At 37.9% G+C, this 144179-nt stretch overlaps 1 long non-coding RNA gene across 1 annotated transcript; it reads left to right on the forward strand.

Annotated features, from left to right (window-relative positions):
- Positions 1-47287: 47287 nt before the first annotated feature.
- On the forward strand, positions 47288-47764 carry LOC139429986 (uncharacterized). The gene is made up of 2 exons (XR_011640564.1): positions 47288-47509; positions 47573-47764. It is a non-coding gene; the product is annotated as an uncharacterized lncRNA (long non-coding RNA).
- Positions 47765-144179: the final 96415 nt, after the last annotated feature.

The raw sequence follows: 144179 nt of genomic DNA on the forward strand, positions 1-144179 counted from the left end.
CTTTTGGTTCTGGTAATTCTGTTGACCGTTTTTGTGATATTCAGGCGTCAAATGACATCTTGGAGCATGTTGGAGATAAAAAACAAAATGTGCCCAAAACGTGATATTATGACGTTATACGCCGTTCTGAGCCATGTTTGAACTTTCTATCACTTTTAGTTCCGGTAATTCTGTTGATCATATTTGTGATATTCAGGCACCAAATGACATCTTGGAGCATGTTGGAGATAAAAAACAAAATGCACCCAAAACGTGATATTATGACGTTATACGCCATTCTGAGCCATGTTTGAACTTTCTATCACTTTTGGTTACGGTAATTCTGTTGACCATATATTTGATATTCAGGCGTCAAATGACATCTTGGAGCATGTTGGAGATAAAAAACAAAATGTGCCCAAAACGTGATATTATGACGTTATACGCCGTTCTGAGCCATGTTTGAACTTTCTATCACTTTTGGTTCTGGTAATTCTGTTGACCGTTTTTGTGATATTCAGGCGTCAAATGACATCTTGGAGCATGTTGGAGATAAAAAACAAAATGTGCCCAAAACGTGATATTATGACGTTATACGCCGTTCTGAGCCATGTTTGAACTTTCTATCACTTTTGGTTCCGGTAATTCTGTTGATCATATTTGTGATATTCAGGCGCCAAATGACATCTTGGAGCATGTTGGAGATAAAAAACAAAATGTGCCAAAAACGTGATATTATGACGTTATACGCCCTTTTGAGCCATGTTTGAACTTTCTATCACTTTTGGTTCCGGTAATTCTGTTGACCATATTTGTGATATTCAGGCGTCAAATGACATCTTGGAGCATATAAGAGATAAAAAACAAAATGTGTCCAAAACGTGATATTATGACGTTATACGCCGTTCTGAGCCATGTTTGAACTTTCTATCACTTTCGGTTCCGATAATTCTGTTGACCATATTTGTGATATTCAGGCGCCAAATGACATCTTGGAGCATGTTGGAGATAAAAAACAAAATGCACCCAAAACGTGATATTATGACGTTATACGCCGTTCTGAGCCATGTTTGAACTTTCTATCACTTTTGGTTACGGTAATTCTGTTGACCATATATTTGATATTCAGGCGTCAAATGACATCTTGGAGCATGTTGGAGATAAAAAACAAAATGCACCCAAAACGTGATATTATGACGTTATACGCCGTTCTGAGCCATGTTTGAACTTTCTATCACTTTTGGTTCCGGTAATTCTGTTGATCATATTTGTGATATTCAGGCACCAAATGACATCTTGGAGCATGTTGGAGATAAAAAACAAAATGCACCCAAAACGTGATATTATGACGTTATACGCCATTCTGAGCCATGTTTGAACTTTCTATCACTTTTGGTTCTGGTAATTCTGTTGACCGTTTTTGTGATATTCAGGCGTCAAATGACATCTTGGAGCATGTTGGAGATAAAAAACAAAATGTGCCCAAAACGTGATATTATGACGTTATACGCCGTTCTGAGCCATGTTTGAACTTTCTATCACTTTTAGTTCCGGTAATTCTGTTGATCATATTTGTGATATTCAGGCACCAAATGACATCTTGGAGCATGTTGGAGATAAAAAACAAAATGCACCCAAAACGTGATATTATGACGTTATACGCCATTCTGAGCCATGTTTGAACTTTCTATCACTTTTGGTTACGGTAATTCTGTTGACCATATATTTGATATTCAGGCGTCAAATGACATCTTGGAGCATGTTGGAGATAAAAAACAAAATGTGCCCAAAACGTGATATTATGACGTTATACGCCGTTCTGAGCCATGTTTGAACTTTCTATCACTTTTGGTTCTGGTAATTCTGTTGACCGTTTTTGTGATATTCAGGCGTCAAATGACATCTTGGAGCATGTTGGAGATAAAAAACAAAATGTGCCCAAAACGTGATATTATGACGTTATACGCCGTTCTGAGCCATGTTTGAACTTTCTATCACTTTTGGTTCCGGTAATTCTGTTGATCATATTTGTGATATTCAGGCGCCAAATGACATCTTGGAGCATGTTGGAGATAAAAAACAAAATGTGCCAAAAACGTGATATTATGACGTTATACGCCCTTTTGAGCCATGTTTGAACTTTCTATCACTTTTGGTTCCGGTAATTCTGTTGACCATATTTGTGATATTCAGGCGTCAAATGACATCTTGGAGCATATAAGAGATAAAAAACAAAATGTGTCCAAAACGTGATATTATGACGTTATACGCCGTTCTGAGCCATGTTTGAACTTTCTATCACTTTCGGTTCCGATAATTCTGTTGACCATATTTGTGATATTCAGGCGCCAAATGACATCTTGGAGCATGTTGGAGATAAAAAACAAAATGCACCCAAAACGTGATATTATGACGTTATACGCCGTTCTGAGCCATGTTTGAACTTTCTATCACTTTTGGTTACGGTAATTCTGTTGACCATATATTTGATATTCAGGCGTCAAATGACATCTTGGAGCATGTTGGAGATAAAAAACAAAATGCACCCAAAACGTGATATTATGACGTTATACGCCGTTCTGAGCCATGTTTGAACTTTCTATCACTTTTGGTTCCGGTAATTCTGTTGATCATATTTGTGATATTCAGGCACCAAATGACATCTTGGAGCATGTTGGAGATAAAAAACAAAATGCACCCAAAACGTGATATTATGACGTTATACGCCATTCTGAGCCATGTTTGAACTTTCTATCACTTTTGGTTACGGTAATTCTGTTGACCATATATTTGATATTCAGGCGTCAAATGACATCTTGGAGCATGTTGGAGATAAAAAACAAAATGTGCCCAAAACGTGATATTATGACGTTATACGCCGTTCTGAGCCATGTTTGAACTTTCTATCACTTTTGGTTCTGGTAATTCTGTTGACCGTTTTTGTGATATTCAGGCGTCAAATGACATCTTGGAGCATGTTGGAGATAAAAAACAAAATGTGCCCAAAACGTGATATTATGACGTTATACGCCGTTCTGAGCCATGTTTGAACTTTCTATCACTTTTAGTTCCGGTAATTCTGTTGATCATATTTGTGATATTCAGGCACCAAATGACATCTTGGAGCATGTTGGAGATAAAAAACAAAATGCACCCAAAACGTGATATTATGACGTTATACGCCATTCTGAGCCATGTTTGAACTTTCTATCACTTTTGGTTACGGTAATTCTGTTGACCATATATTTGATATTCAGGCGTCAAATGACATCTTGGAGCATGTTGGAGATAAAAAACAAAATGTGCCCAAAACGTGATATTATGACGTTATACGCCGTTCTGAGCCATGTTTGAACTTTCTATTACTTTTGGTTCTGGTAATTCTGTTGACCGTTTTTGTGATATTCAGGCGTCAAATGACATCTTGGAGCATGTTGGAGATAAAAAACAAAATGTGCCCAAAACGTGATATTATGACGTTATACGCCGTTCTGAGCCATGTTTGACCTTTCTATCACTTTTGGTTCCGGTAATTCTGTTGACCATATTTGTCATATTCAGGCGTCAAATGACATCTTGGAGCATGTTGGAGATAAAAAACAAAATGTGCCCAAAACGTGATATTATGACGTTATACGCCGTTGTGAGCCATGTTTGAACTTTCTATCACTTTTGGTTCCGGTAATTCTGTTGATCATATTTGTGATATTCAGGCACCAAATGACATCTTGGAGCATGTTGGAGATAAAAAACAAAATGCGCCCAAAACGTGATATTATGACGTTATACGCCGTTTTGAGCCATGTTTGAACTTTCTATCACTTTTGGTTCCGGTAATTCTGTTGACCATATATTTGATATTCAGGCGTCAAATGACATCTTGGAGCATGTTGGAGATAAAAAACAAAATGTGCCCAAAAGGTGATATTATGACGTTATACGCCGTTCTGAGCCATGTTTGAACTTTCTATCACTTTTGGTTCCGGTAATTCTGTTGATCATATTTGTGATATTCAGGCGCCAAATGACATCTTGGAGCATGTTGGAGATAAAAAACAAAATGTGCCCAAAACGTGATATTATGACGTTATACTCCGTTCTGAGCCATGTTTGAACTTTCTATCACTTTAGGTTCCGGTAATTCTGTTGACCATATTTGTGATATTCAGGCGCCAAATGACATCTTGGAGCATGTTGGAGATAAAAAACAAAATGTGCCCAAAACGTGATATTATGACGTTATACGCCGTTTTGAGCCATGTTTGAACTTTCTATCACTTTCGGTTCCGATGATTCTGTTGACCATATTTGTGATATTCAGGCGTCAAATGACATCTTGGAGCATGTTGGAGATAAAAAACAAAATGTGCCCAAAACGTGATATTATGACGTTATACGCCGTTCTGAGCCATGTTTGACCTTTCTATCACTTTGGTTCCGGTAATTCTGTTGATCATATTTGTGATATTCAGGCGCCAAATGACATCTTGGAGCATGTTGGAGATAAAAAACAGAATGTGCCCAAAACGTGATATTATGACGTTATACGCCGTTCTGAGCCATGTTTGAACTTTCTATCACTTTCGGTTCCGGTAATTCTGTTGACCATATATGTGATATTCAGGCGCCAAATGACATCTTGGAGCATGTTGGAGATAAAAAACAAAATGTGCCCAAAACGTGATATTATGACGTTATACGCCGTTCTGAGCCATGTTTGAACTTTCTATCACTTTCGGTTCCGGTAATTCTGTTGCCATATATGTGATATTCAGGCGCCAAATGACATCTTGGAGCATGTTGGAGATAAAAAACAAAATGTGCCCAAAACGTGATATTATGACGTTATACGCCGTTCTGAGCCATGTTTGAACTTTCTATCACTTTCGGTTCCGGTAATTCTGTTGCCATATATGTGATATTCAGGCGCCAAATGACATCTTGGAGCATGTTGGAGATAAAAAACAAAATGTGCCCAAAACGTGATATTATGACGTTATACGCCGTTCTGAGCCATGTTTGACCTTTCTATCACTTTTGGTTCCGGTAATTCTGTTGATCATATTTGTGATATTCAGGCGCCAAATGACATCTTGGAGCATGTTGGAGATAGAAAACAAAATGTGCCCAAAACGTGATATTATGACGTTATACGCCCTTTTGAGCCATGTTTGAACTTTCTATCACTTTCGGTTCCGGTAATTCTGTTGACCATATATGTGATATTCAGGCGCCAAATGACATCTTGGAGCATGTTGGAGGTAAAAAACAAAATGTGCCCAAAACGTGATATTATGACGTTATACGCCGTTTTGAGCCATGTTTGAACTTTCTATCACTTTTGGTTCCGGTAATTCTGTTGACCATATATTTGATATTCAGGCGCCAAATGACATCTTGGAGCATGTTGGAGATAAAAAACAAAATGTGCCCAAAACGTGATATTATGACGTTATACGCCGTTTTGAGCCATGTTTGAACTTTCTATCACTTTCGGTTCCGATAATTCTGTTGACCATATATGTGATATTCAGGCGCCAAATGACATCTTGGAGCATGTTGGAGATAAAAAACAAAATGTGCCCAAAACGTGATATTATGACGTTATACGCCGTTCTGAGCCATGTTTGAACTTTCTATCACTTTCGGTTCCGGTAATTCTGTTGCCATATATGTGATATTCAGGCGCCAAATGACATCTTGGAGCATGTTGGAGATAAAAAACAAAATGTGCCCAAAACGTGATATTATGACGTTATACGCCGTTCTGAGCCATGTTTGACCTTTCTATCACTTTTGGTTCCGGTAATTCTGTTGATCATATTTGTGATATTCAGGCGCCAAATGACATCTTGGAGCATGTTGGAGATAAAAAACAAAATGTGCCCAAAACGTGATATTATGACGTTATACGCCCTTTTGAGCCATGTTTGAACTTTCTATCACTTTCGGTTCCGGTAATTCTGTTGACCATATATGTGATATTCAGGCGCCAAATGACATCTTGGAGCATGTTGGAGATAAAAAACAAAATGTGCCCAAAACGTGATATTATGACGTTATACGCCGTTCTGAGCCATGCTTGAACTTTCTATCACTTTCGGTTCCGGTAATTCTGTTGCCATATATGTGATATTCAGGCGCCAAATGACATCTTGGAGCATGTTGGAGATAAAAAACAAAATGTGCCCAAAACGTGATATTATGACGTTATACGCCGTTCTGAGCCATGTTTGACCTTTCTATCACTTTTGGTTCCGGTAATTCTGTTGATCATATTTGTGATATTCAGGCGCCAAATGACATCTTGAAGCATGTTGGAGATAGAAAACAAAATGTGCCCAAAACGTGATATTATGACGTTATACGCCCTTTTGAGCCATGTTTGAACTTTCTATCACTTTCGGTTCCGGTAATTCTGTTGACCATATATGTGATATTCAGGCGCCAAATGACATCTTGGAGCATGTTGGAGGTAAAAAACAAAATGTGCCCAAAACGTGATATTATGACGTTATACGCCGTTTTGAGCCATGTTTGAACTTTCTATCACTTTTGGTTCCGGTAATTCTGTTGACCATATATTTGATATTCAGGCGCCAAATGACATCTTGGAGCATGTTGGAGATAAAAAACAAAATGTGCCCAAAACGTGATATTATGACGTTATACGCCGTTTTGAGCCATGTTTGAACTTTCTATCACTTTCGGTTCCGATAATTCTGTTGACCATATTTGTGATATTCAGGCGCCAAATGACATCTTGGAGCATGTTGGAGATAAAAAACAAAATGTGCCCAAAACGTGATATTATGACGTTATACGCCGTTTTCAGCCATGTTTGAACTTTCTATCACTTTTGGTTCCGGTAATTCTGTTGACCATATATTTGATATTCAGGCGTCAAATGACATCTTGGAGCATGTTGGAGATAAAAAACAAAATGTGCCCAAAAGGTGGTATTATGACGTTATACGCCGTTCTGAGCCATGTTTGAACTTTCTATCACTTTCGGTTCCGATAATTCTGTTGACCATATTTGTGATATTCAGGCGCCAAATGACATCTTGGAGCATATTGGAGATAAAAAGCATAATGTGCCCAAAACGTGCTATTATGACGTTATACGCCGTTCTGAGCCATGTTTGAACTTTCTATCACTTTCGGTTCCGGTAATTCTGTTGACCAATATGTGATATTCAGGCGCCAAATGACATCTTGGAGCATGTTAGAGATAAAAAACAAAATGTGCCCAAAACGGGATATTATGACGTTATACGCCGTTTTGAGCCATGTTTGAACTTTCTATCACTTTTGGTTCCGGTAATTCTGTTGACCATATTTGTGATATTCAGGCGTCAAATGACATCTTGGAGCATGTTGGAGATAAAAAACAAAATGCACCCAAAACGTGATATTATGACGTTATACGCCGTTCTGAGCCATGTTTGAACTTTCTATCACTTTTGGCTCCGGTAATTCTGTTGATCATATTTGTGATATTCAGGCGCCAAATGACATCTTGGAGCATGTTGGAGATAAAAAACAAAATGTGCCCAAAACGTGATATTATGACGTTACATGCCGTTTTAAGCCATGTTTGAACTTTCTATCACTTTTGGTTCGGGTAATTCTGTTGACCATATATGTGATATTCTGGCGCCAAATGACATCTTGGAGCATGTTGGAGATAAAAAACAAAATGTGCCCAAAACGTGATATTATGACGTTATACGCCCTTTTGAGGCATGTTTGAACTTTCTATCACTTTTGGTTCCGGTAATTCTGTTGACCATATTTGTGATATTCAGGCCTCAAATGACATCTTGGAGCATGTTGGAGATAAAAAGCAAAATATGCCCAAAACGTGATATTATGACGTTATACGCCGTTCTGAGCCATGTTTGAACTTTCTATCACTTTCGGTTCCGGTAATTCTGTTGATCATATTTGTGATATTCAGGCGCCAAATGACATCTTGGAGCATGTTGGAGATAAAAAGCAAAATGTGCCCAAAACGTGATATTATGACGTTATACGCCGTTCTGAGCCATGTTTGAACTTTCTATCACTTTCGGTTCCGGTAATTCTGTTGACCATATTTGTGATATTCAGGCGTCAAATGACATCTTGGAGCATGTTGGAGATAAAAAACAAAATGTGCCCAAAACGTGATATTATGACGTTATACGCCGTTCTGAGCCATGTTTGAACTTTCTATCACTTTTGGTTCCGGTAATTCTGTTGACCATATTTGTGATATTCAGGCGTCAAATGACATCTTGGAGCATGTTGGAGATAAAAAACAAAATGTGCCCAAAACGTGATATTATGACGTTATACGCCGTTTTGAGCCATGTTTGAACTTTCTATCACTTTTGGTTCCGGTAATTCTGTTGACCATATATTTGATATTCAGGCGCCAAATGACATCTTGGAGCATGTTGGAGATAAAAAACAAAATGTGCCCAAAACGTGATATTATGACGTTATACGCCGTTTTGAGCCATGTTTGAACTTTCTATCACTTTCGGTTCCGATAATTCTGTTGACCATATATGTGATATTCAGGCGCCAAATGACATCTTGGAGCATGTTGGAGATAAAAAACAAAATGTGCCCAAAACGTGATATTATGACGTTATACGCCGTTCTGAGCCATGTTTGAACTTTCTATCACTTTCGGTTCCGGTAATTCTGTTGCCATATATGTGATATTCAGGCGCCAAATGACATCTTGGAGCATGTTGGAGATAAAAAACAAAATGTGCCCAAAACGTGATATTATGACGTTATACGCCGTTCTGAGCCATGTTTGACCTTTCTATCACTTTTGGTTCCGGTAATTCTGTTGATCATATTTGTGATATTCAGGCGCCAAATGACATCTTGGAGCATGTTGGAGATAAAAAACAAAATGTGCCCAAAACGTGATATTATGACGTTATACGCCCTTTTGAGCCATGTTTGAACTTTCTATCACTTTCGGTTCCGGTAATTCTGTTGACCATATATGTGATATTCAGGCGCCAAATGACATCTTGGAGCATGTTGGAGATAAAAAACAAAATGTGCCCAAAACGTGATATTATGACGTTATACGCCGTTCTGAGCCATGTTTGACCTTTCTATCACTTTCGGTTCCGATAATTCTGTTGACCATATTTGTGATATTCAGGCGCCAAATGATATCTTGGAGCATGTTGGAGATAAAAAACAAAATGTGCCCAAAACGTGATATTATGACGTTATACGCCCTTTTGAGCCATGTTTGAACTTTCTATCACTTTTGGTTCCGGTAATTCTGTTGACCATATTTGTGATATTCAGGCGTCAAATGACATCTTGGAGCATATAGGAGATAAAAAACAAAATGTGTCCAAAACGTGATATTATGACGTTATACGCCGTTCTGAGCCATGTTTGAACTTTCTATCACTTTCGGTTCCGGTAATTCTGTTGATCATATTTGTGATATTCAGGCGTCAAATGACATCTTGGAGCATGTTGGAGATAAAAAACAAAATGTGCCCAAAACGTGATATTATGACGTTATACGCCGTTCTGAGCCATGTTTGACCTTTCTATCACTTTTGGTTCCGGTAATTCTGTTGATCATATTTGTGATATTCAGGCGCCAAATGACATCTTGGAGCATGTTGGAGATAAAAAACAAAATGTGCCCAAAACGTGATATTATGACGTTATACGCCGTTCTGAGCCATGTTTGAACTTTCTATCACTTTTGGTTCCGGTAATTCTGTTGATCATATTTGTGATATTCAGGCGCCAAATGACATCTTGGAGCATGTTGGAGATAAAAAACAAAATGTGCCCAAAACGTGATATTATGACGTTATACGCCCTTTTGAGCCATGTTTGAACTTTCTATCACTTTTGGTTCCGGTAATTCTGTTGACCATATTTGTGATATTCAGGCGTCAAATGACATCTTGGAGCATATAGGAGATAAAAAACAAAATGTGTCCAAAACGTGATATTATGACGTTATACGCCGTTCTGAGCCATGTTTGAACTTTCTATCACTTTCGGTTCCGGTAATTCTGTTGATCATATTTGTGATATTCAGGCGTCAAATGACATCTTGGAGCATGTTGGAGATAAAAAACAAAATGTGCCCAAAACGTGATATTATGACGTTATACGCCGTTCTGAGCCATGTTTGACCTTTCTATCACTTTTGGTTCCGGTAATTCTGTTGATCATATTTGTGATATTCAGGCGCCAAATGACATCTTGGAGCATGTTGGAGATAAAAAACAAAATGTGCCCAAAACGTGATATTATGACGTTATACGCCGTTCTGAGCCATGTTTGAACTTTCTATCACTTTTGGTTCCGGTAATTCTGTTGATCATATTTGTGATATTCAGGCGCCAAATGACATCTTGGAGCATATTGGAGATAAAAAGCATAATGTGCCCAAAACGTGCTATTATGACGTTATACGCCGTTCTGAGCCATGTTTGAACTTTCTATCACTTTCGGTTCCGGTAATTCTGTTGACCAATATGTGATATTCAGGCGCCAAATGACATCTTGGAGCATGTTAGAGATAAAAAACAAAATGTGCCCAAAACGGGATATTATGACGTTATACGCCGTTTTGAGCCATGTTTGAACTTTCTATCACTTTTAGTTCCGGTAATTCTGTTGACCATATTTGTGATATTCAGGCGTCAAATGACATCTTGGAGCATGTTGGAGATAAAAAACAAAATGCACCCAAAACGTGATATTATGACGTTATACGCCGTTCTGAGCCATGTTTGAACTTTCTATCACTTTTGGTTCCGGTAATTCTGTTGATCATATTTGTGATATTCAGGCGCCAAATGACATCTTGGAGCATGTTGGCGATAAAAAACAAAATGTGCCCAAAACGTGATATTATGACGTTATACGCCGTTCTAAGCCATGTTTGAACTTTCTATCACTTTTGGCTCCGGTAATTCTGTTGATCATATTTGTGATATTCAGGCGCCAAATGACATCTTGGAGCATGTTGGAGATAAAAAACAAAATGTGCCCAAAACGTGATATTATGACGTTACATGCCGTTTTAAGCCATGTTTGAACTTTCTATCACTTTTGGTTCGGGTAATTCTGTTGACCATATATGTGATATTCTGGCGCCAAATGACATCTTGGAGCATGTTGGAGATAAAAAACAAAATGTGCCCAAAACGTGATATTATGACGTTATACGCCCTTTTGAGGCATGTTTGAACTTTCTATCACTTTTGGTTCCGGTAATTCTGTTGACCATATTTGTGATATTCAGGCCTCAAATGACATCTTGGAGCATGTTGGAGATAAAAAGCAAAATATGCCCAAAACGTGATATTATGACGTTATACGCCGTTCTGAGCCATGTTTGAACTTTCTATCACTTTCGGTTCCGGTAATTCTGTTGATCATATTTGTGATATTCAGGCGCCAAATGACATCTTGGAGCATGTTGGAGATAAAAAGCAAAATGTGCCCAAAACGTGATATTATGACGTTATACGCCGTTCTGAGCCATGTTTGAACTTTCTATCACTTTCGGTTCCGGTAATTCTGTTGACCATATTTGTGATATTCAGGCGTCAAATGACATCTTGGAGCATGTTGGAGATAAAAAACAAAATGTGCCCAAAACGTGATATTATGACGTTATACGCCGTTCTGAGCCATGTTTGAACTTTCTATCACTTTTGGTTCCGGTAATTCTGTTGACCATATTTGTGATATTCAGGCGTCAAATGACATCTTGGAGCATGTTGGAGATAAAAAACAAAATGTACCCAAAACGTGATATTATGACGTTATACGCCGTTCTGAGCCATGTTTGAACTTTCTATCACTTTTGGTTCCGGTAATTCTGTTGACCATATTTGTGATATTCAGGCGTCAAATGACATCTTGGAGCATGTTGGAGATAAAAAACAAAATGTGCCCAAAACGTGATATTATGACGTTATACGCCGTTCTGAGCATGTTTGAACTTTCTATCATTTTTGGTTCCGGTAATTCTGTTGATCATATTTGTGATATTCAGGCGCCAAATGACATCTTGGAGCATGTTGGAGATAAAAAACAAAATGTGCCCAAAACGTGATATTATGACGTTATACGGCGTTTTGAGCCATGTTTGAACTTGCTATCACTTTCGGTTCCGATAATTCTGTTGACCATATTTGTGATATTCAGGCCTCAAATGACATCTTGGAGCATGTTGGAGATAAAAAACAAAATGTGCCCAAAACGTGATATTATGACGTTATACGCCGTTCTGAGCCATGTTTGAACTTTCTATCACTTTCGGTTCCGGTAATTCTGTTGACCATATTTGTGATATTCACGCGCCAAATGACATCTTGGAGCATGTTGGAGATAAAAAGCATAATGTGCCCAAAACGTGCTATTATGACGTTATACGCCGTTCTGAGCCATGTTTGAACTTTCTATCACTTTCGGTTCCGGTAATTCTGTTGACCAATATGTGATATTCAGGCCTCAAATGACATCTTGGAGCATGTTGGAGATAAAAAACAAAATGTGCCCAAAACGTGATATTATGACGTTATACGCCGTTTTGAGCCATGTTTGAACTTTCTATCACTTTCGGTTCCGGTAATTCTGTTGACCAATATGTGATATTCAGGCCTCAAATGACATCTTGGAGCATGTTGGAGATAAAAAACAAAATGTGCCCAAAACGTGATATTATGACGTTATACGCCGTTCTGAGCCATGTTTGACCTTTCTATCACTTTTGGTTCCGGTAATTCTGTTGATCATATTTGTGATATTCAGGCGCCAAATGACATCTTGGAGCATGTTGGAGATAAAAAACAAAATGTGCCCAAAACGTGATATTATGACGTTATACGCCGTTCTGAGCCATGTTTGAACTTTCTATCACTTTTGGTTCCGGTAATTCTGTTGATCATATTTGTGATATTCAGGCGCCAAATGACATCTTGGAGCATGTTGGAGATAAAAAACAAAATGTGCCCAAAACGTGATATTATGACGTTATACGCCCTTTTGAGCCATGTTTGAACTTTCTATCACTTTTGGTTCCGGTAATTCTGTTGACCATATTTGTGATATTCAGGCGTCAAATGACATCTTGGAGCATATAGGAGATAAAAAACAAAATGTGTCCAAAACGTGATATTATGACGTTATACGCCGTTCTGAGCCATGTTTGAACTTTCTATCACTTTCGGTTCCGGTAATTCTGTTGATCATATTTGTGATATTCAGGCGTCAAATGACATCTTGGAGCATGTTGGAGATAAAAAACAAAATGTGCCCAAAACGTGATATTATGACGTTATACGCCGTTCTGAGCCATGTTTGACCTTTCTATCACTTTTGGTTCCGGTAATTCTGTTGATCATATTTGTGATATTCAGGCGCCAAATGACATCTTGGAGCATGTTGGAGATAAAAAACAAAATGTGCCCAAAACGTGATATTATGACGTTATACGCCGTTCTGAGCCATGTTTGAACTTTCTATCACTTTTGGTTCCGGTAATTCTGTTGATCATATTTGTGATATTCAGGCGCCAAATGACATCTTGGAGCATGTTGGAGATAAAAAACAAAATGTGCCCAAAACGTGATATTATGACGTTATACGCCGTTCTGAGCATGTTTGAACTTTCTATCACTTTTGGTTCCGGTAATTCTGTTGACCATATTTGTCATATTCAGGCGTCAAATGACATCTTGGAGCATGTTGGAGATAAAAAACAAAATGTGCCCAAAACGTGATATTATGACGTTATACGCCGTTTTGAGCCATGTTTGAACTTTCTATCACTTTCGGTTCCGATAATTCTGTTGACCATATTTGTGATATTCAGGCGCCAAATGACATCTTGGAGCATGTTGGAGATAAAAAACAAAATGTGCCCAAAACGTGATATTATGACGTTATACGCCGTTTTCAGCCATGTTTGAACTTTCTATCACTTTTGGTTCCGGTAATTCTGTTGACCATATATTTGATATTCAGGCGTCAAATGACATCTTGGAGCATGTTGGAGATAAAAAACAAAATGTGCCCAAAAGGTGGTATTATGACGTTATACGCCGTTCTGAGCCATGTTTGAACTTTCTATCACTTTCGGTTCCGATAATTCTGTTGACCATATTTGTGATATTCAGGCGCCAAATGACATCTTGGAGCATATTGGAGATAAAAAGCATAATGTGCCCAAAACGTGCTATTATGACGTTATACGCCGTTCTGAGCCATGTTTGAACTTTCTATCACTTTTGGTTCCGGTAATTCTGTTGACCATATTTGTGATATTCAGGCGTCAAATGACATCTTGGAGCATGTTGGAGATAAAAAACAAAATGTGCCCAAAACGTGATATTATGACGTTATACGCCGTTCTGAGCCATGTTTGAACTTTCTATCACTTTTGGTTCCGGTAATTCTGTTGACCATATTTGTGATATTCAGGCGTCAAATGACATCTTGGAGCATGTTGGAGATAAAAAACAAAATGTGCCCAAAACGTGATATTATGACGTTATACGCCGTTCTGAGCATGTTTGAACTTTCTATCACTTTTGGTTCCGGTAATTCTGTTGATCATATTTGTGATATTCAGGCGCCAAATGACATCTTGGAGCATGTTGGAGATAAAAAACAAAATGTGCCCAAAACGTGATATTATGACGTTATACGGCGTTTTGAGCCATGTTTGAACTTGCTATCACTTTCGGTTCCGATAATTCTGTTGACCATATTTGTGATATTCAGGCCTCAAATGACATCTTGGAGCATGTTGGAGATAAAAAACAAAATGTGCCCAAAACGTGATATTATGACGTTATACGCCGTTCTGAGCCATGTTTGAACTTTCTATCACTTTCGGTTCCGGTAATTCTGTTGACCATATTTGTGATATTCACGCGCCAAATGACATCTTGGAGCATGTTGGAGATAAAAAGCATAATGTGCCCAAAACGTGCTATTATGACGTTATACGCCGTTCTGAGCCATGTTTGAACTTTCTATCACTTTCGGTTCCGGTAATTCTGTTGACCAATATGTGATATTCAGGCCTCAAATGACATCTTGGAGCATGTTGGAGATAAAAAACAAAATGTGCCCAAAACGTGATATTATGACGTTATACGCCGTTTTGAGCCATGTTTGAACTTTCTATCACTTTCGGTTCCGGTAATTCTGTTGACCAATATGTGATATTCAGGCCTCAAATGACATCTTGGAGCATGTTGGAGATAAAAAACAAAATGTGCCCAAAACGTGATATTATGACGTTATACGCCGTTCTGAGCCATGTTTGACCTTTCTATCACTTTTGGTTCCGGTAATTCTGTTGATCATATTTGTGATATTCAGGCGCCAAATGACATCTTGGAGCATGTTGGAGATAAAAAACAAAATGTGCCCAAAACGTGATATTATGACGTTATACGCCGTTCTGAGCCATGTTTGAACTTTCTATCACTTTTGGTTCCGGTAATTCTGTTGATCATATTTGTGATATTCAGGCGCCAAATGACATCTTGGAGCATGTTGGAGATAAAAAACAAAATGTGCCCAAAACGTGATATTATGACGTTATACGCCCTTTTGAGCCATGTTTGAACTTTCTATCACTTTTGGTTCCGGTAATTCTGTTGACCATATTTGTGATATTCAGGCGTCAAATGACATCTTGGAGCATATAGGAGATAAAAAACAAAATGTGTCCAAAACGTGATATTATGACGTTATACGCCGTTCTGAGCCATGTTTGAACTTTCTATCACTTTCGGTTCCGGTAATTCTGTTGATCATATTTGTGATATTCAGGCGTCAAATGACATCTTGGAGCATGTTGGAGATAAAAAACAAAATGTGCCCAAAACGTGATATTATGACGTTATACGCCGTTCTGAGCCATGTTTGACCTTTCTATCACTTTTGGTTCCGGTAATTCTGTTGATCATATTTGTGATATTCAGGCGCCAAATGACATCTTGGAGCATGTTGGAGATAAAAAACAAAATGTGCCCAAAACGTGATATTATGACGTTATACGCCGTTCTGAGCCATGTTTGAACTTTCTATCACTTTTGGTTCCGGTAATTCTGTTGATCATATTTGTGATATTCAGGCGCCAAATGACATCTTGGAGCATGTTGGAGATAAAAAACAAAATGTGCCCAAAACGTGATATTATGACGTTATACGCCGTTCTGAGCATGTTTGAACTTTCTATCACTTTTGGTTCCGGTAATTCTGTTGACCATATTTGTCATATTCAGGCGTCAAATGACATCTTGGAGCATGTTGGAGATAAAAAACAAAATGTGCCCAAAACGTGATATTATGACGTTATACGCCGTTTTGAGCCATGTTTGAACTTTCTATCACTTTCGGTTCCGATAATTCTGTTGACCATATTTGTGATATTCAGGCGCCAAATGACATCTTGGAGCATGTTGGAGATAAAAAACAAAATGTGCCCAAAACGTGATATTATGACGTTATACGCCGTTTTCAGCCATGTTTGAACTTTCTATCACTTTTGGTTCCGGTAATTCTGTTGACCATATATTTGATATTCAGGCGTCAAATGACATCTTGGAGCATGTTGGAGATAAAAAACAAAATGTGCCCAAAAGGTGGTATTATGACGTTATACGCCGTTCTGAGCCATGTTTGAACTTTCTATCACTTTCGGTTCCGATAATTCTGTTGACCATATTTGTGATATTCAGGCGCCAAATGACATCTTGGAGCATATTGGAGATAAAAAGCATAATGTGCCCAAAACGTGCTATTATGACGTTATACGCCGTTCTGAGCCATGTTTGAACTTTCTATCACTTTCGGTTCCGGTAATTCTGTTGACCAATATGTGATATTCAGGCGCCAAATGACATCTTGGAGCATGTTAGAGATAAAAAACAAAATGTGCCCAAAACGGGATATTATGACGTTATACGCCGTTTTGAGCCATGTTTGAACTTTCTATCACTTTTGGTTCCGGTAATTCTGTTGACCATATTTGTGATATTCAGGCGTCAAATGACATCTTGGAGCATGTTGGAGATAAAAAACAAAATGCACCCAAAACGTGATATTATGACGTTATACGCCGTTCTGAGCCATGTTTGAACTTTCTATCACTTTTGGTTCCGGTAATTCTGTTGATCATATTTGTGATATTCAGGCGCCAAATGACATCTTGGAGCATGTTGGCGATAAAAAACAAAATGTGCCCAAAACGTGATATTATGACGTTATACGCCGTTCTAAGCCATGTTTGAACTTTCTATCACTTTTGGCTCCGGTAATTCTGTTGATCATATTTGTGATATTCAGGCGCCAAATGACATCTTGGAGCATGTTGGAGATAAAAAACAAAATGTGCCCAAAACGTGATATTATGACGTTACATGCCGTTTTAAGCCATGTTTGAACTTTCTATCACTTTTGGTTCGGGTAATTCTGTTGACCATATATGTGATATTCTGGCGCCAAATGACATCTTGGAGCATGTTGGAGATAAAAAACAAAATGTGCCCAAAACGTGATATTATGACGTTATACGCCCTTTTGAGGCATGTTTGAACTTTCTATCACTTTTGGTTCCGGTAATTCTGTTGACCATATTTGTGATATTCAGGCCTCAAATGACATCTTGGAGCATGTTGGAGATAAAAAGCAAAATATGCCCAAAACGTGATATTATGACGTTATACGCCGTTCTGAGCCATGTTTGAACTTTCTATCACTTTCGGTTCCGGTAATTCTGTTGATCATATTTGTGATATTCAGGCGCCAAATGACATCTTGGAGCATGTTGGAGATAAAAAGCAAAATGTGCCCAAAACGTGATATTATGACGTTATACGCCGTTCTGAGCCATGTTTGAACTTTCTATCACTTTCGGTTCCGGTAATTCTGTTGACCATATTTGTGATATTCAGGCGTCAAATGACATCTTGGAGCATGTTGGAGATAAAAAACAAAATGTGCCCAAAACGTGATATTATGACGTTATACGCCGTTCTGAGCCATGTTTGAACTTTCTATCACTTTTGGTTCCGGTAATTCTGTTGACCATATTTGTGATATTCAGGCGTCAAATGACATCTTGGAGCATGTTGGAGATAAAAAACAAAATGTGCCCAAAACGTGATATTATGACGTTATACGCCGTTCTGAGCCATGTTTGAACTTTCTATCACTTTTGGTTCCGGTAATTCTGTTGACCATATTTGTGATATTCAGGCGTCAAATGACATCTTGGAGCATGTTGGAGATAAAAAACAAAATGTGCCCAAAACGTGATATTATGACGTTATACGCCGTTCTGAGCATGTTTGAACTTTCTATCACTTTTGGTTCCGGTAATTCTGTTGATCATATTTGTGATATTCAGGCGCCAAATGACATCTTGGAGCATGTTGGAGATAAAAAACAAAATGTGCCCAAAACGTGATATTATGACGTTATACGGCGTTTTGAGCCATGTTTGAACTTGCTATCACTTTCGGTTCCGATAATTCTGTTGACCATATTTGTGATATTCAGGCCTCAAATGACATCTTGGAGCATGTTGGAGATAAAAAACAAAATGTGCCCAAAACGTGATATTATGACGTTATACGCCGTTCTGAGCCATGTTTGAACTTTCTATCACTTTCGGTTCCGGTAATTCTGTTGACCATATTTGTGATATTCACGCGCCAAATGACATCTTGGAGCATGTTGGAGATAAAAAGCATAATGTGCCCAAAACGTGCTATTATGACGTTATACGCCGTTCTGAGCCATGTTTGAACTTTCTATCACTTTCGGTTCCGGTAATTCTGTTGACCAATATGTGATATTCAGGCCTCAAATGACATCTTGGAGCATGTTGGAGATAAAAAACAAAATGTGCCCAAAACGTGATATTATGACGTTATACGCCGTTTTGAGCCATGTTTGAACTTTCTATCACTTTCGGTTCCGGTAATTCTGTTGACCATGTATTTGATATTCAGGCGCCAAATGACATCTTGGAGCATGTTGGAGATAAAAAACAAAATGTGCCCAAAACGTGATATTATGACGTTATACGCCGTTTTGAGCCATGTTTGAACTTTCTATCAGTTTCGGTTCCGGTAATTCTGTTGACAATATATGTGATATTCAGGCGCCAAATGACATCTTGGAGCATGTTGGAGATAAAAAACAAAATGTGCCCAAAACGTGATATTATGACGTTATACGCCGTTTTGAGCCATGTTTGAACTTTCTATGACTTTCGGTTCCGATAATTCTGTTGACCATACTTGTGATATTCAGGCGCCAAATGACATCTTGGAGCATGTTGGAGATAAAAAACAAAATGTGCCCAAAACGTGATATTATGACGTTATACGCCGTTTTGAGCCATGTTTGAACTTTCTATGACTTTCGGTTCCGATAATTCTGTTGACCATACTTGTGATATTCAGGCGCCAAATGACATCTTGGAGCATGTTGGAGATAGAAAACAAAATGTGCCCAAAACGTGATATTATGACGTTATACGCCGTTTTGAGCCATGTTTGAACTTTCTATCACTTTTGGTTCCGGTAATTCTGTTGACCGTATTTGTGATATTCAGGCGTCAAATGACATCTTGGAGCATGTTGGAGATAAAAAACAAAATGTACCCAAAACGTGATATTATGACGTTATACGCCGTTTTGAGCCATGTTTGAACTTTCTATCACTTTTGGTTCCGGTAATTCTGTTGACCATATATTTGATATTCAGGCGTCAAATGACATCTTGGAGCATGTTGGAGATAAAAAACAAAATGTGCCCAAAACGTGATATTATGACGTTATACGCCGTTTTGAGCCATGTTTGAACTTTCTATGACTTTCGGTTCCGATAATTCTGTTGACCATACTTGTGATATTCAGGCGCCAAATGACATCTTGGAGCATGTTGGAGATAAAAAACAAAATGTGCCCAAAACGTGATATTATGACGTTATACGCCGTTTTGAGCCATGTTTGAACTTTCTATCACTTTTGGTTCCGGTAATTCTGTTGACCATATATTTGATATTCAGGCGTCAAATGACATCTTGGAGCATGTTGGAGATAAAAAACAAAATGTGCCCAAAACGTGATATTATGACGTTATACGCCGTTCTGAGCCATGTTTGAACTTTCTATCACTTTCGGTTCCGATAATTCTGTTGACCATATTTGTGATATTCAGGCCTCAAATGACATCTTGGAGCATGTTGGAGATAGAAAACAAAATGTGCCCAAAACGTGATATTATGACGTTATACGCCGTTTTGAGCCATGTTTGAATTTTCTATCACTTTTGGTTCCGGTAATTCTGTTGACCATATTTGTCATATTCAGGCGTCAAATGACATCTTGGAGCATGTTGGAGATAAAAAACAAAATGTGCCCAAAACGTGATATTATGACGTTATACGCCGTTTTGAGCCATGTTTGAACTTTCTATCACTTTCGGTTCCGATAATTCTGTTGACCATATTTGTGATATTCAGGCCTCAAATGACATCTTGGAGCATGTTGGAGATAAAAAACAAAATGTGCCCAAAACGTGATATTATGACGTCATACGCCGTTTTGAGCCATGTTTGAACTTTCTATCACTTTCGGTTCCGGTAATTCTGTTGACCGTATTTGTGATATTCAGGCGTCAAATGACATCTTGGAGCATGTTGGAGATAAAAAACAAAATGTGCCCAAAATGTGATATTATGACGTTATACGCCGTTCTGAGCCATGTTTGAACATTCTATCACTATTGGCTCCGGTAATTCTGTTGATCATATTTGTGATATTCAGGCGCCAAATGACATCTTGGAGCATGTTGGAAATAAAAAACAAAATGTGCCCAAAACGTGATATTATGACGTTATACGCCGTTTTGAGCCATGTTTGAACTTTCTATCATTTTCGGTTCCGATAATTCTGTTGACCATATTTGTGATATTCAGGCGCCAAATGACATCTTGGGGCATGTTGGAGATAAAAAACAAAATGTGCCCAAAACGTGATATTATGACGTTATACGCCGTTCTGAGCCATGTTTGAACTTTCTATCACTATTGGCTCCGGTAATTCTGTTGATCATATTTGTGATATTCAGGCGCCAAATGACATCTTGGAGCATGTTGGAAATAAAAAACAAAATGTGCCCAAAACGTGATATTATGACGTTATACGCCGTTTTGAGCCATGTTTGAACTTTCTATCACTTTCGGTTCCGGTAATTCTGTTGACCGTATTTGTGATATTCAGGCGTCAAATGACATCTTGGAGCATGTTGGAGATAAAAAACAAAATGTGCCCAAAACGTGATATTATGACGTTATACGCCGTTTTGAGCCATGTTTGAACTTTCTATCACTTTCGGTTCCGATAATTCTGTTGACCATATTTGTGATATTCAGGCGCCAAATGACATCTTGGAGCATGTTGGAAATAAAAAACAAAATGTGCCCAAAACGTGATATTATGACGTTATACGCCGTTTTGAGCCATGTTTGAACTTTCTATCACTTTCGGTTCCGATAATTCTGTTGACCATATTTGTGATATTCAGGCGCCAAATGACATCTTGGAGCATGTTGGAGATAAAAAACAAAATGTGCCCAAAACGTGATATTATGACGTTATACGCCGTTCTGAGCCATGTTTGAACTTTCTATGACTTTCGGTTCCGATAATTCTGTTGACCATACTTGTGATATTCAGGCGCCAAATGACATCTTGGAGCATGTTGGAGATAAAAAACAAAATGTGCCCAAAACGTGATATTATGACGTTATACGCCGTTTTGAGCCATGTTTGAACTTTCTATCACTTTTGGTTCCGGTAATTCTGTTGACCATATATTTGATATTCAGGCGTCAAATGACATCTTGGAGCATGTTGGAGATAAAAAACAAAATGTGCCCAAAACGTGATATTATGACGTTATACGCCGTTCTGAGCCATGTTTGAACTTTCTATCACTTTCGGTTCCGATAATTCTGTTGACCATATTTGTGATATTCAGGCCTCAAATGACATCTTGGAGCATGTTGGAGATAGAAAACAAAATGTGCCCAAAACGTGATATTATGACGTTATACGCCGTTTTGAGCCATGTTTGAATTTTCTATCACTTTTGGTTCCGGTAATTCTGTTGACCGTATTTGTGATATTCAGGCGTCAAATGACATCTTGGAGCATGTTGGAGATAAAAAACAAAATGTGCCCAAAACGTGATATTATGACGTTATACGCCGTTCTGAGCCATGTTTGACCTTTCTATCACTTTTGGTTCCGGTAATTCTGTTGATCATATTTGTGATATTCAGGCGCCAAATGACATCTTGGAGCATGTTGGAGATAAAAAACAAAATGTGCCCAAAACGTGATATTATGACGTTATACGCCGTTCTGAGCCATGTTTGAACTTTCTATCACTTTTGGCTCCGGTAATTCTGTTGATCATATTTGTGATATTCAGGCGCCAAATGACATCTTGGAGCATGTTGGAGATAGAAAACAAAATGTGCCCAAAACGTGATAATATGACGTTATACGCCGTTCTGAGCCATGTTTGACCTTTCTATCACTTTTGGTTCCGGTAATTCTGTTGATCTTATTTGTGATATTCAGGCGCCAAATGACATCTTGGAGCATGTTGGAGATAAAAAACAAAATGTGCCCAAAACGTGATATTATGACGTTATACGCCGTTCTGAGCAATGTTTGAACTTTCTATCACTTTTGGCTCCGGTAATTCTGTTGATCATATTTGTGATATTCAGGCGCCAAATGACATCTTGGAGCATGTTGGAGATAGAAAACAAAATGTGCCCAAAACGTGATATTATGACGTTATACGCCGTTCTGAGCCATGTTTGAACTTTCTATCACTTTTGGCTCCGGTAATTCTGTTGATCATATTTGTGATATTCAGGCCCCAAATGACATCTTGGAGCATGTTGGAGATAAAAAACAAAATGTGCCCAAAACGTGATATTATGACGTTATACGCCGTTTTGAGCCATGCTTGAACTTTCTATCACTTTCGGTTCCGATAATTCTGTTGACCATATTTGTGATATTCAGGCGCCAAATGACATCTTGGAGCATGTTGGAGATAAAAAACAAAATGTGCCCAAAACGTGATACTATGACGTTATACGCCGTTTTGAGCCATGTTTGAACTTTCTATCACTTTTGATTCCGGTAATTCTGTTGACCATATATTTGATATTCAGGCGTCAAATGACATCTTGGAGCATGTTGGAGATAAAAAACAAAATGTGCCCAAAACGTGATATTATGACGTTATACGCCGTTTTGAGCCATGTTTGAACTTTCTATCACTTTCGGTTCCGGTAATTCTGTTGACCGTATTTGTGATATTCAGGCGTCAAATGACATCTTGGAGCATGTTGGAGATAAAAAACAAAATGTGCCCAAAACGTGATATTATGACGTTATACGCCGTTCTGAGCCATGTTTGAACTTTCTATCACTTTTGGCTCCGGTAATTCTGTTGATCATATTTGTGCTATTCAGGCGCCAAATGACATCTTGGAGCATGTTGGAGATAGAAAACAAAATGTGCCCAAAACGTGATATTATGACGTTATACGCCGTTTTGAGCCATGTTCGAACTTTCTATCACTTTTGGTTCCGGTAATTCTGTTGACCGTATTTGTGATATTCAGGCGTCAAATGACATCTTGGAGCATGTTGGAGATAAAAAACAAAATGTGCCCAAAACGTGATATTATGACGTTATACGCCGTTCTGAGCCATGTTTGTACTTTCTATCACTTTCGGTTCCGATAATTCTGTTGACCATATTTGTGATATTCAGGCCTCAAATGACATCTTGGAGCATGTTGGAGATAAAAAACAAAATGTGCCCAAAGCGTGATATTATGACGTTATACGCGGTTCTGAGCCATGTTTGAACTTTCTATCACTTTTGGCTCCGGTAATTCTGTTGATCATATATTTGATATTCAGGCGTCAAATGACATCTTGGAGCATGTTGGAGATAAAAAACAAAATGTGCCCAAAACGTGATATTATGACGTTATACGCCGTTCTGAGCCATGTTTGAACTTTCTATCACTTTTGGCTCCGGTAATTCTGTTGATCATATTTGTGATATTCAGGCGCCAAATGACATCTTGGAGCATGTTGGAGATAGAAAACAAAATGTGCCCAAAACGTGATATTATGACGTTATACGCCGTTTTGAGCCATGTTTGAACTTTCTATCACTTTTGGTTCCGGTAATTCTGTTGACCGTATTTGTGATATTCAGGCGTCAAATGACATCTTGGAGCATGTTGGAGATAAAAAACAAAATGTGCCCAAAACGTGATATTATGACGTTATACGCCGTTCTGAGCCATGTTTGTACTTTCTATCACTTTCGGTTCCGATAATTCTGTTGACCATATTTGTGATATTCAGGCCTCAAATGACATCTTGGAGCATGTTGGAGATAAAAAACAAAATGTGCCCAAAGCGTGATATTATGACGTTATACGCGGTTCTGAGCCATGTTTGAACTTTCTATCACTTTCGGTTCCGATAAATCTGTTGACCATATTTGTGATATTCAGGCCTCAAATGACATCTTGGAGCATGTTGGAGATAAAAAACAAAATGTGCCCAAAACGTGATATTATGACGTTATACGCCGTTCTGAGCCATGTTTGACCTTTCTATCACTTTTGGTTCCGGTAATTCTGTTGATCATATTTGTGATATTCAGGCGCCAAATGACATCTTGGAGCATGTTGGAGATAAAAAACAAAATGTGCCCAAAACGTGATATTATGACGTTATACGCCGTTTTGAGCCATGTTTGAACTTTCTATCACTTTCGGTTCCGGTAATTCTGTTGACCGTATTTGTGATATTCAGGCGTCAAATGACATCTTGGAGCATGTTGGAGATAAAAAACAAAATGTGCCCAAAACGTGATATTATGACGTTATACGCCGTTCTGAGCCATGTTTGAACTTTCTATCACTTTTGGCTCCGGTAATTCTGTTGATCATATTTGTGATATTCAGGCGCCAAATGACATCTTGGAGCATGTTGGAGATAGAAAACAAAATGTGCCCAAAACGTGATATTATGACGTTATACGCCGTTTTGAGCCATGTTTGAACTTTCTATCACTTTTGGTTCCGGTAATTCTGTTGACCGTATTTGTGATATTCAGGCGTCAAATGACATCTTGGAGCATGTTGGAGATAAAAAACAAAATGTGCCCAAAACGTGATATTATGACGTTATACGCCGTTCTGAGCCATGTTTGTACTTTCTATCACTTTCGGTTCCGATAATTCTGTTGACCATATTTGTGATATTCAGGCCTCAAATGACATCTTGGAGCATGTGGAGATAAAAAACAAAATGTGCCCAAAGCGTGATATTATGACGTTATACGCGGTTCTGAGCCATGTTTGAACTTTCTATCACTTTCGGTTCCGATAAATCTGTTGACCATATTTGTGATATTCAGGCCTCAAATGACATCTTGGAGCATGTTGGAGATAAAAAACAAAATGTGCCCAAAACGTGATATTATGACGTTATACGCCGTTCTGAGCCATGTTTAACCTTTCTATCACTTTTGGTTCCGGTAATTCTGTTGATCATATTTGTGATATTCAGGCGCCAAATGACATCTTGGAGCATGTTGGAGATAAAAAACAAAATGTGCCCAAAACGTGATATTATGACGTTATACGCCGTTTTGAGCCATGTTTGAACTTTCTATCACTTTCGGTTCCGGTAATTCTGTTGACCGTATTTGTGATATTCAGGCGTCAAATGACATCTTGGAGCATGTTGGAGATAAAAAACAAAATGTGCCCAAAACGTGATATTATGACGTTATACGCCGTTCTGAGCCATGTTTGAACTTTCTATCACTTTTGGCTCCGGTAATTCTGTTGATCATATTTGTGATATTCAGGCGCCAAATGACATCTTGGAGCATGTTGGAGATAGAAAACAAAATGTGCCCAAAACGTGATATTATGACGTTATACGCTGTTTTGAGCCATGTTTGAACTTTCTATCACTTTTGGTTCCGGTAATTCTGTTGACCGTATTTGTGATATTCAGGCGTCAAATGACATCTTGGAGCATGTTGGAGATAAAAAACAAAATGTGCCCAAAACGTGATATTATGACGTTATACGCCGTTTTGAGCCATGTTTGAACTTTCTATCACTTTTGGTTCCGGTAATTCTGTTGACCATATATTTGATATTCAGGCGTCAAATGACATCTTGGAGCATGTTGGAGATAAAAAACAAAATGTGCCCAAAACGTGATATTATGACGTTATACGCCGTTTTGAGCCATGTTTGAACTTTCTATGACTTTCGGTTCCGATAATTCTGTTGACCATACTTGTGATATTCAGGCGCCAAATGACATCTTGGAGCATGTTGGAGATAGAAAACAAAATGTGCCCAAAACGTGATATTATGACGTTATAGGCCGTTCTGAGCCATGTTTGAACTTTCTATCACTTTCGGTTCCGATAATTCTGTTGACCATATTTGTGATATTCAGGCCTCAAATGACATCTTGGAGCATGTTGGAGATAGAAAACAAAATGTGCCCAAAACGTGATATTATGACGTTATACGCCATTCTGAGCCATGTTTGACCTTTCTATCACTTTTGGTTCCGGTAATTCTGTTGATCATATTTGTGATATTCAGGCGCCAAATGACATCTTGGAGCATGTTGGAGATAAAAAACAAAATGTGCCCAAAACGTGATATTAGGACGTTATACGCCGTTCTGAGCCATGTTTGAACTTTCTATCACTTTCGGTTCCGGTAATTCTGTTGACCATATTTGTGATATTCAGACGTCAAATGACATCTTGGAGCATGTTGGAGATAAAAAACAAAATGTGCCCAAAACGTGATATTATGACGTTATACGCCGTTTTGAGCCATGTTTGAACTTTCTATCACTTTCGGTTCCGGTAATTCTGTTGACCATGTATTTGATATTCAGGCGCCAAATGACATCTTGGAGCAAGTTGGAGATAAAAAACAAAATGTGCCCAAAATGTGATATTATGACGTTATACGCCGTTTTGAGCCATGTTTGAACTTTCTATCACTTTCGGTTCCGATAATTCTGTTGACCATATTTGTGATATTCAGGCGCCAAATGACATCTTGGAGCATGTTGGAGATAGAAAACAAAATGTGCCCAAAACGTGATATTATGACGTTATACGCCGTTCTGAGCCATGTTTGAACTTTCTATCACTTTCGGTTCCGATAATTCTGTTGACCATATTTGTGATATTCAGGCCTCAAATGACATCTTGGAGCATGTTGGAGATAAAAAACAAAATGTGCCCAAAACGTGATATTAGGACGTTATACGCCGTTCTGAGCCATGTTTGAACTTTCTATTACTTTTGGCTCCGTAATTCTGTTGATCATATTTGTGATATTCAGGCACCAAATGACATCTTGGAGCATGTTGGAGATAGAAAACAAAATGTGCCCAAAACGTGATATTATGACGTTATACGCCGTTTTGAGCCATGTTTGAACTTTCTATCACTTTTGGTTCCGGTAATTCTGTTGACCGTATTTGTGATATTCAGGCGTCAAATGACATCTTGGAGCATGTTGGAGATAAAAAACAAAATGTGCCCAAAACGTGATATTATGACGTTATACGCCGTTTTGAGCCATGTTTGAACTTTCTATCACTTTCGGTTCCGGTAATTCTGTTGACCGTATTTGTGATATTCAGGCGTCAAATGACATCTTGGAGCATGTTGGAGATAAAAAACAAAATGTGCCCAAAACGTGATATTATGACGTTATACGCCGTTCTGAGCCATGTTTGAACTTTCTATCACTTTCGGCTCCGGTAATTCTGTTGATCATATTTGTGATATTCAGGCGCCAAATGACATCTTGGAGCATGTTGGAGATAGAAAACAAAATGTGCCCAAAACGTGATATTATGACGTTATACGCCGTTCTGAGCCATGTTTGAACTTTCTATCACTTTCGGTTCCGATAATTCTGTTGACCATATTTGTGATATTCAGGCCTCAAATGACATCTTGGAGCATGTTGGAGATAAAAAACAAAATGTGCCCAAAACGTGATATTATGACGTTATACGCCGTTCTGAGCCATGTTTGAACTTTCTATCACTTTCGGTTCCGATAATTCTGTTGACCATAGTTGTGATATTCAGGCCTCAAATGACATCTTGGAGCATGTTGGAGATAAAAAACAAAATGTGCCCAAAACGTGATATTATGACGTTATACGCCGTTCTGAGCCATGTTTGACCTTTCTATCACTTTTGGTTCCGGTAATTCTGTTGATCATATTTGTGATTTTCAGGCGCCAAATGACATCTTGGAGCATGTTGGAGATAAAAAACAAAATGTGCCCAAAACGTGATATTATGACGTTATACGCCGTTCTGAGCCATGTTTGAACTTTCTATCACTTTTGGCTCCGGTAATTCTGTTGATCATATTTGTGATATTCAGGCGCCAAATGACATCTTGGAGCATGTTGGAGATAGAAAACAAAATGTGCCCAAAACGTGATATTATGACGTTATACGCCGTTTTGAGCCATGTTTGAACTTTCTATCACTTTTGGTTCCGGTAATTCTGTTGACCGTATTTGTGATATTCAGGCGTCAAATGACATCTTGGAGCATGTTGGAGATAAAAAACAAAATGTGCCCAAAACGTGATATTATGACGTTATACGCCGTTTTGAGCCATGTTTGAACTTTCTATCACTTTTGGATCCGGTAATTCTGTTGACCATATATTTGATATTCAGGCGCCAAATGACATCTTGGAGCATGTTGGAGATAAAAAACAAAATGTGCCCAAAACGTGATATTATGACGTTATACGCCGTTTTGAGCCATGTTTGAACTTTCTATCACTTTCGGTTCCGATAATTCTGTTGACCATATTTGTGATATTCAGGCCTCAAATGACATCTTGGAGCATGTTGGAGATAAAAAACAAAATGTGCCCAAAACATGATATTATGACGTTATACGCCGTTTTGAGCCATGTTTGAACTTTCTATCACTTTTGGTTCCGGTAATTCTGTTGACCATATATTTGATATTCAGGCGCCAAATGACATCTTGGAGCATGTTGCAGATAAAAAACAAAATGTGCCCAAAACGTGATATTATGACGTTATACGCCGTTCTGAGCCATGTTTGAACTTTCTATCACTTTCGGTTCCGATAATTCTGTTGACCATATTTGTGATATTCAGGCGCCAAATGACATCTTGGAGCATGTTGGAGATAAAAAACAAAATGTGCCCAAAACGTGATATTATGACGTTATACGCCGTTTTGAGCCATGTTTGAACTTTCTATCACTTTCGGTTACGGTAATTCTGTTGACCATATATTTGATATTCAGGCGTCAAATGACATCTTGGAGCATGTTGGAGATAAAAAACAAAATGTGCCCAAAACATGATATTATGACGTTATACGCCGTTTTGAGCCATGTTTGAACTTTCTATCACTTTTGGATCCGGTAATTCTGTTGACCATATATTTGATATTCAGGCGCCAAATGACATCTTGGAGCATGTTGGAGATAAAAAACAAAATGTGCCCAAAACATGATATTATGACGTTATACGCCGTTCTGAGCCATGTTTGAACTTTCTATCACTTTTGGCTCCGGTAATTCTGTTGATCATATTTGTGATATTCAGGCGCCAAATGACATCTTGGAGCATGTTGGAGATAAAAAACAAAATGTGCCCAAAACGTGATATTATGACGTTATACGCCGTTTTGAGCCATGTTTGAACTTTCTATCACTTTTGGTTCCGGTAATTCTGTTGACCGTATTTGTGATATTCAGGCGTCAAATGACATCTTGGAGCATGTTGGAGATAAAAAACAAAATGTGCCCAAAACGTGATATTATGACGATATACGCCGTTTTGAGCCATGTTTGAACTTTCTATCACTTTTGGTTCCGGTAATTCTGTTGACCATATATTTGATATTCAGGCGCCAAATGACATCTTGGAGCATGTTGGAGATAAAAAACAAAATGTGCCCAAAACGTGATATTATGACGTTATACGCCGTTCTGAGCCATGTTTGAACTTTCTATCCCTTTTGGCTCCTGTAATTCTGTTGATCATATTTGTGATATTCAGGCGCCAAATGACATCTTGGAGCATGTTGGAGATAAAAAACAAAATGTGCCCAAAACGTGATATTATGACGTTATACGCCGTTCTGAGCCATGTTTGAACTTTCTATCATTTTCGGTTCCGGTAATTCTGTTGACCATATATGTGATATTCAGGCGCCAAATGACATCTTGGAGCATGTTGGAGATAAAAAACAAAATGTGCCCAAAACGTGATATTTTGCCGTTATACGCCGTTCTGAGCTATGTTTGAACTTTCTATCACTTTCGGTTCCGGTAATTCTGTTGACCATATTTGTGATATTCAGGCGTCAAATGACATCTTGGAGCATATTGGAGATAAAAAACAAAATGTGTCCAAAACGTGATATTATGACGTTATACGCCGTTCTGAGCCATGTTTGAACTTTCTATCACTTTCGGTTCCGATAATTCTGTTGACCATATTTGTGATATTCTGGCGCCAAATGACATCTTGGAGCATGTTGGAGATAAAAAACAAAATGTGCCCAAAACGTGATATCATGACGTTATACGCCGTTCTGAGCCATGTTCAAATGACATCTTGGAGCATGTTGGAGATAAAAAACAAAATGTGCCCAAAACGTGATATTATGACGTTATACGCCGTTTTGAGCCATGTTTGAACTTTCTATCACTTTTGGTTCCGGTAATTCTGTTGACCATATATTTGATATTCAGTCGTCAAATGACATCTTGGAGCATGTTAGAGATAAAAAACAAAATGTGCCCAAAACGTGATATTATGACGTTATACGCCGTTTTGAGCCATGTTTGAACTTTCTATCACTTTCGGTTCCGATAATTCTGTTGACCATATTTGTGATATTCAGGCCTCAAATGACATCTTATAGCATGTTGGAGATAAAAAACAAAATGTGCCCAAAACGTGATATTATGACGTTATACGCCCTTTTGAGGCATGCTTGAACTTTCTATCACTTTCGGTTCCGATAATTCTGTTGACCATATTTGTGATATTCAGGCCTCAAATGACATCTTGGAGCATGTTGGAGATAAAAAACAAAATGTGCCCAAAACATGATATTATGACGTTATACGCCGTTTTGAGCCATGTTTGAACTTTCTATCACTTTTGGTTCCGGTAATTCTGTTGACCATATATTTGATATTCAGGCGCCAAATGACATCTTGGAGCATGTTGGAGATAAAAAACAAAATGTGCCCAAAACGTGATATTATGACGTTATACGCCGTTCTGAGCCATGTTTGAACTTTCTATCACTTTCGGTTCCGATAATTCTGTTGACCATATTTGTGATATTCAGGCGCCAAATGACATCTTGGAGCATGTTGGAGATAAAAAACAAAATGTGCCCAAAACGTGATATTATGACGTTATACGCCGTTTTGAGCCATGTTTGAACTTTCTATCACTTTCGGTTACGGTAATTCTGTTGACCATATATTTGATATTCAGGCGTCAAATGACATCTTGGAGCATGTTGGAGATAAAAAACAAAATGTGCCCAAAACATGATATTATGACGTTATACGCCGTTTTGAGCCATGTTTGAACTTTCTATCACTTTTGGTTCCGGTAATTCTGTTGACCATATATTTGATATTCAGGCGCCAAATGACATCTTGGAGCATGTTGGAGATAAAAAACAAAATGTGCCCAAAACGTGATATTATGACGTTATACGCCGTTCTGAGCCATGTTTGAACTTTCTATCACTTTCGGTTCCGATAATTCTGTTGACCATATTTGTGATATTCAGGCGCCAAATGACATCTTGGAGCATGTTGGAGATAAAAAACAAAATGTGCCCAAAACGTGATATTATGACGTTATACGCCGTTTTGAGCCATGTTTGAACTTTCTATCACTTTCGGTTACGGTAATTCTGTTGACCATATATTTGATATTCAGGCGTCAAATGACATCTTGGAGCATGTTGGAGATAAAAAACAAAATGTGCCCAAAACATGATATTATGACGTTATACGCCGTTTTGAGCCATGTTTGAACTTTCTATCACTTTCGGTTACGGTAATTCTGTTGACCATATATTTGATATTCAGGCGCCAAATGACATCTTGGAGCATGTTGGAGATAAAAAACAAAATGTGCCCAAAACATGATATTATGACGTTATACGCCGTTCTGAGCCATGTTTGAACTTTCTATCACTTTTGGCTCCGGTAATTCTGTTGATCATATTTGTGATATTCAGGCGCCAAATGACATCTTGGAGCATGTTGGAGATAAAAAACAAAATGTGCCCAAAACGTGATATTATGACGTTATACGCCGTTTTGAGCCATGTTTGAACTTTCTATCACTTTCGGTTCCGATAATTCTGTTGACCATATTTGTGATATTCAGGCGCCAAATGACATCTTGGAGCATGTTGGAGATAAAAAACAAAATGTGCCCAAAACGTGATATTATGACGTTATACGCCGTTCTGAGCCATGTTTGAACTTTCTATCACTTTTGGCTCCTGTAATTCTGTTGATCATATTTGTGATATTCAGGCGCCAAATGACATCTTGGAGCATGTTGGAGATAAAAAACAAAATGTGCCCAAAACGTGATATTATGACGTTATACGCCGTTCTGAGCCATGTTTGAACTTTCTATCATTTTCGGTTCCGGTAATTCTGTTGACCATATATGTGATATTCAGGCGCCAAATGACATCTTGGAGCATGTTGGAGATAAAAAACAAAATGTGCCCAAAACGTGATATTTTGCCGTTATACGCCGTTCTGAGCTATGTTTGAACTTTCTATCACTTTCGGTTCCGGTAATTCTGTTGACCATATTTGTGATATTCAGGCGTCAAATGACATCTTGGAGCATATTGGAGATAAAAAACAAAATGTGTCCAAAACGTGATATTATGACGTTATACGCCGTTCTGAGCCATGTTTGAACTTTCTATCACTTTCGGTTCCGATAATTCTGTTGACCATATTTGTGATATTCTGGCGCCAAATGACATCTTGGAGCATGTTGGAGATAAAAAACAAAATGTGCCCAAAACGTGATATCATGACGTTATACGCCGTTCTGAGCCATGTTCAAATGACATCTTGGAGCATGTTGGAGATAAAAAACAAAATGTGCCCAAAACGTGATATTATGACGTTATACGCCGTTTTGAGCCATGTTTGAACTTTCTATCACTTTTGGTTCCGGTAATTCTGTTGACCATATATTTGATATTCAGTCGTCAAATGACATCTTGGAGCATGTTAGAGATAAAAAACAAAATGTGCCCAAAACGTGATATTATGACGTTATACGCCGTTTTGAGCCATGTTTGAACTTTCTATCACTTTCGGTTCCGATAATTCTGTTGACCATATTTGTGATATTCAGGCCTCAAATGACATCTTATAGCATGTTGGAGATAAAAAACAAAATGTGCCCAAAACGTGATATTATGACGTTATACGCCCTTTTGAGGCATGCTTGAACTTTCTATCACTTTCGGTTCCGATAATTCTGTTGACCATATTTGTGATATTCAGGCCTCAAATGACATCTTGGAGCATGTTGGAGATAAAAAACAAAATGTGCCCAAAACATGATATTATGACGTTATACGCCGTTTTGAGCCATGTTTGAACTTTCTATCACTTTTGGTTCCGGTAATTCTGTTGACCATATATTTGATATTCAGGCGCCAAATGACATCTTGGAGCATGTTGGAGATAAAAAACAAAATGTGCCCAAAACGTGATATTATGACGTTATACGCCGTTCTGAGCCATGTTTGAACTTTCTATCACTTTCGGTTCCGATAATTCTGTTGACCATATTTGTGATATTCAGGCGCCAAATGACATCTTGGAGCATGTTGGAGATAAAAAACAAAATGTGCCCAAAACGTGATATTATGACGTTATACGCCGTTTTGAGCCATGTTTGAACTTTCTATCACTTTCGGTTACGGTAATTCTGTTGACCATATATTTGATATTCAGGCGTCAAATGACATCTTGGAGCATGTTGGAGATAAAAAACAAAATGTGCCCAAAACATGATATTATGACGTTATACGCCGTTTTGAGCCATGTTTGAACTTTCTATCACTTTTGGATCCGGTAATTCTGTTGACCATATATTTGATATTCAGGCGCCAAATGACATCTTGGAGCATGTTGGAGATAAAAAACAAAATGTGCCCAAAACATGATATTATGACGTTATACGCCGTTCTGAGCCATGTTTGAACTTTCTATCACTTTTGGCTCCGGTAATTCTGTTGATCATATTTGTGATATTCAGGCGCCAAATGACATCTTGGAGCATGTTGGAGATAAAAAACAAAATGTGCCCAAAACGTGATATTATGACGTTATACGCCGTTTTGAGCCATGTTTGAACTTTCTATCACTTTCGGTTCCGATAATTCTGTTGACCATATTTGTGATATTCAGGCGCCAAATGACATCTTGGAGCATGTTGGAGATAAAAAACAAAATGTGCCCAAAACGTGATATTATGACGTTATACGCCGTTCTGAGCCATGTTTGAACTTTCTATCACTTTTGGCTCCTGTAATTCTGTTGATCATATTTGTGATATTCAGGCGCCAAATGACATCTTGGAGCATGTTGGAGATAAAAAACAAAATGTGCCCAAAACGTGATATTATGACGTTATACGCCGTTCTGAGCCATGTTTGAACTTTCTATCATTTTCGGTTCCGGTAATTCTGTTGACCATATATGTGATATTCAGGCGCCAAATGACATCTTGGAGCATGTTGGAGATAAAAAACAAAATGTGCCCAAAACGTGATATTTTGCCGTTATACGCCGTTCTGAGCTATGTTTGAACTTTCTATCACTTTCGGTTCCGGTAATTCTGTTGACCATATTTGTGATATTCAGGCGTCAAATGACATCTTGGAGCATATTGGAGATAAAAAACAAAATGTGTCCAAAACGTGATATTATGACGTTATACGCCGTTCTGAGCCATGTTTGAACTTTCTATCACTTTCGGTTCCGATAATTCTGTTGACCATATTTGTGATATTCTGGCGCCAAATGACATCTTGGAGCATGTTGGAGATAAAAAACAAAATGTGCCCAAAACGTGATATCATGACGTTATACGCCGTTCTGAGCCATGTTCAAATGACATCTTGGAGCATGTTGGAGATAAAAAACAAAATGTGCCCAAAACGTGATATTATGACGTTATACGCCGTTTTGAGCCATGTTTGAACTTTCTATCACTTTTGGTTCCGGTAATTCTGTTGACCATATATTTGATATTCAGTCGTCAAATGACATCTTGGAGCATGTTAGAGATAAAAAACAAAATGTGCCCAAAACGTGATATTATGACGTTATACGCCGTTTTGAGCCATGTTTGAACTTTCTATCACTTTCGGTTCCGATAATTCTGTTGACCATATTTGTGATATTCAGGCCTCAAATGACATCTTATAGCATGTTGGAGATAAAAAACAAAATGTGCCCAAAACGTGATATTATGACGTTATACGCCCTTTTGAGGCATGCTTGAACTTTCTATCACTTTCGGTTCCGATAATTCTGTTGACCATATTTGTGATATTCAGGCCTCAAATGACATCTTGGAGCATGTTGGAGATAAAAAACAAAATGTGCCCAAAACATGATATTATGACGTTATACGCCGTTTTGAGCCATGTTTGAACTTTCTATCACTTTTGGTTCCGGTAATTCTGTTGACCATATATTTGATATTCAGGCGCCAAATGACATCTTGGAGCATGTTGGAGATAAAAAACAAAATGTGCCCAAAACGTGATATTATGACGTTATACGCCGTTCTGAGCCATGTTTGAACTTTCTATCACTTTCGGTTCCGATAATTCTGTTGACCATATTTGTGATATTCAGGCGCCAAATGACATCTTGGAGCATGTTGGAGATAAAAAACAAAATGTGCCCAAAACGTGATATTATGACGTTATACGCCGTTTTGAGCCATGTTTGAACTTTCTATCACTTTCGGTTACGGTAATTCTGTTGACCATATATTTGATATTCAGGCGTCAAATGACATCTTGGAGCATGTTGGAGATAAAAAACAAAATGTGCCCAAAACATGATATTATGACGTTATACGCCGTTTTGAGCCATGTTTGAACTTTCTATCACTTTTGGATCCGGTAATTCTGTTGACCATATATTTGATATTCAGGCGCCAAATGACATCTTGGAGCATGTTGGAGATAAAAAACAAAATGTGCCCAAAACATGATATTATGACGTTATACGCCGTTCTGAGCCATGTTTGAACTTTCTATCACTTTTGGCTCCGGTAATTCTGTTGATCATATTTGTGATATTCAGGCGCCAAATGACATCTTGGAGCATGTTGGAGATAAAAAACAAAATGTGCCCAAAACGTGATATTATGACGTTATACGCCGTTTTGAGCCATGTTTGAACTTTCTATCACTTTCGGTTCCGATGATTCTGTTGACCATATTTGTGATATTCAGGCGTCAAATGTCATCTTGGAGCATGTTGGAGATAAAAAACAAAATGTGCCCAAAACGTGATATTATGACGTTATACGCCGTTCTGAGCCATGTTTGAACTTTCTATCATTTTCGGTTCCGGTAATTCTGTTGACCATATATGTGATATTCAGGCGCCAAATGACATCTTGGAGCATGTTGGAGATAAAAAACAAAATGTGCCCAAAACGTGATATTATGACGTTATACGCCGTTCTGAGCCATGTTTGAACTTTCTATCACTTTTGGCTCCTGTAATTCTGTTGATCATATTTGTGATATTCAGGCGCCAAATGACATCTTGGAGCATGTTGGAGATAAAAAACAAAATGTGCCCAAAACGTGATATTTTGCCGTTATACGCCGTTCTGAGCCATGTTTGAACTTTCTATCACTTTCGGTTCCGATAATTCTGTTGACCATATATTTGATATTCAGGAGCCAAATGACATCTTGGAGCATATTGGAGATAAAAAACAAAATGTGTCCAAAACGTGATATTATGACGTTATACGCCGTTCTGAGCCATGTTTGAACTTTCTATCACTTTCGGTTCCGATAATTCTGTTGACCATATATTTGATATTCAGGCGCCAAATGACATCTTGGAGCAAGTTGGAGATAAAAAACAAAATGTGCCCAAAACGTGATATTATGACGTTATACGCCGTTCTGAGCCATGTTTGAACTTTCTATCACTTTTGGCTCCGGTAATTCTGTTGATCATATTTGTGATATTCAGGCGCCAAATGACATCTTGGAGCATGTTGGAGATAAAAAACAAAATGTGCCCAAAACGTGATATTATGACGTTATACGCCGTTCTGAGCCATGTTTGAACTTTCTATCACTTTCGGTTCCGATAATTCTGTTGACCATATTTGTGATATTCAGGCCTCAAATGACATCTTGGAGCATGTTGGAGATAAAAAACAAAATGTGCCCAAAACGTGATATTATGACGTTATACGCCGTTCTGAGCCATGTTTGAACTTTCTATCACTTTCTGTTCCGGTAATTCTGTTGACCATATATGTGATATTCAGGCGCCAAATGACATATTGGAGCATGTTGGAGATAAAAAACAAAATGTGCCCAAAACGTGATATTTTGCCGTTATACGCCGTTTTGAGCCATGCTTGAACTTTCTATCACTTTCGGTTCCGATAATTTTGTTGACCATATTTGTGATATTCAGGCGCCAAATGACATCTTGGAACATGTTGGAGATAAAAAACAAAATGTGCCCAAAACGTGATATTATGACGTTATACGCCGTTCTGAGCCAAGTTTGAACGTTCTATCACTTTTGGCTCCGGTAATTCTGTTGATCATATTTGTGATATTCAGGCGCCAAATTGTGGCACTTCTTTTTAAACAAGCAAAAGGGCAAACAAAACACCAGACGACGTCAAGGTTACGTAAAGGTTTACTTACCTCAGCCAGCCTTTAGACAGTGGAGACGGCGTGGATTTTAAAGTAATATTCAAAGTTGTTAATGGGCGCCACGGACTTATATAAAACCTTTACGAACGTACTTGACCACACCCTAATCAAGTCCGAACTTAGAGTTACAGAAAGGAATGAGAACAAATAACCAACAACCACATTTGGAACTGAAGAAAGAGTATCTATATTATATGTAATCGTAGAAAAACATTCATGTATACACATGTAAATATACGTGGGTATATAAAAAAATATGTAATGACAATTGGAACAAAGTTCTCAAATTATAAGAATAAAGTTTATACAACTTAACCAAAATGTTGCTGTAATCGCATACAAGAAAAGAAAATATAGCACCCCCCTGTATCGTAAGTTACACAATTACGATCCTAACTTTATTTAGAATAAATGAACTAAAAAAACATTATCGCGAAAACTTTTCAGATTGGCCAATTCGAACAGTAAGGGGATATCAAAAATAAACGATAAAAAAATTATAACCCCAAATGCAATTACCCTTACAAAAATGTAAATAATAAAAAAATGCTTTGAATTATCAAGACAACAAAAAAAGTTAACAATTAATATATCAGATTTTAGAAGTTGAGTAACTCTAACTTCTCTGATCAAAATTCAGATTTTATACAAAAAAAATAATAAAGTTGATGTTCACATAAAACAAAAAAATACAACTTAGCCTTAATCTTCTACGGGCCCAAACAGCATCCCACGGTTCCAATTCCAATCCAATTCAGAATAATCTTCTCCAAACAGATAACAAAGGTACCAAAATATTGAGGTTATGGATGACCCAAATCTGTCATCAACAGATTTCAAATGACTTTCAAACGACTTTCGATGGCGCAGTTTCAAGATGACGTTCTAAAAATTCTTCCACTAAAATTCTTTACCAAGGGGAAGATGATCTCGTTGATTGGTGGGTTGATAATCGATTAAGACATTCCACGGAGGACCAAAACTACCGTAAACGCCTCCAATAAAATAACCTTCGTTGAAACGATGATGGCGTCGCTGTTAACGTACGTGATCCAGTCTTATATCCGCAATTGCGACGTCGAAATTTATCGACTAATAATAGATACGGAAGTCCACAAATCCCATCAAATGGTCGAAGAACAATCCCAGTAACAACCAAACTCAATGATTGATTCTTCAAAAGGACTAAACCAATCTAAAATTTAACTGAACCACTCACGACAGTGAGACAAGATCTTCTCGAGACCACGACCTTCTTACGTCTCTTCCCAAATCGCGACCGGAAATTTAACGTTCCGCATTCATCCGACCAATCAAAAAGAAGCACGCAACAACTCCACTAAAAAAGGCGCGAACTATTAGAATATGAATACGAAAAATAACGATTTAAAGAACGAAATCTAAGAAATTCAATAACCTCAAACGGAACCGTTACATTCCCCCCTTACAACAAGAAAGTTTACTCGTAAACTTTAAACTTTAGACAAGCAACCCTAACAACCAAAATCCAACCCAAAAATAAGTATATGCAACTATGGAACCAACCACCTGATCCACCTCGTGCCCATAGCCTTCAGGTCTTCGACATTCGGTCGGAAGGGAAAATAATAAAATAATAAATGAAAATACAGAGATGTAGAAATCCATGAATACTATCAATAAGTCGCACAGTGATCACTCCAACCTCTGACATCCGTAAACAAAAAAAATAAAATAATAAAATGGGGGAATAGAAGGGAATAGGGTTAAGGGAGTTTGAAAGTGCTATCCGGATTTATGCCATAGCTCACGTATACGCGACCGGGAAAGCGAAGAATACCACAGGCGGTAGAAAAGGGATATAACACTACGGCTTACAGAGACCAAAACAACCACCATACAACGCAATCAAGCATCACTTCAAACTAAAATCAGTAATATAGAGGAATTCGTGAAGCGAAGACACTCTAAAACAAAAAAGAAAAACGACTCGACTGGGACTAGAACAAAAATAGGTTTATTACTACAGTTAAAGGATAACAAGCGGAAAAAGGAAAAGAAAATTAAGACGGGTTCGTTGGTCCATACCCACCCCTGAACTAAACTAAAATCACCCCGATAATCTCTTTTTCAAGAACCTAAGATACTAAACCTACGATCGGTATATCGCTACCTGCGGCGAAAACATGACAGTTTACAACTGTCACAAAACAAAATGTCAATGGCCAAACGCCCACGGACTTTGTGGTACTGGCTCTGAAAAATAGGGGAGGACAATGAAATTAAACAACTAGGGATGTACCACACCAAAGGGGAAATCAGTCAGGTAGATACTATCCATAATATCTATGGAATAGCACTAAACGAAATAACTAGTTGTACCAAACAATCACAACCAATTAGGACAAAACACACTCCGTAAGTTCCCAAGATGGACAGAACCAAAATAGAAACAGATGTACACGAAACGGAGACAGCCGGTCTTCTGGAGTAGTCTAAGGCCCCTGCCAGGTGAGCCAACAAATCAAACAAGGAACAACTAACCCGGGTCAACAAGGTAAGGCTTCAAATCCTTAGCGTGCCAAGTTCCAACATTATTACCCTCACCATCCCTCAACTCGTAAGTCCAAGGTGACAAGACCTTATAAACAGAATACGGACCTACAAATTTAGGAGCCAGCTTTGCCGAAAAATATTTAGATGCATTAGACAATACAAAGTTTCTCTTCCAAACCTTTTGGCCAACCATAAACTTATCGCTTCTCTTCCTCAAATTATACCGCCTCTCATTCACACCAGACGCCTGTGCAATGCGTTTCCTAACATCAGCAAATACCCTCGACAGATCTTCGTTATCTAAGCTCCACTCACCATCACCCATGACTTTATCATACTGTTTCCCATTCAACACCAACTCTCGACCCGTACATACGAAATGAGGTGTTAATTTCGTAACCTCGTGACGAGCGGAATTAATCGCGCAAGTTATTTTAGGAACACTCACATCCCATTTACGTTGATCGTCTTTGCAATACAAGGACAAAATTCTTTTAAGCGTACGATTCACTCGCTCTACAGGGTTAGCCTGAGGGTGATAATTGGCGTTAAACCTAACAGAAACACCATACTGTTGAGTTAGTAAGTTCAATTTCCGGGATCTAAATTGAGGACCATTGTCACAAATAAGGGTTTTAGGAACTCCGAATTTAAGAAAGACTTCCGTCTCAAGTATTTGCGAAATCTTATCTGCGGTAGCAGTTCTTATGGGATAAGCAAGTACAAATTTACTGAAGTAATCGGATATTACGAAGATAAATTGATTACCTTTTCTCGAACGAGGAAGAGGGCCAACAAGATCAATTGATATAAGTTGCCACGGTCTATCACTATCTGGGGTACGAACGAACTTACCAGCTGGTTTAACATTCGGAATCCTATAAGAAGCGCACAACTCACATCCAGAGATATACCTTACCACGTCTGCCTTCATTTTAGGCCATATATAGAGCTCAGAAATTCTACCAAGAGTCTTGAAAACACCCATATGACCAGCGGTTTGAGAGTCATGAGAAAGAGCTAAAATCTCTTTACGAAAATCTCTTGGGACAACCCTTTTCCAAGGTTCGGAATTTCGTCCCAGAACAGATGACACTACATACTTATAAACCTCGCCATTCTCTACTCTAAATAAGGGGTGTTTAGCGGGAAAATTCAGAACTCTTTCTTTCAGCCTTCTATACCACACGTCAGAAGTATCAGAGAATTTCAATTCGGTCCTCTCTTGGATCGAATCGACGACCTCGAACGATCTCGAAAGTAAGTCAGGCACAACGTTCTCACAGCCTTTACGATGTTTAACGACAAAGTCGAATTGTTGCAATCTAATTGCCCATCTCGCGATACGCCCAGTAGGAACTTTCAACTTTAAAAGCCAAAGGAGAGAATAATGATCAGTAACCACCGTGAACGGGACTCCCTCAAGATAAGGTTTCAGCTTTTCCGCAGCCCAAATCACTGCCAAACACTCGCGTTCTGTGGCCGAGTAGTTACGTTCGGCCGGACTTAATGACCTACTCAAGTATACCACCACTTGTTCACCATCCTCACCAGGTTGCAACAACACGGCACCCAAACCAACACCAGAGGCATCCGTGTGCAACTCAAAAGGCAGCGAATAATCAGGACATCGCAAGATTGGAGCAGATACAAGCTTTTCCTTAATGATTCTAAAAGATCTTTCACATTCATCCGTCCATTCAACTGGCTTATTCTTTTTCAGTAGGTTCGTAATCGGAGAAATCAAAGTCGAGAATTCGGGAATAAACCGTCTATACCATGAAAAGGTACCAAGCATACGTCTAACATCTTTCTGACACTTAGGAACAGGAATCTTAAGCATGGCGTTAACCTTTTCAGGGTCTACATGAAGTCCGTATTTATCAACGACATAGCCAAGGTAACGCAATTCAGATCTGCACAACTTACATTTATCCCAACTGACCCTCAATCCAGCAGCGAGCAATCTCTCAAACACACTCGACAGAACCTCAAGATGTTTTTCAAAGGTATCGGTAACAATAACAACGTCGTCCAAATAAACGAACACATTAGGTTCCAACTCAGGACCCAAGACCCTATCAACAAGCCTTTGCCAAGTGGCAGGAGAATTGTGCAAGCCAAAAGGCATACGTGTAAATTGATATAGCCCTCTACCGGGCACCGTAAAAGCAGTAAAAGCCTTAGAAGCATCCTCCATGGGGACTTGCCAAAAAGCAGACTTAATGTCCAGGGAAGACAAAAACTTTGCGTTCCTGAGTTTATCAAGAGTTGCGGAAATATACGGGAGCGGGTAACTATCGCGTTCCGACACCGCATTCAGACGACGATAGTCAACACAGAATCGATATGTGTTATCTTTCTTTTTCACCAACAGGATTGGGGAAGACCAGGCACTCATTGAGGGCTCGACAACACCCTGCTCTAACATGTTATCAAGTTCCTTATTAATGTGCTGCTGCATAACCGGAGAAACGGGATAATAACGTTGTTTAATGGGATCAGCAGAAGTTCTAATTACGTGACTCACCAAGTGAGTACACCCTAAACCGTCACCCATTTTAGCTTTAAAAGAGTTAACCATGGTTTCTAAAAGTTGCTTATTAGAAGGGGACAAATCATCATCAAGAGAATCCATCTCGAAAACAGTCTCGCACGCGAAATTCCAAGAGTCATTTCTAAGGTCAGGCACTACTCCAACGGACTTGAAAAAATCAACACCCAAAATAAGGGTTTGGGGAAGTGTAGGTATCACCAACATATCAATAAGGGTAATTCTGTCCCTCAAAGTAACCGGAACCGTAACCACACCCAAACTCTCAACCAATTGTCCATTAGCTATTCTGACCGAAGAACTAACGCGACGACAATGAAATCCTAAATCGGACACGACTTTCCATCCCACACCTCCTAATATAGTTCTAGAGGCACCAGTGTCTAACAAACCTAGTAACTCTCTACCTAATATCGATATTTTCAAATAAGGTCTTTCATCCTTCTTACAACCATCCAAAACGAACTCTAACACAGAAGAAATCCTATCAGCCGGTTTTTCGTCTTCAATGTCAATTAGCCGGCGACCTAGTGACGACGATTGGCATTTCCCGAAGACCTCCTATTACCATGGGGACATTTAGGACAATTTTTTGTAGTAAAACCCTCATTTCCACACTTAAAACAATGCAGTCTCTTGGGACTAGGACAACCACGAGCCATGTGACCCAAAATTCCACAATTGAAGCACTTAACAGGACTTGACTCAACCGCAGAAAAATCTGAACTTTGGGGGTAGCTCACGCAACCTAAATAAGCTAATTCGGGTTCCAAAGTCTTATTACGAATTTTAGGTGGCTGAAATTCCTTTACCGCGCGCCTAGACTCCTCTAACTGCTTACACTTGACCTTCAAATCAGAAACCGTATCAATAGTGTGAAGAGCTAGTTGGGTTTGAAAATAAGGTAAGAGGTTCTTACGGATAAGTTTAACCTTCGCCTCCTCGGAAAGTGGACAAGTGAGTCTACCGAATAAACCTAACATATTGGCGACGTAGATTGCAATAGGCTCTCGCTCACCCTGGGTTCTGTGTCGTATCTCATCCAACAGTTGTTCGTTGTAGTCGGAAGGTAAAAATTCCCCCCTCAATAACACCTCTAATTCTCCCCACGAACTAACCTCATCCCTGACGGAACGGAACCAAAGTAGGGCGGGACCCTCAAATAAATCAAGAGCCGACACAAAAACTTCTCGAAGAGAAACACCTCGAGCTGCGGACAATTCATGTACTCGTTCCAAAAACGCTCCCACCGATATACCCGTCCTTCCAGAAAATTTAAGGTCCCATTTATGTACAGGAATAGCCTTAGAAGACATCAAAGGTGGAGGACTAGTTGTCACAGGGGTAGATGAAGCAGCGCCCCCGCCCAAAGATACGTTCAGGGATCTTTCAAGGGCTTCCAACTCAATTGGCCTAGAAACGGAAGCAATGGCCTTCATTAACTTATCCTTCAAAGACAAAGCCTCACGGAGAACAACGGCACGATCCTCACATAATTCACTCATACGCCTTATTCGCCCCAAAATATGCCAAATCTTAGTTTCAACCTTCTTAGCATTCTTAGATCGAAAATCATCTAACAATGTGGTAATTTCGGCCAGTTTGTCCCTAACCGCTAACAAATCTTCCTCCTCTGTGTAAGGGTTATCCGGGTAATCGTTGACCAAATCAGGGTTAAGTTTCTCTTTCTGTAGTAAAGAAGCAAACAACCTACGCATCTCCTCGACACTAGAGGGATCCAAACCTCGGACAGCAAATTCGTAACTCAATTCTTCCTTAGAAAGGTAATTAACCGTGACCTTAAGAGCCATCCCAAATGAGTTGATCTCTCCTTGAACCAGAGAAGAGATTGGTCAAATCGAAAACAGGGAACCGAAGAGTCGAAGTAATTGGAATGGAGTTAAGACACAAATTGAAGTCACTTTGTGTCCTCGATACAAATAAGGGCTCCGATAAAATTAAGGACTTCCAAGACAATACGACGAGGGCTCCAAAACGATATGGGCCTCCAAAATAATCGAGCCCCACGTTGGGCGCCAAAAATGTGTGGCACTTCTTTTTAAACAAGCAAAAGGGCAAACAAAACACCAGACGACGTCAAGGTTACGTAAAGGTTTACTTACCTCAGCCAGCCTTTAGACAGTGGAGACGGCGTGGATTTTAAAGTAATATTCAAAGATGTTAATGGGCGCCACGGACTTATATAAAACCTTTACGAACGTACTTGACCACACCCTAATCAAGTCCGAACTTAGAGTTACAGAAAGGAATGAGAACAAATAACCAACAACCACATTTGGAACTGAAGAAAGAGTATCTATATTATATGTAATCGTAGAAAAACATTCATGTATACACATGTAAATATACGTGGGTATATAAAAAAATATGTAATGACAATTGGAACAAAGTTCTCAAATTATAAGAATAAAGTTTATACAACTTAACCAAAATGTTGCTGTAATCGCATACAAGAAAAGAAAATATAGCACCCCCCTGTATCGTAAGTTACACAATTACGATCCTAACTTTATTTAGAATAAATGAACTAAAAAAACATTATCGCGAAAACTTTTCAGATTGGCCAATTCGAACAGTAAGGGGATATCAAAAATAAACGATAAAAAAATTATAACCCCAAATGCAATTACCCTTACAAAAATGTAAATAATAAAAAAATGCTTTGAATTATCAAGACAACAAAAAAAGTTAACAATTAATATATCAGATTTTAGAAGTTGAGTAACTCTAACTTCTCTGATCAAAATTCAGATTTTATACAAAAAAAATAATAAAGTTGATGTTCACATAAAACAAAAAAATACAACTTAGCCTTAATCTTCTACGGGCCCAAACAGCATCCCACGGTTCCAATTCCAATCCAATTCAGAATAATCTTCTCCAAACAGATAACAAAGGTACCAAAATATTGAGGTTATGGATGACCCAAATCTGTCATCAACAGATTTCAAATGACTTTCAAACGACTTTCGATGGCGCAGTTTCAAGATGACGTTCTAAAAATTCTTCCACTAAAATTCTTTACCAAGGGGAAGATGATCTCGTTGATTGGTGGGTTGATAATCGATTAAGACATTCCACGGAGGACCAAAACTACCGTAAACGCCTCCAATAAAATAACCTTCGTTGAAACGATGATGGCGTCGCTGTTAACGTACGTGATCCAGTCTTATATCCGCAATTGCGACGTCGAAATTTATCGACTAATAATAGATACGGAAGTCCACAAATCCCATCAAATGGTCGAAGAACAATCCCAGTAACAACCAAACTCAATGATTGATTCTTCAAAAGGACTAAACCAATCTAAAATTTAACTGAACCACTCACGACAGTGAGACAAGATCTTCTCGAGACCACGACCTTCTTACGTCTCTTCCCAAATCGCGACCGGAAATTTAACGTTCCGCATTCATCCGACCAATCAACAAGAAGCACGCAACAACTCCACTAAAAAAGGCGCGAACTATTAGAATATGAATACGAAAAATAACGATTTAAAGAACGAAATCTAAGAAATTCAATAACCTCAAACGGAACCGTTACATTCCCCCCTTACAACAAGAAAGTTTACTCGTAAACTTTAAACTTTAGACAAGCAACCCTAACAACCAAAATCCAACCCAAAAATAAGTATATGCAACTATGGAACCAACCACCTGATCCACCTCGTGCCCATAGCCTTCAGGTCTTCGACATTCGGTCGGAAGGGAAAATAATAAAATAATAAATGAAAATACAGAGATGTAGAAATCCATGAATACTATCAATAAGTCGCACAGTGATCACTCCAACCTCTGACATCCGTAAACAAAAAAAATAAAATAATAAAATGGGGGAATAGAAGGGAATAGGGTTAAGGGAGTTTGAAAGTGCTATCCGGATTTATGCCATAGCTCACGTATACGCGACCGGGAAAGCGAAGAATACCACAGGCGGTAGAAAAGGGATATAACACTACGGCTTACAGAGACCAAAACAACCACCATACAACGCAATCAAGCATCACTTCAAACTAAAATCAGTAATATAGAGGAATTCGTGAAGCGAAGACACTCTAAAACAAAAAAGAAAAACGACTCGACTGGGACTAGAACAAAAATAGGTTTATTACTACAGTTAAAGGATAACAAGCGGAAAAAGGAAAAGAAAATTAAGACGGGTTCGTTGGTCCATACCCACCCCTGAACTAAACTAAAATCACCCCGATAATCTCTTTTTCAAGAACCTAAGATACTAAACCTACGATCGGTATATCGCTACCTGCGGCGAAAACATGACAGTTTACAACTGTCACAAAACAAAATGTCAATGGCCAAACGCCCACGGACTTTGTGGTACTGGCTCTGAAAAATAGGGGAGGACAATGAAATTAAACAACTAGGGATGTACCACACCAAAGGGGAAATCAGTCAGGTAGATACTATCCATAATATCTATGGAATAGCACTAAACGAAATAACTAGTTGTACCAAACAATCACAACCAATTAGGACAAAACACACTCCGTAAGTTCCCAAGATGGACAGAACCAAAATAGAAACAGATGTACACGAAACGGAGACAGCCGGTCTTCTGGAGTAGTCTAAGGCCCCTGCCAGGTGAGCCAACAAATCAAACAAGGAACAACTAACCCGGGTCAACAAGGTAAGGCTTCAAATCCTTAGCGTGCCAAGTTCCAACATTATTACCCTCACCATCCCTCAACTCGTAAGTCCAAGGTGACAAGACCTTATAAACAGAATACGGACCTACAAATTTAGGAGCCAGCTTTGCCGAAAAATATTTAGATGCATTAGACAATACAAAGTTTCTCTTCCAAACCTTTTGGCCAACCATAAACTTATCGCTTCTCTTCCTCAAATTATACCGCCTCTCATTCACACCAGACGCCTGTGCAATGCGTTTCCTAACATCAGCAAATACCCTCGACAGATCTTCGTTATCTAAGCTCCACTCACCATCACCCATGACTTTATCATACTGTTTCCCATTCAACACCAACTCTCGACCCGTACATACGAAATGAGGTGTTAATTTCGTAACCTCGTGACGAGCGGAATTAATCGCGCAAGTTATTTTAGGAACACTCACATCCCATTTACGTTGATCGTCTTTGCAATACAAGGACAAAATTCTTTTAAGCGTACGATTCACTCGCTCTACAGGGTTAGCCTGAGGGTGATAATTGGCGTTAAACCTAACAGAAACACCATACTGTTGAGTTAGTAAGTTCAATTTCCGGGATCTAAATTGAGGACCATTGTCACAAATAAGGGTTTTAGGAACTCCGAATTTAAGAAAGACTTCCGTCTCAAGTATTTGCGAAATCTTATCTGCGGTAGCAGTTCTTATGGGATAAGCAAGTACAAATTTACTGAAGTAATCGGATATTACGAAGATAAATTGATTACCTTTTCTCGAACGAGGAAGAGGGCCAACAAGATCAATTGATATAAGTTGCCACGGTCTATCACTATCTGGGGTACGAACGAACTTACCAGCTGGTTTAACATTCGGAATCCTATAAGAAGCGCACAACTCACATCCAGAGATATACCTTACCACGTCTGCCTTCATTTTAGGCCATATATAGAGCTCAGAAATTCTACCAAGAGTCTTGAAAACACCCATATGACCAGCGGTTTGAGAGTCATGAGAAAGAGCTAAAATCTCTTTACGAAAATCTCTTGGGACAACCCTTTTCCAAGGTTCGGAATTTCGTCCCAGAACAGATGACACTACATACTTATAAACCTCGCCATTCTCTACTCTAAATAAGGGGTGTTTAGCGGGAAAATTCAGAACTCTTTCTTTCAGCCTTCTATACCACACGTCAGAAGTATCAGAGAATTTCAATTCGGTCCTCTCTTGGATCGAATCGACGACCTCGAACGATCTCGAAAGTAAGTCAGGCACAACGTTCTCACAGCCTTTACGATGTTTAACGACAAAGTCGAATTGTTGCAATCTAATTGCCCATCTCGCGATACGCCCAGTAGGAACTTTCAACTTTAAAAGCCAAAGGAGAGAATAATGATCAGTAACCACCGTGAACGGGACTCCCTCAAGATAAGGTTTCAGCTTTTCCGCAGCCCAAATCACTGCCAAACACTCGCGTTCTGTGGCCGAGTAGTTACGTTCGGCCGGACTTAATGACCTACTCAAGTATACCACCACTTGTTCACCATCCTCACCAGGTTGCAACAACACGGCACCCAAACCAACACCAGAGGCATCCGTGTGCAACTCAAAAGGCAGCGAATAATCAGGACATCGCAAGATTGGAGCAGATACAAGCTTTTCCTTAATGATTCTAAAAGATCTTTCACATTCATCCGTCCATTCAACTGGCTTATTCTTTTTCAGTAGGTTCGTAATCGGAGAAATCAAAGTCGAGAATTCGGGAATAAACCGTCTATACCATGAAAAGGTACCAAGCATACGTCTAACATCTTTCTGACACTTAGGAACAGGAATCTTAAGCATGGCGTTAACCTTTTCAGGGTCTACATGAAGTCCGTATTTATCAACGACATAGCCAAGGTAACGCAATTCAGATCTGCACAACTTACATTTATCCCAACTGACCCTCAATCCAGCAGCGAGCAATCTCTCAAACACACTCGACAGAACCTCAAGATGTTTTTCAAAGGTATCGGTAACAATAACAACGTCGTCCAAATAAACGAACACATTAGGTTCCAACTCAGGACCCAAGACCCTATCAACAAGCCTTTGCCAAGTGGCAGGAGAATTGTGCAAGCCAAAAGGCATACGTGTAAATTGATATAGCCCTCTACCGGGCACCGTAAAAGCAGTAAAAGCCTTAGAAGCATCCTCCATGGGGACTTGCCAAAAAGCAGACTTAATGTCCAGGGAAGACAAAAACTTTGCGTTCCTGAGTTTATCAAGAGTTGCGGAAATATACGGGAGCGGGTAACTATCGCGTTCCGACACCGCATTCAGACGACGATAGTCAACACAGAATCGATATGTGTTATCTTTCTTTTTCACCAACAGGATTGGGGAAGACCAGGCACTCATTGAGGGCTCGACAACACCCTGCTCTAACATGTTATCAAGTTCCTTATTAATGTGCTGCTGCATAACCGGAGAAACGGGATAATAACGTTGTTTAATGGGATCAGCAGAAGTTCTAATTACGTGACTCACCAAGTGAGTACACCCTAAACCGTCACCCATTTTAGCTTTAAAAGAGTTAACCATGGTTTCTAAAAGTTGCTTATTAGAAGGGGACAAATCATCATCAAGAGAATCCATCTCGAAAACAGTCTCGCACGCGAAATTCCAAGAGTCATTTCTAAGGTCAGGCACTACTCCAACGGACTTGAAAAAATCAACACCCACAATAAGGGTTTGGGGAAGTGTAGGTATCACCAACATATCAATAAGGGTAATTCTGTCCCTCAAAGTAACCGGAACCGTAACCACACCCAAACTCTCAACCAATTGTCCATTAGCTATTCTGACCGAAGAACTAACGCGACGACAATGAAATCCTAAATCGGACACGACTTTCCATCCCACACCTCCTAATATAGTTCTAGAGGCACCAGTGTCTAACAAACCTAGTAACTCTCTACCTAATATCGATATTTTCAAATAAGGTCTTTCATCCTTCTTACAACCATCCAAAACGAACTCTAACACAGAAGAAATCCTATCAGCCGGTTTTTCGTCTTCAATGTCAATTAGCCGGCGACCTAGTGACGACGATTGGCATTTCCCGAAGACCTCCTATTACCATGGGGACATTTAGGACAATTTTTTGTAGTAAAACCCTCATTTCCACACTTAAAACAATGCAGTCTCTTGGGACTAGGACAACCACGAGCCATGTGACCCAAAATTCCACAATTGAAGCACTTAACAGGACTTGACTCAACCGCAGAAAAATCTGAACTTTGGGGGTAGCTCACGCAACCTAAATAAGCTAATTCGGGTTCCAAAGTCTTATTACGAATTTTAGGTGGCTGAAATTCCTTTACCGCGCGCCTAGACTCCTCTAACTGCTTACACTTGACCTTCAAATCAGAAACCGTATCAATAGTGTGAAGAGCTAGTTGGGTTTGAAAATAAGGTAAGAGGTTCTTACGGATAAGTTTAACCTTCGCCTCCTCGGAAAGTGGACAAGTGAGTCTACCGAATAAACCTAACATATTGGCGACGTAGATTGCAATAGGCTCTCGCTCACCCTGGGTTCTGTGTCGTATCTCATCCAACAGTTGTTCGTTGTAGTCGGAAGGTAAAAATTCCCCCCTCAATAACACCTCTAATTCTCCCCACGAACTAACCTCATCCCTGACGGAACGGAACCAAAGTAGGGCGGGACCCTCAAATAAATCAAGAGCCGACACAAAAACTTCTCGAAGAGAAACACCTCGAGCTGCGGACAATTCATGTACTCGTTCCAAAAACGCTCCCACCGATATACCCGTCCTTCCAGAAAATTTAAGGTCCCATTTATGTACAGGAATAGCCTTAGAAGACATCAAAGGTGGAGGACTAGTTGTCACAGGGGTAGATGAAGCAGCGCCCCCGCCCAAAGATACGTTCAGGGATCTTTCAAGGGCTTCCAACTCAATTGGCCTAGAAACGGAAGCAATGGCCTTCATTAACTTATCCTTCAAAGACAAAGCCTCACGGAGAACAACGGCACGATCCTCACATAATTCACTCATACGCCTTATTCGCCCCAAAATATGCCAAATCTTAGTTTCAACCTTCTTAGCATTCTTAGATCGAAAATCATCTAACAATGTGGTAATTTCGGCCAGTTTGTCCCTAACCGCTAACAAATCTTCCTCCTCTGTGTAAGGGTTATCCGGGTAATCGTTGACCAAATCAGGGTTAAGTTTCTCTTTCTGTAGTAAAGAAGCAAACAACCTACGCATCTCCTCGACACTAGAGGGATCCAAACCTCGGACAGCAAATTCGTAACTCAATTCTTCCTTAGAAAGGTAATTAACCGTGACCTTAAGAGCCATCCCAAATGAGTTGATCTCTCCTTGAACCAGAGAAGAGATTGGTCAAATCGAAAACAGGGAACCGAAGAGTCGAAGTAATTGGAATGGAGTTAAGACACAAATTGAAGTCACTTTGTGTCCTCGATACAAATAAGGGCTCCGATAAAATTAAGGACTTCCAAGACAATACGACGAGGGCTCCAAAACGATATGGGCCTCCAAAATAATCGAGCCCCACGTTGGGCGCCAAAAATGTGTGGCACTTCTTTTTAAACAAGCAAAAGGGCAAACAAAACACCAGACGACGTCAAGGTTACGTAAAGGTTTACTTACCTCAGCCAGCCTTTAGACAGTGGAGACGGCGTGGATTTTAAAGTAATATTCAAAGATGTTAATGGGCGCCACGGACTTATATAAAACCTTTACGAACGTACTTGACCACACCCTAATCAAGTCCGAACTTAGAGTTACAGAAAGGAATGAGAACAAATAACCAACAACCACATTTGGAACTGAAGAAAGAGTATCTATATTATATGTAATCGTAGAAAAACATTCATGTATACACATGTAAATATACGTGGGTATATAAAAAAATATGTAATGACAATTGGAACAAAGTTCTCAAATTATAAGAATAAAGTTTATACAACTTAACCAAAATGTTGCTGTAATCGCATACAAGAAAAGAAAATATAGCACCCCCCTGTATCGTAAGTTACACAATTACGATCCTAACTTTATTTAGAATAAATGAACTAAAAAAACATTATCGCGAAAACTTTTCAGATTGGCCAATTCGAACAGTAAGGGGATATCAAAAATAAACGATAAAAAAATTATAACCCCAAATGCAATTACCCTTACAAAAATGTAAATAATAAAAAAATGCTTTGAATTATCAAGACAACAAAAAAAGTTAACAATTAATATATCAGATTTTAGAAGTTGAGTAACTCTAACTTCTCTGATCAAAATTCAGATTTTATACAAAAAAAATAATAAAGTTGATGTTCACATAAAACAAAAAAATACAACTTAGCCTTAATCTTCTACGGGCCCAAACAGCATCCCACGGTTCCAATTCCAATCCAATTCAGAATAATCTTCTCCAAACAGATAACAAAGGTACCAAAATATTGAGGTTATGGATGACCCAAATCTGTCATCAACAGATTTCAAATGACTTTCAAACGACTTTCGATGGCGCAGTTTCAAGATGACGTTCTAAAAATTCTTCCACTAAAATTCTTTACCAAGGGGAAGATGATCTCGTTGATTGGTGGGTTGATAATCGATTAAGACATTCCACGGAGGACCAAAACTACCGTAAACGCCTCCAATAAAATAACCTTCGTTGAAACGATGATGGCGTCGCTGTTAACGTACGTGATCCAGTCTTATATCCGCAATTGCGACGTCGAAATTTATCGACTAATAATAGATACGGAAGTCCACAAATCCCATCAAATGGTCGAAGAACAATCCCAGTAACAACCAAACTCAATGATTGATCCTTCAAAAGGACTAAACCAATCTAAAATTTAACTGAACCACTCACGACAGTGAGACAAGATCTTCTCGAGACCACGACCTTCTTACGTCTCTTCCCAAATCGCGACCGGAAATTTAACGTTCCGCATTCATCCGACCAATCAAAAAGAAGCACGCAACAACTCCACTAAAAAAGGCGCGAACTATTAGAATATGAATACGAAAAATAACGATTTAAAGAACGAAATCTAAGAAATTCAATAACCTCAAACGGAACCGTTACAAAATGACATCTTGGAGCATGTTGGAGATAAAAAACAAAATGTGCCCAAAACGTGATATTATGACGTTATACGCCGTTTTGAGCCATGTTTGAACTTTCTATCACTTTTGGTTCCGGTAATTCTGTTGACCATGTATTTGATATACAGGCGCCAAATGACATCTTGGAACATGTTGGGGATAAAAAACAAAATGTGCCCAAAACGTGATATTATGACGTTATACGCCGTTCTGAGCCATGTTTGACCTTTCTATCACTTTTGGTTCCGGTAATTCTGTTGATCATATTTGTGATATTCAGGCGCCAAATGACATCTTGGAGCATGTTGGAGATAAAAAACAAAATGTGCCCAAAACGTGATATTATGACGTTATACGCCGTTTTGAGCCATGTTTGAACTTTCTATCACTTTCGGTTCCGATAATTCTGTTGACCATATTTGTGATATTCAGGCCTCAAATGACATCTTATAGCATGTTGGAGATAAAAAACAAAATGTGCCCAAAACGTGATATTATGACGTTATACGCCCTTTTGAGGCATGTTTGAACTTTCTATCACTTTTGGTTCCGGTAATTCTGTTAACCATATTTGTGATATTCAGGCCTCAAATGACATCTTGGAGCATGTTGGAGATAAAAAACAAAATGTGCCCAAAACGTGATATTATGACGTTATACGCCGTTCTCAGCCATGTTTGAACTTTCTATCACTTTCGGTTCCGGTAATTCTGTTGACCATATATGTGATATTCAGGCGCCAAATGACATCTTGGAGCATGTTGGAGATAAAAAACAAAATGTGCCCAAAACGTGATATTTTGCCGTTATACGCCGTTCTGAGCCATGTTTGAACTTTCTATCACTCTCGGTTCCGGTAATTCTGTTGATCTTATTTGTGATATTCAGGCGCCAAATGACATCTTGGAGCAAGTTGGAGATAAAAAACAAAATGTGCCCAAAACGTGATATTATGACGTTATACGCCGTTCTGAGCCATGTTTGAACTTTCTATCACTTTCGGTTCCGGTAATTCTGTTGACCATATTTGTGATATTCAGGCGCCAAATGACATCTTGGAGCATGTTGGAGATAAAAAACAAAATGTGCCCAAAACGTGATATTATGACGTTATACGCCGTTTTGAGCCATGTTTGAACTTTCTATCACTTTTGGTTCCGGTAATTCTGTTGACCATATATTTGATATTCAGGCGCCAAATGACATCTTGGAGCATGTTGGAGATAAAAAACAAAATGTGCCCAAAACGTGATATTATGACGTTATACGCCGTTCTGAGCCATGTTTGAACTTTCTATCACTTTCGGTTCCGATAATTCTGTTGACCATATTTGTGATATTCAGGCGCCAAATGACATCTTGGAGCATGTTGGAGATAAAAAACAAAATGTGCCCAAAACGTGATATTATGACGTTATACGCCGTTTTGAGCCATGTTTGAACTTTCTATCACTTTCGGTTCCGATAATTCTGTTGACCATATTTGTGATATTCAGGCCTCAAATGACATCTTGGAGCATGTTGGAGATAAAAAACAAAATGTGCCCAAAACGTGATATTATGACGTTATACGCCGTTCTGAGCCATGTTTGAACTTTCTATCACTTTCGGTTCCGATAATTCTGTTGACCATATTTGTGATATTCAGGCCTCAAATGGCATCTTGGAGCATGTTGGAGATAAAAAACAAAATGTGCCCAAAACGTGATATTATGACGTTATACGCCGTTTTGAGCCATGTTTGAACTTTCTATCACTTTCGGTTACGGTAATTCTGTTGACCATATATTTGATATTCAGGCGTCAAATGACATCTTGGAGCATGTTGGAGATAAAAAACAAAATGTGCCCAAAACATGATATTATGACGTTATACGCCGTTTTGAGCCATGTTTGAACTTTCTATCACTTTTGGTTCCGGTAATTCTGTTGACCATATATTTGATATTCAGGCGCCAAATGACATCTTGGAGCATGTTGGAGATAAAAAACAAAATGTGCCCAAAACATGATATTATGACGTTATACGCCGTTCTGAGCCATGTTTGAACTTTCTATCACTTTTGGCTCCGGTAATTCTGTTGATCATATTTGTAATATTCAGGCGCCAAATGACATCTTGGAGCATGTTGGAGATAAAAAACAAAATGTGCCCAAAACGTGATATTATGACGTTATACGCCGTTTTGAGCCATGTTTGAACTTTCTATCACTTTCGGTTCCGATAATTCTGTTGACCATATTTGTGATATTCAGGCGTCAAATGACATCTTGGAGCATGTTGGAGATAAAAAACAAAATGTGCCCAAAACGTGATATTATGACGTTATACGCCGTTCTCAGCCATGTTTGAACTTTCTATCACTTTCGGTTCCGGTAATTCTGTTGACCATATTTGTGATATTCAGGCGCCAAATGACATCTTGGAGCATGTTGGAGATAAAAAACAAAATGTGCCCAAAACGTGATATTATGACGTTATACGCCGTTTTGAGCCATGTTTGAACTTTCTATCACTTTTGGTTCCGGTAATTCTGTTGACCATATATTTGATATTCAGGCGCCAAATGACATCTTGGAGCATGTTGGAGATAAAAAACAAAATGTGCCCAAAACGTGATATTATGACGTTATACGCCGTTCTGAGCCATGTTTGAACTTTCTATCACTTTCGGTTCCGATAATTCTGTTGACCATATTTGTGATATTCAGGCGCCAAATGACATCTTGGAGCATGTTGGAGATAAAAAACAAAATGTGCCCAAAACGTGATATTATGACGTTATACGCCGTTTTGAGCCATGTTTGAACTTTCTATCACTTTCGGTTCCGATAATTCTGTTGACCATATTTGTGATATTCAGGCCTCAAATGACATCTTGGAGCATGTTGGAGATAAAAAACAAAATGTGCCCAAAACGTGATATTATGACGTTATACGCCGTTCTGAGCCATGTTTGAACTTTCTATCACTTTCGGTTCCGATAATTCTGTTGACCATATTTGTGATATTCAGGCCTCAAATGGCATCTTGGAGCATGTTGGAGATAAAAAACAAAATGTGCCCAAAACGTGATATTATGACGTTATACGCCGTTTTGAGCCATGTTTGAACTTTCTATCACTTTCGGTTACGGTAATTCTGTTGACCATATATTTGATATTCAGGCGTCAAATGACATCTTGGAGCATGTTGGAGATAAAAAACAAAATGTGCCCAAAACATGATATTATGACGTTATACGCCGTTTTGAGCCATGTTTGAACTTTCTATCACTTTTGGTTCCGGTAATTCTGTTGACCATATATTTGATATTCAGGCGCCAAATGACATCTTGGAGCATGTTGGAGATAAAAAACAAAATGTGCCCAAAACATGATATTATGACGTTATACGCCGTTCTGAGCCATGTTTGAACTTTCTATCACTTTTGGCTCCGGTAATTCTGTTGATCATATTTGTAATATTCAGGCGCCAAATGACATCTTGGAGCATGTTGGAGATAAAAAACAAAATGTGCCCAAAACGTGATATTATGACGTTATACGCCGTTTTGAGCCATGTTTGAACTTTCTATCACTTTCGGTTCCGATAATTCTGTTGACCATATTTGTGATATTCAGGCGCCAAATGACATCTTGGAGCATGTTGGAGATAAAAAACAAAATGTGCCCAAAACGTGATATTATGACGTTATACGCCGTTTTGAGCCATGTTTGAACTTTCTATCACTTTTGGTTCCGGTAATTCTGTTGACCGTATTTGTGATATTCAGGCGTCAAATGACATCTTGGAGCATGTTGGAGATAAAAAACAAAATGTGCCCAAAACGTGATATTATGACGTTATACGCCGTTTTGAGCCATGTTTGAACTTTCTATCACTTTTGGTTCCGGTAATTCTGTTGACCATATATTTGATATTCAGGCGTCAAATGACATCTTGGAGCATGTTGGAGATAAAAAACAAAATGTGCCCAAAACGTGATATTATGACGTTATACGCCGTTCTCAGCCATGTTTGAACTTTCTATCACTTTCGGTTCCGGTAATTCTGTTGACCATATATGTGATATTCAGGCGCCAAATGACATCTTGGAGCAAGTTGGAGATAAAAAACAAAATGTGCCCAAAACGTGATATTATGACTTTATACGCCGTTCTGAGCCATGTTTGAACTTTCTATCACTTTTGGCTCCGGTAATTCTGTTGATCATATTTGTGATATTCAGGCGCCAAATGACATCTTGGAGCATGTTGGAGATAAAAAACAAAATGTGCCCAAAACGTGATATTATGACGTAATACGCCGTTTTGAGCCATGTTTGAACTTTCTATCACTTTCGGTTCCGATAATTCTGTTGACCATATTTGTGATATTCAGGCGCAAAATGACATCTTGGAGCATGTTGGAGATAAAAAACAAAATGTGCCCAAAACGTGATATTATGACGTTATACGCCCTTTTGAGGCATGTTTGAACTTTCTATCACTTTCGGTTCCGATAATTCTGTTGACCATATTTGTGATATTCAGGCGCCAAATGACATCTTGGAGCATGTTGGAGATAAAAAACAAAATGTGCCCAAAACGTGATATTATGACGTTATACGCCCTTTTGAGCCATGTTTGAACTTTCTATCACTTTTGGTTCCGGTAATTCTGTTGACCATATTTGTGATATTCAGGCGTCAAATGACATCTTGGAGCATATAGGAGATAAAAAACAAAATGTATCCAAAACGTGATATTATGACGTAATACGCCGTTTTGAGCCACGCTTGAACTTTCTATCACTTTCGGTTCCGATAATTCTGTTGACCATATTTGTGATATTCAGGCGCCAAATGACATCTTGGAACATGTTGGAGATAAAAAACAAAATGTGCCCAAAACGTGATATTATGACGTTATACGCCGTTCTGAGCCATGTTTGAACTTTCTATCACTTTTGGCTCCGGTAATTCTGTTGATCATATTTGTGATATTCAGGCGCCAAATGACATCTTGGAGCATGTTGGAGATAAAAAACAAAATGTGCCCAAAACGTGATATTTTGCCGTTATACGCCGTTTTGAGCCATGCTTGAACTTTCTATCACTTTCGGTTCCGATAATTCTGTTGACCATATTTGTGATATTCAGGCGCCAAATGACATCTTGGAACATGTTGGAGATAAAAAACAAAATGTGCCCAAAACGTGATATTATGACGTTATACGCCGTTCTGAGCCATGTTTGAACTTTCTATCACTTTTGGTTCCGGTAATTCTGTTGACCATGTATTTGATATACAGGCGCCAAATGACATCTTGGAACATGTTGGAGATAAAAAACAAAATGTGCCCAAAACGTGATATTATGACGTTATACGCCGTTCTGAGCCATGTTTGACCTTTCTATCACTTTTGGTTCCGGTAATTCTGTTGATCATATTTGTGATATTCAGGCGCCAAATGACATCTTGGAGCATGTTGGAGATAAAAAACAAAATGTGCCCAAAACGTGATATTATGACGTTATACGCCGTTCTGAACCATGTTTGAACTTTCTATCACTTTCGGTTCCGGTAATTCTGTTGACCATATATGTGATATTCAGGCGCCAAATGACATCTTGGAGCATGTTGGAGATAAAAAACAAAATGTGCCCAAAACGTGATATTTTGCCGTTATACGCCGTTTTGAGCCATGCTTGAACTTTCTATCACTTTCGGTTCCGATAATTCTGTTGACCATATTTGTGATATTCAGGCGCCAAATGACATCTTGGAGCATGTTGGAGATAAAAAACAAAATGTGCCCAAAACGTGATATTATGACGTTATACGCCGTTCTGAGCCATGTTTGAACTTTCTATCACTTTCGGTTCCGGTAACTCTGTTGACCAAATTTGTGATATTCAGGCGCCAAATGACATCTTGGAGCATGTTGGAGATAAAAAACAAAATGTGCCCAAAACATGATATTATGACGTTATACGCCGTTCTGAGCCATGTTTGAACTTTCTATCACTTTTGGCTCCGGTAATTCTGTTGATCATATTTGTGATATTCAGGCGCCAAATGACATCTTGGAGCATGTTGGAGATAAAAAACAAAATGTGCCCAAAACGTGATATTATGACGTTATACGCCGTTTTGAGCCATGTTTGAACTTTCTATCACTTTTGGTTCCGGTAATTCTGTTGACCATATATTTGATATTCAGGCGCCAAATGACATCTTGGAGCATGTTGGAGATAAAAAACAAAATGTGCCCAAAACGTGATATTATGACGTTATACGCCGTTCTGAGCCATGTTTGAACTTTCTATCACTTTCTGTTCCGGTAATTCTGTTGACCATATATGTGATATTCAGGCGCCAAATGACATATTGGAGCATGTTGGAGATAAAAAACAAAATGTGCCCAAAACGTGATATTTTGCCGTTATACGCCGTTCTGAGCCATGTTTGAACTTTCTATCACTTTCGGTTCCGGTAATTCTGTTGACCATATTTGTGATATTCAGGCGTCAAATGACATCTTGGAGCATATTGGAGATAAAAAACAAAATGTGTCCAAAACGTGATATTATGACGTTATACGCCGTTCTGAGCCATGTTTGAACTTTCTATCACTTTCGGTTCCGATAATTCTGTTGACCATATTTGTGATATTCAGGCGCCAAATGACATCTTGGAACATGTTGGAGATAAAAAACAAAATGTGCCCAAAACGTGATATTATGACGTTATACGCCGTTCTGAGCCATGTTTGAACTTTCTATCACTTTTGGCTCCGGTAATTCTGTTGATCATATTTGTGATATTCAGGCGCCAAATGACATCTTGGAGCATGTTGGAGATAAAAAACAAAATGTGCCCAAAACGTGATATTTTGCCGTTATACGCCGTTTTGAGCCATGCTTGAACTTTCTATCACTTTCGGTTCCGATAATTCTGTTGACCATATTTGTGATATTCAGGCGCCAAATGACATCTTGGAACATGTTGGAGATAAAAAACAAAATGTGCCCAAAACGTGATATTATGACGTTATACGCCGTTCTGAGCCATGTTTGAACTTTCTATCACTTTTGGTTCCGGTAATTCTGTTGACCATGTATTTGATATACAGGCGCCAAATGACATCTTGGAACATGTTGGAGATAAAAAACAAAATGTGCCCAAAACGTGATATTATGACGTTATACGCCGTTCTGAGCCATGTTTGACCTTTCTATCACTTTTGGTTCCGGTAATTCTGTTGATCATATTTGTGATATTCAGGCGCCAAATGACATCTTGGAGCATGTTGGAGATAAAAAACAAAATGTGCCCAAAACGTGATATTATGACGTTATACGCCGTTCTGAACCATGTTTGAACTTTCTATCACTTTCGGTTCCGGTAATTCTGTTGACCATATATGTGATATTCAGGCGCCAAATGACATCTTGGAGCATGTTGGAGATAAAAAACAAAATGTGCCCAAAACGTGATATTTTGCCGTTATACGCCGTTTTGAGCCATGCTTGAACTTTCTATCACTTTCGGTTCCGATAATTCTGTTGACCATATTTGTGATATTCAGGCGCCAAATGACATCTTGGAGCATGTTGGAGATAAAAAACAAAATGTGCCCAAAACGTGATATTATGACGTTATACGCCGTTCTGAGCCATGTTTGAACTTTCTATCACTTTCGGTTCCGGTAATTCTGTTGACCATATTTGTGATATTCAGGCGCCAAATGACATCTTGGAGCATGTTGGAGATAAAAAACAAAATGTGCCCAAAACGTGATATTATGACGTTATACGCCGTTTTGAGCCATGTTTGAACTTTCTATCACTTTCGGTTCCGATAATTCTGTTGACCATATTTGTGATATTCAGGCCTCAAATGACATCTTGGAGCATGTTGGAGATAAAAAACAAAATGTGCCCAAAACATGATATTATGACGTTATACGCCGTTTTGAGCCATGTTTGAACTTTCTATCACTTTTGGTTCCGGTAATTCTGTTGACCATATATTTGATATTCAGGCGCCAAATGACATCTTGGAGCATGTTGGAGATAAAAAACAAAATGTGCCCAAAACGTGATATTATGACGTTATACGCCGTTCTGAGCCATGTTTGAACTTTCTATCACTTTCGGTTCCGATAATTCTGTTGACCATATTTGTGATATTCAGGCCTCAAATGACATCTTGGAGCATGTTGGAGATAAAAAACAAAATGTGCCCAAAACGTGATATTATGACGTTATACGCCGTTCTCAGCCATGTTTGAACTTTCTATCACTTTCCGTTCCGATAATTCTGTTGACCATATTTGTGATATTCAGGCCTCAAATGACATCTTGGAGCATGTTGGAGATAAAAAACAAAATGTGCCCAAAACGTGATATTATGACGTTATACGCCGTTTTGAGCCATGTTTGAACTTTCTATCACTTTCGGTTACGGTAATTCTGTTGACCATATATTTGATATTCAGGCGTCAAATGACATCTTGGAGCATGTTGGAGATAAAAAACAAAATGTGCCCAAAACATGATATTATGACGTTATACGCCGTTTTGAGCCATGTTTGAACTTTCTATCACTTTTGGTTCCGGTAATTCTGTTGACCATATATTTGATATTCAGGCGCCAAATGACATCTTGGAGCATGTTGGAGATAAAAAACAAAATGTGCCCAAAACATGATATTATGACGTTATACGCCGTTCTGAGCCATGTTTGAACTTTCTATCACTTTTGGCTCCGGTAATTCTGTTGATCATATTTGTAATATTCAGGCGCCAAATGACATCTTGGAGCATGTTGGAGATAAAAAACAAAATGTGCCCAAAACGTGATATTATGACGTTATACGCCGTTTTGAGCCATGTTTGAACTTTCTATCACTTTCGGTTCCGATAATTCTGTTGACCATATTTGTGATATTCAGGCGCCAAATGACATCTTGGAGCATGTTGGAGATAAAAAACAAAATGTGCCCAAAACGTGATATTATGACGTTATACGCCGTTTTGAGCCATGTTTGAACTTTCTATCACTTTTGGTTCCGGTAATTCTGTTGACCGTATTTGTGATATTCAGGCGTCAAATGACATCTTGGAGCATGTTGGAGATAAAAAACAAAATGTGCCCAAAACGTGATATTATGACGTTATACGCCGTTTTGAGCCATGTTTGAACTTTCTATCACTTTTGGTTCCGGTAATTCTGTTGACCATATATTTGATATTCAGGCGTCAAATGACATCTTGGAGCATGTTGGAGATAAAAAACAAAATGTGCCCAAAACGTGATATTATGACGTTATACGCCGTTCTCAGCCATGTTTGAACTTTCTATCACTTTCGGTTCCGGTAATTCTGTTGACCATATATGTGATATTCAGGCGCCAAATGACATCTTGGAGCAAGTTGGAGATAAAAAACAAAATGTGCCCAAAACGTGATATTATGACGTTATACGCCGTTCTGAGCCATGTTTGAACTTTCTATCACTTTTGGCTCCGGTAATTCTGTTGATCATATTTGTGATATTCAGGCGCCAAATGACATCTTGGAGCATGTTGGAGATAAAAAACAAAATGTGCCCAAAACGTGATATTATGACGTTATACGCCGTTTTGAGCCATGTTTGAACTTTCTATCACTTTTGGTTCCGGTAATTCTGTTGACCATATTTGTGATATTCAGGCGTCAAATGACATCTTGGAGCATATAGGAGATAAAAAACAAAATGTATCCAAAACGTGATATTATGACGTAATACGCCGTTTTGAGCCACGCTTGAACTTTCTATCACTTTCGGTTCCGATAATTCTGTTGACCATATTTGTGATATTCAGGCGCCAAATGACATCTTGGAGCATGGTGGAGATAAAAAACAAAATGTGCCCAAAACGTGATATTATGACGTTATACGCCGTTTTGAGCCATGTTTGAACTTTCTATCACTTTTGGTTCCGGTAATTCTGTTGACCATATATTTGATATTCAGGCGTCATATGACATCTTGGAGCATGTTGGAGATAAAAAACAAAATGTGCCCAAAACGTGATATTATGACGTTATACGCCATTCTGAGCCATGTTTGACCTTTCTATCACTTTTGGTTCCGGTAATTCTGTTGACCATGTATTTGATATTCAGGCGCCAAATGACATCTTGGAGCAAGTTGGAGATAAAAAACAAAATGTGCCCAAAATGTGATATTATGACGTTATACGCCGCTTTGAGCCATGTTTGAACTTTCTATCACTTTCGGTTCCGGTAATTCTGTTGACCATATTTGTGATATTCAGACGTCAAATGACATCTTGGAGCATGTTGGAGATAAAAAACAAAATGTGCCCAAAACGTGATATTATGACGTTATACGCCGTTCTGAGTCATGTTTGAACTTTCTATCACTTTCGGTTCCGATAATTCTGTTGACCATATTTGTGATATTCAGGCCTCAAATGACATCTTGGAGCATGTTGGAGATAAAAAACAAAATGTGCCCAAAACGTGATATTATGACGTTATACGCCGTTCTGAGCCATGTTTGAACTTTCTATCACTTTCTGTTCCGGTAATTCTGTTGACCATATATGTGATATTCAGGCGCCAAATGACATATTGGAGCATGTTGGAGATAAAAAACAAAATGTGCCCAAAACGTGATATTTTGCCGTTATACGCCGTTTTGAGCCATGCTTGAACTTTCTATCACTTTCGGTTCCGATAATTCTGTTGACCATATTTGTGATATTCAGGCGCCAAATGACATCTTGGAACATGTTGGAGATAAAAAACAAAATGTGCCCAAAACGTGATATTATGACGTTATACGCCGTTCTGAGCCATGTTTGAACTTTCTATCACTTTTGGCTCCGGTAATTCTGTTGATCATATTTGTGATATTCAGGCGCCAAATGACATCTTGGAGCATGTTGGAGATAAAAAACAAAATGTGCCCAAAACGTGATATTTTGCCGTTATACGCCGTTTTGAGCCATGCTTGAACTTTCTATCACTTTCGGTTCCGATAATTCTGTTGACCATATTTGTGATATTCAGGCGCCAAATGACATCTTGGAACATGTTGGAGATAAAAAACAAAATGTGCCCAAAACGTGATATTATGACGTTATACGCCGTTCTGAGCCATGTTTGAACTTTCTATCACTTTTGGTTCCGGTAATTCTGTTGACCATGTATTTGATATACAGGCGCCAAATGACATCTTGGAACATGTTGGAGATAAAAAACAAAATGTGCCCAAAACGTGATATTATGACGTTATACGCCGTTCTGAGCCATGTTTGACCTTTCTATCACTTTTGGTTCCGGTAATTCTGTTGATCATATTTGTGATATTCAGGCGCCAAATGACATCTTGGAGCATGTTGGAGATAAAAAACAAAATGTGCCCAAAACGTGATATTATGACGTTATACGCCGTTCTGAACCATGTTTGAACTTTCTATCACTTTCGGTTCCGGTAATTCTGTTGACCATATATGTGATATTCAGGCGCCAAATGACATCTTGGAGCATGTTGGAGATAAAAAACAAAATGTGCCCAAAACGTGATATTTTGCCGTTATACGCCGTTTTGAGCCATGCTTGAACTTTCTATCACTTTCGGTTCCGATAATTCTGTTGACCATATTTGTGATATTCAGGCGCCAAATGACATCTTGGAGCATGTTGGAGATAAAAAACAAAATGTGCCCAAAACGTGATATTATGACGTTATACGCCGTTCTGAGCCATGTTTGAACTTTCTATCACTTTCGGTTCCGGTAATTCTGTTGACCAAATTTGTGATATTCAGGCGCCAAATGACATCTTGGAGCATGTTGGAGATAAAAAACAAAATGTGCCCAAAACATGATATTATGACGTTATACGCCGTTCTGAGCCATGTTTGAACTTTCTATCACTTTTGGCTCCGGTAATTCTGTTGATCATATTTGTGATATTCAGGCGCCAAATGACATCTTGGAGCATGTTGGAGATAAAAAACAAAATGTGCCCAAAACGTGATATTATGACGTTATACGCCGTTTTGAGCCATGTTTGAACTTTCTATCACTTTTGGTTCCGGTAATTCTGTTGACCATATATTTGATATTCAGGCGCCAAATGACATCTTGGAGCATGTTGGAGATAAAAAACAAAATGTGCCCAAAACGTGATATTATGACGTTATACGCCGTTCTGAGCCATGTTTGAACTTTCTATCACTTTCGGTTCCGATAATTCTGTTGACCATATTTGTGATATTCAGGCCTCAAATGACATCTTGGAGCATGTTGGAGATAAAAAACAAAATGTGCCCAAAACATGATATTATGACGTTATACGCCGTTTTGAGCCATGTTTGAACTTTCTATCACTTTTGGTTCCGGTAATTCTGTTGACCATATATTTGATATTCAGGCGCCAAATGACATCTTGGAGCATGTTGGAGATAGAAAACAAAATGTGCCCAAAACGTGATATTATGACGTTATACGCCGTTCTGAGCCATGTTTGAACTTTCTATCACTTTCGGTTCCGATAATTCTGTTGACCATATTTGTGATATTCAGGCGCCAAATGACATCTTGGAGCATGTTGGAGATAAAAAACAAAATGTGCCCAAAACGTGATATTATGACGTTATACGCCGTTCTGAGCCATGTTTGAACTTTCTATCACTTTCGGTTCCGATAATTCTGTTGACCATATTTGTGATATTCAGGCGCCAAATGACATCTTGGAGCATGTTGGAGATAAAAAACAAAATGTGCCCAAAACGTGATATTATGACGTTATACGCCGTTTTGAGCCATGTTTGAACTTTCTATCACTTTTGGTTCCGGTAATTCTGTTGACCATATATTTGATATTCAGGCGCCAAATGACATCTTGGAGCATGTTGGAGATAAAAAACAAAATGTGCCCAAAACGTGATATTATGACGTTATACGCCGTTTTGAGCCATGTTTGAACTTTCTATCACTTTTGGTTCCGGTAATTCTGTTGACCATATATTTGATATTCAGGCGCCAAATGACATCTTGGAGCATGTTGGAGATAAAAAACAAAATGTGCCCAAAACGTGATATTATGACGTTATACGCCGTTCTGAGCCATGTTTGAACTTTCTATCACTTTCGGTTCCGATAATTCTGTTGACCATATTTGTGATATTCAGGCCTCAAATGACATCTTGGAGCATGTTGGAGATAAAAAACAAAATGTGCCCAAAACATGATATTATGACGTTATACGCCGTTTTGAGCCATGTTTGAACTTTCTATCACTTTTGGTTCCGGTAATTCTGTTGACCATATATTTGATATTCAGGCGCCAAATGACATCTTGGAGCATGTTGGAGATAGAAAACAAAATGTGCCCAAAACGTGATATTATGACGTTATACGCCGTTCTGAGCCATGTTTGAACTTTCTATCACTTTCGGTTCCGATAATTCTGTTGACCATATTTGTGATATTCAGGCGCCAAATGACATCTTGGAGCATGTTGGAGATAAAAAACAAAATGTGCCCAAAACGTGATATTATGACGTTATACGCCGTTCTGAGCCATGTTTGAACTTTCTATCACTTTCGGTTCCGATAATTCTGTTGACCATATTTGTGATATTCAGGCGCCAAATGACATCTTGGAGCATGTTGGAGATAAAAAACAAAATGTGCCCAAAACGTGATATTATGACGTTATACGCCGTTTTGAGCCATGTTTGAACTTTCTATCACTTTTGGTTCCGGTAATTCTGTTGACCATATATTTGATATTCAGGCGCCAAATGACATCTTGGAGCATGTTGGAGATAAAAAACAAAATGTGCCCAAAACGTGATATTATGACGTTATACGCCGTTTTGAGCCATGTTTGAACTTTCTATCACTTTTGGTTCCGGTAATTCTGTTGACCATATATTTGATATTCAGGCGCCAAATGACATCTTGGAGCATGTTGGAGATAAAAAACAAAATGTGCCCAAAACGTGATATTATGACGTTATACGCCGTTCTGAGCCATGTTTGAACTTTCTATCACTTTTGGCTCCGGTAATTCTGTTGATCAATTTGTGATATTCAGGCGCCAAATGACATCTTGGAGCATGTTGGAGATAAAAAACAAAATGTGCCCAAAACGTGATATTATGACGTTATACGCCGTTTTGAGCCATGTTTGAACTTTCTATCACTTTCGGTTCCGATAATTCTGTTGACCATATTTGTGATATTCAGGCGCCAAATGACATCTTGGAGCATGTTGGAGATAAAAAACAAAATGTGCCCAAAACGTGATATTATGACGTTATACGCCGTTTTGAGCCATGTTTGAACTTTCTATCACTTTTGGTTCCGGTAATTCTGTTGACCGTATTTGTGATATTCAGGCGTCAAATGACATCTTGGAGCATGTTGGAGATAAAAAACAAAATGTGCCCAAAACGTGATATTATGACGTTATACGCCGTTTTGAGCCATGTTTGAACTTTCTAACCCTTTTGGTTCCGGTAATTCTGTTGACCATATATGTGATATTCAGGCGCCAAATGACATCTTGGAGCATGTTGGAGATAAAAAACAAAATGTGCCCAAAACGTGATATTTTGCCGTTATACGCCGTTCTGAGCCATGTTTGAACTTTCTATCACTTTCGGTTCCGGTAATGTTGTTGACCATATTTGTGATATTCAGGCGTCAAATGACATCTTGGAGCATATTGGAGATAAAAAACAAAATGTGTCCAAAACGTGATATTATGACGTTATACGCCGTTCTGAGCCATGTTTGAACTTTCTATCACTTTTGGTTCCGGTAATTCTGTTGACCATATTTGTCATATTCAGGCGTCAAATGACATCTTGGAGCATGTTGGAGATAAAAAACAAAATGTGCCCAAAACGTGATATTATGACGTTATACGCCGTTTTGAGCCATGTTTGAATTTTCTATCACTTTTAGTTCCGGTAATTCTGTTGACCATATTTGTCATATTCAGGCGTCAAATGACATCTTGGAGCATGTTGGAGATAAAAAACAAAATGTGCCCAAAACGTGATATTATGACGTTATACGCCGTTTTGAGCCATGTTTGAACTTTCTATCACTTTCGGTTCCGATAATTCTGTTGACCATATTTGTGATATTCAGGCGCCAAATGACATCTTGGAGCATGTTGGAGATAAAAAACAAAATGTGCCCAAAACGTGATATTATGACGTTATACGCCGTTTTGAGCCATGTTTGAACTTTCTATCACTTTCGGTTCCGATAATTCTGTTGACCATATTTGTGATATTCAGGCGCCAAATGACATCTTGGAGCATGTTGGAGATAAAAAACAAAATGTGCCCAAAACGTGATATTATGACGTTATACGCCGTTTTGAGCCATGTTTGAACTTTCTATCACTTTCGGTTCCGATAATTCTGTTGACCATATTTGTGATATTCAGGCCTCAAATGACATCTTGGAGCATGTTGGAGATAAAAAACAAAATGTGCCCAAAACGTGATACTATGACGTTATACGCCGTTCTGAGCCATGTTTGAACTTTCTATCACTTTTGGTTCCGGTAATTCTGTTGATCTTATTTGTGATATTCAGGCGCCAAATGACATCTTGGAGCAAGTTGGAGATAAAAAACAAAATGTGCCCAAAACGTGATATTATGACGTTATACGCCGTTCTGAGCCATGTTTGAACTTTCTATCACTTTTGGCTCCGGTAATTCTGTTAATCATATTTGTGATATTCAGGCGCCAAATGACATCTTGGAGCATGTTGGAGATAAAAAACAAAATGTGCCCAAAACGTGATATTATGACGTTATACGCCGTTCTGAGCCATGTTTGAACTTTCTATCACTTTTGGCTCCTGTAATTCTGTTGACCATATATGTGATATTCAGGCGCCAAATGACATCTTGGAGCATGTTGGAGATAAAAAACAAAATGTGCCCAAAACGTGATATTTTGCCGTTATACGCCGTTCTGAGCTATGTTTGAACTTTCTATCACTTTCGGTTCCGGTAATTCTGTTGACCATATTTGTGATATTCAGGCGTCAAATGACATCTTGGAGCATATTGGAGATAAAAAACAAAATGTGTCCAAAACGTGATATTATGACGTTATACGCCGTTCTGAGCCATGTTTGAACTTTCTATCACTTTCGGTTCCGATAATTCTGTTCACCATATTTGTGATATTCTGGCGCCAAATGACATCTTGGAGCATGTTGGAGATAAAAAACAAAATGTGCCCAAAACGTGATATCATGACGTTATACGCCGTTCTGAGCCATGTTCAAATGACATCTTGGAGCATGTTGGAGATAAAAAACAAAATGTGCCCAAAACGTGATATTATGACGTTATACGCCGTTTTGAGCCATGTTTGAACTTTCTATCACTTTTGGTTCCGGTAATTCTGTTGACCATATATTTGATATTCAGTCGTCAAATGACATCTTGGAGCATGTTAGAGATAAAAAACAAAATGTGCCCAAAACGTGATATTATGACGCTATACGCCGTTTTGAGCCATGTTTGAACTTTCTATCACTTTCGGTTCCGATAATTCTGTTGACCATATTTGTGATATTCAGGCCTCAAATGACATCTTATAGCATGTTGGAGATAAAAAACAAAATGTGCCCAAAACGTGATATTATGACGTTATACGCCCTTTTGAGGCATGCTTGAACTTTCTATCACTTTTGGTTCCGGTAATTCTGTTAACCATATTTGTGATATTCAGGCCTCAAATGACATCTTGGAGCATGTTGGAGATAAAAACAAAATGTGCCCAAAACGTGATATTATGACGTTATACGCCGTTCTGAGCCATGTTTGAATTTTCTATCACTTTTGGTTCCGGTAATGCTGTTGACCATATTTGTCATATTCAGGCGTCAAATGACATCTTGGAGCATGTTGGAGATAAAAAACAAAATGTGCCCAAAACGTGATATTTTGCCGTTATACGCCGTTCTGAGCCATGTTTGAACTTTCTATCACTTTCGGTTCCGATAATTCTGTTGACCATATATTTGATATTCAGGAGCCAAATGACATCTTGGAGCATATTGGAGATAAAAAACAAAATGTGTCCAAAACGTGATATTATGACGTTATACGCCGTTCTGAGCCATGTTTGAACTTTCTACCACATTTGGCTCCGGTAATTCTGTTGATCATATTTGTGATATTCAGGCGCCAAATGACATCTTGGAGCATGTTGGAGATAAAAAACAAAATGTGCCCGAAACGTGATATTATGACGTTAGATGCCGTTTTAAGCCATGTTTGAACTTTCTATCACTTTTGGTTCGGGTAATTCTGTTGACCATATATGTGATATTCTGGCGCCAAATGACATCTTGGAGCATGTTGGAGATAAAAAACAAAATGTGCCCAAAACGTAATATTATGACGTTATACGCCGTTCTGAGCCATGTTTGAACTTTCTATCACTTTTGGTTCCGGTAATTCTGTTGACCATATTTGTGATATTCAGGCGTCAAATGACATCTTGGAGCATGTTGGAGATAAAAAGCAAAATGTGCCCAAAACGTGCAATTATGACGTTATACGCCGTTCTGAGCCATGTTTGAACTTTCTATCACTTTTGGTTCCGGTAATTCTGTTGACCATATATTTGATATTCAGGCGCCAAATGACATCTTGGAGCAAGTTGGAGATAAAAAACAAAATGTGCCCAAAACGTGATATTATGACGTTATACGCCGTTCTGAGCCATGTTTGAACTTTCTATCACTTTTGGCTCCGGTAATTCTGTTGATCATATTTGTGATATTCAAGCGCCAAATGACATCTTGGAGCATGTTGGAGATAAAAAACAAAATGTGCCCAAAACGTGATATTATGACATTATACGCCGTTCTGAGCCATGTTTGAACTTTCTATCACTTTTGGCTCCGGTAATTCTGTTGATCATATTTGTGATATTCAGGCGTCAAATGACATCTTGGAGCATGTTGGAGATAAAAAGCAAAATGTGCCCAAAACGTGCAATTATGACGTTATACGCCGTTCTGAGCCATGTTTGAACTTTCTATCACTTTCGGTTCCGGTAATTCTGTTGACCATATTTGTGATATTCAGGCGTCAAATGACATCTTGGAGCATATTGGAGATAAAAAACAAAATGTGTCCAAAACGTGATATTATGACGTTATACGCCGTTCTGAGCCATGTTTGAACTTTCTATCACTTTTGGCTCCGGTAATTCTGTTGATCATATTTGTGATATTCAGGCGCCAAATGACATCTTGGAGCATGTTGGAGATAAAAAACAAAATGTGCCCAAAACGTGATATTATGACGTTATACGCCGTTTTGAGCCATTTTTCAACTGTCTATCACTTTTGGTTCCGGTAATTCTGTTGACCATATATTTGATATTCAGGCGCCAAATGACATCTTGGAGCAAGTTGGAGATAAAAAACAAAATGTGCCCAAAACGTGATATTATGACGTTATACGCCGTTTTGAGCCATGTCTGAACTTTCTATCACTTTCGGTTCCGATAATTCTGATGACCATATTTGTGATATTCAGGCGTCAAATGACATCTTGGAGCATGTTGGAGATAAAAAACAAAATGTGCCCAAAACGTGACATCATGACGTTATACGCCGTTCTGAGCCATGTTTGAACTTTCTATCACTTTTGGTTCCGGTAATTCTGTTGACCATATATTTGATATTCAGGCGCCAAATGACATCTTGGAGCAAGTTGGAGATAAAAAACAAAATGTGCCCAAAACGTGATATTATGACGTTATACGCCGTTTTGAGCCATTTTTCAACTGTCTATCACTTTTGGTTCCGGTAATTCTGTTGACCATATATTTGATATTCAGGCGCCAAATGACATCTTGGAGCAAGTTGGAGATAAAAAACAAAATGTGCCCAAAACGTGATATTATGACGTTATACGCCGTTTTGAGCCATTTTTCAACTGTCTATCACTTTTGGTTCCGGTAATTCTGTTGACCATATATTTGATATTCAGGCGCCAAATGACATCTTGGAGCAAGTTGGAGATAAAAAACAAAATGTGCCCAAAACGTGATATTATGACGTTATACGCCGTTCTGAACCATGTTTGACCTTTCTATCACTTTTGGTTCCGGTAATTCTGTTGACCATATTTGTGATATTCAGGCGTCAAATGACATCTTGGAGCATGTTGGAGATAAAAAACAAAATGTGCCCAAAACGTGATATTATGACGTTATACGCCGTTCTGAGCCATGTTTGAACTTTCTATCACTTTTGGTTCCGGTAATTCTGTTGACCATATTTGTGATATTCAGGCGTCAAATGACATGTTGGAGCATGTTGGAGATAAAAAACAAAATGTGCCCAAAACGTGATATTATGACGTTATACGCCCTTTTGAGGCATGTTTGAACTTTCTATCACTTTTGGTTCCGGTAATTCTGTTGACCATATTTGTGATATTCAGGCCTCAAATGACATCTTGGAGCATGTTGGAGATAAAAAACAAAATATGCCCAAAACGTGATATTATGACGTTATACGCCGTTCTGAGCCATGTTTGAACTTTCTATCACTTTTGGTTCCGATAATTCTGCTGACCATATTTGTGATATTCAGGCGTCAAATGACATCTTGGAGCATGTTGGAGATAAAAAACAAAATGTGCCCAAAACGTGATATTATGACGTTATACGCCGTTTTGAGCCATGTTTGAACTTTCTATCACTTTCGGTTCCGATAATTCTGTTGACCATATTTGTGATATTCAGGCGTCAAATGACATCTTGGAGCATATTGGAGATAAAAAACAAAATGTGCCCAAAACGTGATATTATGACGTTATACGCCGTTCTGAGCCATGTTTGAACTTTCTATCACTTTTGGCTCCGGTAATTCTGTTGATCATATTTGTGATATTCAGGCGCCAAATGACATCTTGGAGCATGTTGGAGATAAAAAACAAAATGTGCCCAAAACGTGATATTATGACGTTATACGCCGTTTTGAGCCATGTTTGAACTTTCTATCACTTTCGGTTCCGATAATTCTGTTGATCATATTTGTGATATTCAGGCGTCAAATGACATCTTGGAGCATATTGGAGATAAAAAACAAAATGTGCCCAAAACGTGATATTATGACGTTATACGCCGTTCTGAGCCATGTTTGAACTTTCTATCACTTTTGGTTCGGGTAATTCTGTTGACCATATATGTGATATTCTGGCGCCAAATGACATCTTGGAGCATGTTGGAGATAAAAAACAAAATGTGCCCAAAACGTGATATTATGACGTTATACGCCGTTCTGAGCCATGTTTGAACTTTCTATCACTTTTGGTTCCGGTAATTCTGTTGACCATATTTGTGATATTCAGGCGTCAAATGACATGTTGGAGCATGTTGGAGATAAAAAACAAAATGTGCCCAAAACGTGATATTATGACGTTATACGCCGTTTTGAGCCATGTCTGAACTTTCTATCACTTTCGGTTCCGATAATTCTGATGACCATATTTGTGATATTCAGGCCTCAAATAACATTTTGGAGCATGTTGGAGATAAAAAACAAAATGTGCCCAAAACGTGATATTATGACGTTATACGCCGTTTTGAGCCATGTTTGAACTTTCTATCACTTTTGGTTCCGGTAATTCTGTTGACCATATTTGTCATATTCAGGCGTCAAATGACATCTTGGAGCATGTTGGAGATAAAAAACAAAATGTGCCCAAAACGTGATATTATGACGTTATACGCCGTTTTGAGCCATGTTTGAACTTTCTATCACTTTTGGTTCCGATAATTCTGTTGACCATATTTGTCATATTCAGGCGTCAAATGACATCTTGGAGCATGTTGGAGATAAAAAACAAAATGTGCCCAAAACGTGATATTATGACGTTATACGCCGTTCTGAGCCATGTTTGAACTTTCTATCACTTTTGGCTCCGGTAATTCTGTTGATCATATTTGTGATATTCAGGCGCCAAATGACATCTTGGAGTATGTTGGAGATAAAAAACAAAATGTGCCCAAAACGTGATATTATGACGTTAGATGCCGTTTTAAGCCATGTTTGAACTTTCTATCACTTTTGGTTCGGGTAATTCTGTTGACCATATATGTGATATTCTGGCGCCAAATGACATCTTGGAGCATGTTGGAGATAAAAAACAAAATGTGCCCAAAACGTGATATTATGACGTTATACGCCGTTCTGAGCCATGTTTGAACTTTCTATCACTTTTGGTTCCGGTAATTCTGTTGACCATATTTGTGATATTCAGGCGTCAAATGACATGTTGGAGCATGTTGGAGATAAAAAACAAAATGTGCCCAAAACGTGATATTATGACGTTATACGCCGTTTTGAGCCATGTCTGAACTTTCTATCACTTTCGGTTCCGATAATTCTGATGACCATATTTGTGATATTCAGGCCTCAAATAACATTTTGGAGCATGTTGGAGATAAAAAACAAAATGTGCCCAAAACGTGATATTATGACGTTATACGCCGTTTTGAGCCATGTTTGAACTTTCTATCACTTTTGGTTCCGGTAATTCTGTTGACCATATTTGTCATATTCAGGCGTCAAATGACATCTTGGAGCATGTTGGAGATAAAAAACAAAATGTGCCCAAAACGTGATATTATGACGTTATACGCCGTTTTGAGCCATGTTTGAACTTTCTATCACTTTTGGTTCCGATAATTCTGTTGACCATATTTGTCATATTCAGGCGTCAAATGACATCTTGGAGCATGTTGGAGATAAAAAACAAAATGTGCCCAAAACGTGATATTATGACGTTATACGCCGTTCTGAGCCATGTTTGAACTTTCTATCACTTTTGGCTCCGGTAATTCTGTTGATCATATTTGTGATATTCAGGCGCCAAATGACATCTTGGAGTATGTTGGAGATAAAAAACAAAATGTGCCCAAAACGTGATATTATGACGTTAGATGCCGTTTTAAGCCATGTTTGAACTTTCTATCACTTTTGGTTCGGGTAATTCTGTTGACCATATATGTGATATTCTGGCGCCAAATGACATCTTGGAGCATGTTGGAGATAAAAAACAAAATGTGCCCAAAACGTGATATTATGACGTTATACGCCGTTCTGAGCCATGTTTGAACTTTCTATCACTTTTGGTTCCGGTAATTCTGTTGACCATATTTGTGATATTCAGGCGTCAAATGACATGTTGGAGCATGTTGGAGATAAAAAACAAAATGTGCCCAAAACGTGATATTATGACGTTATACGCCGTTTTGAGCCATGTCTGAACTTTCTATCACTTTCGGTTCCGATAATTCTGATGACCATATTTGTGATATTCAGGCCTCAAATGACATTTTGGAGCATGTTGGAGATAAAAAACAAAATGTGCCCAAAACGTGATATTATGACGTTATACGCCGTTTTGAGCCATGTTTGAACTTTCTATCACTTTTGGTTCCGGTAATTCTGTTGACCATATATTTGATATTCAGGCGTCAAATGACATCTTGGAGCATGTTGGAGATAAAAAACAAAATGTGCCCAAAACGTGATATTATGACGTTATACGCCGTTTTGAGCCATGTCTGAACTTTCTATCACTTTCGGTTCCGATAATTCTGATGACCATATTTGTGATATTCAGGCGTCAAATGACATCTTGGAGCATGTTGGAGATAAAAAACAAAATGTCCCCAAAACGTGATATTATGACGTTATACGCCGTTTTGAGCCATGTCTGAACTTTCTATCACTTTCGGTTCCGATAATTCTGATGACCATATTTGTGATATTCAGGCGTCAAATGACATCTTGGAGCATGTTGGAGATAAAAAACAAAATGTGCCCAAAACGTGATATCATGACGTTATACGCCGTTCTGAGCCATGTTTGAACTTTCTATCACTTTTGGTTCCGGTAATTCTGTTGACCATATATTTGATATTCAGGCGTCAAATGACATCTTGGAGCATGTTGGAGATAAAAAACAAAATGTGCCCAAAACGTGATATTATGACGTTATACGCCGTTTTGAGCCATGTCTGAACTTTCTATCACTTTCGGTTCCGATAATTCTGATGACCATATTTGTGATATTCAGGCGTCAAATGACATCTTGGAGCATGTTGGAGATAAAAAACAAAATGTGCCCAAAACGTGATATCATGACGTTATACGCCGTTCTGAGCCATGTTTGAACTTTCTATCACTTTTGGTTCCGGTAATTCTGTTGACCATATATTTGATATTCAGGCGCCAAATGACATCTTGGAGCAAGTTGGAGATAAAAAACAAAATGTGCCCAAAACGTGATATTATGACGTTATACGCCGTTTTGAGCCATTTTTCAACTGTCTATCACTTTTGGTTCCGGTAATTCTGTTGACCATATATTTGATATTCAGGCGCCAAATGACATCTTGGAGCAAGTTGGAGATAAAAAACAAAATGTGCCCAAAACGTGATATTATGTCGTTATACGCCGTTTTGAGCCATGTTTGAACTTTCTATCACTTTCGGTTCCGATAATTCTGTTGACCATATTTGTGATATTCAGGCGTCAAATGACATCTTGGAGCATGTTGGAGATAAAAAACAAAATGTGCCCAAAACGTGATATTATGACGTTATACGCCGTTCTGAGCCATGTTTGAGCTTTCTATCACTTTTGGCTCCGGTAATTCTGTTGATCATATTTGTGATATTCAGGCGCCAAATGACATCTTGGAGCATGTTGGAGATAAAAAACAAAATGTGCCCAAAACGTGATATTATGACGTTATACGCCGTTTTGAGCCATGTTTGAACTTTCTATCACTTTTGGTTCCGGTAATTCTGTTGACCATATTTGTCATATTCAGGCGTCAAATGACATCTTGGAGCATGTTGGAGATAAAAAACAAAATGTGCCCAAAACGTGATATTATGACGTTATACGCCGTTCTGAGCCATGTTTGAACTTTCTATCACTTTTGGCTCCGGTAATTCTGTTGATCATATTTGTGATATTCAGGCGCCAAATGACATCTTGGAGTATGTTGGAGATAAAAAACAAAATGTGCCCAAAACGTGATATTATGACGTTAGATGCCGTTTTAAGCCATGTTTGAACTTTCTATCACTTTTGGTTCGGGTAATTCTGTTGACCATATATGTGATATTCTGGCGCCAAATGACATCTTGGAGCATGTTGGAGATAAAAAACAAAATGTGCCCAAAACGTGATATTATGACGTTATACGCCGTTCTGAGCCATGTTTGAACTTTCTATCACTTTTGGTTCCGGTAATTCTGTTGACCATATTTGTGATATTCAGGCGTCAAATGACATGTTGGAGCATGTTGGAGATAAAAACCAAAATGTGCCCAAAACGTGATATTATGACGTTATACGCCGTTTTGAGCCATGTCTGAACTTTCTATCACTTTCGGTTCCGATAATTCTGATGACCATATTTGTGATATTCAGGCCTCAAATGACATTTTGGAGCATGTTGGAGATAAAAAACAAAATGTGCCCAAAACGTGATATTATGACGTTATACGCCGTTTTGAGCCATGTTTGAACTTTCTATCACTTTTGGTTCCGGTAATTCTGTTGACCATATTTGTCATATTCAGGCGTCAAATGACATCTTGGAGCATGTTGGAGATAAAAAACAAAATGTGCCCAAAACGTGATATTATGACGTTATACGCCGTTTTGAGCCATGTTTGAACTTTCTATCACTTTTGGTTCCGGTAATTCTGTTGACCATATTTGTCATATTCAGGCGTCAAATGACATCTTGGAGCATGTTGGAGATAAAAAACAAAATGTGCCCAAAACGTGATATTATGACGTTATACGCCGTTTTGAGCCATGTCTGAACTTTCTATCACTTTCGGTTCCGATAATTCTGATGACCATATTTGTGATATTCAGGCCTCAAATGACATTTTGGAGCATGTTGGAGATAAAAAACAAAATGTGCCCAAAACGTGATATTATGACGTTATACGCCGTTTTGAGCCATGTTTGAACTTTCTATCACTTTTGGTTCCGGTAATTCTGTTGACCATATATTTGATATTCAGGCGTCAAATGACATCTTGGAGCATGTTGGAGATAAAAAACAAAATGTGCCCAAAACGTGATATTATGACGTTATACGCCGTTTTGAGCCATGTCTGAACTTTCTATCACTTTCGGTTCCGATAATTCTGATGACCATATTTGTGATATTCAGGCGTCAAATGACATCTTGGAGCATGTTGGAGATAAAAAACAAAATGTGCCCAAAACGTGATATCATGACGTTATACGCCGTTCTGAGCCATGTTTGAACTTTCTATCACTTTTGGTTCCGGTAATTCTGTTGACCATATATTTGATATTCAGGCGCCAAATGACATCTTGGAGCAAGTTGGAGATAAAAAACAAAATGTGCCCAAAACGTGATATTATGTCGTTATACGCCGTTTTGAGCCATGTTTGAACTTTCTATCACTTTCGGTTCCGATAATTCTGTTGACCATATTTGTGATATTCAGGCGTCAAATGACATCTTGGAGCATGTTGGAGATAAAAAACAAAATGTGCCCAAAACGTGATATTATGACGTTATACGCCGTTCTGAGCCATGTTTGAACTTTCTATCACTTTTGGCTCCGGTAATTCTGTTGATCATATTTGTGATATTCAGGCGCCAAATGACATCTTGGAGCATGTTGGAGATAAAAAACAAAATGTGCCCAAAACGTGATATTATGACGTTATACGCCGTTTTGAGCCATGTTTGAACTTTCTATCACTTTTGGTTCCGGTAATTCTGTTGACCATATTTGTCATATTCAGGCGTCAAATGACATCTTGGAGCATGTTGGAGATAAAAAACAAAATGTGCCCAAAACGTGATATTATGACGTTATACGCCGTTCTGAGCCATGTTTGAACTTTCTATCACTTTTGGCTCCGGTAATTCTGTTGATCATATTTGTGATATTCAGGCGCCAAATGACATCTTGGAGTATGTTGGAGATAAAAAACAAAATGTGCCCAAAACGTGATATTATGACGTTAGATGCCGTTTTAAGCCATGTTTGAACTTTCTATCACTTTTGGTTCGGGTAATTCTGTTGACCATATATGTGATATTCTGGCGCCAAATGACATCTTGGAGCATGTTGGAGATAAAAAACAAAATGTGCCCAAAACGTGATATTATGACGTTATACGCCGTTCTGAGCCATGTTTGAACTTTCTATCACTTTTGGCTCCGGTAATTCTGTTGATCATATTTGTGATATTCAGGCGCCAAATGACATCTTGGAGCATGTTGGAGATAAAAAACAAAATGTGCCCAAAACGTGATATTATGACGTTATACGCCGTTTTGAGCCATGTTTGAACTTTCTATCACTTTTGGTTCCGGTAATTCTGTTGACCATATTTGTCATATTCAGGCGTCAAATGACATCTTGGAGCATGTTGGAGATAAAAAACAAAATGTGCCCAAAACGTGATATTATGACGTTATACGCCGTTCTGAGCCATGTTTGAACTTTCTATCACTTTTGGCTCCGGTAATTCTGTTGATCATATTTGTGATATTCAGGCGCCAAATGACATCTTGGAGTATGTTGGAGATAAAAAACAAAATGTGCCCAAAACGTGATATTATGACGTTAGATGCCGTTTTAAGCCATGTTTGAACTTTCTATCACTTTTGGTTCGGGTAATTCTGTTGACCATATATGTGATATTCTGGCGCCAAATGACATCTTGGAGCATGTTGGAGATAAAAAACAAAATGTGCCCAAAACGTGATATTATGACGTTATACGCCGTTCTGAGCCATGTTTGAACTTTCTATCACTTTTGGCTCCGGTAATTCTGTTGATCATATTTGTGATATTCAGGCGCCAAATGACATCTTGGAGCAAGTTGGAGATAAAAAACAAAATGTGCCCAAAACGTGATATTATGACGTTATACGCCGTTCTGAGCCATGTTTGAACTTTCTATCACTTTTGGCTCCGGTAATTCTGTTGACCATATATGTGATATTCTGGCGCCAAATGACATCTTGGAGCATGTTGGAGATAAAAAACAAAATGTGCCCAAAACGTGATATTATGACGTTATACGCCGTTCTGAGCCATGTTTGAACTTTCTATCACTTTTGGCTCCGGTAATTCTGTTGATCATATTTGTGATATTCAGGCGCCAAATGACATCTTGGAGCAAGTTGGAGATAAAAAACAAAATGTGCCCAAAACGTGATATTATGACGTTAGATGCCGTTTTAAGCCATGTTTGAACTTTCTATCACTTTTGGTTCCGGTAATTCTGTTGACCATATTTGTCATATTCAGGCGTCAAATGACATCTTGGAGCATGTTGGAGATAAAAAACAAAATGTGCCCAAAACGTGATATTATGACGTTATACGCCGTTCTGAGCCATGTTTGAACTTTCTATCACTTTTGGCTCCGGTAATTCTGTTGATCATATTTGTGATATTCAGGCGCCAAATGACATCTTGGAGTATGTTGGAGATAAAAAACAAAATGTGCCCAAAACGTGATATTATGACGTTAGATGCCGTTTTAAGCCATGTTTGAACTTTCTATCACTTTTGGTTCGGGTAATTCTGTTGACCATATATGTGATATTCTGGCGCCAAATGACATCTTGGAGCATGTTGGAGATAAAAAACAAAATGTGCCCAAAACGTGATATTATGACGTTATACGCCGTTCTGAGCCATGTTTGAACTTTCTATCACCTTTGGTTCCGGTAATTCTGTTGACCATATTTGTGATATTCAGGCGTCAAATGACATGTTGGAGCATGTTGGAGATAAAAAACAAAATGTGCCCAAAACGTGATATTATGACGTTATACGCCGTTTTGAGCCATGTCTGAACTTTCTATCACTTTCGGTTCCGATAATTCTGATGACCATATTTGTGATATTCAGGCCTCAAATGACATTTTGGAGCATGTTGGAGATAAAAAACAAAATGTGCCCAAAACGTGATATTATGACGTTATACGCCGTTTTGAGCCATGTTTGAAATTTCTATCACTTTTGGTTCCGGTAATTCTGTTGACCATATTTGTCATATTCAGGCGTCAAATGACATCTTGGAGCATGTTGGAGATAAAAAACAAAATGTGCCCAAAACGTGATATTATGACGTTATACGCCGTTTTGAGCCATGTTTGAACTTTCTATCACTTTTGGTTCCGGTAATTCTGTTGACCACATTTGTCATATTCAGGCGTCAAATGACATCTTGGAGCATGTTGGAGATAAAAAACAAAATGTGCCCAAAACGTGATATTATGACGTTATACGCCGTTTTGAGCCATGTCTGAACTTTCTATCACTTTCGGTTCCGATAATTCTGATGACCATATTTGTGATATTCAGGCGTCAAATGACATCTTGGAGCATGTTGGAGATAAAAAACAAAATGTGCCCAAAACGTGATATTATGACGTTATACGCCGTTTTGAGCCATGTCTGAACTTTCTATCACTTTCGGTTCCGATAATTCTGATGACCATATTTGTGATATTCAGGCGTCAAATGACATCTTGGAGCATGTTGGAGATAAAAAACAAAATGTGCCCAAAACGTGATATCATGACGTTATACGCCGTTCTGAGCCATGTTTGAACTTTCTATCACTTTTGGTTCCGGTAATTCTGTTGACCATATATTTGATATTCAGGCGTCAAATGACATCTTGGAGCATGTTGGAGATAAAAAACAAAATGTGCCCAAAACGTGATATTATGACGTTATACGCCGTTTTGAGCCATGTCTGAACTTTCTATCACTTTCGGTTCCGATAATTCTGATGACCATATTTGTGATATTCAGGGGTCAAATGACATCTTGGAGCATGTTGGAGATAAAAAACAAAATGTGCCCAAAACGTGATATCATGACGTTATACGCCGTTCTGAGCCATGTTTGAACTTTCTATCACTTTTGGTTCCGGTAATTCTGTTGACCATATATTTGATATTCAGGCGCCAAATGACATCTTGGAGCAAGTTGGAGATAAAAAACAAAATGTGCCCAAAACGTGATATTATGACGTTATACGCCGTTTTGAGCCATTTTTCAACTGTCTATCACTTTTGGTTCCGGTAATTCTGTTGACCATATATTTGATATTCAGGCGCCAAATGACATCTTGGAGCAAGTTGGAGATAAAAAACAAAATGTGCCCAAAACGTGATATTATGTCGTTATACGCCGTTTTGAGCCATGTTTGAACTTTCTATCACTTTCGGTTCCGATAATTCTGTTGACCATATTTGTGATATTCAGGCGTCAAATGACATCTTGGAGCATGTTGGAGATAAAAAACAAAATGTGCCCAAAACGTGATATTATGACGTTATACGCCGTTCTGAGCCATGTTTGAACTTTCTATCACTTTTGGCTCCGGTAATTCTGTTGATCATATTTGTGATATTCAGGCGCCAAATGACATCTTGGAGCATGTTGGAGATAAAAAACAAAATGTGCCCAAAACGTGATATTGTGACGTTATACGCCGTTTTGAGCCATGTTTGAACTTTCTATCACTTTTGGTTCCGGTAATTCTGTTGACCATATTTGTCATATTCAGGCGTCAAATGACATCTTGGAGCATGTTGGAGATAAAAAACAAAATGTGCCCAAAACGTGATATTATGACGTTATACGCCGTTCTGAGCCATGTTTGAACTTTCTATCACTTTTGGCTCCGGTAATTCTGTTGATCATATTTGTGATATTCAGGCGCCAAATGACATCTTGGAGTATGTTGGAGATAAAAAACAAAATGTGCCCAAAACGTGATATTATGACGTTAGATGCCGTTTTAAGCCATGTTTGAACTTTCTATCACTTTTGGTTCGGGTAATTCTGTTGACCATATATGTGATATTCTGGCGCCAAATGACATCTTGGAGCATGTTGGAGATAAAAAACAAAATGTGCCCAAAACGTGATATTATGACGTTATACGCCGTTCTGAGCCATGTTTGAACTTTCTATCACTTTTGGCTCCGGTAATTCTGTTGATCATATTTGTGATATTCAGGCGCCAAATGACATCTTGGAGCAAGTTGGAGATAAAAAACAAAATGTGCCCAAAACGTGATATTATGACGTTATACGCCGTTTTGAGCCATTTTTCAACTGTCTATCACTTTTGGTTCCGGTAATTCTGTTGACCATATATTTGATATTCAGGCGCCAAATGACATCTTGGAGCAAGTTGGAGATAAAAAACAAAATGTGCCCAAAACGTGATATTATGACGTTATACGCCGTTTTGAGCCATGTTTGAACTTTCTATCACTTTTGGTTCCGGTAATTCTGTTGACCATATTTGTCATATTCAGGCGTCAAATGACATCTTGGAGCATGTTGGAGATAAAAAACAAAATGTGCCCAAAACGTGATATTATGACGTTATACGCCGTTTTGAGCCATGTCTGAACTTTCTATCACTTTCGGTTCCGATAATTCTGATGACCATATTTGTGATATTCAGGCCTCAAATGACATTTTGGAGCATGTTGGAGATAAAAAACAAAATGTGCCCAAAACGTGATATTATGACGTTATACGCCGTTTTGAGCCATGTTTGAACTTTCTATCACTTTTGGTTCCGGTAATTCTGTTGACCATATATTTGATATTCAGGCGTCAAATGACATCTTGGAGCATGTTGGAGATAAAAAACAAAATGTGCCCAAAACGTGATATTATGACGTTATACGCCGTTTTGAGCCATGTCTGAACTTTCTATCACTTTCGGTTCCGATAATTCTGATGACCATATTTGTGATATTCAGGCGTCAAATGACATCTTGGAGCATGTTGGAGATAAAAAACAAAATGTGCCCAAAACGTGATATTATGCCGTTATACGCCGTTTTGAGCCATGTCTGAACTTTCTATCACTTTCGGTTCCGATAATTCTGATGACCATATTTGTGATATTCAGGCGTCAAATGACATCTTGGAGCATGTTGGAGATAAAAAACAAAATGTGCCCAAAACGTGATATCATGACGTTATACGCCGTTCTGAGCCATGTTTGAACTTTCTATCACTTTTGGTTCCGGTAATTCTGTTGACCATATATTTGATATTCAGGCGTCAAATGACATCTTGGAGCATGTTGGAGATAAACAACAAAATGTGCCCAAAACGTGATATTATGACGTTATACGCCGTTTTGAGCCATGTCTGAACTTTCTATCACTTTCGGTTCCGATAATTCTGATGACCATATTTGTGATATTCAGGCGTCAAATGACATCTTGGAGCATGTTGGAGATAAAAAACAAAATGTGCCCAAAACGTGATATCATGACGTTATACGCCGTTCTGAGCCATGTTTGAACTTTCTATCACTTTTGGTTCCGGTAATTCTGTTGACCATATATTTGATATTCAGGCGCCAAATGACATCTTGGAGCAAGTTGGAGATAAAAAACAAAATGTGCCCAAAACGTGATATTATGACGTTATACGCCGTTTTGAGCCATTTTTCAACTGTCTATCACTTTTGGTTCCGGTAATTCTGTTGACCATATATTTGATATTCAGGCGCCAAATGACATCTTGGAGCAAGTTGGAGATAAAAAACAAAATGTGCCCAAAACGTGATATTATGTCGTTATACGCCGTTTTGAGCCATGTTTGAACTTTCTATCACTTTCGGTTCCGATAATTCTGTTGACCATATTTGTGATATTCAGGCGTCAAATGACATCTTGGAGCATGTTGGAGATAAAAAACAAAATGTGCCCAAAACGTGATATTATGACGTTATACGCCGTTTTGAGCCATGTCTGAACTTTCTATCACTTTCGGTTCCGATAATTCTGATGACCATATTTGTGATATTCAGGCCTCAAATGACATTTTGGAGCATGTTGGAGATAAAAAACAAAATGTGCCCAAAACGTGATATTATGACGTTATACGCCGTTTTGAGCCATGTTTGAACTTTCTATCACTTTTGGTTCCGGTAATTCTGTTGACCATATATTTGATATTCAGGCGTCAAATGACATCTTGGAGCATGTTGGAGATAAAAAACAAAATGTGCCCAAAACGTGATATTATGACGTTATACGCCGTTTTGAGCCATGTCTGAACTTTCTATCACTTTCGGTTCCGATAATTCTGATGACCATATTTGTGATATTCAGGCGTCAAATGACATCTTGGAGCATGTTGGAGATAAAAAACAAAATGTGCCCAAAACGTGATATTATGCCGTTATACGCCGTTTTGAGCCATGTCTGAACTTTCTATCACTTTCGGTTCCGATAATTCTGATGACCATATTTGTGATATTCAGGCGTCAAATGACATCTTGGAGCATGTTGGAGATAAAAAACAAAATGTGCCCAAAACGTGATATCATGACGTTATACGCCGTTCTGAGCCATGTTTGAACTTTCTATCACTTTTGGTTCCGGTAATTCTGTTGACCATATATTTGATATTCAGGCGTCAAATGACATCTTGGAGCATGTTGGAGATAAACAACAAAATGTGCCCAAAACGTGATATTATGACGTTATACGCCGTTTTGAGCCATGTCTGAACTTTCTATCACTTTCGGTTCCGATAATTCTGATGACCATATTTGTGATATTCAGGCGTCAAATGACATCTTGGAGCATGTTGGAGATAAAAAACAAAATGTGCCCAAAACGTGATATCATGACGTTATACGCCGTTCTGAGCCATGTTTGAACTTTCTATCACTTTTGGTTCCGGTAATTCTGTTGACCATATATTTGATATTCAGGCGCCAAATGACATCTTGGAGCAAGTTGGAGATAAAAAACAAAATGTGCCCAAAACGTGATATTATGACGTTATACGCCGTTTTGAGCCATTTTTCAACTGTCTATCACTTTTGGTTCCGGTAATTCTGTTGACCATATATTTGATATTCAGGCGCCAAATGACATCTTGGAGCAAGTTGGAGATAAAAAACAAAATGTGCCCAAAACGTGATATTATGTCGTTATACGCCGTTTTGAGCCATGTTTGAACTTTCTATCACTTTCGGTTCCGATAATTCTGTTGACCATATTTGTGATATTCAGGCGTCAAATGACATCTTGGAGCATGTTGGAGATAAAAAACAAAATGTGCCCAAAACGTGATATTATGACGTTATACGCCGTTCTGAGCCATGTTTGAACTTTCTATCACTTTTGGTTCCGGTAATTCTGTTGACCATATATTTGATATTCAGGCGTCAAATGACATCTTGGAGCATGTTGGAGATAAAAAACAAAATGTGCCCAAAACGTGATATTATGACGTTATACGCCGTTCTGAGCCATGTTTGAACTTTCTATCACTTTTGGTTCCGGTAATTCTGTTGACCATATTTGTCATATTCAGGCGTCAAATGACATCTTGGAGCATGTTGGAGATAAAAAACAAAATGTGCCCAAAACGTGATATTATGACGTTATACGCCGTTCTGAGCCATGTTTGAACTTTCTATCACTTTTGGCTCCGGTAATTCTGTTGATCATATTTGTGATATTCAGGCGCCAAATGACATCTTGGAGTATGTTGGAGATAAAAAACAAAATGTGCCCAAAACGTGATATTATGACGTTAGATGCCGTTTTAAGCCATGTTTGAACTTTCTATCACTTTTGGTTCGGGTAATTCTGTTGACCATATATGTGATATTCTGGCGCCAAATGACATCTTGGAGCATGTTGGAGATAAAAAACAAAATGTGCCCAAAACGTGATATTATGACGTTATACGCCGTTCTGAGCCATGTTTGAACTTTCTATCACTTTTGGCTCCGGTAATTCTGTTGATCATATTTGTGATATTCAGGCGCCAAATGACATCTTGGAGCAAGTTGGAGATAAAAAACAAAATGTGCCCAAAACGTGATATTATGACGTTATACGCCGTTTTGAGCCATTTTTCAACTGTCTATCACTTTTGGTTCCGGTAATTCTGTTGACCATATATTTGATATTCAGGCGCCAAATGACATCTTGGAGCAAGTTGGAGATAAAAAACAAAATGTGCCCAAAACGTGATATTATGACGTTATACGCCGTTTTGAGCCATGTTTGAACTTTCTATCACTTTCGGTTCCGATAATTCTGTTGACCATATTTGTGATATTCAGGCGTCAAATGACATCTTGGAGCATGTTGGAGATAAAAAACAAAATGTGCCCAAAACGTGATATTATGACGTTATACGCCGTTCTGAGCCATGTTTGAACTTTCTATCACTTTTGGCTCCGGTAATTCTGTTGATCATATTTGTGATATTCAGGCGCCAAATGACATCTTGGAGCATGTTGGAGATAAAAAACAAAATGTGCCCAAAACGTGATATTATGACGTTATACGCCGTTTTGATCCATGTTTGAACTTTCTATCACTTTTGGTTCCGGTAATTCTGTTGACCATATATTTGATATTCAGGCGCCAAATGACATCTTGGAGTATGTTGGAGATAAAAAACAAAATGTGCCCAAAACGTGATATTATGACGTTAGATGCCGTTTTAAGCCATGTTTGAACTTTCTATCACTTTTGGTTCGGGTAATTCTGTTGACCATATATGTGATATTCTGGCGCCAAATGACATCTTGGAGCATGTTGGAGATAAAAAACAAAATGTGCCCAAAACGTGATATTATGACGTTATACGCCGTTCTGAGCCATGTTTGAACTTTCTATCACTTTTGGTTCCGGTAATTCTGTTGACCATATTTGTGATATTCAGGCGTCAAATGACATGTTGGAGCATGTTGGAGATAAAAAACAAAATGTGCCCAAAACGTGATATTATGACGTTATACGCCGTTTTGAGCCATGTCTGAACTTTCTATCACTTTCGGTTCCGATAATTCTGATGACCATATTTGTGATATTCAGGCCTCAAATGACATTTTGGAGCATGTTGGAGATAAAAAACAAAATGTGCCCAAAACGTGATATTATGACGTTATACGCCGTTTTGAGCCATGTTTGAACTTTCTATCACTTTTGGTTCCGGTAATTCTGTTGACCATATTTGTCATATTCAGGCGTCAAATGACATCTTGGAGCATGTTGGAGATAAAAAACAAAATGTGCCCAAAACGTGATATTATGACGTTATACGCCGTTTTGAGCCATGTTTGAACTTTCTATCACTTTTGGTTCCGGTAATTCTGTTGACCATATTTGTCATATTCAGGCGTCAAATGACATCTTGGAGCATGTTGGAGATAAAAAACAAAATGTGCCCAAAACGTGATATTATGACGTTATACGCCGTTCTGAGCCATGTTTGAACTTTCTATCACTTTTGGCTCCGGTAATTCTGTTGATCATATTTGTGATATTCAGGCGCCAAATGACATCTTGGAGTATGTTGGAGATAAAAAACAAAATGTGCCCAAAACGTGATATTATGACGTTAGATGCCGTTTTAAGCCATGTTTGAACTTTCTATCACTTTTGGTTCGGGTAATTCTGTTGACCATATATGTGATATTCTGGCGCCAAATGACATCTTGGAGCATGTTGGAGATAAAAAACAAAATGTGCCCAAAACGTGATATTATGACGTTATACGCCGTTCTGAGCCATGTTTGAACTTTCTATCACTTTTGGTTCCGGTAATTCTGTTGACCATATTTGTGATATTCAGGCGTCAAATGACATGTTGGAGCATGTTGGAGATAAAAAACAAAATGTGCCCAAAACGTGATATTATGACGTTATACGCCGTTTTGAGCCATGTCTGAACTTTCTATCACTTTCGGTTCCGATAATTCTGATGACCATATTTGTGATATTCAGGCGTCAAATGACATCTTGGAGCATGTTGGAGATAAAAAACAAAATGTGCCCAAAACGTGATATCATGACGTTATACGCCGTTCTGAGCCATGTTTGAACTTTCTATCACTTTTGGTTCCGGTAATTCTGTTGACCATATATTTGATATTCAGGCGCCAAATGACATCTTGGAGCAAGTTGGAGATAAAAAACAAAATGTGCCCAAAACGTGATATTATGACGTTATACGCCGTTTTGAGCCATGTTTGAACTTTCTATCACTTTCGGTTCCGATAATTCTGTTGACCATATTTGTGATATTCAGGCGTCAAATGACATCTTGGAGCATGTTGGAGATAAAAAACAAAATGTGCCCAAAACGTGATATTATGACGTTATACGCCGTTCTGAGCCATGTTTGAACTTTCTATCACTTTTGGCTCCGGTAATTCTGTTGATCATATTTGTGATATTCAGGCGCCAAATGACATCTTGGAGCATGTTGGAGATAAAAAACAAAATGTGCCCAAAACGTGATATTATGACGTTATACGCCGTTTTGAGCCATGTTTGAACTTTCTATCATTTTTGGTTCCGGTAATTCTGTTGACCATATTTGTCATATTCAGGCGTCAAATGACATCTTATAGCATGTTGGAGATAAAAAACAAAATGTGCCCAAAACGTGATATTATGACGTTATACGCCGTTCTGAGCCATGTTTGAACTTTCTATCACTTTTGGCTCCGGTAATTCTGTTGATCATATTTGTGATATTCAGGCGCCAAATGACATCTTGGAGCAAGTTGGAGATAAAAAACAAAATGTGCCCAAAACGTGATATTATGACGTTATACGCCGTTTTGAGCCATTTTTCAACTGTCTATCACTTTTGGTTCCGGTAATTCTGTTGACCATATATTTGATATTCAGGCGCCAAATGACATCTTGGAGCAAGTTGGAGATAAAAAACAAAATGTGCCCAAAACGTGATATTATGACGTTATACGCCGTTTTGAGCCATGTCTGAACTTTCTATCACTTTCGGTTCCGATAATTCTGATGACCATATTTGTGATATTCAGGCGTCAAATGACATCTTGGAGCATGTTGGAGATAAAAAACAAAATGTGCCCAAAACGTGATATTATGACGTTATACGCCGTTTTGAGCCCTGTCTGAACTTTCGATCACTTTCGGTTCCGATAATTCTGATGACCATATTTGTGATATTCAGGCGTCAAATGACATGTTGGAGCATGTTGGAGATAAAAAACAAAATGTGCCCAAAACGTGATATTATGACGTTATACGCCGTTTTGAGCCATGTCTGAACTTTCTATCACTTTCGGTTCCGATAATTCTGATGACCATATTTGTGATATTCAGGCGTCAAATGACATCTTGGAGCATGTTGGAGATAAAAAACAAAATGTGCCCAAAACGTGATATTATGACGTTATACGCCGTTTTGAGCCATGTCTGAACTTTCGATCACTTTCGGTTCCGATAATTCTGATGACCATATTTGTGATATTCAGGCGTCAAATGACATCTTGGAGCATGTTGGAGATAAAAAACAAAATGTGCCCAAAACGTGATATCATGACGTTATACGCCGTTCTGAGCCATGTTTGAACTTTCTATCACTTTTGGTTCCGGTAATTCTGTTGACCATATATTTGATATTCAGGCGTCAAATGACAACTTGGAGCATGTTGGAGATAAAAAACAAAATGTGCCCAAAACGTGATATTATGACGTTATACGCCGTTTTGAGCCATGTCTGAACTTTCTATCACTTTCGGTTCCGATAATTCTGATGACCATATTTGTGATATTCAGGCGTCAAATGACATCTTGGAGCATGTTGGAGATAAAAAACAAAATGTGCCCAAAACGTGATATCATGACGTTATACGCCGTTCTGAGCCATGTTTGAACTTTCTATCACTTTTGGTTCCGGTAATTCTGTTGACCATATATTTGATATTCAGGCGCCAAATGACATCTTGGAGCAAGTTGGAGATAAAAAACAAAATGTGCCCAAAACGTGATATTATGACGTTATACGCCGTTTTGAGCCATGTTTGAACTTTCTATCACTTTCGGTTCCGATAATTCTGTTGACCATATTTGTGATATTCAGGCGTCAAATGACATCTTGGAGCATGTTGGAGATAAAAAACAAAATGTGCCCACAACGTGATATTATGACGTTATACGCCGTTCTGAGCCATGTTTGAACTTTCTATCACTTTTGGCTCCGGTAATTCTGTTGATCATATTTGTGATATTCAGGCGCCAAATGACATCTTGGAGCATGTTGGAGATAAAAAACAAAATGTGCCCAAAACGTGATATTATGACGTTATACGCCGTTTTGAGCCATGTTTGAACTTTCTATCATTTTTGGTTCCGGTAATTCTGTTGACCATATTTGTCATATTCAGGCGTCAAATGACATCTTATAGCATGTTGGAGATAAAAAACAAAATGTGCCCAAAACGTGATATTATGACGTTATACGCCGTTCTGAGCCATGTTTGAACTTTCTATCACTTTTGGCTCCGGTAATTCTGTTGATCATATTTGTGATATTCAGGCGCCAAATGACATCTTGGAGCAAGTTGGAGATAAAAAACAAAATGTGCCCAAAACGTGATATTATGACGTTATACGCCGTTTTGAGCCATTTTTCAACTGTCTATCACTTTTGGTTCCGGTAATTCTGTTGACCATATATTTGATATTCAGGCGCCAAATGACATCGTGGAGCAAGTTGGAGATAAAAAACAAAATGTGCCCAAAACGTGATATTATGACGTTATACGCCGTTTTGAGCCATTTTTCAACTGTCTATCACTTTTGGTTCCGGTAATTCTGTTGACCATATATTTGATATTCAGGCGCCAAATGACATCTTGGAGCAAGTTGGAGATAAAAAACAAAATGTGCCCAAAACGTGATATTATGACGTTATACGCCGTTCTGAGCCATGTTTGAACTTTCTATCACTTTTGGCTCCGGTAATTCTGTTGATCATATTTGTGATATTCAGGCGCCAAATGACATCTTGGAGCATGTTGGAGATAAAAAACAAAATGTGCCCAAAACGTGATATTATGACGTTATACGCCGTTTTGATCCATGTTTGAACTTTCTATCACTTTTGGTTCCGGTAATTCTGTTGACCATATTTGTCATATTCAGGCGTCAAATGACATCTTGGAGCATGTTGGAGATAAAAAACAAAATGTGCCCAAAACGTGATATTATGACGTTATACGCCGTTTTGATCCATGTTTGAACTTTCTATCACTTTTGGTTCCGGTAATTCTGTTGACCATATTTGTCATATTCAGGCGTCAAATGACATCTTGGAGCATGTTGGAGATAAAAAACAAAATGTGCCCAAAACGTGATATTATGACGTTATACGCCGTTCTGAGCCATGTTTGAACTTTCTATCACTTTTGGTTCCGGTAATTCTGTTGACCATGTATTTGATATACAGGCGCCAAATGACATCTTGGAACATGTTGGGGATAAAAAACAAAATGTGCCCAAAACGTGATATTATGACGTTATACGCCGTTCTGAGCCATGTTTGACCTTTCTATCACTTTTGGTTCCGGTAATTCTGTTGATCATATTTGTGATATTCAGGCGCCAAATGACATCTTGGAGCATGTTGGAGATAAAAAACAAAATGTGCCCAAAACGTGATATTATGACGTTATACGCCGTTTTGAGCCATGTTTGAACTTTCTATCACTTTCGGTTCCGATAATTCTGTTGACCATATTTGTGATATTCAGGCCTCAAATGACATCTTATAGCATGTTGGAGATAAAAAACAAAATGTGCCCAAAACGTGATATTATGACGTTATACGCCCTTTTGAGGCATGTTTAAACTTTCTATCACTTTTGGTTCCGGTAATTCTGTTAACCATATTTGTGATATTCAGGCCTCAAATGACATCTTGGAGCATGTTGGAGATAAAAAACAAAATGTGCCCAAAACGTGATATTATGACGTTATACGCCGTTCTCAGCCATGTTTGAACTTTCTATCACTTTCGGTTCCGGTAATTCTGTTGACCATATATGTGATATTCAGGCGCCAAATGACATCTTGGAGCATGTTGGAGATAAAAAACAAAATGTGCCCAAAACGTGATATTTTGCCGTTATACGCCGTTCTGAGCCATGTTTGAACTTTCTATCACTTTCGGTTCCGGTAATTCTGTTGATCTTATTTGTGATATTCAGGCGCCAAATGACATCTTGGAGCAAGTTGGAGATAAAAAACAAAATGTGCCCAAAACGTGATATTATGACGTTATACGCCGTTCTGAGCCATGTTTGAACTTTCTATCACTTTTGGCTCCGGTAATTCTGTTGATCATATTTGTGATATTCAGGCGCCAAATGACATCTTGGAGCATGTTGGAGATAAAAAACAAAATGTGCCCAAAACGTGATATTATGACGTTATACGCCGTTCTGAGCCATGTTTTAACTTTCTATCACTTTTGGCTCCTGTAATTCTGTTGATCATATTTGTGATATTCAGGCGCCAAATGACATCTTGGAGCATGTTGGAGATAAAAAACAAAATGTGCCCAAAACGTGATATTATGACGTTATACGCCGTTCTGAGCCATGTTTGAACTTTCTATCATTTTCGGTTCCGGTAATTCTGTTGACCATATATGTGATATTCAGGCGCCAAATGACATCTTGGAGCATATTGGAGATAAAAAACAAAATGTGTGCATAACGTGATATTATGACGTTATACGCCGTTCTGAGCCATGTTTGAACTTTCTATCACTTTTGGCTCCGGTAATTCTGTTGATCATATTTGTGATATTCAGGCGCCAAATGACATCTTGGAGCATGTTGGAGATAAAAAACAAAATGTGCCCAAAACGTGATATCATGACGTTATACGCCGTTCTGAGCCATGTTCAAATGACATCTTGGAGCATGTTGGAGATAAAAAACAAAATGAGCCCAAAACGTGATATTATGACGTTATACGCCGTTTTGAGCCATGTTTGAACTTTCTATCACTTTTGGTTCCGGTAATTCTGTTGACCATATATTTGATATTCAGTCGTCAAATGACATCTTGGAGCATGTTAGAGATAAAAAACAAAATGTGCCCAAAACGTGATATTATGACGTTATACGCCGTTTTGAGCCATGTTTGAACTTTCTATCACTTTCGGTTCCGATAATTCTGTTGACCATATTTGTGATATTCAGGCCTCAAATGACATCTTATAGCATGTTGGAGATAAAAAACAAAATGTCCCCAAAACGTGATATTATGACGTTATACGCCCTTTTGAGGCATGCTTGAACTTTCTATCACTTTTGGTTCCGGTAATTCTGTTGACCATATTTGTCATATTCAGGCGTCAAATGACATCTTGGAGCATGTTGGAGATAAAAAACAAAATGTGCCCAAAACGTGATATTTTGCCGTTATACGCCGTTCTGAGCCATGTTTGAACTTTCTATCACTTTCGGTTCCGATAATTCTGTTGACCATATATTTGATATTCAGGAGCCAAATGACATCTTGGAGCATATTGGAGATAAAAAACAAAATGTGTCCAAAACGTGATATTATGACGTTATACGCCGTTCTGAGCCATGTTTGAACTTTCTATCACTTTCGGTTCCGATAATTCTGTTGACCATATATTTGATATTCAGGCGCCAAATGACATCTTGGAGCAAGTTGGAGATAAAAAACAAAATGTGCCCAAAACGTGATATTATGACGTTATACGCCGTTCTGAGCCATGTTTGAACTTTCTATCACTTTTGGCTCCGGTAATTCTCTTGATCATATTTGTGATATTCAGGCGCCAAATGACATCTTGGAGCATGTTGGAGATAAAAGCAAAATGTGCCCAAAACGTGATATTATGACGTTATACGCCGTTCTGAGCCATGTTTGAACTTTCTATCACTTTTGGCTCCTGTAATTCTGTTGATCATATTTGTGATATTCAGGCGCCAAATGACATCTTGGAGCATGTTGGAGATAAAAAACAAAATGTGCCCAAAACGTGATATTTTGCCGTTATACGCCGTTCTGAGCCATGTTTGAACTTTCTATCACTTTCGGTTCCGATAATTCTGTTGACCATATATTTGATATTCAGGAGCCAAATGACATCTTGGAGCATATTGGAGATAAAAAACAAAATCTGTCCAAAACGTGATATTATGACGTTATACGCCGTTCTGAGCCATGTTTGAACTATCTATCACTTTCGGTTCCGATAATTCTGTTGACCATATATTTGATATTCAGGCGCCAAATGACATCTTGGAGCAAGTTGGAGATAAAAAACAAAATGTGCCCAAAACGTGATATTATGACGTTATACGCCGTTCTGAGCCATGTTTGAACTTTCTATCACTTTTGGCTCCGGTAATTCTGTTGATCATATTTGTGATATTCAGGCGCCAAATGACATCTTGGAGCATGTTGGAGATAAAAAACAAAATGTGCCCAAAACGTTATATTATGACGTTATACGCCGTTCTGAGCCATGTTTGAACTTTCTATCACTTTTGGCTCCTGTAATTCTGTTGATCATATTTGTGATATTCAGGCGCCAAATGACATCTTGGAGCATGTTGGAGATAAAAAACAAAATGTGCCCAAAACGTGATATTATGACGTTATACGCCGTTCTGAGCCATGTTTGAACTTTCTATCACTTTTGGCTCCTGTAATTCTGTTGATCATATTTGTGATATTCAGGCGCCAAATGACATCTTGGAGCATGTTGGAGATAAAAAACAAAATGTGCCCAAAACGTGATATTATGACGTTATACGCCGTTCTGAGCCATGTTTGAACTTTCTATCACTTTCGGTTCCGGTAATTCTGTTGACCATATTTGTGATATTCAGACGTCAAATGACATCTTGGAGCATGTTGGAGATAAAAAACAAAATGTGCCCAAAACGTGATATTATGACGTTATACGCCGTTCTGAGTCATGTTTGAACTTTCTATCACTTTCGGTTCCGATAATTCTGTTGACCATATTTGTGATATTCAGGCCTCAAATGACATCTTGGAGCATGTTGGAGATAAAAAACAAAATGTGCCCAAAACGTGATATTATGACGTTATACGCCGTTCTGAGCCATGTTTGAACTTTCTATCACTTTCGGTTCCGATAATTCTGTTGACCATATTTGTGATATTCAGGCGCCAAATGACATCTTGGAACATGTTGGAGATAAAAAACAAAATGTGCCCAAAACGTGATATTATGACGTTATACGCCGTTCTGAGCCATGTTTGAACTTTCTATCACTTTTGGCTCCGGTAATTCTGTTGATCATATTTGTGATATTCAGGCGCCAAATGACATCTTGGAGCATGTTGGAGATAAAAAACAAAATGTGCCCAAAACGTGATATTATGACGTTATACGCCGTTTTGAGCCATGTTTGAACTTTCTATCACTTTTGGTTCCGGTAATTCTGTTGACCATGTATTTGATATACAGGCGCCAAATGACATCTTGGAACATGTTGGAGATAAAAAACAAAATGTGCCCAAAACGTGATACTTTGCCGTTATACGCCGTTTTGAGCCATGCTTGAACTTTCTATCACTTTCTGTTCCGGTAATTCTGTTGACCATATATGTGATATTCAGGCGCCAAATGACATATTGGAGCATGTTGGAGATAAAAAACAAAATGTGCCCAAAACGTGATACTTTGCCGTTATACGCCGTTTTGAGCCATGCTTGAACTTTCTATCACTTTCGGTTCCGGTAATTCTGTTGACCATATATGTGATATTCAGGCGCCAAATGACATATTGGAGCATGTTGGAGATAAAAAACAAAATGTGCCCAAAACGTGATACTTTGCCGTTATACGCCGTTTTGAGCCATGTTTGAACTTTCTATCACTTTTGGCTCCTGTAATTCTGTTGATCATATTTGTGATATTCAGGCGCCAAATGACATCTTGGAGCATGTTGGAGATAAAAAACAAAATGTGCCCAAAACGTGATATTTTGCCGTTATACGCCGTTCTGAGCCATGTTTGAACTTTCTATCACTTTCGGTTCCGATAATTCTGTTGACCATATATTTGATATTCAGGAGCCAAATGACATCTTGGAGCATATTGGAGATAAAAAACAAAATGTGTCCAAAACGTGATATTATGACGTTATACGCCGTTCTGAGCCATGTTTGAACTATCTATCACTTTCGGTTCCGATAATTCTGTTGACCATATATTTGATATTCAGGCGCCAAATGACATCTTGGAGCAAGTTGGAGATAAAAAACAAAATGTGCCCAAAACGTGATATTATGACGTTATACGCCGTTCTGAGCCATGTTTGAACTTTCTATCACTTTTGGCTCCGGTAATTCTGTTGATCATATTTGTGATATTCAGGCGCCAAATGACATCTTGGAGCATGTTGGAGATAAAAAACAAAATGTGCCCAAAACGTTATATTATGACGTTATACGCCGTTCTGAGCCATGTTTGAACTTTCTATCACTTTTGGCTCCTGTAATTCTGTTGATCATATTTGTGATATTCAGGCGCCAAATGACATCTTGGAGCATGTTGGAGATAAAAAACAAAATGTGCCCAAAACGTGATATTATGACGTTATACGCCGTTCTGAGCCATGTTTGAACTTTCCATCACTTTTGGCTCCTGTAATTCTGTTGATCATATTTGTGATATTCAGGCGCCAAATGACATCTTGGAGCATGTTGGAGATAAAAAACAAAATGTGCCCAAAACGTGATATTATGACGTTATACGCCGTTCTGAGCCATGTTTGAACTTTCTATCACTTTCGGTTCCGGTAATTCTGTTGACCATATTTGTGATATTCAGACGTCAAATGACATCTTGGAGCATGTTGGAGATAAAAAACAAAATGTGCCCAAAACGTGATATTATGACGTTATACGCCGTTCTGAGTCATGTTTGAACTTTCTATCACTTTCGGTTCCGATAATTCTGTTGACCATATTTGTGATATTCAGGCCTCAAATGACATCTTGGAGCATGTTGGAGATAAAAAACAAAATGTGCCCAAAACGTGATATTATGACGTTATACGCCGTTCTGAGCCATGTTTGAACTTTCTATCACTTTCGGTTCCGATAATTCTGTTGACCATATTTGTGATATTCAGGCGCCAAATGACATCTTGGAACATGTTGGAGATAAAAAACAAAATGTGCCCAAAACGTGATATTATGACGTTATACGCCGTTCTGAGCCATGTTTGAACTTTCTATCACTTTTGGCTCCGGTAATTCTGTTGATCATATTTGTGATATTCAGGCGCCAAATGACATCTTGGAGCATGTTGGAGATAAAAAACAAAATGTGCCCAAAACGTGATATTATGACGTTATACGCCGTTTTGAGCCATGTTTGAACTTTCTATCACTTTTGGTTCCGGTAATTCTGTTGACCATGTATTTGATATACAGGCGCCAAATGACATCTTGGAACATGTTGGAGATAAAAAACAAAATGTGCCCAAAACGTGATACTTTGCCGTTATACGCCGTTTTGAGCCATGCTTGAACTTTCTATCACTTTCTGTTCCGGTAATTCTGTTGACCATATATGTGATATTCAGGCGCCAAATGACATATTGGAGCATGTTGGAGATAAAAAACAAAATGTGCCCAAAACGTGATACTTTGCCGTTATACGCCGTTTTGAGCCATGCTTGAACTTTCTATCACTTTCGGTTCCGATAATTCTGTTGACCATATTTGTGATATTCAGGCGCCAAATGACATCTTGGAACATGTTGGAGATAAAAAACAAAATGTGCCCAAAACGTGATATTATGACGTTATACGCCGTTCTGAGCCATGTTTGAACTTTCTATCACTTTTGGCTCCGGTAATTCTGTTGATCATATTTGTGATATTCAGGCGCCAAATGACATCTTGGAGCATGTTGGAGATAAAAAACAAAATGTGCCCAAAACGTGATATTTTGCCGTTATACGCCGTTCTGAGCCATGTTTGAACTTTCTATCACTTTCGGTTCCGGTAATTCTGTTGACCATATTTGTGATATTCAGGCGCCAAATGACATCTTGGAGCATGTTGGAGATGAAAAACAAAATATGCCCAAAACGTGATATTATGACGTTATACGCCGTTCTGAGCCATGTTTGAACTTTCTATCACTTTTGGCTCCTGTAATTCTGTTGATCATATTTGTGATATTCAGGCGCCAAATGACATCTTGGAGCATGTTGGAGATAAAAAACAAAATGTGCCCAAAACGTGATATTATGACGTTATACGCCGTTCTGAGCCATGTTTGAATTTTCTATCACTTTTGGTTCCGGTAATTCTGTTGACCATATTTGTCATATTCAGGCGTCAAATGACATCTTGGAGCATGTTGGAGATAAAAAACAAAATGTGCCCAAAACGTGATATTATGACGTTATACGCCGTTCTGAGCCATGTTTGAACTTTCTATCACTTTTGGTTCCGGTAATTCTGTTGATCTTATTTGTGATATTCAGGCGCCAAATGACATCTTGGAGCATGTTGGAGATAAAAAACAAAATGTGCCCAAAACGTGATATTTTGCCGTTATACGCCGTTCTGAGCCATGTTTGAACTTTCTATCACTTTCGGTTCCGATAATTCTGTTGACCATATATTTGATATTCAGGAGCCAAATGACATCTTGGAGCATATTGGAGATAAAAAACAAAATGTGTCCAAAACGTGATATTATGACGTTATACGCCGTTCTGAGCCATGTTTGAACTTTCTATCACTTTCGGTTCCGATAATTCTGTTGACCATATATTTGATATTCTGGCGCCAAATGACATCTTGGAGCAAGTTGGAGATAAAAAACAAAATGTGCCCAAAACGTGATATTATGACGTTATACGCCGTTCTGTGCCATGTTTGAACTTTCTATCACTTTTGGCTCCGGTAATTCTGTTGATCATATTTGTGATATTCAGGCGCCAAATGACATCTTGGAGCATGTTGGAGATAAAAAACAAAATGTGCCCAAAACGTGATATTATGACGTTATACGCCGTTCTGAGCCATGTTTGAACTTTCTATCACTTTTGGCTCCTGTAATTCTGTTGATCATATTTGTGATATTCAGGCGCCAAATGACATCTTGGAGCATGTTGGAGATAAAAAACAAAATGTGCCCAAAACGTGATATTATGACGTTATACGCCGTTCTGAGCCATGTTTGAACTTTCTATCACTTTCGGTTCCGGTAATTCTGTTGACCATATATGTGATATTCAGGCGCCAAATGACATCTTGGAGCATGTTGGAGATAAAAAACAAAATGTGCCCAAAACGTGATATTTTGCCGTTATACGCCGTTCTGAGCCATGTTTGAACTTTCTATCACTTTCGGTTCCGGTAATTCTGTTGACCATATTTGTGATATTCAGGCGTCAAATGACATCTTGGAGCATATTGGAGATAAAAAACAAAATGTGTCCAAAACGTGATATTATGACGTTATACGCCGTTCTGAGCCATGTTTGAACTTTCTATCACTTTCGGTTCCGATAATTCTGTTGACCATATTTGTGATATTCTGGCGCCAAATGACATCTTGGAGCATGTTGGAGATAAAAAACAAAATGTGCCCAAAACGTGATATCATGACGTTATACGCCGTTCTGAGCCATGTTCAAATGACATCTTGGAGCATGTTGGAGATAAAAAACAAAATGTGCCCAAAACGTGATATTATGACGTTATACGCCGTTTTGAGCCATGTTTGAACTTTCTATCACTTTTGGTTCCGGTAATTCTGTTGACCATATTTGTCATATTCAGGCGTCAAATGACATCTTGGAGCATGTTGGAGATAAAAAACAAAATGTGCCCAAAACGTGATATTATGACGTTATACGCCGTTCTGAGCCATGTTTGAATTTTCTATCATTTTGGTTCCGGTAATTCTGTTGACCATATTTGTCATATTCAGGCGTCAAATGACATCTTGGAGCATGTTGGAGATAAAAAACAAAATGTGCCCAAAACGTGATATTATGACGTTATACGCCGTTTTGAGCCATGTTTGAACTTTCTATCACTTTCGGTTCCGATAATTCTGTTGACCATATTTGTGATATTCAGACGCCAAATGACATCTTGGAGCATGTTGGAGATAAAAAACAAAATGTGCCCAAAACGTGATATTATGACGTTATACGCCGTTTTGAGCCATGTTTGAACTTTCTATCACTTTCGGTTCCGATAATTCTGTTGACCATATTTGTGATATTCAGGCCTCAAATGACATCTTGGAGCATGTTGGAGATAAAAAACAAAATGTGCCCAAAACGTGATATTATGACGTTATACACCGTTCTGAGCCATGTTTGAACTTTCTATCACTTTTGGTTCCGGTAATTCTGTTGATCTTATTTGTGATATTCAGGCGCCAAATGACATCTTGGAGCATGTTGGAGATAAAAAACAAAATGTGTCCAAAACGTGATATTATGACGTTATACGCCGTTCTGAGCCATGTTTGAACTTTCTATCACTTTCGGTTCCGATAATTCTGTTGACCATATATTTGATATTCAGGCGCCAAATGACATCTTGGAGCATATTGGAGATAAAAAACAAAATGTGTCCAAAACGTGATATTATGACGTTATACGTCGTTCTGAGCCATGTTTGAACTTTCTATCACTTTCGGTTCCGATAATTCTCTTGACCATATTTGTGATATTCTGGCGCCAAATGACATCTTGGAGCATGTTGGAGATAAAAAACAAAATGTGCCCAAAACGTGATATCATGACGTTATACGCCGTTCTGAGCCATGTTCAAATGACATCTTGGAGCATGTTGGAGATAAAAAACAAAATGTGCCCAAAACGTGATATTATGACGTTATACGCGTTTTGAGCCATGTTTGAACTTTCTATCACTTTTGGTTCCGGTAATTCTGTTGACCATATATTTGATATTCAGTCGTCAAATGACATCTTGGAGCATGTTGGAGATAAACAACAAAATGTGCCCAAAACGTGATATCATGACGTTATACGCCGTTCTGAGCCATGTTCAAATGACATCTTGGAGCATGTTGGAGATAAAAAACAAAATGTGCCCAAAACGTGATATTATGACGTTATACGCCGTTTTGAGCCATGTTTGAACTTTCTATCACTTTTGGTTCCGGTAATTCTGTTGACCATATTTGTGATATTCAGGCCTCAAATGACATCTTATAGCATGTTGGAGATAAAAAACAAAATGTGCCCAAAACGTGATATTATGACGTTATACGCCCTTTTGAGGCATGTTTGAACTTTCTATCACTTTTAGTTCCGGTAATTCTGTTAACCATATTTGTGATATTCAGGCCTCAAATGACATCTTGGAGCATGTTGGAGATAAAAAACAAAATGTGCCCAAAATGTGATATTATGACGTTATACGCCGTTCTCAGCCATGTTTGAACTTTCTATCACTTTCGGTTCCGGTAATTCTGTTGACCATATATGTGATATTCAGGCGCCAAATGACATCTTGGAGCATGTTGGAGATAAAAAACAAAATGTGCCCAAAACGTGATATTATGACGTTATACGCCGTTCTGAGCCATGTTTGAACTTTCTATCACTTTCGGTTCCGGTAATTCTGTTGACCATATATGTGATATTCAGGCGCCAAATGACATCTTGGAGCATGTTGGAGATAAAAAACAAAATGTGCCCAAAACGTGATATTTTGCCGTTATACGCCGTTCTGAGCCATGTTTGAACTTTCTATCACTTTCGGTTCCGGTAATTCTGTTGACCATATTTGTGATATTCAGGCGTCAAATGACATCTTGGAGCATATTGGAGATAAAAAACAAAATGTGTCCAAAACGTGATATTATGACGTTATACGCCGTTCTGAGCCATGTTTGAACTTTCTATCACTTTCGGTTCCGATAATTCTGTTGACCATATTTGTGATATTCTGGCGCCAAATGACATCTTGGAGCATGTTGGAGATAAAAAACAAAATGTGCCCAAAACGTGATATTATGACGTTATACGCCGTTTTGAGCCATGTTTGAACTTTGTATCACTTTTGGTTCCAGTAATTCTGTTGACCATATATTTGATATTCAGTCGTCAAATGACATCTTGGAGCATGTTGGAGATAAAAAACAAACTGTGCGCAAAACGTGATATTATGACGTTATACGCCGTTTTGAGCCATGTTTGAACTTTCTATCACTTTCGGTTCCGATAATTCTGTTGACCATATTTGTGATATTCAGGCGCCAAATGACATCTTGGAGCATGTTGAAGATAAAAAACAAAATGTGCCCAAAACGTGATATTATGACGTTATACGCCGTTTTGAGCCATGTTTGAACTTTCTATCACTTTCGGTTCCGATAATTCTGTTGACCATATTTGTGATATTCAGGCCTCAAATGACATCTTATAGCATGTTGGAGATAAAAAACAAAATGTGCCCAAAACGTGATATTTTGCCGTTATACGCCGTTCTGAGCCATGTTTGAACTTTCTATCACTTTCGGTTCCGGTAATTCTGTTGACCATATTTGTGATATTCAGGCGCCAAATGACATCTTGGAGCATGTTGGAGATGAAAAACAAAATATGCCCAAAACGTGATATTATGACGTTATACGCCGTTCTGAGCCATGTTTGAACATTCTATCACTTTTGGCTCTGGTAATTCTGTTGATCATATTTGTGATATTCAGGCGCCAAATGACATCTTGGAGCATGTTGGAGATAAAAAACAAAATGTGCCCAAAACGTGATATTATGACGTTATACGCCGTTCTGAGCCATGTTTGAACTTTCTATCACTTTCGGTTCCGGTAATTCTGTTGACCATATATGTGATATTCAGGCGCCAAATGACATCTTGGAGCATGTTGGAGATAAAAAACAAAATGTGCCCAAAACGTGATATTTTGCCGTTATACGCCGTTCTGAGCCATGTTTGAACTTTCTATCACTTTCGGTTCCGGTAATTCTGTTGACCATATTTGTGATATTCAGGCGTCAAATGACATCTTGGAGCATATTGGAGATAAAAAACAAAATGTGTCCAAAACGTGATATTATGACGTTATACGCCGTTCTGAGCCATGTTTGAACTTTCTATCACTTTCGGTTCCGGTAATTCTGTTGACCATATATGTGATATTCAGGCGTCAAATGACATCTTGGAGCATGTTGGAGATAAAAACAAAATGTGCCCAAAACGTGATATTATGACGTTATACGCCGTTCTGAGCCATGTTTGAACTTTCTATCACTTTTGGTTCCGGTAATTCTGCTGACCATATTTGTGATATTCAGGCGCCAAATGACATCTTGGAGCATGTTGGAGATGAAAAACAAAATATGCCCAAAACGTGATATTATGACGTTATACGCCCTTTTGAGCCATGTTTGAACTTTCTATCACTTTTGGTTCCGGTAATTCTGTTGACCATATTTGTGATATTCAGGCGTCAAATGACATCTTGGAGCATATAGGAGATAAAAAACAAAATGTATCCAAAACGTGATATTATGACGTAATACGCCGTTTTGAGCCACGCTTGAACTTTCTATCACTTTCGGTTCCGATAATTCTGTTGACCATATTTGTGATATTCAGGCGCCAAATGACATCTTGGAGCATGGTGGAGATAAAAAACAAAATGTGCCCAAAACGTGATATTATGACGTTATACGCCGTTTTGAGCCATGTTTGACCTTTCTATCACTTTTGGTTCCGGTAATTCTGTTGACCATGTATTTGATATTCAGGCGCCAAATGACATCTTGGAGCAAGTTGGAGATAAAAAACAAAATGTGCCCAAAATGTGATATTATGACGTTATACGCCGCTTTGAGCCATGTTTGAACTTTCTATCACTTTCGGTTCCGGTAATTCTGTTGACCATATTTGTGATATTCAGACGTCAAATGACATCTTGGAGCATGTTGGAGATAAAAAACAAAATGTGCCCAAAACGTGATATTATGACGTTATACGCCGTTCTGAGTCATGTTTGAACTTTCTATCACTTTCGGTTCCGATAATTCTGTTGACCATATTTGTGATATTCAGGCCTCAAATGACATCTTGGAGCATGTTGGAGATAAAAAACAAAATGTGCCCAAAACGTGATATTATGACGTTATACGCCGTTCTGAGCCATGTTTGAACTTTCTATCACTTTCGGTTCCGATAATTCTGTTGACCATATTTGTGATATTCAGGCCTCAAATGACATCTTGGAGCATGTTGGAGATAAAAAACAAAATGTGCCCAAAACGTGATATTATGACGTTATACGCCGTTCTGAGCCATGTTTGAACTTTCTATCACATTCTGTTCCGGTAATTCTGTTGACCATATATGTGATATTCAGGCGCCAAATGACATATTGGAGCATGTTGGAGATAAAAAACAAAATGTGCCCAAAACGTGATATTTTGCCGTTATACGCCGTTTTGAGCCATGCTTGAACTTTCTATCACTTTCGGTTCCGATAATTCTGTTGACCATATTTGTGATATTCAGGCGCCAAATGACATCTTGGAGCATGGTGGAGATAAAAAACAAAATGTGCCCAAAACGTGATATTATGACGTTATACGCCGTTTTGAGCCATGTTTGACCTTTCTATCACTTTTGGTTCCGGTAATTCTGTTGACCATGTATTTGATATTCAGGCGCCAAATGACATCTTGGAGCAAGTTGGAGATAAAAAACAAAATGTGCCCAAAATGTGATATTATGACGTTATACGCCGCTTTGAGCCATGTTTGAACTTTCTATCACTTTCGGTTCCGATAATTCTGTTGACCATATTTGTGATATTCAGGCGTCAAATGACATCTTGGAGCATGTTGGAGATAAAAAACAAAATGTGCCCAAAACGTGATATTATGACGTTATACGCCGTTCTGAGCCATGTTTGAACTTTCTATCACTTTCGGTTCCGGTAATTCTGTTGACCATATTTGTGATATTCAGACGTCAAATGACATCTTGGAGCATGTTGGAGATAAAAAACAAAATGTGCCCAAAACGTGATATTATGACGTTATACGCCGTTCTGAGTCATGTTTGAACTTTCTATCACTTTCGGTTCCGATAATTCTGTTGACCATATTTGTGATATTCAGGCCTCAAATGACATCTTGGAGCATGTTGGAGATAAAAAACAAAATGTGCCCAAAACGTGATATTATGACGTTATACGCCGTTCTGAGCCATGTTTGAACTTTCTATCACTTTCGGTTCCGATAATTCTGTTGACCATATTTGTGATATTCAGGCCTCAAATGACATCTTGGAGCATGTTGGAGATAAAAAACAAAATGTGCCCAAAACGTGATATTATGACGTTATACGCCGTTCTGAGCCATGTTTGACCTTTCTATCACTTTTGGTTCCGGTAATTCTGTTGATCATATTTGTGATATTCAGGCGCCAAATGACATCTTGGAGCATGTTGGAGATAAAAAACAAAATGTGCCCAAAACGTGATATTATGACGTTATACGCCGTTCTGAACCATGTTTGAACTTTCTATCACTTTCGGTTCCGGTAATTCTGTTGACCATATATGTGATATTCAGGCGCCAAATGACATCTTGGAGCATGTTGGAGATAAAAAACAAAATGTGCCCAAAACGTGATATTTTGCCGTTATACGCCGTTTTGAGCCATGCTTGAACTTTCTATCACTTTCGGTTCCGATAATTCTGTTGACCATATTTGTGATATTCAGGCGCCAAATGACATCTTGGAGCATGTTGGAGATAAAAAACAAAATGTGCCCAAAACGTGATATTATGACGTTATACGCCGTTCTGAGCCATGTTTGAACTTTCTATCACTTTCGGTTCCGGTAATTCTGTTGGCCATATTTGTGATATTCAGGCGCCAAATGACATCTTGGAGCATGTTGGAGATAAAAAACAAAATGTGCCCAAAACGTGATATTATGACGTTATACGCCGTTTTGAGCCGTGTTTGAACTTTCTATCACTTTCGGTTGCGATAATTCTGTTGACCATATTTGTGATATTCAGGCCTCAAATGACATCTTGGAGCATGTTGGAGATAAAAAACAAAATGTGCCCAAAACATGATATTATGACGTTATACGCCGTTTTGAGCCATGTTTGAACTTTCTATCACTTTTGGTTCCGGTAATTCTGTTGACCATATATTTGATATTCAGGCGCCAAATGACATCTTGGAGCATGTTGGAGATAAAAAACAAAATGTGCCCAAAACGTGATATTATGACGTTATACGCCGTTCTGAGCCATGTTTGAACTTTCTATCACTTTCGGTTCCGATAATTCTGTTGACCATATTTGTGATATTCAGGCCTCAAATGACATCTTGGAGCATGTTGGAGATAAAAAACAAAATGTGCCCAAAACATGATATTATGACGTTATACGCCGTTTTGAGCCATGTTTGAACTTTCTATCACTTTTGGTTCCGGTAATTCTGTTGACCATATATTTGATATTCAGGCGCCAAATGACATCTTGGAGCATGTTGGAGATAAAAAACAAAATGTGCCCAAAACGTGATATTATGACGTTATACGCCGTTCTGAGCCATGTTTGAACTTTTATCACTTTCGGTTCCGATAATTCTGTTGACCATATTTGTGATATTCAGGCGCCAAATGACATCTTGGAGCATGTTGGAGATAAAAAACAAAATGTGCCCAAAACGTGATATTATGACGTTATACGCCGTTCTGAGCCATGTTTGAACTTTCTATCACTTTCGGTTCCGATAATTCTGTTGACCATATTTGTGATATTCAGGCGCCAAATGACATCTTGGAGCATGTTGGAGATAAAAAACAAAATGTGCCCAAAACGTGATATTATGACGTTATACGCCGTTTTGAGCCATGTTTGAACTTTCTATCACTTTCGGTTCCGATAATTCTGTTGACCATATTTGTGATATTCAGGCGCCAAATGACATCTTGGAGCATGTTGGAGATAAAAAACAAAATGTGCCCAAAACGTGATATTATGACGTTATACGCCGTTTTGAGCCATGCTTGAACTTTCTATCACTTTCGGTTCCGATAATTCTGTTGACCATATTTGTGATATTCAGGCGCCAAATGACATCTTGGAGCATGTTGGAGATAAAAAACAAAATGTGCCCAAAACGTGATATTATGACGTTATACGCCGTTCTGAGCCATGTTTGAACTTTCTATCACTTTCGGTTCCGATAATTCTGTTGACCATATTTGTGATATTCAGGCGCCAAATGACATCTTGGAGCATGTTGGAGATAAAAAACAAAATGTGCCCAAAACGTGATATTATGACGTTATACGCCGTTCTGAGCCATGTTTGAACTTTCTATCACTTTCGGTTCCGGTAATTCTGTTGACCATATTTGTGATATTCAGGCGCCAAATGACATCTTGGAGCATGTTGGAGATAAAAAACAAAATGTGCCCAAAACGTGATATTATGACGTTATACGCCGTTTTGAGCCATGTTTGAACTTTCTATCACTTTCGGTTCCGATAATTCTGTTGACCATATTTGTGATATTCAGGCCTCAAATGACATCTTGGAGCATGTTGGAGATAAAAAACAAAATGTGCCCAAAACATGATATTATGACGTTATACGCCGTTTTGAGCCATGTTTGAACTTTCTATCACTTTTGGTTCCGGTAATTCTGTTGACCATGTATTTGATATACAGGCGCCAAATGACATCTTGGAACATGTTGGAGATAAAAAACAAAATGTGCCCAAAACGTGATATTATGACGTTATACGCCGTTCTGAGCCATGTTTGACCTTTCTATCACTTTTGGTTCCGGTAATTCTGTTGATCATATTTGTGATATTCAGGCGCCAAATGACATCTTGGAGCATGTTGGAGATAAAAAACAAAATGTGCCCAAAACGTGATATTATGACGTTATACGCCGTTTTGAGCCATGTTTGAACTTTCTATCACTTTTGGTTCCGGTAATTCTGTTGACCATATATTTGATATTCAGGCGCCAAATGACATCTTGGAGCATGTTGGAGATAAAAAACAAAATGTGCCCAAAACATGATATTATGACGTTATACGCCGTTCTGAGCCATGTTTGAACTTTCTATCACTTTCGGTTCCGGTAATTCTGTTGATCATATTTGTGATATTCAGGCGCCAAATGACATCTTGGAGCATGTTGGAGATAAAAAACAAAATGTGCCCAAAACGTGATATTATGACGTTATACGCCGTTTTGAGCCATGTTTGAACTTTCTATCACTTTTGGTTCCGGTAATTCTGTTGACCGTATTTGTGATATTCAGGCGTCAAATGACATCTTGGAGCATGTTGGAGATAAAAAACAAAATGTGCCCAAAACGTGATATTATGACGTTATACGCCGTTTTGAGCCATGTTTGAACTTTCTATCACTTTTGGTTCCGGTAATTCTGTTGACCATATATTTGATATTCAGGCGTCAAATGACATCTTGGAGCATGTTGGAGATAAAAAACAAAATGTGCCCAAAACGTGATATTATGACGTTATACGCCGTTCTCAGCCATGTTTGAACTTTCTATCACTTTCGGTTCCGGTAATTCTGTTGACCATATATGTGATATTCAGGCGCCAAATGACATCTTGGAGCATGTTGGAGATAAAAAACAAAATGTGCCCAAAACGTGATATTATGACGTTATACGCCGTTCTGAGCCATGTTTGAACTTTCTATCACTTTCGGTTCCGATAATTCTGTTGACCATATTTGTGATATTCAGGCGCCAAATGACATCTTGGAGCATGTTGGAGATAAAAAACAAAATGTGCCCAAAACGTGATATTATGACGTTATACGCCGTTTTGAGCCATGTTTGAACTTTCTATCACTTTCGGTTACGGTAATTCTGTTGACCATATTTGTGATATTCAGGCCTCAAATGACATCTTGGAGCATGTTGGAGATAAAAAACAAAATGTGCCCAAAACGTGATATTATGACGTTATACGCCGTTCTGAGCCATGTTTGAACTTTCTATCACATTCTGTTCCGGTAATTCTGTTGACCATATATGTGATATTCAGGCGCCAAATGACATATTGGAGCATGTTGGAGATAAAAAACAAAATGTGCCCAAAACGTGATATTTTGCCGTTATACGCCGTTTTGAGCCATGCTTGAACTTTCTATCACTTTCGGTTCCGATAATTCTGTTGACCATATTTGTGATATTCAGGCGCCAAATGACATCTTGGAGCATGGTGGAGATAAAAAACAAAATGTGCCCAAAACGTGATATTATGACGTTATACGCCGTTTTGAGCCATGTTTGAACTTTCTATCACTTTCGGTTCCGATAATTCTGTTGACCATATTTGTGATATTCAGGCGTCAAATGACATCTTGGAGCATGTTGGAGATAAAAAACAAAATGTGCCCAAAACGTGATATTATGACGTTATACGCCGTTCTGAGCCATGTTTGAACTTTCTATCACTTTCGGTTCCGGTAATTCTGTTGACCATATTTGTGATATTCAGACGTCAAATGACATCTTGGAGCATGTTGGAGATAAAAAACAAAATGTGCCCAAAACGTGATATTATGACGTTATACGCCGTTCTGAGTCATGTTTGAACTTTCTATCACTTTCGGTTCCGATAATTCTGTTGACCATATTTGTGATATTCAGGCCTCAAATGACATCTTGGAGCATGTTGGAGATAAAAAACAAAATGTGCCCAAAACGTGATATTATGACGTTATACGCCGTTCTGAGCCATGTTTGAACTTTCTATCACTTTCGGTTCCGATAATTCTGTTGACCATATTTGTGATATTCAGGCCTCAAATGACATCTTGGAGCATGTTGGAGATAAAAAACAAAATGTGCCCAAAACGTGATATTATGACGTTATACGCCGTTCTGAGCCATGTTTGACCTTTCTATCACTTTTGGTTCCGGTAATTCTGTTGATCATATTTGTGATATTCAGGCGCCAAATGACATCTTGGAGCATGTTGGAGATAAAAAACAAAATGTGCCCAAAACGTGATATTATGACGTTATACGCCGTTCTGAACCATGTTTGAACTTTCTATCACTTTCGGTTCCGGTAATTCTGTTGACCATATATGTGATATTCAGGCGCCAAATGACATCTTGGAGCATGTTGGAGATAAAAAACAAAATGTGCCCAAAACGTGATATTTTGCCGTTATACGCCGTTTTGAGCCATGCTTGAACTTTCTATCACTTTCGGTTCCGATAATTCTGTTGACCATATTTGTGATATTCAGGCGCCAAATGACATCTTGGAGCATGTTGGAGATAAAAAACAAAATGTGCCCAAAACGTGATATTATGACGTTATACGCCGTTCTGAGCCATGTTTGAACTTTCTATCACTTTCGGTTCCGGTAATTCTGTTGACCATATTTGTGATATTCAGGCGCCAAATGACATCTTGGAGCATGTTGGAGATAAAAAACAAAATGTGCCCAAAACGTGATATTATGACGTTATACGCCGTTTTGAGCCGTGTTTGAACTTTCTATCACTTTCGGTTGCGATAATTCTGTTGACCATATTTGTGATATTCAGGCCTCAAATGACATCTTGGAGCATGTTGGAGATAAAAAACAAAATGTGCCCAAAACATGATATTATGACGTTATACGCCGTTTTGAGCCATGTTTGAACTTTCTATCACTTTTGGTTCCGGTAATTCTGTTGACCATATATTTGATATTCAGGCGCCAAATGACATCTTGGAGCATGTTGGAGATAAAAAACAAAATGTGCCCAAAACGTGATATTATGACGTTATACGCCGTTCTGAGCCATGTTTGAACTTTCTATCACTTTCGGTTCCGATAATTCTGTTGACCATATTTGTGATATTCAGGCCTCAAATGACATCTTGGAGCATGTTGGAGATAAAAAACAAAATGTGCCCAAAACATGATATTATGACGTTATACGCCGTTTTGAGCCATGTTTGAACTTTCTATCACTTTTGGTTCCGGTAATTCTGTTGACCATATATTTGATATTCAGGCGCCAAATGACATCTTGGAGCATGTTGGAGATAAAAAACAAAATGTGCCCAAAACGTGATATTATGACGTTATACGCCGTTTTGAGCCATGCTTGAACTTTCTATCACTTTCGGTTCCGATAATTCTGTTGACCATATTTGTGATATTCAGGCGCCAAATGACATCTTGGAGCATGTTGGAGATAAAAAACAAAATGTGCCCAAAACGTGATATTATGACGTTATACGCCGTTCTGAGCCATGTTTGAACTTTCTATCACTTTCGGTTCCGATAATTCTGTTGACCATATTTGTGATATTCAGGCCTCAAATGACATCTTGGAGCATGTTGGAGATAAAAAACAAAATGTGCCCAAAACATGATATTATGACGTTATACGCCGTTTTGAGCCATGTTTGAACTTTCTATGACTTTTGGTTCCGGTAATTCTGTTGACCATATATTTGATATTCAGGCGCCAAATGACATCTTGGAGCATGTTGGAGATAAAAAACAAAATGTGCCCAAAACGTGATATTATGACGTTATACGCCGTTCTGAGCCATGTTTGAACTTTCTATCACTTTCGGTTCCGATAATTCTGTTGACCATATTTGTGATATTCAGGCGCCAAATGACATCTTGGAGCATGTTGGAGATAAAAAACAAAATGTGCCCAAAACGTGATATTATGACGTTATACGCCGTTCTGAGCCATGTTTGAACTTTCTATCACTTTCGGTTCCGGTAATTCTGTTGACCATATTTGTGATATTCAGGCGCCAAATGACATCTTGGAGCATGTTGGAGATAAAAAACAAAATGTGCCCAAAACGTGATATTATGACGTTATACGCCGTTTTGAGCCATGTTTGAACTTTCTATCACTTTCGGTTCCGATAATTCTGTTGACCATATTTGTGATATTCAGGCCTCAAATGACATCTTGGAGCATGTTGGAGATAAAAAACAAAATGTGCCCAAAACATGATATTATGACGTTATACGCCGTTTTGAGCCATGTTTGAACTTTCTATCACTTTCGGTTCCGATAATTCTGTTGACCATATTTGTGATATTCAGGCGCCAAATGACATCTTGGAGCATGTTGGAGATAAAAAACAAAATGTGCCCAAAACGTGATATTATGACGTTATACGCCGTTCTGAGCCATGTTTGAACTTTCTATCACTTTCGGTTCCGGTAATTCTGTTGACCATATTTGTGATATTCAGGCGCCAAATGACATCTTGGAGCATGTTGGAGATAAAAAACAAAATGTGCCCAAAACGTGATATTATGACGTTATACGCCGTTTTGAGCCATGTTTGAACTTTCTATCACTTTTGGTTCCGGTAATTCTGTTGACCATATATTTGATATTCAGGCGCCAAATGACATCTTGGAGCATGTTGGAGATAAAAAACAAAATGTGCCCAAAACGTGATATTATGACGTTATACGCCGTTCTGAGCCATGTTTGAACTTTCTATCACTTTCGGTTCCGATAATTCTGTTGACCATATTTGTGATATTCAGGCCTCAAATGACATCTTGGAGCATGTTGGAGATAAAAAACAAAATGTGCCCAAAACATGATATTATGACGTTATACGCCGTTTTGAGCCATGTTTGAACTTTCTATCACTTTTGGTTCCGGTAATTCTGTTGACCATATATTTGATATTCAGGCGCCAAATGACATCTTGGAGCATGTTGGAGATAAAAAACAAAATGTGCCCAAAACGTGATATTATGACGTTATACGCCGTTCTGAGCCATGTTTGAACTTTCTATCACTTTCGGTTCCGATAATTCTGTTGACCATATTTGTGATATTCAGGCGCCAAATGACATCTTGGAGCATGTTGGAGATAAAAAACAAAATGTGCCCAAAACGTGATATTATGACGTTATACGCCGTTCTGAGCCATGTTTGAACTTTCTATCACTTTCGGTTCCGATAATTCTGTTGACCATATTTGTGATATTCAGGCGCCAAATGACATCTTGGAGCATGTTGGAGATAAAAAACAAAATGTGCCCAAAACGTGATATTATGACGTTATACGCCGTTTTGAGCCATGTTTGAACTTTCTATCACTTTCGGTTCCGATAATTCTGTTGACCATATTTGTGATATTCAGGCGCCAAATGACATCTTGGAGCATGTTGGAGATAAAAAACAAAATGTGCCCAAAACGTGATATTATGACGTTATACGCCGTTTTGAGCCATGCTTGAACTTTCTATCACTTTCGGTTCCGATAATTCTGTTGACCATATTTGTGATATTCAGGCGCCAAATGACATCTTGGAGCATGTTGGAGATAAAAAACAAAATGTGCCCAAAACGTGATATTATGACGTTATACGCCGTTCTGAGCCATGTTTGAACTTTCTATCACTTTCGGTTCCGATAATTCTGTTGACCATATTTGTGATATTCAGGCCTCAAATGACATCTTGGAGCATGTTGGAGATAAAAAACAAAATGTGCCCAAAACATGATATTATGACGTTATACGCCGTTTTGAGCCATGTTTGAACTTTCTATCACTTTTGGTTCCGGTAATTCTGTTGACCATATATTTGATATTCAGGCGCCAAATGACATCTTGGAGCATGTTGGAGATAAAAAACAAAATGTGCCCAAAACGTGATATTATGACGTTATACGCCGTTCTGAGCCATGTTTGAACTTTCTATCACTTTCGGTTCCGGTAATTCTGTTGACCATATTTGTGATATTCAGGCGCCAAATGACATCTTGGAGCATGTTGGAGATAAAAAACAAAATGTGCCCAAAACGTGATATTATGACGTTATACGCCGTTTTGAGCCATGTTTGAACTTTCTATCACTTTCGGTTCCGATAATTCTGTTGACCATATTTGTGATATTCAGGCCTCAAATGACATCTTGGAGCATGTTGGAGATAAAAAACAAAATGTGCCCAAAACATGATATTATGACGTTATACGCCGTTTTGAGCCATGTTTGAACTTTCTATCACTTTTGGTTCCGGTAATTCTGTTGACCATATATTTGATATTCAGGCGCCAAATGACATCTTGGAGCATGTTGGAGATAAAAAACAAAATGTGCCCAAAACGTGATATTATGACGTTATACGCCGTTTTGAGCCATGTTTGAACTTTCTATCACTTTTGGTTCCGGTAATTCTGTTGACCATATATTTGATATTCAGGCGCCAAATGACATCTTGGAGCATGTTGGAGATAAAAAACAAAATGTGCCCAAAACATGATATTATGACGTTATACGCCGTTCTGAGCCATGTTTGAACTTTCTATCACTTTCGGTTCCGGTAATTCTGTTGATCATATTTGTGATATTCAGGCGCCAAATGACATCTTGGAGCATGTTGGAGATAAAAAACAAAATGTGCCCAAAACGTGATATTATGACGTTATACGCCGTTTTGAGCCATGTTTGAACTTTCTATCACTTTTGGTTCCGGTAATTCTGTTGACCGTATTTGTGATATTCAGGCGTCAAATGACATCTTGGAGCATGTTGGAGATAAAAAACAAAATGTGCCCAAAACGTGATATTATGACGTTATACGCCGTTTTGAGCCATGTTTGAACTTTCTATCACTTTTGGTTCCGGTAATTCTGTTGACCATATATTTGATATTCAGGCGTCAAATGACATCTTGGAGCATGTTGGAGATAAAAAACAAAATGTGCCCAAAACGTGATATTATGACGTTATACGCCGTTCTCAGCCATGTTTGAACTTTCTATCACTTTCGGTTCCGGTAATTCTGTTGACCATATATGTGATATTCAGGCGCCAAATGACATCTTGGAGCATGTTGGAGATAAAAAACAAAATGTGCCCAAAACGTGATATTATGACGTTACACGCCGTTCTGAGCCATGTTTGAACTTTCTATCACTTTCGGTTCCGATAATTCTGTTGACCATATTTGTGATATTCAGGCGCCAAATGACATCTTGGAGCATGTTGGAGATAAAAAACAAAATGTGCCCAAAACGTGATATTATGACGTTATACGCCGTTTTGAGCCATGTTTGAACTTTCTATCACTTTCGGTTACGGTAATTCTGTTGACCATATATTTGATATTCAGGCGTCAAATGACATCTTGGAGCATGTTGGAGATAAAAAACAAAATGTGCCCAAAACATGATATTATGACGTTATACGCCGTTTTGAGCCATGTTTGAACTTTCTATCACTTTTGGTTCCGGTAATTCTGTTGACCATATATTTGATATTCAGGCGTCATATGACATCTTGGAGCATGTTGGAGATAAAAAACAAAATGTGCCCAAAACGTGATATTTTGCCGTTATACGCCGTTTTGAGCCATGCTTGAACTTTCTATCACTTTCGGTTCCGATAATTCTGTTGACCATATTTGTGATATTCAGGCGCCAAATGACATCTTGGAGCATGTTGGAGATAAAAAACAAAATGTGCCCAAAACGTGATATTATGACGTTATACGCCGTTCTGAGCCATGTTTGAACTTTCTATCACTTTCGGTTCCGGTAATTCTGTTGACCATATTTGTGATATTCAGGCGCCAAATGACATCTTGGAGCATGTTGGAGATAAAAAACAAAATGTGCCCAAAACGTGATATTATGACGTTATACGCCGTTTTGAGCCATGTTTGAACTTTCTATCACTTTCGGTTCCGATAATTCTGTTGACCATATTTGTGATATTCAGGCCTCAAATGACATCTTGGAGCATGTTGGAGATAAAAAACAAAATGTGCCCAAAACATGATATTATGACGTTATACGCCGTTTTGAGCCATGTTTGAACTTTCTATCACTTTTGGTTCCGGTAATTCTGTTGACCATATATTTGATATTCAGGCGCCAAATGACATCTTGGAGCATGTTGGAGATAAAAAACAAAATGTGCCCAAAACGTGATATTATGACGTTATACGCCGTTTTGAGCCATGTTTGAACTTTCTATCACTTTCGGTTCCGATAATTCTGTTGACCATATTTGTGATATTCAGGCGCCAAATGACATCTTGGAGCATGTTGGAGATAAAAAACAAAATGTGCCCAAAACGTGATATTATGACGTTATACGCCGTTTTGAGCCATGTTTGAACTTTCTATCACTTTCGGTTCCGATAATTCTGTTGACCATATTTGTGATATTCAGGCGCCAAATGACATCTTGGAGCATGTTGGAGATAAAAAACAAAATGTGCCCAAAACGTGATATTATGACGTTATACGCCGTTTTGAGCCATGTTTGAACTTTCTATCACTTTTGGTTCCGGTAATTCTGTTGACCATATATTTGATATTCAGGCGTCAAATGACATCTTGGAGCATGTTGGAGATAAAAAACAAAATGTGCCCAAAACGTGATATTATGACGTTATACGCCGTTCTCAGCCATGTTTGAACTTTCTATCACTTTCGGTTCCGGTAATTCTGTTGACCATATATTTGATATTCAGGCGTCAAATGACATCTTGGAGCATGTTGGAGATAAAAAACAAAATGTGCCCAAAACATGATATTATGACGTTATACGCCGTTTTGAGCCATGTTTGAACTTTCTATCACTTTTGGTTCCGGTAATTCTGTTGACCATATATTTGATATTCAGGCGTCATATGACATCTTGGAGCATGTTGGAGATAAAAAACAAAATGTGCCCAAAACGTGATATTTTGCCGTTATACGCCGTTTTGAGCCATGCTTGAACTTTCTATCACTTTCGGTTCCGATAATTCTGTTGACCATATTTGTGATATTCAGGCGCCAAATGACATCTTAGAGCATGTTGGAGATAAAAAACAAAATGTGCCCAAAACGTGATATTATGACGTTATACGCCGTTCTGAGCCATGTTTGAACTTTCTATCACTTTCGGTTCCGGTAATTCTGTTGACCATATTTGTGATATTCAGGCGCCAAATGACATCCTGGAGCATGTTGGAGATAAAAAACAAAATGTGCCCAAAACGTGATATTATGACGTTATACGCCGTTTTGAGCCATGTTTGAACTTTCTATCACTTTCGGTTCCGATAATTCTGTTGACCATATTTGTGATATTCAGGCCTCAAATGACATCTTGGAGCATGTTGGAGATAAAAAACAAAATGTGCCCAAAACTTGGTATTATGACGTTATACGCCGTTTTGAGCCATGTTTGAACTTTCTATCACTTTTGGTTCCGGTAATTCTGTTGACCATATATTTGATATTCAGGCGCCAAATGACATCTTGGAGCATGTTGGAGATAAAAAACAAAATGTGCCCAAAACGTGATATTATGACGTTATACGCCGTTTTGAGCCATGTTTGAACTTTCTATCACTTTTGGTTCCGGTAATTCTGTTGACCATATATTTGATATTCAGGCGCCAAATGACATCTTGGAGCATGTTGGAGATAAAAAACAAAATGTGCCCAAAACATGATATTATGACGTTATACGCCGTTCTGAGCCATGTTTGAACTTTCTATCACTTTTGGCTCCGGTAATTCTGTTGATCATATTTGTGATATTCAGGCGCCAAATGACATCTTGGAGCATGTTGGAGATAAAAAACAAAATGTGCCCAAAACGTGATATTATGACGTTATACGCGGTTTTGAGCCATGTTTGAACTTTCTATCACTTTCGGTTCCGATAATTCTGTTGACCATATTTGTGATATTCAGGCGCCAAATGACATCTTGGAGCATGTTGGAGATAAAAAACAAAATGTGCCCAAAACGTGATATTATGACGTTATACGCCGTTTTGAGCCATGTTTGAACTTTCTATCACTTTTGGTTCCGGTAATTCTGTTGACCGTATTTGTGATATTCAGGCGTCAAATGACATCTTGGAGCATATTGGAGATAAAAAACAAAATGTGTCCAAAACGTGATATTATGACGTTATACGCCGTTCTGAGCCATGTTTGAACTTTCTATCACTTTTGGTTCCGGTAATTCTGTTGACCATATTTGTCATATTCAGGCGTCAAATGACATCTTGGAGCATGTTGGAGATAAAAAACAAAATGTGCCCAAAACGTGATATTATGACGTTATACGCCGTTTTGAGCCATGTTTGAATTTTCTATCACTTTTGGTTCCGGTAATTCTGTTGACCATATTTGTCATATTCAGGCGTCAAATGACATCTTGGAGCATGTTGGAGATAAAAAACAAAATGTGCCCAAAACGTGATATTATGACGTTATACGCCGTTTTGAGCCATGTTTGAACTTTCTATCACTTTCGGTTCCGATAATTCTGTTGACCATATTTGTGATATTCAGGCGCCAAATGACATCTTGGAGCATGTTGGAGATAAAAAACAAAATGTGCCCAAAACGTGATACTATGACGTTATACGCCGTTCTGAGCCATGTTTGAACTTTCTATCACTTTTGGTTCCGGTAATTCTGTTGATCTTATTTGTGATATTCAGGCGCCAAATGACATCTTGGAGCAAGTTGGAGATAAAAAACAAAATGTGCCCAAAACGTGATATTATGACGTTATACGCCGTTCTGAGCCATGTTTGAACTTTCTATCACTTTTGGCTCCGGTAATTCTGTTAACCATATATGTGATATTCAGGCGCCAAATGACATCTTGGAGCATGTTGGAGATAAAAAACAAAATGTGCCCAAAACGTGATATTTTGCCGTTATACGCCGTTCTGAGCTATGTTTGAACTTTCTATCACTTTCGGTTCCGGTAATTCTGTTGACCATATTTGTGATATTCAGGCGTCAAATGACATCTTGGAGCATATTGGAGATAAAAAACAAAATGTGTCCAAAACGTGATATTATGACGTTATACGCCGTTCTGAGCCATGTTTGAACTTTCTATCACTTTCGGTTCCGATAATTCTGTTGACCATATTTGTGATATTCTGGCGCCAAATGACATCTTGGAGCATGTTGGAGATAAAAAACAAAATGTGCCCAAAACGTGATATCATGACGTTATACGCCGTTCTGGGCCATGTTCAAATGACATCTTGGAGCATGTTGGAGATAAAAAACAAAATGTGCCCAAAACGTGATATTATGACGTTATACGCCGTTTTGAGCCATGTTTGAACTTTCTATCACTTTTGGTTCCGGTAATTCTGTTGACCATATATTTGATATTCAGTCGTCAAATGACATCTTGGAGCATGTTAGAGATAAAAAACAAAATGTGCCCAAAACGTGATATTATGACGCTATACGCCGTTTTGAGCCATGTTTGAACTTTCTATCACTTTCGGTTCCGATAATTCTGTTGACCATATTTGTGATATTCAGGCCTCAAATGACATCTTATAGCATGTTGGAGATAAAAAACAAAATGTGCCCAAAACGTGATATTATGACGTTATACGCCCTTTTGAGGCATGCTTGAACTTTCTATCACTTTTGGTTCCGGTAATTCTGTTAACCATATTTGTGATATTCAGGCCTCAAATGACATCTTGGAGCATGTTGGAGATAAAAAACAAAATGTGCCCAAAACGTGATATTATGACGTTATACGCCGTTCTGAGCCATGTTTGAATTTTCTATCACTTTTGGTTCCGGTAATGCTGTTGACCATATTTGTCATATTCAGGCGTCAAATGACATCTTGGAGCATGTTGGAGATAAAAAACAAAATGTGCCCAAAACGTGATATTTTGCCGTTATACGCCGTTCTGAGCCATGTTTGAACTTTCTATCACTTTCGGTTCCGATAATTCTGTTGACCATATATTTGATATTCAGGAGCCAAATGACATCTTGGAGCATATTGGAGATAAAAAACAAAATGTGTCCAAAACGTGATATTATGACGTTATACGCCGTTCTGAGCCATGTTTGAACTTTCTATCACTTTCGGTTCCGATAATTCTGTTGATCATATTTGTGATATTCAGGCGCCAAATGACATCTTGGAGCATGTTGGAGATAAAAAACAAAATGTGCCCAAAACGTGATATTATGACGTTATACGCCGTTCTGAGCCATGTTTGAACTTTCTATCACTTTCGGTTCCGGTAATTCTGTTGACCATATTTGTGATATTCAGACGTCAAATGACATCTTGGAGCATGTTGGAGATAAAAAACAAAATGTGCCCAAAACGTGATATTATGACGTTATACGCCGTTCTGAGTCATGTTTGAACTTTCTATCACTTTCTGTTCCGGTAATTCTGTTGACCATATATGTGATATTCAGGCGCCAAATGACATATTGGAGCATGTTGGAGATAAAAAACAAAATGTGCCCAAAACGTGATATTTTGCCGTTATACGCCGTTTTGAGCCATGCTTGAACTTTCTATCACTTTCGGTTCCGATAATTCTGTTGACCATATTTGTGATATTCAGGCGCCAAATGACATCTTGGAACATGTTGGAGATAAAAAACAAAATGTGCCCAAAACGTGATATTATGACGTTATACGCCGTTCTGAGCCATGTTTGAACTTTCTATCACTTTTGGCTCCGGTAATTCTGTTGATCATATTTGTGATATTCAGGCGCCAAATGACATCTTGGAGCATGTTGGAGATAAAAAACAAAATGTGCCCAAAACGTGATATTATGACGTTATACGCCGTTTTGAGCCATGTTTGAACTTTCTATCACTTTTGGTTCCGGTAATTCTGTTGACCATGTATTTGATATACAGGCGCCAAATGACATCTTGGAACATGTTGGGGATAAAAAACAAAATGTGCCCAAAACGTGATATTATGACGTTATACGCCGTTCTGAGCCATGTTTGACCTTTCTATCACTTTTGGTTCCGGTAATTCTGTTGATCATATTTGTGATATTCAGGCGCCAAATGACATCTTGGAGCATGTTGGAGATAAAAAACAAAATGTGCCCAAAACGTGATATTATGACGTTATACGCCGTTTTGAGCCATGTTTGAACTTTCTATCACTTTCGGTTCCGATAATTCTGTTGACCATATTTGTGATATTCAGGCCTCAAATGACATCTTATAGCATGTTGGAGATAAAAAACAAAATGTGCCCAAAACGTGATATTATGACGTTATACGCCGTTCTCAGCCATGTTTGAACTTTCTATCACTTTCGGTTCCGGTAATTCTGTTGACCATATATGTGATATTCAGGCGCCAAATGACATCTTGGAGCATGTTGGAGATAAAAAACAAAATGTGCCCAAAACGTGATATTTTGCCGTTATACGCCGTTCTGAGCCATGTTTGAACTTTCTATCACTTTCGGTTCCGGTAATTCTGTTGATCTTATTTGTGATATTCAGGCGCCAAATGACATCTTGGAGCAAGTTGGAGATAAAAAACAAAATGTGCCCAAAACGTGATATTATGACGTTATACGCCGTTCTGAGCCATGTTTGAACTTTCTATCACTTTTGGCTCCGGTAATTCTGTTGATCATATTTGTGATATTCAGGCGCCAAATGACATCTTGGAGCATGTTGGAGATAAAAAACAAAATGTGCCCAAAACGTGATATTATGACGTTATACGCCGTTCTGAGCCATGTTTGAACTTTCTATCACTTTTGGCTCCGGTAATTCTGTTGATCATATTTGTGATATTCAGGCGCCAAATGACATCTTGGAGCATGTTGGAGATAAAAAACAAAATGTGCCCAAAACGTGATATTATGACGTTATACGCCGTTCTGAGCCATGTTTGAACTTTCTATCATTTTCGGTTCCGGTAATTCTGTTGACCATATATGTGATATTCAGGCGCCAAATGACATCTTGGAGCATGTTGGAGATAAAAAACAAAATGTGCCCAAAACGTGATATTTTGCCGTTATACGCCGTTCTGAGCTATGTTTGAACTTTCTATCACTTTCGGTTCCGGTAATTCTGTTGACCATATTTGTGATATTCAGGCGTCAAATGACATCTTGGAGCATATTGGAGATAAAAAACAAAATGTGTCCAAAACGTGATATTATGACGTTATACGCCGTTGTGAGCCATGTTTGAACTTTCTATCACTTTCGGTTCCGATAATTCTGTTGACCATATTTGTGATATTCTGGCGCCAAATGACATCTTGGAGCATGTTGGAGATAAAAAACAAAATGTGCCCAAAACGTGATATCATGACGTTATACGCCGTTCTGAGCCATGTTCAAATGACATCTTGGAGCATGTTGGAGATAAAAAACAAAATGTGCCCAAAACGTGATATTATGACGTTATACGCCGTTTTGAGCCATGTTTGAACTTTCTATCACTTTTGGTTCCGGTAATTCTGTTGACCATATATTTGATATTCAGTCGTCAAATGACATCTTGGAGCATGTTAGAGATAAAAAACAAAATGTGCCCAAAACGTGATATTATGACGTTATACGCCGTTTTGAGCCATGTTTGAACTTTCTATCACTTTTGGCTCCGGTAATTCTGTTGATCATATTTGTGATATTCAGGCGTCAAATGACATCTTGGAGCATGTTGGAGATAAAAAACAAAATGTGCCCAAAACGTGATATTATGACGTTATACGCCGTTCTGAGCCATGTTTGAACTTTCTATCACTTTTGGCTCCGGTAATTCTGTTGATCATATTTGTGATATTCAGTCGCCAAATGACATCTTGGAGCATGTTGGAGATAGAAAACAAAATGTGCCCAAAACGTGATATTATGACGTTATACGCCGTTTTGAGCCATGTTTGAACTTTCTATCACTTTTGGTTCCGGTAATTCTGTTGACCGTATTTGTGATATTCAGGCGTCAAATGACATCTTGGAGCATGTTGGAGATAAAAAACAAAATGTGCCCAAAACGTGATATTATGACGTTATACGCCGTTTTGAGCCATGTTTGAACTTTCTATCACTTTTGGCTCCGGTAATTCTGTTGATCATATTTGTGATATTCAGGCGTCAAATGACATCTTGGAGCATGTTGGAGATAAAAAACAAAATGTGCCCAAAACGTGATATTATGACGTTATACGCCGTTCTGAGCCATGTTTGAACTTTCTATCACTTTTGGCTCCGGTAATTCTGTTGATCATATTTGTGATATTCAGGCGCCAAATGACATTTTGGAGCATGTTGGAGATAGAAAACAAAATGTGGCCAAAACGTGATATTATGACGTTATACGCCGTTTTGAGCCATGTTTGAACTTTCTATCACTTTTGGTTCCGGTAATTCTGTTGACCGTATTTGTGATATTCAGGCGTCAAATGACATCTTGGAGCATGTTGGAGATAAAAAACAAAATGTGCCCAAAACGTGATATTATGACGTTATACGCCGTTTTGAGCCATGTTTGAACTTTCCATCACTTTTGGTTCCGGTAATTCTGTTGACCATATATTTGATATTCAGGCGTCAAATGACATCTTGGAGCATGTTGGAGATAAAAAACAAAATGTGCCCAAAACGTGATATTATGACGTTATACGCCGTTCTGAGCCATGTTTGAACTTTCTATCACTTTTGGCTCCGGTAATTCTGTTGATCATATTTGTGATATTCAGGCGCCAAATGACATCTTGGAGCATGTTGGAGATAGAAAACAAAATGTGCCCAAAACGTGATATTATGACGTTATACGCCGTTCTGAGCCATGTTTGTACTTTCTATCACTTTCGGTTCCGATAATTCTGTTGACCATATTTGTGATATTCAGGCCTCAAATGACATCTTGGAGCATGTTGGAGATAAAAAACAAAATGTGCCCAAAGCGTGATATTATGACGTTATACGCGGTTCTGAGCCATGTTTGAACTTTCTATCACTTTCGGTTCCGATAATTCTGTTGACCATATTTGTGATATTCAGGCCTCAAATGACATCTTGGAGCATGTTGGAGATAAAAAACAAAATGTGCCCAAAACGTGATATTATGACGTTATACGCCGTTCTGAGCCATGTTTGACCTTTCTATCACTTTTGGTTCCGGTAATTCTGTTGATCATATTTGTGATATTCAGGCGCCAAATGACATCTTGGAGCATGTTGGAGATAAAAAACAAAATGTGCCCAAAACGTGATATTATGACGTTATACGCCGTTTTGAGCCATGTTTGAACTTTCTATCACTTTTGGTTCCGGTAATTCTGTTGACCATATATTTGATATTCAGGCGTCAAATGACATCTTGGAGCATGTTGGAGATAAAAAACAAAATGTGCCCAAAACGTGATATTATGACGTTATACGCCGTTTTGAGCCATGTTTGAACTTTCTATGACTTTCGGTTCCGATAATTCTGTTGACCATACTTGTGATATTCAGGCGCCAAATGACATCTTGGAGCATGTTGGAGATAAAAAACAAAATGTGCCCAAAACGTGATATTATGACGTTATACGCCGTTTTGAGCCATGTTTGAACTTTCTATCACTTTTGGTTCCGGTAATTCTGTTGACCATATATTTGATATTCAGGCGTCAAATGACATCTTGGAGCATGTTGGAGATAAAAAACAAAATGTGCCCAAAACGTGATATTATGACGTTATACGCCGTTCTGAGCCATGTTTGAACTTTCTATCACTTTCGGTTCCGATAATTCTGTTGACCATATTTGTGATATTCAGGCCTCAAATGACATCTTGGAGCATGTTGGAGATAGAAAACAAAATGTGCCCAAAACGTGATATTATGACGTTATACGCCGTTTTGAGCCATGTTTGAATTTTCTATCACTTTTGGTTCCGGTAATTCTGTTGACCATATTTGTCATATTCAGGCGTCAAATGACATCTTGGAGCATGTTGGAGATAAAAAACAAAATGTGCCCAAAACGTGATATTATGACGTTATACGCCGTTTTGAGCCATGTTTGAACTTTCTATCACTTTCGGTTCCGGTAATTCTGTTGACCATGTATTTGATATTCAGGCGCCAAATGACATCTGTTAGCAAGTTGGAGATAAAAAACAAAATGTGCCCAAAATGTGATATTATGACGTTATACGCCGTTTTGAGCCATGTTTGAACTTTCTATCACTTTCGATTCCGATAATTCTGTTGACCATATTTGTGATATTCAGGCGCCAAATGACATCTTGGAGCATGTTGGAGATAGAAAACAAAATGTGCCCAAAACGTGATATTATGACGTTATACGCCGTTCTGAGCCATGTTTGAAATTTCTATCACTTTCGGTTCCGATAATTCTGTTGATCATATTTGTGATATTCAGGCGCCAAATGACATCTTGGAGCATGTTGGAGATAAAAAACAAAATGTGCCCAAAACGTGATATTATGACGTTATACGCCGTTCTGAGCCATGTTTGATCTTTCTATCACTTTTGGTTCCGGTAATTCTGTTGATCTTATTTGTGATATTCAGGCGCCAAATGACATCTTGGAGCATGTTGGAGATAAAAAACAAAATGTGCCCAAAACGTGATATTAGGACGTTATACGCCGTTTTGAGCCATGTTTGAACTTTCTATCACTTTTGGTTCCGGTAATTCTGTTGACCATATTTGTCATATTCAGGCGTCAAATGACATCTTGGAGCATGTTGGAGATAAAAAACAAAATGTGCCCAAAACGTGATATTATGACGTTATACGCCGTTTTGAGCCATGTTTGAACTTTCTATCACTTTTGGTTCCGGTAATTCTGTTGACCATATTTGTCATATTCAGGCGTCAAATGACATCTTGGAGCATGTTGGAGATAAAAAACAAAATGTGCCCAAAACGTGATATTATGACGTTATACGCCGTTTTGAGCCATGTTTGAACTTTCTATCACTTTCGGTTCCGATAATTCTGTTGACCATATATTTGATATTCAGGCGTCAAATGACATCTTGGAGCATGTTGGAGATAAAAAACAAAATGTGCCCAAAACGTGATATTATGACGTTATACGCCGTTTTGAGCCATGTTTGAACTTTCTATCACTTTTGGTTCCGGTAATTCTGTTGACCATATATTTGATATTCAGGCGCCAAATGACATCTTGGAGCATGTTGGAGATAAAAAACAAAATGTGCCCAAAACGTGATATTATGACGTTATACGCCGTTTTGAGCCATGTTTGAACTTTCTATCACTTTCGGTTCCGATAATTCTGTTGACCATATTTGTGATATTCAGGCGCCAAATGACATCTTGGAGCATGTTGGAGATAAAAAACAAAATGTGCCCAAAACGTGATATTATGACGTTATACGCCGTTTTGAGCCATGGTTGAACTTTCTATCACTTTTGGTTCCGGTAATTCTGTTGACCGTATTTGTGATATTCAGGCGCCAAATGACATCTTGGAGCATGTTGGAGATAAAAAACAAAATGTGCCCAAAACGTGATATTATGACGTTATACGCCGTTCTGAGCCATGTTTGAACTTTCTATCACTTTTGGTTCCGGTAATTCTGTTGATCATATTTGTGATATTCAGGCGCCAAATGACATCTTGGAGCATGTTGGAGATAAAAAACAAAATGTGCCCAAAACGTGATATTATGACGTTATACGCCGTTCTGAGCCATGTTTGAACTTTCTATCACTTTTGGTTCCGGTAATTCTGTTGACCATATATTTGATATTCAGGCGCCAAATGACATCTTGGAGCATGTTGGAGATAAAAAACAAAATGTGCCCAAAACGTAATATTATGACGTTATACGCCGTTCTGAGCCATGTTTGAACTTTCTATCACTTTTGGTTCCGGTAATTCTGTTGATCATATTTGTGATATTCAGGCCTCAAATGACATCTTGGAGCATGTTGGAGATAAAAAACAAAATGTGCCCAAAACGTGATATTATGACGTGATACGCCGTTTTGAGCCATGTTTGAACTTTCTATCACTTTTGGTTCCGGTAATTCTGTTGACCATATATTTGATATTCAGGCGCCAAATGACATCTTGGAGCAAGTTGGAGATAAAAAACAAAATGTGCCCAAAACGTGATATTAGGACGTTATACGCCGTTTTGAGCCATGTTTGAACTTTCTATCACTTTTGGTTCCGGTAATTCTGTTGACCATATTTGTCATATTCAGGCGTCAAATGACATCTTGGAGCATGTTGGAGATAAAAAACAAAATGTGCCCAAAACGTGATATTATGACGTTATACGCCGTTTTGAGCCATGTTTGAACTTTCTATCACTTTTGGTTCCGGTAATTCTGTTGACCATATTTGTCATATTCAGGCGTCAAATGACATCTTGGAGCATGTTGGAGATAAAAAACAAAATGTGCCCAAAACGTGATATTATGACGTTATACGCCGTTTTGAGCCATGTTTGAACTTTCTATCACTTTCGGTTCCGATAATTCTGTTGACCATATATTTGATATTCAGGCGTCAAATGACATCTTGGAGCATGTTGGAGATAAAAAACAAAATGTGCCCAAAACGTGATATTATGACGTTATACGCCGTTTTGAGCCATGTTTGAACTTTCTATCACTTTTGGTTCCGGTAATTCTGTTGACCATATATTTGATATTCAGGCGCCAAATGACATCTTGGAGCATGTTGGAGATAAAAAACAAAATGTGCCCAAAACGTGATATTATGACGTTATACGCCGTTTTGAGCCATGTTTGAACTTTCTATCACTTTCGGTTCCGATAATTCTGTTGACCATATTTGTGATATTCAGGCGCCAAATGACATCTTGGAGCATGTTGGAGATAAAAAACAAAATGTGCCCAAAACGTGATATTATGACGTTATACGCCGTTTTGAGCCATGGTTGAACTTTCTATCACTTTTGGTTCCGGTAATTCTGTTGACCGTATTTGTGATATTCAGGCGCCAAATGACATCTTGGAGCATGTTGGAGATAAAAAACAAAATGTGCCCAAAACGTGATATTATGACGTTATACGCCGTTCTGAGCCATGTTTGAACTTTCTATCACTTTTGGTTCCGGTAATTCTGTTGATCATATTTGTGATATTCAGGCGCCAAATGACATCTTGGAGCATGTTGGAGATAAAAAACAAAATGTGCCCAAAACGTGATATTATGACGTTATACGCCGTTCTGAGCCATGTTTGAACTTTCTATCACTTTTGGTTCCGGTAATTCTGTTGACCATATATTTGATATTCAGGCGCCAAATGACATCTTGGAGCATGTTGGAGATAAAAAACAAAATGTGCCCAAAACGTAATATTATGACGTTATACGCCGTTCTGAGCCATGTTTGAACTTTCTATCACTTTTGGTTCCGGTAATTCTGTTGATCATATTTGTGATATTCAGGCCTCAAATGACATCTTGGAGCATGTTGGAGATAAAAAACAAAATGTGCCCAAAACGTGATATTATGACGTGATACGCCGTTTTGAGCCATGTTTGAACTTTCTATCACTTTTGGTTCCGGTAATTCTGTTGACCATATATTTGATATTCAGGCGCCAAATGACATCTTGGAGCAAGTTGGAGATAAAAAACAAAATGTGCCCAAAACGTGATATTAGGACGTTATACGCCGTTTTGAGCCATGTTTGAACTTTCTATCACTTTCGGTTCCGATAATTCTGTTGACCATATTTGTGATATTCAGGCGTCAAATGACATCTTGCAGCATGTTGGAGATAAAAAAGAAAATGTGCCCAAAACGTGATATAATGACGTTATACGCCGTTCTGAGCCATGTTTCACCTTTCTATCACTTTTGGTTCCGGTAATTCTGTTGATCATATTTGTGATATTCAGGCGCCAAATGACATCTTGGAGCATGTTGGAGATAAAAAACAAAATGTGCCCAAAACGTGATATTATGACGTTATACGCCGTTCTGAGCCATGTTTGAACTTTCTATCACTTTCGGTTCCGGTAATTCTGTTGACCATATATGTGATATTCAGGCGCCAAATGACATCTTGGAGCATGTTGGAGATAAAAAACTAAATGTGCCTAAAACGTGATATTATGACGTTATACGCCGTTCTGAGCCATGTTTGACCTTTCTATCACTTTTGATTCCGGTAATTCTGTTGACCATATGTGTCATATTCAGGCGTCAAATGACATCTTGGAGCATGTTGGAGATAAAAAACAAAATGTGCCCAAAACGTGATATTATGACGTTATACGCCGTTCTGAGCCATGTTTGAACTTTCTATCACTTTTGGTTCCGGTAATTCTGTTGATCATATTTGTGATATTCAGGCGCCAAATGACATCTTGGAGCATGTTGGAGATAAAAAACAAAATGTGCCCAAAACGTGATATTATGACGTTATACGCCGTTCTGAGCCATGTTTGAACTTTCTATCACTTTTGGTTCCGGTAATTCTGTTGATCATATTTGTGATATTCAGGCGCCAAATGACATCTTGGAGCATGTTGGAGATAAAAAACAAAATGTGCCCAAAACGTGATATTATGACGTTATACGCCGTTTTGAGCCATGTTTGAACTTTCTATCACTTTCGGTTCCGATAATTCTGTTGACCATATTTGTGATATTCAGGCCTCAAATGACATCTTGGAGCATGTTGGAGATAAAAAACAAAATGTGCCCAAAACGTGATATTATAACGTTATACGCCGTTTTGAGCCATGTTTGAACTTTCTATCACTTTTGGTTCCGGTAATTCTGTTGACCATATATTTGATATTCAGGCGTCAAATGACATCTTGGAGCATGTTGGAGATAAAAAACAAAATGTGCCCAAAACGTGATATTATGACGTTATACGCCGTTTTGAGCCATGTTTGAACTTTCTATCACTTTTGGTTCCGGTAATTCTGTTGACCATATATTTGATATTCAGGCGCCAAATGACATCTTGGAGCATGTTGGAGATAAAAAACAAAATGTGCCCAAAACGTGATATTATGACGTTATACGCCGTTTTGAGCCATGTTTGAACTTTCTATCACTTTCGGTTCCGATAATTCTGTTGACCATATTTGTGATATTCAGGCGCCAAATGACATCTTGGAGCATGTTGGAGATAAAAAACAAAATGTGCCCAAAACGTGATATTATGACGTTATACGCCGTTTTGAGCCATGTTTGAACTTTCTATCACTTTTGGTTCCGGTAATTCTGTTGACCGTATTTGTGATATTCAGGCGCCAAATGACATCTTGGAGCATGTTGGAGATAAAAAACAAAATGTGCCCAAAACGTGATATTATGACGTTATACGCCGTTCTGAGCCATGTTTGAACTTTCTATCACTTTTGGTTCCGGTAATTCTGTTGATCATATTTGTGATATTCAGGCGCCAAATGACATCTTGGAGCATGTTGGAGATAAAAAACAAAATGTGCCCAAAACGTGATATTATGACGTTATACGCCGTTCTGAGCCATGTTTGAACTTTCTATCACTTTTGGTTCCGGTAATTCTGTTGACCATATATTTGATATTCAGGCGCCAAATGACATCTTGGAGCATGTTGGAGATAAAAAACAAAATGTGCCCAAAACGTGATATTATGACGTTATACGCCGTTTTGAGCCATGTTTGAACTTGCTATCACTTTTGGTTCCGGTAATTCTGTTGACCATATATTTGATATTCAGGCGCCAAATGACATCTTGGAGCATGTTGGAGATAAAAAACAAAATGTGCCCAAAACGTGATATTATGACGTTATACGCCGTTTTGAGCCATGTTTGAACTTTCTATCACTTTCGGTTCCGATAATTCTGTTGACCATATTTGTGATATTCAGGCGCCAAATGACATCTTGGAGCATGTTGGAGATAAAAAACAAAATGTGCCCAAAACGTGATATTATGACGTTATACGCCGTTTTGAGCCATGTTTGAACTTTCTATCACTTTTGGTTCCGGTAATTCTGTTGACCGTATTTGTGATATTCAGGCGCCAAATGACATCTTGGAGCATGTTGGAGATAAAAAACAAAATGTGCCCAAAACGTGATATTATGACGTTATACGCCGTTCTGAGCCATGTTTGAACTTTCTATCACTTTTGGTTCCGGTAATTCTGTTGATCATATTTGTGATATTCAGGCGCCAAATGACATCTTGGAGCATGTTGGAGATAAAAAACAAAATGTGCCCAAAACGTGATATTATGACGTTATACGCCGTTCTGAGCCATGTTTGAACTTTCTATCACTTTTGGTTCCGGTAATTCTGTTGATCATATTTGTGATATTCAGGCGCCAAATGACATCTTGGAGCATGTTGGAGATAAAAAACAAAATGTGCCCAAAACGTGATATTATGACGTTATACGCCGTTTTGAGCCATGTTTGAACTTTCTATCACCTTCGGTTCCGATAATTCTGTTGACCATATTTGTGATATTCAGGCCTCAAATGACATCTTGGAGCATGTTGGAGATAAAAAACAAAATGTGCCCAAAACGTGATATTATAACGTTATACGCCGTTTTGAGCCATGTTTGAACTTTCTATCACTTTTGGTTCCGGTAATTCTGTTGACCATATATTTGATATTCAGGCGTCAAATGACATCTTGGAGCATGTTGGAGATAAAAAACAAAATGTGCCCAAAACGTGATATTATGACGTTATACGCCGTTCTGAGCCATGTTTGAACTTTCTATCACTTTCGGTTCCGGTAATTCTGTTGACCATATATGTGATATTCAGGCGCCAAATGACATCTTGGAGCATGTTGAAGATAAGAAACAAAATGTGCCCAAAACGTGATATTATGACGTTATACGCCGTTTTGAGCCATGTTTGAACTTTCTATCACTTTTGGTTCCGGTAATTCTGTTGACCGTATTTGTGATATTCAGGCGCCAAATGACATCTTGGAGCATGTTGGAGATAAAAAACAAAATGTGCCCAAAACGTGATATTATGACGTTATATGCCGTTTTGAGCCATGTTTGAACTTTCTATCACTTTTGGTTCCGGTAATTCTGTTGACCATATATTTGATATTCAGGCGCCAAATGACATCTTGGAGCATGTTGGAGATAAAAAGAAAATGTGCCCAAAACGTGATATTATGACGTTATACGCCGTTTTGAGCCATGTTTGAACTTTCTATCACTTTCGGTTCCGATAATTCTGTTGACCATATTTGTGATATTCAGGCGCCAAATGACATCTTGGAGCATGTTGGAGATAAAAAACAAAATGTGCCCAAAACGTGATATTATGACGTTACACGCCGTTTTGAGCCATGTTTGAACTTTCTATCACTTTCGGTTCCGATAATTCTGTTGACCATATTTGTGATATTCAGGCCTCAAATGACATCTTGGAGCATGTTGGAGATAAAAAACAAAATGTGCCCAAAACGTGATATTATGACGTTATACGCCGTTTTGAGCCATGTTTGAACTTTCTATCACTTTTGGTTCCGGTAATTCTGTTGATCATATATTTGATATTCAGGCGCCAAATGACATCTTGGAGCAAGTTGGAGATAAAAAACAAAATGTGCCCAAAACGTGATATTATGACGTTATACGCCGTTTTGAGCCATGTTTGAACTTTCTATCACTTTCGGTTCCGATAATTCTGTTGACCATATTTGTGATATTCAGGCGTCAAATGACATCTTGGAGCATGTTGGAGATAAAAAACAAAATGTGCCCAAAACGTGATATTATGACGTTATACGCCGTTCTGAGCCATGTTTGAACTTTCTATCACTTTTGGCTCCGGTAATTCTGTTGATCATATTTGTGATATTCAGGCGCCAAATGACATCTTGGAGCATGTTGGAGATAAAAAACAAAATGTGCCCAAAACGTGATATTATGACGTTATACGCCGTTCTGAGCCATGTTTGAACTTTCTATCACTTTCGGTTCCGGTAATTCTGTTGACCATATATGTGATATTCAGGCGCCAAATGACATCTTGGAGCATGTTGAAGATAAGAAACAAAATGTGCCCAAAACGTGATATTATGACGTTATACGCCGTTTTGAGCCATGTTTGAACTTTCTATCACTTTTGGTTCCGGTAATTCTGTTGACCGTATTTGTGATATTCAGGCGCCAAATGACATCTTGGAGCATGTTGGAGATAAAAAACAAAATGTGCCCAAAACGTGATATTATGACGTTATACGCCGTTTTGAGCCATGTTTGAACTTTCTATCACTTTTGGTTCCGGTAATTCTGTTGACCATATATTTGATATTCAGGCGCCAAATGACATCTTGGAGCATGTTGGAGATAAAAAACAAAATGTGCCCAAAACGTGATATTATGACGTTATACGCCGTTTTGAGCCATGTTTGAACTTTCTATCACTTTCGGTTCCGATAATTCTGTTGACCATATTTGTGATATTCAGGCGCCAAATGACATCTTGGAGCATGTTGGAGATAAAAAACAAAATGTGCCCAAAACGTGATATTATGACGTTATACGCCGTTTTGAGCCATGTTTGAACTTTCTATCACTTTCGGTTCCGATAATTCTGTTGACCATATTTGTGATATTCAGGCGCCAAATGACATCTTGGAGCATGTTGGAGATAAAAAACAAAATGTGCCCAAAACGTGATATTATGACGTTATACGCCGTTTTGAGTCATGTTTGAACTTTCTATCACTTTTGGTTCCGGTAATTCTGTTGACCGTATTTGTGATATTCAGGCGCCAAATGACATCTTGGAGCATGTTGGAGATAAAAAACAAAATGTGCCCAAAACGTGATATTATGACGTTATACGCCGTTCTGAGCCATGTTTGAACTTTCTATCACTTTTGGTTCCGGTAATTCTGTTGATCATATTTGTGATATTCAGGCGCCAAATGACATCTTGGAGCATGTTGGAGATAAAAAACAAAATGTGCCCAAAACGTGATATTATGACGTTATACGCCGTTTTGAGCCATGTTTGAACTTTCTATCACTTTCGGTTCCGGTAATTCTGTTGACCGTATTTGTGATATTCAGGCGCCAAATGACATCTTGGAGCATGTTGGAGATAAAAAACAAAATGTGCCCAAAACGTGATATTATGACGTTATACGCCCTTTTGAGCCATGTTTGAACTTTCTATCACTTTTGGTTCCGGTAATTCTGTTGACCATATATTTGATATTCAGGCGCCAAATAACATCTTGGAGCATGTTGGAGATAAAAAACAAAATGTGCCCAAAACGTGATATTATGACGTTATACGCCGTTTTGAGCCATGTTTGAACTTTCTATCACTTTCGGTTCCGATAATTCTGTTGACCATATTTGTGATATTCAGGCGCCAAATGACATCTTGGAGCATGTTGGAGATAAAAAACAAAATGTGCCCAAAACGTGATATTATGACGTTATACGCCGTTTTGAGCCATGTTTGAACTTTCTATCACTTTCGGTTCCGATAATTCTGTTGACCATATTTGTGATATTCAGGCCTCAAATGACATCTTGGAGCATGTTGGAGATAAAAAACAAAATGTGCCCAAAACGTGATATTATGACGTTATACGCCGTTTTGAGCCATGTTTGCACTTTCTATCACTTTTGGTTCCGGTAATTCTGTTGATCATATATTTGATATTCAGGCGCCAAATGACATCTTGGAGCAAGTTGGAGATAAAAAACAAAATGTGCCCAAAACGTGATATTATGACGTTATACGCCGTTTTGTAACGCCTCTAATTTCTTAATTTTACAAAACGCAGACAAAAAAAAAATAACGATTGAATTCCGAACACCCGATTATATTGCGGACTCCCCGGCTTATACTTCTGCGGAGAAGGGGGGGGTTCGATTCTTTTTTAAAGGCGCCACCCGTTCCGACAATCCGCAACCGGCACTGAACGAGAAGTGGTAAATTAAATATCGGAATGAAACCAACATAAATTATCAAACACACACACACAGAAAATAAATGCAGGTAAGTATAAGATCAATATGAAATATATTAGAATAAAATAAATGAAAAGAAATAATAACAAAAGAAATAATACTATAATTTTTAAACTTGAATAATAAAAAAAACTTGAAATATAATAATTAAATGAATCGAAAATCAAAGAAAAACTTTTAAATAAGAATTTAATCGGGGCCGAAATTAAACCAAAATTTAAAAAAAATAATACCTGAACTGAGTTCAAAATACTCATAAACACCCCACAACCCCAAGATCTTGTGTCGGAGTGTGCTTTTCATAAAACACAAAATAAATGCAGTAAAAAAAAATAAAACCCCAATTAACAATTCTCTTACAAAATCAAAGGAAATTAAAAAAAAATCAAAAAAAAATAGGAAAAACAATATAAAAATAAATTCTGTAATAATAAAAAAAAATGCAATATATTATAATAATTTCAATTTTTTTGTGCCCCACGTTCGAGTGACAATTTTATGTGTTGATTTTGGTGGGCCTTACGTTTTGGTGCCAATTTGTAGCGTTAATAAAGAAAAATTATTTGATTTTTTGATAACAAACTATATAATTTTTTTATTTTTTGAGAACAAAATAAATATTTAAAAAATTTAATTAACAATAACAAACAAAAATGTATTTTAAATTCTAACCTAGCACGAGACTCAAATTATTTTACGCTCAGGGATTTTAGTCGGTTCTCTTAGCGAAACACACAAACTCCAATTATCTTTGTTTGTAAATGAATGTTTGAAATTTAAAATATTATCCAGAAATAATTAAAATGATTCAGTAATTTAGAGGTTTCTATTATTAGATCAAATATAGTTATCGAACTGTCAAAATACTAAATTGGATTCATAACCTCGCTTTCTGTTATGAGATGAATGAATACAAACAAAAATAGTTTCCGCAGAATTCAATCAGAAAAATTTGTTAATTGTGGAAAATGAGTGAAATTATCATTAAATTTAAGGTAAGTGATTTGTTTAAATAATCAAATGAGAAAGAAAAAAATCGAAAATTCTTAGCATTAATCCTGTTTTCAGATGTCGATTTTCCAATTCCTCTCTGGCTGGTCTTTCTTTTTTGGATGGTTCCTTTTATTTCTTCACCTCGTCAATATGGACCTTTCCTTCAGCTCGTCGAAGATGGATCTTCTCCTCTCGGGAATATTTCTTTATTTTTTTTTTTTCTTCTTCAAACTCCTCCGGGATTAAATTTTCTTCTTCCAGGTACGTAGATTTTGACTCGACGTTTTATTTATTTTTTTTTTCCTTTTCTCTTCTTAGTTAAATTCTTTTAATTTTCTTCTCTTGATGATAATTATCTTTTCTTCTCTTTCAATTTCTTAATTTCTTTTTAAATACTTCGTAGTTTTAGGTTAAATGTCAAAAATTTTGATACACGAACTGACCACTTCGACTGACTTACATAGACTCTTCCGTAGACCGACTTTTTTTCGCTCTTATATAGACTCGGTGTTCCCCCTCTGAAAATTTCCTCATTCCCATGGCAACTGGTCCTTCGCCGATCAAACTTTCCAAATTTGGTCAAAAATTTCGATTTTAGCGCCATCTCTTGATTAAATTCGGAACTAACCAAATTTTCCAAACTTTCACAAAAATTTCCATAAAATGACCATTTTACTCACATTTCTTTCTACTTTCTTGATTCGCGCACTTTATTTTACCCCAGCAAATGGAGTTTCTTTAATTCTCCTTCATTTCGGACATTTGGCAAATTTACTCCGAACTACCCAATTTCCCCTTCAATCTAAGCTTTCACCATTGAATTTTCTTTTGATTTATGATATTTGTATTCTAATCTTTCTCTTTTTAGTTACTGAAGGTTTTCTTTTGGAAAATAAATACATTGAAAAATTGACATTTGAGGTTATGTCTTTCGCTTTTGAGGTTTCTCTAGCTAAGTTAAATTACAAAGGAAATACGCAACTTTAAACGAATCAACAACGGCAAATACCCTGGTTTACGAATAAATTTACTAACAATACAACGGAACTTAAAATTACAATAACTTAATCTAAACAGTGAACAAAGTACATGGCTACTCGTAGGAATCTCTATTAAAACGTTAAACCGTAAGTTATTTCTTTTTAATTCGTTCAATACTGATCTGTTCATTTAATTTAACTAATTTGGACTCATGGTTTTTTATTTGATATTAATTTAATTTATCTCTTTTAGGTAGAAGAACCACGTTTTGGTCTCCGATACTAATGATTCTACAGTTGTACTTCTGGTCTCCCTAACTTCGTATTCTGGACTTTATTTTTTAATGTATTCTAATTATTTAAGTTAGATCTTAATACTGGTAGGTAGATATTACTACATTACCCCCCCTCTTAAAATTGAAAAAGATACGAGCGTAGTTGAAGTAGATTTTTCAATTTCCAGATCTAGAAGGTTTCGGTTGTTATTCAGTCAGTTTTATTTTATTTATTCTTCTCGAACATATGGTATTAATGATGTGATATGGTATCTTCCTTTATTGATTCCTTCCTTGTCATCATACAATTCATAAGTGTTTTCGAACTTTTCAATTATTCTAAATGGTCCTTGGTACGGTTTCATCAATTTTGCAACTTGTTTATGTCGTGGTTCTGTTACTCGGTGTGTTTTAGATAATACTAAATCTCCTATTTGGAAGTCTATCAGTTTCAAACTCTTCTTTTGTTGTTGTTTATTTCGATACTGTGCTTTCTTCTCCAATTTTTCTTTTATTTGTCTTAAAGTTTCTTGTAAATCAATTTTTTCTTCGTCCTCCCAAAATCTCCCTGGTTTCTTCCCAGTCATCAAGAATATTGGTGATTCTAAGTGCGATGTGTTTGGTGTATAATTAAGAACTTCTTCTATTGTTTCTATCTTCTTGCTCCATTGATGATGATTTTCCCCCAGAATGATTCTCAGATACTTTATTATTTCTTTAATCAGTCTTTCACTAGGGTTTCCTTGTGGGTGACGTATACTACAGTAGTAGGTTTTAATTCCCTGATTATTTAACGTATATCTGTAAGTTTCGTTATTGAAATAAGTAGCGTTGTCGGACAAAATTGTCTTGGGTTTCCCATATTGTTGGATGAATTTTTCAATATTATTTAAAGTAGTTTCAGTATCACATTTCTTAGTTAAGTATAATTTGCAAAATTTAGTATAAACATCATACATAACAAAAACATTTCTATTCCCTTTACTGTCTCTAGGTAAGTTACTTAAATAATCGATGGCTACAAGTTGTAATTTTCCGGCTGGAATGATGTTCATTAATTTCGATTCTAAATGGTAATTTCTTTCTTTAGATATTTGGCAAATATGACATTTATTTATTGTTTCTCTAATAAATTTAAAATCTTTTTTACAATAAAAAGCTTCCCTTATGATTAACCAGACTTTCCTTCCCCCAATGTGGTGATATTTTTCATGAATTTTAACAGTAATAGTTTTCAGAAGTTCGTGATTTATGACAAATAATAGTTTTGTTCCCACTCTTTTCATAATCATTTTGTCTTTAATTAAATATCCCTTGAATTCGGAAGAAGTTTTTAATTTTTCCCTCAATTCTTGAAAACAATGATGTTTTTGACTTTCTTTTATAACTTCTCTTGAACAGAATCCTGCCTTATTTAGTTTAATGTTGGAAATTATAATTTCGGAGGTGGATTTATGTGTATACTTTCTGCTTAATATATCCGGAACTATCATCTCTTTTCCTGGCTTATATCTAATTTCGAAATCGTATTCATTTAGTAGTAGACTCCATCTATATACCCGGTTATTGTCAATTCTTCCGTTTAATAAACTTATTAGAGCTATGTGGTCGGTTTCAATTATAAAATGTTTTCCCAGTAAATAATGTCTCAACTTTGTGATCGAGTAAATTATAGCTAACATTTCTTTTGAAGTAATGGTATATTTAATTTCACATGGTTTAAGGATTCTTGAAACAAATTGAATTGGTGTCTCCCTGTCCCTTTGAAATTGAACTAATTCCCCGGCTATTGCATGGTTTGATGCATCACATCTTAAAATAAAAGTTAGATCGAAATCAGGTCTGTACAACATCAGTTCTTCAACAAAATTGCTCTTTAATTGTTTGAAAGCATTTTCTTGTTCTTCTGTCCATTTCCACATTGTGTTCTTCTTCAATAATCTCACTAGTGGTAATATCATTTTCGCGTAATTCTTTATAAATTTATGGTAATAATTGATCAGCCCCAGAAACGCTCTTATGTCTCTTATCTTCCTAGGTCTAGGATAATATTTAATTTGGTCGATTCTTTTAGGATCCAGTTGAATTCCGGTTTGATTTATAATGTGTCCTAAGAATTTAACTTCGGTACGGAAAAATTGAGATTTAGTTAAATTTATTTTCATCCCTTCTTCAGCTAACGTAGATAATATAATATTTAAATGATTCAAATGATCTTCTTCATTGTTAGAGAAAATTAAAATGTCGTCAAAGTAATGAGTGCAGAATTTTTCATATTTATTCAGAATTCGGTGTAAAAATCTTATTAAAGCGGATGGACCACACTTAATACCAAAAGGAGTGACTTTAAACTGATAAATATTCCCGTTTATACTAAAGGCACAAAATTTCTTTGATTCTTCAGCCAATCTTATGAGCCAAAATGCTGCTTTTAAATCGATTTTAGAGAAAATTTTACTCTTTCCACACTTAGACATCAATATTTCAGCTGTTTGAGGCATTTCAAATCCAGGTTTTATTCTCTTATTCAATTCTCTGGCATCAAGACAAATACGAAGACTGTTGTCTGATTTTCGGATGATCACAATAGGATTAATAAAATGAGATGTTGATCTTTCTATAATTTCTTGGTCGATGAGTTTTTCTACTTCGGAATCTATCTTTTCTCTAAATTGGAATGGAATTGGATAATTTTTACATTGTAACGGTGATTCGTCGGTTATTTGAATCTTGTGATAATAATTTCTTGCAAAAGTAATTTCATTATTATATAACTGAATTTTCCATCAATAATTCTATCAGCTTTTCTTTACATTCTTCCTGAATTTCTTCATCCCTTAATAATTTTCTTATATATATTTCTTTATTCTCTTCACTTATAATTTCTTCATTTTTAATCTCTTTGTAATTTTCTTCATAATTTCTTTTATAATTTTCATATAATTCTTCATTTTCATCTTCATAATAGTCTCCTTGATTTATATAATTTATTATTTTATCTTCTTTCTGCTCAATAATATCCTTTTCTAATCCTTTCTTCTTTTCTTTAACCTCATTTTTTTTTTCAGTTATGTTTAATTCTACTTTATAATAATTATCGTCTGTTTTTTCAAATTCGATTACATTTTTTCCAATTCTTGCAATTTTTTTCTCAAAATTCAAAATCATCTCGTTCTTCTGTATATTATCGATCCCCAACAAGCAATCATACGGTATGTCTTCAAACAAATAAAAATCCATTAAATAACTCTCATCTTTGATGTTAACTATGCTGTGAATTTTCTGAGATATTTGCCCCATCTTCTTCTGATTAGCCGATAAAATGTCTACTTTCTTTATATTATCAACACATTCTTGAAATTTCTCTAGCTTCATAGCAATTGCTTTTTTAATTAATGATATTTCTGCAGCTGTATCTATTATCGCTTTTAATTTTAAATTTTGAATTTTGATAATTATGATTGGCAATAGATTGAACTTATTAACTTCTTCTTTCTCGTCCACTAGTAAAAAATTTTGAGGATTATCATAAAATTTAGATATTCTTTTTGGTAAACTAATTTGGTTAACATTAAATTTTGTAATAAAATTGAATTTCTCTTCAGGCTTAAAATCAATTAATAGTTTGGCGTTTTTTTTTTTCTTCATTTTGGCATTGATTTTCATCCCTTCGAGGTGGTGATCCTTCTTTTTGGTTCCACGTCTGACTCTGGTTAGGGTACTGATATCTCCAATTCGGGGTATTATTACCATTTATACCTCCCCTTGCATGGTACATAGGTGGTCTAAATCGATTATTATTGGGTTGGAATCGTGGTTGATAATAATTACTATTGTTATTTTGTCCTTGATACGGCCTCGGATTGTTATTCTGGTGTGATGAATTTTGTGTATTGAAATTGTGGTTATTCGGGCCCCTATAACCCTGGTTATATCGGTCGTTTTGATTTCCTTTATTTATTCTATCCCGATTCTGTACCTCTGTCAGGTAATCCAATCGTCTCAGAATCTCAGTCAATTCATCCATATTTTTAACATTTTGACAAATAATAGATTGATTGTCTGATAAAATAAAATGATTTAGGATGTGTTGCGCTATCTCTGATTCGTTTATGTTTTCAATGTGCTTGCTTCTGTTATATAAGTCACACGCATAAGTTTCCCTTGTTCCCCTTCTTTCATTATACTTCCCCGTTAAAAGTCTCACCTGTTGATAATCCTGTTGTTTTCGGTTCCAGAATTGATTTTTAAATTCCCTCTTAAAGTCTTCCAAATCGTTACATCTATCCGAAACCATTTCGTACCATTCCAGAGCACGTTCTTCGAGTGTTAGCCTAATCATGGTTAAAATCATCCTTTGATCATCCATTTCCTGAGTTAATTGTACTAGATTGTTTAGGTACGTCATTGGATGTATTTTATCCCCGTTTCCCTTGAATTTTGGCCACAATTCTGGTTTTATCTTGTACAATTGTCTACAATTTTCATAGCTCATGGAACTTACCCCCGTTCTTCTTATATTTTCTATCTCCCTTTTCAGTTTTAGGAATTCTTCACTATTTCCTTGCCCCCATTCTTCGAATTTCCCCTTTAAATTTTGATTTTCCTTTATGAAGTTTCCTTCCATCTCTGTCACGTGTGATTCAACCTTTCCAATGGATTCGGAATTATGTGTCATTAATTGTCTTATTTTTGATATCTCATTTTTATCTTCTATTATTTGTCCAGCTAAATTTTCCAAATGACCTCTATTTTCTTCTACTCTAGCTTCGGTTTTCGCTTGCTTTATTTCTAAATCATTGATATTGGAATTAAACTTTTGTTGTACCTGGTAAAATTGATTTAAGCTTCCATTTATTTTTTCTTGGTGTTCAGCTAGTTTCTCATCTGTTTTCCTTTGGTTTTCTTCTAATTTCTCTGTTAATTTGTCATTTAATATGTTAGCGAATCTCATCTGATTTTCT

This window comes from Onthophagus taurus, chromosome 6 (assembly GCF_036711975.1).
Source record: "Onthophagus taurus isolate NC chromosome 6, IU_Otau_3.0, whole genome shotgun sequence".
Taxonomy (NCBI): domain Eukaryota; kingdom Metazoa; phylum Arthropoda; class Insecta; order Coleoptera; family Scarabaeidae; genus Onthophagus; species Onthophagus taurus.